The sequence below is a fragment of the Aedes aegypti genome, chromosome 3, assembly GCF_002204515.2.
Source record: "Aedes aegypti strain LVP_AGWG chromosome 3, AaegL5.0 Primary Assembly, whole genome shotgun sequence".
NCBI classification, from domain to species: Eukaryota; Metazoa; Arthropoda; class Insecta; order Diptera; family Culicidae; genus Aedes; species Aedes aegypti.
Genome location: NC_035109.1, coordinates 227,927,430 through 228,071,608, shown reverse-complemented (window position 1 = coordinate 228,071,608; position 144,179 = coordinate 227,927,430). Strand labels below are relative to the sequence as shown.

Sequence of the window (144,179 nt, the reverse complement as noted above, 5' to 3'; positions counted from 1 at the left end):
GAAATCTTAACAGACATTTTCAGAAAGACCCTCTGAGGGATGACAGGTTGGATTCTCTGAGCTGTATTCACTATTCCGATTTTAATGGGCCTCCGAGTTTGATCCCGCACCGGGCCCCGAAAGCCCTAGCTACGCCACTGATCACCTCCAAATTTGAATTGATCCATCTTACCACCCCGAAATATCTACATCAACAGGAACATAGAAAAGTGCTGATCGCCTTTAACTTGTTGCCTGAAGACAGAAGGCTTTTCAAATCACAGTTTATATGAGACAGCTTCTTCTTGATCATCGTATGGCAAAGTTGTAGAAATCCGAGATAAGCATGGTAAACGTGATTGTGAGTTTTTTTTACCAAAATTGTGCACGAAATCTGTTACTGGTACGGCCTAATTTCAGTTATACTAGAGAAGCTCACATAGGTTATGTGAGCGATTACCACGACCTTGACCGTGTCTCTAACTCTATTGCATTAGCGCCCTTCTTCTGCTAACCAAATACCGTCACCATTGAGGCCGGTGCGGTTCTACCACAAATCGGCTTCTCTGAGATGTCAGAACAATGCGGGTCTAATAATTTCAACAACATGATGAATCAGACTCGTTGATCGATTGAAAAAAAAATGTGAACCTGCAACCAAAATACCTCTATTACCCTATTATCAAAAATGTAAAATGTTTGCTCAGCACAACTATTCGCTCTCACTCGGGCCATGCCGCCAACAACAACATTACAAATCTTCCACCCACTCCACCCAACTAAGGTCACACACCACCGACGACGACGACGAGCGCTCTTCTTCTTACTGTCCTGTTGAGCTTTCCCTGTGGCCCTAGCAGCCAAACAACCGAGACGTCCCGACAGCCCTCACTGATCAAATGGAACGAGACGATGTGCGGTGCCGCCGATTGTGAACCTCGATGGTAAGGAGACAGGTGGAAAACTGCATTTTTTTTTTTTTTTTTTTTTTTTTTTTTTTTTTTTTTTTTTTTTTTTTTTTTTTTTTTTTTTTTTTTTTAGTATCATTCCAAACATTACATTCATTTCTTATATCTAGGTGTTCTGTGTTATTTGACAACACTATCATCCTAATTTGGTAAAACAAATTTAAGATTTAATTAACATTTTGTTAACAACATATTACATTTCATTTGCCGTAGCAGTTCAGTTTTTTTTACAGGTGAGTTGATTTCACCTGCTTATAAGAGAAAAAAAAACGTTTTTAATATACTTAACCTAACTTAACCTAAACATATAACGCATTAATCGTGGCAATAGAAGATTGTAACGATTTTTGCCTGAAATTATTAATGATTGTATTTGACATTTGTTCCAATGTTTCAACATTGGATATTCTATGTAACTCATTGGTACTATACCAGGGTGGAAGCCTCAAAATCATTTTCAAAATTTTATTTTGAATTCTCTGCAGAGCTTTCTTCCTGGTTTTACAACAGCTAGTCCATATTGGTACAGCATACAACATGGCTGGCCTGAAAATTTGTTTGAATATCAACAGCTTGTTCTTAAGACAAAGTTTTGATTTTCTATTAATAAGGGGATAGAGACATTTTACATATTTATTACATTTGGCTTGAATGCCCTCAATGTGATTTTTGAAAGTTAAATTCTTATCTAGCATGAGCCCTAGATACTTAACTTCATCTGACCAATTTATTGGAACCCCTCTCATCGTGACAACATGTCTACTTGAAGGTTTCAAATAAAGAGCTTTTGGTTTATGTGGGAATATTATTAGTTGAGTTTTGAAAGCATTAGGAGAAATCTTCCATTTTTGCAAGTATGAAGAAAAAATATCCAAACTTTTTTGCAATCGACTACAGATGACACGCAGGCTTCGTCCTTTGGCGGAGAGGCCTGTGTCATCCGCAAACAAAGATTTTTGACATCCCTGAGGTAGCTCAGGTAAGTCAGATGTGAAAATATTGTATAATATTGGTCCCAAAATGCTGCCTTGAGGAACACCAGCTCTTACAGGAAGTCTTTCAGATCTGGAGTTCTGATAATTAACCTGAAGTGATTTGACAGATAACTTTGAATTATTCTAACAATGTATGTTGGAAAATTAAAGTTTTTCAATTTTACAATCAAACCTTCATGCCAAACACTGTCGAATGCTTTTTCTATGTCTAGAAGAGCAAGACCAGTAGAATAGCCTTCAGATTTGTTGGAACGGATCAAATTTGTTACACGTAAAAGTTGATGAGTGGTCGAATGTCCATGGCGGAATCCGAACTGTTCATTGACAAAAATTGAATTTTCGTTGATGTGGGCCATCATTCTGTTCAAAATAACCTTTTCAAAAAGTTTACTGATGGAGGAAAGCAAACTGATTGGACGATAGCTAGAAGCTTCTGCAGGATTTTTGTCTGGTTTTAAAATTGGAACAACCTTAGCATTTTTCCATTTGTCAGGAAAATATGCTAATTGAAAACATTTGTTAAATATATTAACTAAAAATGATAAGCTACTTTCTGGAAGTTTCTTGATGAGGATGTAGAAAATTCCATCATCGCCAGGAGCTTTCATGTTTTTGAATTTTTTAATAATAGTTCTCACTTCTTCCAAATCAGTCTCCCAGGCATTTTCGAAAACGTTCTGTTGATTGAGAATATTTTCGAACTCCTGAGTAACTTCATTTTCAATTGGACTAGTAAGTCCTAAATTAAAATTGTGCGCACTTACAAACTGCATAGCAAGTTTTTGAGCTTTTTCGAAATTAGTTAGTAATAATTTGTTTTCCTCTTTCAATGCCGGTATTGGCTTCTGAGGTTTTTTCAAGATTTTCGATAATTTCCAAAAGGGCTTAGAGCCAGGGTCCAATTGAGAAATTTTATTTTCAAATTTTTTGTTTCTTAATTGAGCAAAACGTTTCTTGATTTCTTTCTGCAAATCCTGCCATATAATTTTCATAGCAGGATCGCGAGTGCGTTGAAATTGCCTTCTCCTCACGTTTTTAAGACGGATCAAGAGTTTAAGATCATCGTCTATAATCACGGATTCAAATTTTACTTCACATTTTGGAATTGCAATGCTCCGGGCTTCAACAATGGAATTTGTTAAAGTTTCAAGAGCATTGTCAATATCAAGTTTAGTTTCTAAAGAAATGTTAACATCAAGATTGGAGTCAACATACGTTTTATATATATTCCAGTCTGCTCGTAAATAATTGAAAGTGGAGCTGATAGGATTGAGAATCGCTTCTTGGGATATTTGAAATGTAACAGGGACATGATCAGAATCAAAATCAGCATGAGTAATCAGTTGGCTACAAAGATGACTAGAGTCGGTTAAGACCAAATCAATCGTAGATGGATTTCTAGAAGAGGAAAAACATGTGGGGCTATCAGGGTATTGAATTGAGAAATATCCTGAAGAGCACTCATCAAATAAAATTCTGCCGTTGGAATTACTTTGAGAATTATTCCATGACCGATGTTTGGCATTAAAGTCACCAATGACAAAAAATTTTGACTTATTGCGAGTCAATTTACGCAAGTCAGTTTGGAACAAATTAACTTGCTGCCCAGAGCATTGAAAAGGCAAATAGGCAGCTATGAAAGTATATTTACCAAACTGTGTTTCAACAGAAACACCTAAAGTTTCAAAAACTTTAGTTTCAAATGATGAAAACAGTTGATGTTTTATACGCCTATGAATGATGATTGCAACTCCCCCACATGCCCCATCAAGTCGATCATTACGATAAACAAAAAAGTTAGGATCTCTTTTGAGTTTAGATCCAGGTTTTAAATACGTTTCGGTAATAACTGCTATATGCACGTTATTAACCGTAAGAAAATTAAACAGCTCGTCCTCTTTACCATTCAGAGAACGAGCATTCCAATTTAAAATATTTAAATTATTATTTGGATCCATTAGAAAAACGTATTCCAATAACAATTTGATTTGTAAATTTTACACCTACTTGGACTGCTTCAGTCATAGTGGTGGCTTTGAACATTGCATCAATCATTAGATTCAATTGTTCAGTTAGAAAATTAAAATCAGAGGCAGACATGTCATGTGATTTCTCATTGGAATTTCCGGTAGACGAAGAAGCGGAGTTACCTGTGGCGGTAGGGTTTTTTCCATTTGATTTGAAACAAGTAGAATGGGTACCCATGGATCGAACAGGGGAAGAGTTCGAATTTCCTGCTACGATATCGGCAAAGGATTTACCGTGGGTAGATACATTCGAAATAGAAAGATTCGAACGGCTACCCGACGGATTAAAATTAGTTTGTGAATGAGCATGATTATGATCTTCCTGATGGGTATGATTCATGATCAAGCGATCGTTAACTGAAAAATGAGCATTGTTCGATACTCTACCAGGCAAATTCCGGAAACGACCGTTATCGTAACGGATATTATCTTTCATCTGCCTGGCACGAGCCTCAATGACCTTTTTGCGTGAAGGACAATTCCAAAAATTGGACTTATGGTTAGCCCCACAATTACAACATATGAATTTGGTGGTATCTTCCTTCACTGGACAGACGTCTTTGGCGTGAGAAGAACCTCCGCAAATCATGCATTTAGCATCCATACGACAATTTTTTGTACCATGACCCCACTTTTGGCACCGACGGCACTGAGTGGGGTTCTGGTAATTTCCTCCAGGTTTCTGGAAATGTTCCCATGTCACACGGACATCAAACATAAGTTTTGCTTTTTCTAAAGCTTTAATATTATTTAGTTCTTTTTTGTTAAAGTGAACTAAATAAAATTCTTGAGAAAGCCCTTTCCGAACAATGCCAGATTGGGTTCTCTTTTTCATAATGATTACTTGGACTGGGGAAAATCCAAGTAAATCATTTATTCCATTTTTGATCTCTTCAGGTGATTTATAGTCACTTGAGAGACCTTTCAAGACAACTTTGAACAAACGTTCAGTTTTGTCGTCATAAGTGAAAAATTTGTGCTTCTTCTCTTCAAGATGTTTGAGAAGAAGCTCACGATCTTTAAGAGTTTCCGGCAAAACGCGACAGTCTCCTTTCTTTGCGATTTGGAAGGAAACCTTGATTCCCCTAATGGAGTTCAAGATCTCCTGCCTAAATCCCCCAAATTCGGAACAACTGACCACGATAGGCGGCACTCTTTGCTTCCTCACTTGAATCAAAGAGCCTGGGCTAGAGGCTGCTTCGATTTGGTGTTCGGAAAATTTGTCTAGAGCATCGAACTGATTGCTCATTTCGATACAATTATTCATTTCACCCTTGGAAGAAACTTCGCATTCCGGGGAAGCGTCCTTTCTTCCATTCTTGCCACGTGTAGTGACAGTTTTAAAACCCACTTTTTTGGAAGGAAGTAGTGAATTCAGAGATTCACCCTTCCTTTTGTTTGTTGTTGATACCATGTTTAATTGATAAACGAAAGAAGACGTGACCTTCGAAAGGTTTTTTCCCAAGACGGTGTCCAAGAAGGATTACCACCGCTAGCTTTCGCCAGCGGGTCCAACGAAAAATCGAAGGCACGGGTCCAAACAAGGATCGTAAAGGGATCAATAGTAGAAAAAGTAGTACTGAAAAGTACTGTTTTAGTAGCACTGAAAAGTACCGTTTTTAATTTCAGCACTGAAAAGTACTGTTTTGTAGCACTGAAAAGTACTGTTTTGTAGCACTGAAAAGTACTGTTTTATTGCTTTAGGTAGTTTTTAAGAAAACTTCCAAGAGCAGAGAGAATTCGTGTACGCACAGCACGAAGGTACGATGCGCACTGGAAAACTGCATTCTACTCCGAGAGCGAACCGCATTGTCTCGTCGTGCGTCTCTCACAAGCAGTCAAGTGTGGATGAAAATCTCGTCAATGAAAAACGCCAGACAGTACACTGCACACCATCCTCTCAGTGGTTTTCCGAAAGGATCATAATAACAGTCCTCGTGTCCTCCCTCCGTAATTTGTCGTTCGGATCGAATTCGGCTGAGGTTGTAAACAAGACGTCAGCTTCGGCTGAATTTCGCTCTCCAGAGAGTTCAATGCGATGTTTTCCTCCTATTCGTCACCGTAACTCACAGTAAAAATCGCCTGAAATGTAGGCAAAACGCGAAGCACAGAGCCTAACGCATTGTGAACTCACCGTTGCTAACGCTCTCCAAGAGCGGAATGAGAGAATAGAGAGAACAAAGCAGATGGTATGTTTTCCTCTCGTGATTCACTGGAAATCATCGAAATGCCGGCAAAGCGTGATGAAATGATAACGAGTTCGATTTGTAGCTACGTACCTAGCACATGCTTCTTTCGGTGGGTTTTAAATTTGTATTGTATTGGTGCGCACACGCTTGATTTAAAGAGTTATGCACCCAGATGATGAGGTAAATGCACAGACAAACATTTTCAATTGTCTGTCCAAATGAGTACGACTGTCTCAAAAAAAATAGACATATAGAAAATTTGGCTCAAAGTTTGAAATTTCATTTAATGTTGATAACTCTCTGGTAACTTTTTAAAAGGGCCTATCTAAATCTTCTCTCGCTTGTGTCGCTTGTAGTGCATCGTCTCATTTTGTCAAATTTCTTTTTTTCGTGAAAATACGTTGTTTTTATTTCCGATTCGATTGTAATTGATTGTGTTGAGTGTTTCTCTATCACGTAACTACAACGTAGTGAATGTTCCAGCAGAAGTCGTGCATTGTTTCTCCGTTGAGCAAAACATTCAACTATCATTGATCAACAAGCAACACCGTCGTCATCCATTGTTTGACATCGAGACGTATCTACTGTTTCGTAGTATCGCCCGCCATCTGGATTAAAGTAGCTCAACGTTCCGTTAGGGTACTCCAAAAAGAAAATGATCCGATACTTGCAAGCTTGAAATTGTTGCGGAAGATATTGTTGTTTCCTGCGAAGGACTCTGCGAAGATCAGCGTATTTTCCATGCGAGGTGCGTTGGTTTGTCGTACGACGAGGGATGTGCGTGTTTGCACCGAAACGTATTTTGGATGTGCGACTCGTGTAGAGATTCTATTGAGCACGCACGTTTCCGAAAAGTTTTTCACGAAAAACAAGAGAACGCATATGCTCCGAGAAGTGAATTGGATTGCTTGAAGTCAAAGATAAACAGGATAAGCGAAATGATCTCTAGAACAGTACATGACCTCGCAGCAGTAAGAAGTCAACCTACGTCATCTGTTAATCAGCAACTAGCCGTTTTGCCGATCCGAAATGTTCTCCGTTATCTTCCACGAAACTCAACGCAAGTGATCCAGTGGTAACTCCTGATGACACAAATCTGCAATTATATGTATCGAACATTACACCAGATGTGAAAGAATCGGAAGTGAAGCGAATGGTTTGTGATTCTATAGGAGCTAATGATGTGATAAATGTCAAATGCTTGGTACCCTCGTGGAAAACCGTCCACACGCTCAACTTTGTATCGTTCAAAGTGACCGTCCACGCCCAGTTCCGAGATGCTGCCTTAAGATCCTCAAATTGGCCCAGTGGAGTACGATGCCGTATATTCAAGGATTTCTCCGATTCGGTGTGGCGACCATCAACAAGTACAAGTCAGCTATTATTCGATCTGCATTGAACATGAAATAGTCTTGTTTTTGTCCGATATGTGTATTTAATGTTCTTAAGTTCAGCACTCTTTATTCTGATTTATAAACAATTTGGTTTTATGAATATGTTCAATTGTAATATTTGTAATAGTATTGTCAGTAGTCTGTGCGGCCCAATAGGTCGAAGATGGTATAATAAATAAATAAACATTGAGAGACTTCAGTCAAACCCTCCAAATTTGTTCATTTAAACCAATTAGAAGCTATTGTGTAAATTTCAGCGGAATTCTTCAACTCTAAGCGCAGAAGTTGTTTGTTTTTTCATTATTGATTTGAAGATTCTACCATCCGGATATCGAAGCAAAGCAATTTTTATGTCAAAAAAAAAAACTAGTTAAACATTTTTGGTTACTGATCCGACTTACAAAATTAGAATTGAATCGGAAAGCTTTAGAAAAAACTATGCATATTTTGTTGCGGAGCTGCAAAATAAGGTTCCATATATGTTACAAACAGAAATATATCCGGTTTGTTGCAGCATTAACAAACCGGTTTTTGTAGCATAATATGGCCCATGTTCTCACGATTTAGATTGTTTTACATACAACTCATTACTACATGTTGTATATCGAAGCGTAAATATACAGCAAAAAATACTTTCGGATTATAATTAGGAGCTTTCGGACTAGAATAAGGGCTTTCCATTAAGTTATGTAAGATAATATTCGTGATTTTTCAAACACCCCCACAATAAGATTTTTTTGTATGAAAATTAAAAATAATTTGAAATATCGAAATGCCCCCGCCCTCCCCCATTATCCGTTACGTTATTAATGGACAGCCATTTATGGGTAGCAGTGTATGGAATAAAATAAAAATAACGGCGTAGAAAGCAGCGATACAAAATGGAAGAAAATAATTCAAAGTTTAGAACATGCTTTATCACTTTTTTTAAGCAATTTAAGATCCTGGCACTCAAAGAGCTTAATTTTAAATGTTTGTCTTCGTCAGCTTGGAGAGGCTTGTATAGAGCCCAAAGTACGATTCGTTGCGAACGGACAGAAAATCATAAAAGTTTACATACATACAGTTTGTACAGGATTCAACCCATATTATGGTAGATAGACCAGCAGGTAATCAATAGGATCACAGAACTAATAATGGTTTTCCGGTAACTAAGACTAGAATTTACGCAGAATCCATGAACAACTCTGTGTTTACCATATTTTTGAAATAAACTCTGGCTTGCATGACCCCGAATACCATAAATCTGAAGACCATCACCTCGAGATCCAGTTACTAGAATGGTACTACTTTGAATTCCATTATCACGTAACAATTTCAATTCAAGGTTTACCGTAATTTCGGGTGAAATTGATCATTTTTCACGGTTTTTCTAGTCTGTTTTCTATAATGTTAACAATGCCAAATAACTAAAAGCAGGAAAACAAGTACGAAGGTGAGCCTCATCGACTCATGCAGCGAAATTTTCTAGCAAATGTCATTTTAGTGTTAACAAATATCTCTAAAATAAAAAATCAGGGGATCTCATTTCGGGGTGAAATTGATCACTTGTCAATGCCATTATTGTTAGTTTTCAAAACAACTCTACATGATAAATTTGAGCTCTCTGAATCTAAATATGCTTGTCAAATTCTTAACAATGCAATATTTATATAAATAACGGACAGTTAAATTTCAACAATTACGCGGAAAACGCCTAAATGTATGCAATTTCCTAAGGAATTCAATGATATCTAACAAAAATTCAATTAATTCAACCATGTGAGCTGATTGGTACGAGTTTTGGTAATGAAATCTGGTTTAGGGATATATCTCAAGCATCCTCACAAACTTTCAGGTTTATACCATGTTCAAATCCTTGCTTAGAAATAGAAGTTTATAGGTGTTTGTCCATACCGCACCGTGGATGATTTTGAAATTTTACATTATTTTCATAATAATAAACATTCTTTAACGCAAAAAAACTTCACAACACACAATAGGACAATAGTTGCGACAAACAACGTTCATTTATTGCAGCTTACATTGATATTTGTGCTCCATTACGAATAAATAAAATCGTGAGATACGATGATCAATTTCACCCTTCTGATCAATTACACCCGATTTTACGGTATTTATATAGTTTCGATTTTGTGTAATAGTGCGTTCAGGGTAATGACTCTCGGTCGAATTCAGGAAAAAGAAGTTCAGGGTTAAGGTATAGAATTTTAAATTTTAAGGAATTTAAGGAAGACATGTAAAAATAAGCCCTGAAAGTGTTATGATTTTGAGTTCAATGGAACCATACAATAACGGATATTTCCTACTTTTCTTAAGCGTATTTCAAGTATTGAGGCTTGATCTTCATGAGTTGGATTGAGAACGGGTTGATTGATTTATACATTTCATTCAATATTGTTTTATTCAGGACTCTTGCGAGTTTTTAAAATCGAATAGACCGGGAAACCCATAGGTAAAATTGTTAATTTGTGAAACATCTAAATGTAGTATATGTAACAAATGATCACAAAAGTATTGATAGTGATTGCATTACTCAGCAATTGAAGTTTAAGTTTTGGGACAGTACTAGGTTAGTTAAAATAGCCGATAAAGTAGCTAGATGGACTATAACAGTATTTTATTAGTAACAATAATAGAAAAATAGCTCCGTAATGCCTTACAGCACTTGAGCCTTTGACAATTTGATTAATTGAGAAAGAATTTGGCGGCATGTAAGTTCAATGTGCCATTGAAAACATTTGAATATGCTTAACGGTACTAAAATGCCAAGTTAATCTATTTAATATTAGAGTTACACCTAAAAAAGGGCGTAACTCCGAATTGCATCTATCCTCTCATTCAAAACTCCCCCCGGAGGTTAAAAATTACTAAAAAAACATTTATTTTTTTTAAAGGCACTTCGTGCTTGTGACCACTACTGTGCCGGAATCAGTTTATCTGTATGTTCCTTACCGATACAGTTCTATTTTTAACTTATCTATATTTACATCTGCTTTCACTCTCTTCTGCTCTTTTGCTCTCACACCGAGCAGGTAGGAGAGTGCTCTGCTGTTGGTCCAATCGATTTCCATAAGCCATAGTCCATTGCGCATGCGGTGGTTCGTTTTGCCGTGTTCCTGAGTCGTTTGAGGCTAGCTGGCTGCCAGCGAAGTGGGTCAGTTTGTCTCAGTCACCATCTGATACTGACGGAGGATGGATGTGCTCCCCTAGGCACGGTCCTCCGTGCGGCGTCTTCTGGTGGCTGGACGGGTTATTTTTTTTTTTTGGAGGGGCTGGGAATTGAATCCATGACCTTCCGCTTATGAAGCGAAAGCGTAACCTCAAGGCTTCGGACCCCCCTAACAAACCAACTTTAAATTAAACTTTGATGGTATATTTATTCTCATAAAAACCCGTTTGAATTTCTTAGATTTCCTTTGAATTTGTGGAGTTATACAATTAAAAGAGCGTAACTTCAAAACGGGCCCAACGATTTTTTTTTTAAATTTTGCCCAGACATGCAGCTTAGCTATAGAAAACGACTGGTGAGCACAGATTTGATGGAGATTTTTTTCTGATAATAACGGTCAGGGGAGCTCCGTGCTTTGCTTATCAATCTGGAAAATCTACTACAACTGCGTTACACGCACCCCGAGTAAAGTCGAACAACAGCCGCATAGCATAGTGATAACAAGATGTACAGCATGATTTCATTTTGTAATTTTTTGTTATCAATACGAAGACTCTTGTTATCATCGAATTTTAGCTGTCAGATCGAGGATACTACCGACGGGTGAATGACGTCAAAGGGGTCATGCACAAATTACGTCACGCTCCGAGGGGGGGAGGGGGTCACGCCAAGTGTGACAAGCCTTACAAAATATTCGAAGGACTCATACAAAAAACGTGACAAAGGGGGGGGGGGGGGTCGAAAAAGTCGAAATTTAGCGTGACATAATTTGTGTACCATCCCAAATGTTTGTTAACAGAATTCGATCTTTATAACTTAATTGATAACGTAATGAGTTATCAATGAGGGAAATAGGGTAACGACTGTTTATTTTGATCTTAATCGCTAACAGTTGGCGCCAGTGGCAAAAAGTACACCCAAAAGTTGAAACCGTCATTATAGGCGTTTTCTGCGTCTATTGATGGCGAAAAAGTGTTCTTCTGAGCGACATGACGTTTTTGAGCGTCTATTGATAGGCAGATAATCCGGTCATTGAGTCGAGCAGTTTTTACGGTACAAATGGGGAAGTACAACTTGATATGCTTTTTGAACCACGCATACCAACAAGCGGGTTTAGTGCTGTGGTATAGTATTTGGTTCTCACGCTCATGACCATGGATCGACCCTGGTTGATGTCGCATGTGTATTTTTTTTCATGTGCGTGCATCACCAACACATGTATTGAAAAATAAAATTTCCACACATATGCCTCTTTTAAGTGCATGTATTGGAAGTATGGAAATACGCAAAAAACCGAAAGGGTGCAAACCAGATTCTAACCATAATCATCGGATTGACTAGCACACTGTGTATCTACTGCTCTAAACCTACTATTAAAGAGAAGAGTAACCAAAGTCGATGTGGTTTTACGTTTCATATGCATGATTGCTCATGCTGTTGATAAACATGTGAACATGTGTTATCCCCAGCAAAATAAAGATATACAGTCAAGTCTCCTTTAAAGCGTTAATCATCGTATGTTGAACAAGTTTAATGTATATTCATAATAATTTATCACCTACCAGAGTAGCCACATTCTCTATTGTAGAACTTACTTAAAGACTGTTCATTTTATAAAGTGGACACCTTGTGCATGCTATATCTTTATTATATATCAATAGAATCGTAATCGGTTTTCTGTATACAGTATCGTTAGACTATTATATTATTGCACGATGGTGTTATAACAAAAAAGCCATCAAAATAATTATAATTCACACGAATAAGGAACAATGTTTAAAATGGTCAGAGATTGGTAGGTCTGGAGCCAAGTATAATAGTTGAGTATACCAAAACACAATTCATTCATAAAAATTCGGATTTTTGGTATGTGAAAAATATTGTTTAAGTTTGAAGAACATCTTTTCTAGGAAGTTTTTGTCGTAACTTTTTTGTTCTTCTTTGTGAGATCTTATATTTCCATATAAGAGGAAAATAATAGTATTACGATGCACAGAAAACCGATTATGATTTCATTGATAAACTAACTAACCCAGCGTGGCTAGTCACGTTCCATAAGAATTTTCAAGCAAAAACCTCTTTCAAAGATTAATAATGTTTATGTTCAATTGCAAAATGATAACATGGACAGAGAAATTTCTCTGTTGATAAATATGCCATTGGTGTATGAATAATAAGCTGAGACACGCATGATATTTATGAACGCAAAATCGCCCAAATTTATGCTCTAACCATACTCCATTGTTATAGTGCCGTTATTCTGATCTGAAATAATTACAGCCTTAAATGCTGTTGTGAAATATTTTAAAAGTTCCAGAAGCTTCTATAAATTAGAGAGAAGAATCTGACTGAAAATTCTAGAATATTCTATTGAATCCCGATTAACCAGTGCTACAATTTCTGTATAGATCTTTGTGCTGCGATGGCGATCGTCAACGATATACAACGAATCGAATTGTAATTAGGGGACTATCGACTAATGAATATATCGAGTCATCGAACAGGAATGCTTTGGAAAGCTCTTTTAGGGGACCATTATAGTTACCATAAAAAATATTTTTATTTTGCCTTCATAAGTCGATATCGAACCATGGAACATCGACTCAAGAAGGTTGTGTAAATAAAAAAAAACTAGAATATTCGGCCCACAATCATGTTTATCTTTCCTTTGCAAATATCTTATTTGTTTTTGAACCTTATATTGAAATGACGAAACCCGTAATGAATCACATTTTCAACTTGCATCGGAATTTAAGTGCGGTCGAACAGCATAAAGTTGGTTTGTTTACATTTTGATTACCGTCCAAGTTCATAAAACCGGAAAACTACAATGATAAAAAGATCGTGATTTTTATACGAATTAGGAAGGACAAAGCTCCGGAAAACTCTAGAACACCCTGTGCAATAGCTGTTATAGTGCTCCACAATTTGCAATAGGGTCCTAAAATGGTTAATTAAATCTTGTTTTCATTTAATAACACGAAAGATCATATTACTGCAACTACTTTAGCAATTTTTCTCGCTCAAATAACGGATATATCATATTTAAACTTAAATTTCAAAATTGGATCCATAAATGAACCTTGACACTTGAGATCATGTTTGACGTTCGCTTAGTCGACAAAAATATCACAGGGGTTTTACTTTTAACACTGGGGTTGTTGCTATCTGACATTTCGGAAGGGACACGGAAAACAAAATACACCCGAAATTTGAGTTCAAATCAAGGAGTGTGACAAAATCTATAAAAATATAAAAAAATGTTTTTTGTACTTAAACAAATGAAAAACATTAAAAAATTGAGTAAACATGTGTTTTTGGCCTGAACGTAAGCGTTTGGCACTAAAATTGGGACAGGGCTTTAGGACCCTATTGTAATGTTGTTACATTCAAATGGACTTTTGCAGTGCTCTTAATTTGACTGTTGTTGTGCTCTTAAATTGTTGTTGTATGCTGCTCAATGAAACCTTTCAAAGCGTTACTGACAGACAGAAAACTCTGGGATTTTATATACATGATAAAAAAGATATAGCATAAACAAGGTGTCCTCTTTATAAAATGAATAGTCTTTAAAACATGAAAACTCTGTGGAATCTTTTGCTGGTGCTATTCAAAGAAAACAAGATCACGGTTCTACTTTCACATTGATAAAAAAATATCGATCCAATGCTGATGAATGCTACCCAGAATGCGCCGATTATAAGAAACCGTGCCCCATATATGGGATTAAATTTTAACCATGGTTTTAGTATAATAGTAAAAGAGTTTTCTATAGATGAATCGATCATTTTGACTCAAGAACAACTTCTGCAAATTGGCTATTAGTTTTTGCAAGCAATTTATTTTAAGAATTATGGCACCGATATGTTGATTTTAGAACAGAACGTTCAGTGGGGAGATTGTAGTAAACCGTTTGGAGAAGTTAAGAGAACATATATACTGATTTTTTTATCATGAAAAATATGAAAACAAAATTTCATTTTTATATAACGCAATAATCTTTTTTTTATCCTTTTTAATTTTGACTATCTATGAATTGTAATAAGAATTTCAAAGACGTTTTCGATAAGAAAGTTTTTCTAAGAACAACTTATGCTGTCCATAAAGGCCCATATTGAAAAAAGTAGGCACTGAGAAAATAGCGCTCAAACTTTGAAGTTTTTCTTTCATACAAATGTTTATAATTTTCTGTTAGGGGCCGTCCATAAATAACGTAGCATTTTTCACTGATTTTTTACACCCCCCTTCCCTCTCGTACCGTTTCGTCACAAATGCTGATACTTCCCCTTGGAAAATACGTAGCATATCAAGCACCCCCCCCCCCCTTCTTCTTCTTCTTCTTCTTGGCATTGACGTCCTCACTGGGACAGAGCCTGCTTCTCAGCTTAGTGTTCTTATGAGCACTTCCACTGTTATTAACTGAGAGCTTTCTATGCCAAAGTTGCCATTTTCGCATTCGTTTATCGTGTGGCAGGTACGATGATACTCTATGCCCAGGGAAGTCGAGAAAATTTCCAACCCGAAAAGATCCTGGACCGACCGGGAATCGAACCCAGACACCTTCAGCATGGCTTTGCTTTGTAGCCGCGGACTCTAACCACTCGGCTAAGGAAGGCCCCCCCTTTGCATTTTTTATTAATTTTCCTCAGTGATTGGGTTGAAACAAAAAATTAGAATTCAGAAGTTCAATACAAAATTTGATATTAATTACTGACTAAAATGTAAGGATAATCTAATCTAACAGTATGATATACAGTAGCGCTCGAAAGTAATTTGGAAAACAGTTTCAAATAAACACAGTTCCTGTTACATAATTTTGGTATCTAGTTTCATATAGGCTAAATTGTATTACTTTTGCTGTTGTCACCAAGCCAAACAAGTTACTATAGAAAATGTGAAAAAAATGATTGGATTGATGAAGCTCGTTATTGTTGAGTTAGGGTACAATATATTTTTAGTTTATGTTTAGTTAGAACAAAAATTTCGTTATTAAAGGAATTTTTTTTTTAATTATTCTAAAATAGAAATAGATTTCAATGAAAATGAACAATACAATATATTAATTCGAAATGAATTATTATCCAAATTCAAATCAATTTGGCAATCAGTGGCCAAATGGTCGGCGTTAAGTCAGAGTGGACCAAGTGACATTTTTCATATTTTGAGAAAAATGGATTTAAAGTCTAACGCTCTGTAATTTTTGAACTCGTTAAAAATTTGGTTCAATATTTCTACATATCTTTGTGTTACTTTTAAAGAATATAATATGAAGTGGTTATCATGAAAAATCATAATCCAAACCTCTGATAGAACGTTTTTCGTATGGACTATGTGTACTTGGCCCACTCTGACTGAACAATTTCTAGGAAAATAACAACCATTCAATGCCTGCATGGTCAAACTGGGTGCATATCTCTATGAAACACAGATTATCAAGACCTTTCAACATCAGTATCGTAAATTTTTCAATAATCCATATCTCAATACCGAAATTAGTGCAACTTTTAAAATTAAGGTTTTGCAGGGTCAGAGTACTGAAGGCCAAAAATATTCAAATATGTGTTCAGTCAGAGTGGACCAAGTGAAAATCTTGAGTACCGACCAAAATATACTGGTCCAATATGCGGGTTCTAGCACATTCTATACATACACCACAGAACTACCATAAACTTCTATCGAACTCTGAAATCGACTCAAAAATTGCGATATTCAATCAGTATATTGCTTTTCAACACTTGGTCCGCTCTGTCTGCACAGAAATTGTTGCAATTTCTGACCACCCATCCAAATATGGTAAATAGCCAAAAATCAAAATCAAATGCATCGAATTGAGAAATATATTTAAATTTCTATTGATGGATAAGTAGAAAATCATTCCATGTCGAGAAATCTGACAAATCTCTTGAAATGTTTTTCATTTCCTCGCATTTCTCAGCGCGCTGATCATTTTCGTTGATATGGTAATAAGTACTTGGTCCACTCTGACTGCACCTTTTATCGATTTTTATTGATCATCCAAAGTAAATTTGTTACATATTTCTCGCAGTATACAGCATATTCAAAATCTGATCAAAGTGAATCAGAGGTAAGGTAATTTCTCATCTAATGAGAGAATAATCCAATTTTTCCAAGTTTTGTACTTGGTCCCCTCTGACTTAACGCCGACCAAATATAGAAAAGATTACACTTGATATATTTGGAATGTTTAGAAAATTTTAGCTATTATTATACAAATTATTTATCTCTATTAATATTTCAGCTGAACTTCATTATCTTTCTTCATAATAAAATAAACCTACACAACCTATAATGAAACAGTTAAATAATAAAAAATTATCAAATTACCAAGTTATCAATAAAATTGAATGATAGGGCAATTTCGATATCACTCGAATCTGTTGTCCTCATTAATATTCAGGCTATTCCATCAAGAGCATTGATACATCAAAACAAATCGATGAGTTGATTGAGTGAGATCTCCTGCAACATTGAATGCATAATACACGGTATAAATATCTTGTTTCATGTAATATTTGCCGAAAAGAGCATAATTTATTGTCTTGAAAACGGCTGACTTTATGACTTATTAACAAATGAGAAAACAAAGTACTCCAAGTAGTTAAAGCATTGATTTTTAATTTATTTATTAAACTTTGATTTTGTTTATTTATAAATTTATCAATTAAGACACGAATATAATATAATATTTACATAACCATTTAAAGCTTTGAAAAATCTGTTTGATTGCATTTATCAAGAAAATCTAAAATTTCTCAGATTTCTTTTCAATCTTGATGAATGTTTTGAAGCTGAATCATCATTTTATAAACCAAGTTTATAAGTCAAACAAAACAGAGGACAGAGCCTGCATCTCAGTGTTCTTATGAGCACTTCCACAGTTATTAACTGAAAGCTTACTGTGCCAATGACCATTTTTGCTTGCGTATATCGTGTGGCAGGAACAAAGATACTCTATGCTCTGGGAAGTCGAGAAAATTTCCAACCCGAAAAGATCCTCGACCGGTGGGATTCGAACCCACGACCCTCAGCTTGATCATGCTGAATAGCTCCGCGTTTACCACTACGGCTCTATGGGCCCCGTAAAGATCCCCCTCCCCCCCCCCTAAATAGCTACGTCATTTATGGATGACCCCTTACATTTCTTCCTGACATATTTAACACAACCGCATAGCTTACTAATTTAGCTTCTAATGATCAGCAAAAAATAATAAACTTGAACACAATTCACGTTTGCAGCTGAAATTTAAATTAAAAGTTCATATGGAGACTGGTATGCCTTTATTTTTCAATATGGGACTGCACCAACTTCATATTTTCCAATACGTTTTCAAACAATGTGTGTTTATTTTTATATGCATAATAAAATGCAGATTAAAATAAGTTTCATTGCACTCATTCGATAACTGTCAAGCAATGATACATAGTTTTGACATCATGAATGCTCTAAAGCATGACTTTAAATCGACAATATGTTGAGCATTATTATTATAAGTAAATTTTCTGGGATGTAGAAAAAATATTGTTCGGAAAAGATCTTCACGAGTTTTATATAGTTATGCGGCTTGGCAAACCTCTGAACGAACACCAACACCAAAAAATCCACTTAAGGGTTGAAGAAATCATTTCGTGACGCGTTCACCATTATATTGCGATTATGTTGTGCACATAAGTTTTTTGAGAATTATTATTTATGTATATCAATTCCAAAAATATGGAAAATCTGGCTTTGGTGTAAAATGTTGAGCGCGATAATTAAACCTTATTGTAATTTCTGTAAATTCCAGTTAGGTACTATTGCATCTTCTTTACAAAAAAAAATATAACGGTAAATGTAAATGACTGCTAATAAGAGCGGTTTTAAATTTAAAAAAAAAGTTTGAAATTCCAATCCCCATATCTTTCTTAGGGGTCGTCCATAAACCACGTGAACATTTTTCCTGACTTTTCAGTCACCTCCTCCCCCCTCGTGCTTTTGTGTGGTTTTGACGAATAACCCCCCGCTCGCCCAATGATCATGTGTTTCATTTGTTCATGAATGAAACAGAAATTTGAAAAATGGGAGAAGAGATATTTATGAATTGGTTTGCTATTATTAAGCGAAGTGTGAGATTATAGTGTGACAAACTTCTGCAAAAATCCCTAACAAAATTAGCTCAAAAAAGATTTGTTTCTACTGCAGTGTTCCTTATTATTGTTTGAGGAATTAGTTTTCACTTAGAGATAATTTTGTATTAACTTTACAGTACTAACATGTGGGGAACATTTTTTTTTTTTTTTTTCAAATTTTGTCATAGTAATTTCCATAGAAATCTTAATCGTCTTCTAATCGTTGTTGGTAAAGAAGATATGAAATATTGAATTTTAAAACTTTTTTTTTTAATTTGAACCATCCGACTGCTAATGAAACCGTTCAGGTTTAGTTGATGGTGGAATTTTCTTTGAAACACAAATGGGTGGACCGTGGTCTTTGGCTAGATACCCCCTCCCCGCTAAATGATAACATAGTTTATCAACGGCCTCTATTTTGATAAGTAATTGTTAAAAGAATTACGGTAATCCAGTTTGCTGTATGCACACTTAGATGTTTGATTACAATATTACATCGTCAAATGAATCGAATCCCACAAACCCTGGGTCTCCTACTTCGAGGAGTCTCATACCGTCCCCAACCATGCGACTAATAGGAGACCAAAATGTAAATAAATGAAAAGTAAATCAATCAGCAAACGTCAACGATAAAATTCTGCTTATAAAGCGCCCGACTGTTATAGTCAAGTGTGTTTATTTGTTTCTCCCTAATATATTACCCAATCCAACACGCACGGCATGAAATTCTATTTCCACTGCAAATGTATAAGTCATTGCCGATAATAAAGATATACAAACATATAGATTTTGACTCTGGTATAAGTAAGAAATTCCCGCAGCACCGCGTTGGTACTTTAAATATATTTATAGAACATATCATCTCACCCCTTCTCGCACTTGGCTGTCCAACGGGTGTTGTATTTTGCTCCTCTTGCAGGTTGTCCTCCGTGACAAGATGATTCCATGTTGTGTGATGTAGAAAACTCCACACATGAAAAATTGTGATAGGCGAGTGGTGTGGGTTTATGTTTAAGGATCCGAAGGTTGCGGTTTCAAATCCAGTTACTGTTTTTAATTTTTTTGTTTTTCATATTTTGGTGTCTAAGGCAAATTTCTTGTGGCGGAGCCTTGGAGCAATCGGGTATATGGGGTAGCTAACAAGGGAAGGTCACGATGTGTTACACGGGGTTTTCAACCGGACTATTTTTGTTGGATTCAACATGTCGAAATATGTGAAACCCCAAAGCCTTTCGGGTGAAGAGCCAGGGAGATGTAGTATGTTGTTAACAAAATGTTAATAAAATCTTGAATTTGTTTTACCAAATTAGGATGATAGTGTTGTCTAACACAGATCACCTAGATATAAGAAATGAATGTAATGTTTGGAATGATACTAATAAAGAAATTTAAAAAAAAAAACATGTACATCGTAATGTTCTGAATGGCTTCAAAGGATGACGCATGAATTTGGATACTTGGTTCAAATAATGACTTATTCAGTAGGTACAAGAATGTTAACACTTTTGACCGGGTTAAATCCACTCGATAAAGGCAATAAATACATTACTTAGAAAAGAGCTAACTTAACTTTATATAAAATGAGTAGTAGAAAATCGGTAAAATAGAATGGTGTTTGATTTTCGATGATGTTATTACTTTCAATAAAAGTAACATTGTTGCTAAATAAATAACTTTACTCAAGAAAATTGTTTTAAAAAGAACAAAATGTTTATTATTTATGTGTGATTTTTTGTGTATTCATACACTAACAAATGAGGCCATTTGAAATCACAGATCTGACTGTTATTTTTTTAGTTTCAGTTCAGTCATTTAAAACGACAATATTTTCACTTGTCCCACTAGTTTCCAAAATTTTCAATATTTACCTTGAACTTTGGCACAAACATTAAATTTAAATATTGCATAGATTTAGTAGGAAACAATCTGAAAAATATAGTAGATCTTATTCATTTTATTTTTTTAAGAACCCTCTCTATACGATTTCCTTTACCCATTTGTCACACGGTACCTTATTTCGATAGTCACTCAAGCAAAATGATTATCTAAATACAGGGACCGGAATCTATTATGATAATTCGCCACAAGAAATCGGGTTGAATTTCATAAATTTGCCTGAAGAACCAAAAAATAAAAACAAAATATATACTCGCGCTTATTCAGAATCGAACCAAGGACCTCCCGATTCATAAACCAGTACTAACTCCACGAACCTATCGACGGCCTGATGGGAGAAGTGACAAAAGCAATATATAAAGCGTTTTATATTGCAATATTCATTCCATTCCTCTGACATGTCCACCATCCATTTGCCGCGTGACCATTTGCCTAAGTGTGCGTTTCCGATGCCATCATTCGGCTTCGGATTGGTTGTGCAATTGTGTGGGTCGGGCGTAAACATTTAGATTGCTCGAATTTTCAAGTCCAATGTGCTCGATTTCAATTGACGGGTTTGCCCGTCTACGCTTAGGAGGCGAATCTTACCATCAATAGGTGGATTTAGCACCTAATACGCTAGGAGGGAAATCCGCCATCCGAATTATTTTGGGTGTACAAACAACAACCCTTCGAACATTCAGTTTATCTGTGCTGGCCGCCTAGCGGCGACACTGATGTGTGTATTCCTTTCACTGATCGCGCTACGCTGGATTCTCAAATTTCTCAAATTTCAAACACAAGCGCATGAAAGAATGGTAGTCGGTAAACTGTCAAAACGTATGGAAAATAATGAAAAACGTAAATTACTTGCAATTAGGAAACGGGATCGAAAAAGTTGGGATTAGAAATCAAGCGTAATATGAATACATAACTTTTTGTGTTTAGTTCATCTTCCATTGTGCTTTCTTTGCTTCAGGATTTCGTTTTTACTACCACTGAAAAAGAGTCATCTATGGCCTTTTCAGTTTTGAATATCGCCCTATTGGCTGGATAACAAAATTTGTTATCAATGTGTTTCAAATGGTAACATATCTTTAGTATAAACTTTTGTTATCACGTTCGTTATGTTGTCTGCTTATTCAACCAAAATGATAACATACCATGTTATCGAATGCTTGTTATTCGATAACACAACTTGTTATCTTCTTGTTACCCAACTTTGCTCGGGACTTAATTCAAAAATAGAAAAAAACATTTGAAGCAAAGGGAGTTTTTCTTGCAACTTATTTTATATAGAAGGAGTTAAACATGGTTTTGACTTATGCATCGTAAAATGAATTAGTGAAATGTTATCAAAACGCGAAATAACAGCCGCTTTCGGTACGTATCTATATCCGTAAATTGAACTGGAATTCACACCTGAAACAAATCATAGATAAAACAACAAATGCGCTATGGTTAAGTAAACGTACTTTTGGTAATAAATGGGGTCTGAGGCCGATCATGATTCACTGGATATATACGACCATCATTAGACCCAGAATAACATATGCTTCTTTAGTGTGGTGGACCAAAACTAAAGAAAATGCGCCATACAGAAGCTAGCAAAACTTCAAAGACTAGCAACAATTAGTAGAACAGGCGCAATGCGCAGCGCACCCACAAAAGCTTTAGATGCGATTCTAAATATTCTTCCACTACATCAGTTCATTCAATTAGAAGCCGAAAAAAGTGCTCTTCGATTTTAACAATGGAAACCTCTTCTTAGTGGTGACATTAAAGGACATTTAAGCATCTAAAATGATATCAAAATTAATCCATTACTTACAGTCAACACAGACTGGATGGAAATATAGTTCAATTTCAATCGTTTTTTCGATGTGGTAGAATCAGATCGTACCGTTTGGACCATAGGAGGACCATAAATTTGATAAGGATCTATCATTTTTTACACCGATGGTTCAAAACAAAATGGTCAAGTAGGAGCTGGTGTAATAGGCCCTGGTGTTAATCTTTCAGTTTCAATGGGTAGATGGCCAACCGTCTTCCAGGCAGAAATACAAGCAATTTTGGAATGTGCTTCTATTTGCTTAAAAAGAAAATATAAACATTCTAACACATGTATATTCTCTGATAGTCAGGCAGCTTTATCTGCTTTGAAATCGTATACGTGCACGTCAAAACTTGTATGGGAATGTTTCCTCTTGCTCCAACAACTTTGTATTAATAAAACGGTAAATCTTTACTCGGTTCCTGGACATTGTGGAATCGATGGCAATGAAAATGCTGATGAATTAGCCAAGATTGGATCAACCGAAACATTACTAGATTCAGAGCCATTTTATGGAGTTTCAACATGCTCCGTAAAAATGTAACTCAGGAACTGGAAACAATCGATGATGATTACAAACTGGAATAAAACTGTTGTGGCTCGACAGTCAAAGCAGTTCATAACGCCGCATATTTCGAATACACAAAAGTTGTTATTTTTGTCTAAAAAAGACCTATGCACACAGGACTGATTACAGGGCATTTTTCAGCCAAATATCACCTAAGACTCATGGGAAAGGTTTATGTAGTTGTGATGCTCTTTTTCAAAAAAAGAGTAATGTTGGAATGGAATGGAACCCAGACACTTTCACCATAGCTTTTCTTTGTAGCCGCGGACTCTAACCACTCGGCTAAGGAAGGCCCTAACATTAATTATATCTTCGCATAAAACCAACTCCTATTATTTTTGACAATTTCTTTAAGGTTTCTCCATTCTCCGAGATCAAAAAACTTATATAAAAAAACATAAAGTTGAAAGATATAATGCAAAACATTTGTATAACATATGTGTATTAAATATATGATTTTTTTCCAAGAGATTCTTGTAACCAATATTTTTGTTGATAGAATTAATATAAACTAACACTTTTCATAACGCTTCGTAAAATTAAATATGGTTTACTTCCAGATGACAAAATAATGTAACATAGTGCTGAAAACATGAATGAGAATGGTATCATTCAAGTTATACATTATTAAATCGTATTTATTTTGAAAACGATTGAGTTTTTACTGGTTTTAATTTGGATAACTGACTGGTTCAACACGGAATACTTCAGATTCGATAATGGTGTTAATATATTGCCAAAAAGAGCAGGAAGGAAAATGATAATAAATCTTCGAGCTGTTTAGTAGAATACCTATAAGTAGATGAAAAACCGAACTATACCATTTAATTCCACTAGAGTTTGTATCCTTTGACAGATTTCGACCTCAACTGTAAGGCCGTCTTCAGTGTCGTGTACTAGACTCGACTTGAAGAAAACCATCGTATGCACACATTATATATTAACACTAGGTATAAACGTATTTCCCTACTCATTATTATTATTTTTTTAACTTAAAATTTATGAGCTCTTTCCATCCCTCATTTGTTGAAACTTTAAATGCTGAAAGGTACATCACGGGAACGATCAGTAGGTACCAAGTTGAATAGCCATGTATTGCCGTTGCCTCTGTTGAGTAGCGTCGTAGGTACCTGTTTGCAAATTTCCAGACTCTCCACCACATCCAGTTTCCAAGGAGAAGAAACATTTCTCAAAATTTTGATATCGGCCGTCGTAATTGTATGTCCTTCTGAAAAGATATGTTCTGCCACCTTAGATTTGAAATCATATGTCATCCCCTTGTCTATCGTCTTCTGAGCTTTTCCTATTTCCGCTAAGCGTTCCTTGAATCTAACCTCGAGAGACCGTTTTGTTTGACCAACGTAGACCTTGCTGCAGTGGGAACAGCTGATTTTGTAAACACCAGCCTTGTTTAGTGTGTTACTAAATTCGGTTTTTTCATCTACTTTTAGGAAGGAAAAGATGAAAGAAGTTGGGTCTTAGGTCATTATCTTATGTTTTCAAAGGATACTTAGTTGTTTTATCCTCAAATTATCATTTACATTATGGCAACTACACGTTCACAGTCCCAGATATGTAGCTTCTCGATATTTCCACTGTTTAGCTTTCCAAGTACATCCCGTTTGCTATTCTCCTTTTGGGAACCTGCGAAAAATCTTCAGATGTTGATTGCTTTGTAGCTTGTCAGTTGTCCCCGGTGGCCACAAAATGCTTCTCATATTCATTTGAAAGTCAGACCGTAGCAAAACGACTTCGGAAGGAATAATTAATAAACGTCCCTCTGGACAATCCAGCACTGCATCCTGATGACGATGGTTGGAGCAAACCCATGATGACAATCGGCGATGAGCGGAAAAAGGATGATAATAAAAATAAAAACAAAACCCGACATCCATCTCCTGTCTGCAAGTTGTTTTCCATTTTACTTTTCCTTCTCTTCAACTATTCAATTTTAGGGGGAAGTCCTTTCCTCCGTTTCATCAGTGCAGTATTAATGAAATCCCTTCGTCCTCTTTTTTTGCAGCCGACGCACCCTTGCACTGTGCCTTTTTAGTTACCGTATAAAGAGGTGACATCGATTGTTTTATGGAAAAATATCTGATTATTTTCGCATAATTTTCTTAGCATTTTTGTTTTATTTTCATTTTCATATATTCGAAAAACTGGTCGATGTTACTTCGGATTACTGTATTCTTGCTTAAGAGGAAAATAACCGTCATCGTTTTACCAATTTTCAAATCCAGTTTTTTTGCTCAAAATTTAAGCAAAGTTCATGAAAATCTGTCCCTGCATCCTTAACACGGTGATAGATTTTTATCAGGATTACTTTAAATTTGGACGAAAAAACTGTTTTTTTTTTACATTTTGATGATTGCTGATAATTGAATAATGGATTCTTGAGCCTTAAGTGATGATGAACTAATCCGCAGAAATTATGTTATTTTGTTTATTATATTGTAGATCCTGTACTTTTGAAGAAACCCCGTTTTACAGTACTCCCATAATTCCCGAACAGGTTGCATTCATGCTCGGAAATGGATGAACGTGAAAGGGAAATGCGCGTCCCCTCGAGAAAACCTGCGATAATTTATGCTGCGCTATTTTCATGCATCTTGAAACTGTGCCGTCCGTGATGGCTCTGTCTAGCTGTGCACTTTTTCTCATCGTCAACGTCGCTGCTAAGCTCCACAGGTCTGATTATCGTCGCCTATCACAGTCAGTCCAGCGTGCGATCACAAGTGGATCTTTGTTGTAATGAATTTCCTTAATCCTTCTTTTTTTCAAAGTGGGAAAGAATTGTGGCTTTGGCACAAGAGGAAGAGAAAGGATCCGGAATATACACCGCATTGCACATCCTTTCAATTATCTTCTGGTTTTGTGGAATGGGTTGAAGAAAAAAAAAACGGTGATAGGAAAAAAGACGCTAAACCACTTAAATACTGCAATAGTCGCTATGTTGTATTTGTTGTTGTAGCTGCGCTATTCGTACGCAGTATCAGGCGTTAGTCAACCGTTGTGACAGCCCGAAGGTAATCTAAAACTTACTAATTTGATCTCCACCTATCCCACACCCATCTTTTTCTTAGTAGTAGTTCCAAACATTACATTCATTTCTAACATCTAGGTGTTCTGTGTTAGAAAACATTTTCATCCTAAATAGGTAAAGCATAATTAAGCACTTTTTAACATTTTGTTATCAACACATAACATTTCATTGCGTTAGCAGTTCGAGTTTGTAAGGTGAGATTTCACCTGCTAACAAGACAAAACAAAAAATGCTTTCAATTAAATTAATCTAACTTAATCTAGCTACATAAGGAATTTATCGTGGATATAGAAGATTGCAGCGATTTTGGTCTAAAATTATTGATAATTTGATTTGTCATAAGTTCCAATGTTTTAAAGTAATCCTAAACAAAGATCAAGGAAATGGGTACTCTTGGCTGTTTAGACTTATACCTAACCTTCACACACACAATACATAAACACATTGATTGAGCACCTGCCAAACAAGCAGGAATTTGTAATTTTGACAATCTTTTCATTTGATTAGGTACACAATTAAAAAATGACCTCCTGTATACGATTACAGGTAGAATCTAGTTCTAACATACCCACACACTTTTTCTAGTATAAATAATAGATCCATGCGATGTTCTCTTCAAGTCAAGCAGTCGACACTGAAGAAGTCTGTCGCAGACGAAATAGGCCTATCTGTCAAGATAAGCAACACATATTAGAATTTAAAGGTATTTGCTCACCTTAGTGATTTTAGTATTTTATTATTTTTTTTTGCAAAAAGTGAAGTGTTGTAGCTTTATTAATGCCTTGCTGAAAGATCGATGTCGTTCGTTGATGTTTCTAATAGGTACCATTGCGATGCAGGTAACCTGCATCTTTGTGTAGTACTTAGACTCCTGCCCAGTTCCTACTATCCCTACCTCCTCGCGGTACTGGCCGGTGTACGAGTACCATCTACCAGAGCTGCGGCAACACACGTGAGCTGGGAACAACTTTTATAGTGATGGGTGATACGCAAAGGCGCGTGATTACCAAGCCGATTCTTTAACTTTAGCATAATCAATGTGCACAGCCCTCACTCCGGAAGCACTGCTGATGACAAGGGCGCATTTTACGTGCAGCTCGGACGCGAGTACGACCGCTTTGGATCTTGTTTAGAGGGGTTTTATCGTGCTTTTCGCGGGACAGTCCCGCATTTCAACCATTTGTCCCGCGCTGAAAAGTGTCCCGTGGAATGTCCCGTATTTCACCTAAATCATTTAAATGGCCCACATTTCAGAAACAATTGACATCATTATATCATTTGCTTACCCTCCATGTTATACATGCATTTCCAAATTGTGTTCATTGAAAATTATTCACGTTTTGAATTCTACGACAGACAAACAAATAGTTTGGCAAATGTGAGGATAAATTTTGGCAAAGCCTAGTTTGAAAATTCAAAATTGGTGTTTGCCAGACAACTTTTATTGTGATGATAATGTAGGAAAAATAGTATTTATTAGAATATTGACAAATTTTATATCATTTTAAAACCATTGTTAATCTTCATAATTGAAACTTCAAAAATCTATTGATTAATGAAAGTTGGGTTCTTCTTCTTCTTCTTTTTGGCATTTACGTCCTCACTGGGACAGAGCCTGCTTCTCAGCTTAGTGTTCTTATGAGCACTTCCACACTTATTAACTGAGAGCTTTCTTTGCCGAAGTTGCCATTTTTGCATTCGTATATCGAGTGGCAGGTACGATGATACTCTATGCCCAGGGAAATCAAGGAAATTCACGATTTTTTGAACCACCTTATTATACATGTTATATCAGCGAAATTCAATCCTTTGGTAAAATTTTACATAAGCTATGAATTTCTGATATTTTGAGCGTTACGTCTTACTCATGGTGTTACCTCACTGTTATAACAATATCTAAAAATTCTGCATATGATTCTGTAAGCATCCATTAGAAATCTTGATCTGGATTTTGTGAACACAGCATTATATCAGAATTTTGCTAAGTATCCTTTGAAAATCATGCGGAGGATTATGTGAGATAGGAATATATGCCCTAATATTCTGAGGATTTCTGTTGGTCTTACCTAATATTTCAAAAATGTAGTCCCGGAACAAATACTAAAATTTAATAGCCGCACTACGGCTAGCTAACGCGTTTGAGTACAAAATATAGTAAATTTTCAAGACGTTAACCAGGTTCTCTAATTTTGCTTATAACGTGGTTTATTTTGAGTGGCGTTTGCTGTACAAAACTGGTTTGCAGTACAGATAAGATTTTGTTTTATGAAATATAACTTAACAAAATGAACTTTTCACACTGTTTGAATATGATTGACATAAAAAGTTGAAAAGTTGGAGTTGGTTTAATTAAAAAGCATTGAATCACAGAAATCGGATGTGACTTGTCCAAAGCTTCAATATTTTGAACTAGAGTCTTCAATCCCGCGAACGTTTCCCGGAAATAATTTTCTGCTTCCCGGGATTCCCGTAATTCCCGGGAAGCTCTATTTCAATAATGAATTGATCATCTATATTCAAATAAAAACCATCGTTCAATTTACTCTTCATTTGTTGAGCTGATTTTCGTAATCGTAATCTTCTCGTATCATTATCGAAAAATGCATATGTTCCTGACGATTTTTTTTGCAGGAATGTTTTATATGCTACACAACATAAAGAATATTTCTGAATCCATTGCCATTTTCAAAAATATAATTGCACGTCTAGTTTTTAAAATATTGGTTGTTGGAAATGCAAAATATGACATTATCAGCCAACTTGCATGCAAGTTTGTGAGCTTGTTAGGCAATTTATTTGCTTAATTTACCACAGAATTCAAACTTTATGTGTATAACAATACTTATCAGCGAGGTTCATAATACTATCTCAAAAGTTATTTTTTGGTGTTATAGAAAAGTATTGTATTTTGCCATATAGGAGAAACGAAGAGTTTTGTATAGAGACTGCAAGCATGCTGAAAAAAATCGATTTAATATAAATTTTATCGTGCAATTTCAATATAATTATATCTGACATGAAAGTTGAAGTCCTATTTTGCATGCTTGCTGGACTAGATCACAAAAAGTATGATGAATCATATCTTTAATTTTATGGAAACATCAATTAAATCAGTGTTTTATACAACTCTGGCGAAGTGTAACTATAATTTGTGACAAGCAGGGACGATTCTACCCCATTACCCCGAATGCCATTCCCCCGAATGCCATTCCCCCGAATGCCATTCCCTCGAATGCCATTCCCCCGAATGCCATCACCCCGAATTCCATTACCCCGATTGTACCATTATTCCGAATTCCATCACCCCGAATGATATTTCCCCAAATTTACAATAATCTTGTCATGATGATATTGATGGCATTTCCACGTTATATTGGAATTCGAGGTAATGGCGTTTGGGTTAATGGCATTCGGGGTAATGGGATTCGGGGTAATGGGGTAGAATCGCAGGGACATATATGAGAACGGCGCGACCCCAAATATACTAGAGACACATAAAATAATGTTTGAGACACGCAAAAATGACATTTTTGTTACGCTGTGTCACAGTCTCAATTTTCAACGAAAGACTAATTGGTTTTGATGTAATGTTGAAAAAGATTGATTTAATGTTGGCTAATATTATTTGAACTTTATATGATTTGTCTAAATTGACCTCCACATGGATTTTTACTTAAACTTATAAAGTTTTTTGTTTTGAATTCTAACATAAAGCAAAAAGATTTTTTTTTTGAGAAATATAAACAAATAAATAATAAAAAAATAATAACCGGACACATTTACTTCTTTAAATTATAAAACACATATGCATGGATAATTCAAAAACACTCCATCAAATTAGCTTGATTTTCACGGTTTTCATGCATTTCCCGGGATTCCGGGAAATGAAAATTTTCATTCCCGTTTCCCGGGAAATCAAATCCCGGGAAAGTTAAAAACTCTATTCTGAACAGTCAGATACCGTCAACCTGAATCATTTACACAAATGTGTCATCGATAGCATTACCTGCGTAGTTGGGTTCGTAACTTAATGGAAAATATTTGTACTTTAAATATGGAAAAAATAGCTATTTCTTAGGTTTGTATTTAACGACATATTTTCTACTGTAAATCAGTGATATGTGCAAGACCCCCTTTTTTCAATTTGTGAAAGCAAAATGCATCTGGTAACTTTGCGGTAGAATTATGTCATTAGAGGCATTTGCTATAAGTTACCGTACTCAGTAGTGTACAAATTGACAATATAAAAATTTTGATAATTTGATGCTTAGGGGAATCTGGGGTAATATGCAACCTCGAGGCAAAACGACCCACGGTGCTCTTTTAGGCTATTTGCGAAGAAGTTTTGAACAATTTTTCATCAGTGGCTGATAGTAAGGCACCCTAACATCCTAACAACAAAAAATCCGTGGAAAATGTCTCAATTTTTCCAAAATGTGCATAGAAACCCCAAAAAGTCGTTTTGCCCCTGGGGTGCATATTACCCCAGATACCCCTATACACTATAAAATATCGAAAACGTTTTTGACTACCCTTGTGGGGCTACTTGCAACAGCAGTTTTGATCTCCTTTTTATATATTTCTTTCCGTTTGTCATCGAAAACGGTTCTGTACAATTTCCCAGAAAGACATTTTCTATTTATATATCATGTGGACCAATTTTCAGGATCTTATTTCCCTTCGAATGGTTTTCAACTGTAAACTCACCTTAAGACTAAATTATGTAAGGATATTTCAAACCTCTGTACCTGTTTGGAAGGATCTTTTCGGCCGGTTCATTTTCGTTTTATTCTAGTAGAGTTATTATTGTCCATACTGTCTGCATTTTAATAAAATAATTACCCTTCTTTCATGCTTAGGCTGTTCGTTCGAGTTATGCCATTAGAACATTACATAATAGAGATAAACAAGTCCATTAACATGAGTTCCAATTATAGTTATAGCCATTTTCATATAGAATCAGCCTTCTTTTGAACATTTGTCATTTTTCCTAATTAAACCGACAGACAAATTTTCGGCGAAAGGCTGCAATATTAAATATCAGAAATTTTCCCTTCTTTCAAACTAAGATTATTCTGTTGAGCCTTTGGATCATACACAAACTATTTCTCGCAAAATTTTGACATATTTGACCAACTATATCCCCTCGTCAATTTTGCAAATTTGCGGCTGACCTGTTGTATTTCAACCGATTACCTTTACGACATAGCATCCAGCGGTACCAATTTCTTCAGTGCACAAATCTTATGACCGAATTTAAATTCCAATGCTCATAATTTGGTGTTCTTTGAGCACGTATCATTGAATTAGTGCATTATAGGATGCAAGCTATTTAAGAAACCTGATTTTCGATTGAAATTAGCAATATTTTTTTAGAAAATGAGCACAATTTCTATAATTGAAGCATATTAAGTATTCATATATTCATATGATAATATTAAGAACTCGTTAGACCAGGCAACTCTTTGTTTCATGAAAAATTGCACAACTTTTTGTAGAAACTCAAGTTTATAAACTAGCAACACGGTAGGGATACCAACAAAATGCCCAGTTGCAATTCAACTTAACAATATGGAAGTAGGTCTTTGCCAAAACAACTTATGAGATGTGGCATTTTTTGACACGCAGTTGGTTTAATTTTTGCAGGGCTTCTATTAGGTATCATCATCTTTTTTTTTCTTTCCGGCATGACGTTCCAACTTGATCAGGGCCAGCTTCTCGGCTAAATGTTCGAATTGGCACTTCCTCAGTGATTAACTGAAAACATTCTTCGCCAAATGACATAGGAATTCTATGCTCTCCAAAGTAGAAGAATTTTCGAACCCAAAAAGATCCTCGACCGACGGGATTGGAATCTGTTTAGAAAGCAGAAGCAATTTGAACGGCATTTCCCTACAAATCACCATCACCCCACATAACACACGGATAGACTGCGCAAAGGGTATAAAGTCCCCCTCACACACGGTTGGCAGCAATAACAACAACAGCAGCAGCATCGCACGTCTGTCAAGCTCTACACTCACTGAGCGCCTTCCAGTGAGTGACCAAGCGCATCGCAGTGAGTGACCGTCGCCAGTCCAGCATACACATGCATCATCAATCATCATCGCCGTCATCGTCGTCATCATTTGCGCCTGGAAACAACAGCGGAAATGTTCTACGCGTTTCTAGAACATGTGGTGCGGGATATAAATACGCGTGATGTGCGCGGCTGAAAGTCAGTTATATTTTCAAATTCGAAAAGTGAAGTACTAGTGAAGTGTAAAAGTGTAAAGTAAAAGTGAAATAAAGTGAAGTGTTTTAAAAAGTAAAACTTGCCTAGTGTCTTCTTCGCGTGCGGAAAGTGTCGTTTTCGTACATTTGGTCCTTCGAACCGGATCGCGCGGATCTAGCAAGTCAGAAGGCAAGGCAAGTTTCGCGTTCGGTCGTAGTGTAAGTAGTCGCGTCGCGAGTCGTTTTAGTGTGCGCGAAAGTGTGATAGTCGCGGGACCGTCGTGACAGTGTCCGTCGCAGTCAGCGGAACTGTGGGTCTCGACCAGTCGACTAGTTCGTCGTTAGTCGGTTTACTTGGTAGCAAGACAGCTACAGTGCCCGATTTTAGTGCTTCGGCGCGCGTCAGTCGTCGGTTGTTAATCCAGTCAGACACAAGCAGCTGAGGATTTCAACGGCGTCACCGGCCGGCGGTACATTTGCATTTAGGAACAGTTTGGAACGACGTATCGCAACAGCTTTCGGCATGACGGAGCTTAAACGACAGCGTGGAGTCATTCTCGGACGCCTGACACGGATCGAAGTGTTCATCCGAGACATCGAATCCAAGCCCGGAATCACAGCAGAGTTGGTTCAGGCACGACTGGATGTCGTCAATCAGTGCTGGGATGAGTACGACACCGTACAAACTGCCATCGACGCGGAGGAAGGAGTAAACGTTGAAGAGGAAGAAGAAAAGCGTGCCACCTTTGAGGAAAGGTGCATGAACGCAAGAGCTGCATTGCGTTCCATCATCGAGAGGATGCAGGGTCCAGCAATAGCGGCTGCAAACGTGCACAGAGGCCAGGCCTTGATGCCTATTCACCACCAGCAATTCCCCATGGTGCAACAACCAGTAGCTGTACGATTGCCTACATTGGAATTGCCAACGTTCAGCGGTGATTATCTCGGTTGGCCAGCGTTTCGCGATGCTTTTGAGGCGCTTATCGACAGAAACACGCAACTGTCTGACGTTCAGAAGTTGTTATACTTAAAGTCGAGCCTCAAAGAGGAAGCAGCGTGCATGTTGGATGCGATGGACATCACCGATGCCAATTACCGAGTGGCCTGGGATTTGCTGATTGAGAGGTTCGAGAATCGCCGGGTAATCAAGCAGAAACATCTGAAGGCATTGTTCACCACGAAGCAAGTGTCACAAGATTCGCCGAAGGAGTTGCGTCGCTTGTTGACTGAGTGCCAGCGAAACATCAATGCACTGAAGCAACTTGGTGAGCCAACCGATCAATGGAGCACGATTTTGGTGTACCTGATCTCCAGCAAACTCGATAGCACATCACGTCGTGATTGGGAAACCCAAACCCAACAAGAGGAGTCACCAAAATACGAAGACATCGTCAAATTCATCAACGGTAGATGTCACACACTAGAGGCGTTGGCAACGGACAAAGAAGAGCTTCGCAAATCCAGTCGTTTCAAGCCACAGCTATCTCATGCTTCTACGAGTTCTACTGGCTGTAAAATCTGTGAGAATGGTCAAAACCATCCACTGTGGAATTGCAAGAAGTTCATAGCCATGAGTCCAGAAGCTAGATTCGACGAGGTGAGAAAGTGGAAGCTGTGCTACAACTGTTTCTCGTCCAAGCATGTAGTAAGTAAATGTGAATCCAGAGGTTGTAAGTCCTGCAGCGAAAAGCACAACACCTTACTACATGGACAGCAACATCATCAGCAGGAACAACGGCCATCTAGCCACGTGTCATCGTTGTCAGAATCTGTTCCTCAGGATCAGCGCATCGTTAATGCGAGTATGGCGAGTCAGGCAAATCACACCATGCAAGCATCGAGTGATATTTTGGCTACTGCTATGGTCTGCATCTACGATCGAGCTGGGAGCAAATTACCGTGTCGCGTGCTGTTGGATTCCGGATCACAACCGAATTTCATAACGCAAGCTTTTGCTCGGAAACTTCGGTTGAAGGAATGCAATACATCGATCACCGTCCACGGAGTAAGTGGAGTAGAAGCTCAAGTTGGAAGGCAGGTGACGGCTACTATCGAGTCTCGTGTGAACGGAAAGCAGTTTAACGTTCCACTGCTGGTGATGAACAAGATCACGAATGTGTTACCATCTGACAACATTCAATGCGATAGTTTTTCCACTAGAAGAGAAGAGTTGGCAGATCCGACATTCAGCAGACCAGGAAAAATCGATGTTCTACTGGGAGCCAAGCTTTTCTTCAAGCTTTTACTTCCGGAAAAGATTGAAGTTGGTGACTTCATTCTGTGGAACACTGAGCTAGGCTGGGTAGTTTCCGGAAGCTGCAAGCAGTATTCGCGGGATCACGTGCAATCGAATGTGGTTACTTCGATGACTGATGCTGAGCTGCTGCAACAATTGGAAAAGTCCTGGAAAGTAGAGGAGCTGCAAGTTGAAGTAAATGGTGAGGCCAAATTGGATCCAGCGGAAAAACACTATCTCGAACACGTCAGACGCTTATCAGACGGAAGGTACGAGGTGAAGATCCCATTGTCTCAGCCTTCTTCATTGCTTGGTGATTCTAAGGAACAAGCCCTACGAAGATTCCATGCTTTAGAGCGCAGGCTACATGGAAACGACCAACTTCGAGAAATGTATACAGATTTCATGAGAGAGTACGAATCTTCTGGACACATGAGTGTTGTTCCTGACGGCTTGGAAGAGGTGGGTTTGTTAATAAATTACCTCCCTCATCATGCAATCCTTAAGCCAACGAGTACTACAACTAAGCTAAGGACTGTTTTCGACGCATCCAGCAAAACATCATCAGGTTTTTCACTCAACGATATTATGATGACTGGGCCGAACATCCAAGCAGATCAGTTCTCGCTTTTGTTGGGATTCAGATGTTGGAGATATGTTGTCACAGATGACATTGCCAAGATGTATCGGCAGATTCGAGTAGACCAGCAATCATCGAATTTACAGCGAATACTGTGGAGAGAAACACCATCACAACCACTGAAGGTGTATCAGCTGAACACAGTGACATACGGTACACGCGCTGCTCCATTTCTTGCTGTTCGTACGCTGCATCAGCTAGCCGCAGACGAGAAGGACACCTATCCGAATGCCTGTCGTTCTCATTGCAAACGATTCTACGTGGACGACTTGTTACATGGATCAAACAGCAAACAGGCTTTACTGAAAACGAGAGATGAGTTGCTCGCAGTGCTGCATAAGGGCAGTTTCGAGCTGAGGAAGTGGAGTAGTAATGATCCAGAATTGCTGAAGGATTTACCGGAAGGCTTGGTGGAGAAAGGCACAATGTGTGAGATTGACGACGACGAAATCGTCAAGTCTCTGGGATTGAGCTGGGACACCAGGAATGATCAGTTGACATACCGTATCCATCTAAAACAGTTCCAGGTTTACTCTCAACGTACCATTTTTTCTGCGATTGCATCTCTGTATGATCCCGTGGGATTGATAGCACCGATCATCGTATCAGCTAAAACTTTGATGCAGCAACTTTGGCTCTTAAATGTCTCCTGGGATGACCCACTCCCAGACCATATCGTGCAGAAGTGGCAGCAATTCTATGATAGTCTGCGGCATCTTCAAAATCTTCGAATCGACCGATGGACGTTTGGATGTCTACAGCCAATCGCCGTAGAAATACATGGGTTCTCAGACGCTTCCATGGTCGCATATGGAGCCTGCATTTATGTCAAAACCGTCGACGTTTCTGGAAATGCATACGTTCGTCTGCTGTGTGCCAAATCACGCGTAGCACCATTGAAGAAGGTTACACTGCCACGGTTGGAATTATGCGCAGCAGTTTTATTGTCTGAACTCTTGACAAAGGTTCCAGATTCTGTGGAATTGAGCGTCGACAGCTGTTTTTTGTGGACGGACTCCATGCTAACGCTTCAATGGATTACCGCACCTTCAAACCGCTGGAAACAGTTTGAGGCGAATAGAGTCAAGGGAATTCAGAACTCCACTATTGGATGTCACTGGAGATACATCAGTGGAAAAGACAACCCAGCCGACATAGTATCACGCGGACTTGCAGCAGAAGAACTTATGGAATCAACGCTCTGGTGGAATGGCCAGCATGGCTTGTGAACCGATCACTTTGGCCTGAACAGCCCGAGCTTCGAAATGAGGATATTCCAGAGGCGCGTAAGGTATGTGGTGTTGTCATAACAGAACCGATATTCTTCGAGAAGTACTCTTCCATGACGAAAATGAAGAATATACACGATCAGTTTCGAAGATATGCCTCCTGCTCGATCCAGACTCACATTGTTGAAGGCGAGCCTTCAAGGCCGGCGGTATGTTTAGAAAGCAGAAGCAATTTGAACGGCATTTCCCTACAAATCACCATCACCCCACATAACACACGGATAGACTGCGCAAAGGGTATAAAGTCCCCCTCACACACGGTTGGCAGCAATAACAACAACAGCAGCAGCATCGCACGTCTGTCAAGCTCTACACTCACTGAGCGCCTTCCAGTGAGTGACCAAGCGCATCGCAGTGAGTGACCGTCGCCAGTCCAGCATACACATGCATCATCAATCATCATCGCCGTCATCGTCGTCATCATTTGCGCCTGGAAACAACAGCGGAAATGTTCTACGCGTTTCTAGAACATGTGGTGCGGGATATAAATACGCGTGATGTGCGCGGCTGAAAGTCAGTTATATTTTCAAATTCGAAAAGTGAAGTACTAGTGAAGTGTAAAAGTGTAAAGTAAAAGTGAAATAAAGTGAAGTGTTTTAAAAAGTAAAACTTGCCTAGTGTCTTCTTCGCGTGCGGAAAGTGTCGTTTTCGTACAGAATCCGAGACTCTTAGCTGTGGTCTTGCTGAAAAGTTGCGCGTTAATCGCCACGAATATTAGAGCTCTTGTAAGTCATTCGCTTCTAACATTCTAACCGCAAAAAAAAGAAACAAAATCCGCGAGAGTTTATTTTTTATGCATTCCGGGAAGCGGCATTCTGGGAAATGGGTCATTCCGGGAAATGTCATAGAATCATCGAAAACACATGAAAAGGCTAAATTGGACATATATTTGTTCAGTAACATTAATGTTTTGGTACCTCAAACAATTCAATATACGTTTGATACTAATTACCGTTAATGTTACAAGAGCTGTCAAACAAAAGAGCATTAATGCTACATTACGAATGTATCAATGCACTAATATTACTTTATGAATTGCTTGGTTGCTTTATAAACATTCTTGCATTAGTTCAAAGTTTATCCTTTTAAACTTTTAAACGGCAATGGTAGGCTTACGGCAATTCAGCTGCTTTATATAAGCAATGATATAATGCTCCATGGTTACTTGGGTGGACACCCTATGTAATGCCAATGGTGTTTTCAATCGAATTGGCTTATTACTCATAATTCAATCAATAATAATTAGTTTTCTGAATTCATAAATTTTTCATCAATAAAGCTATAAAATGGAAAATTGTTTACTGAGCAACTTTGTCGTAGACGCCATGTTTTCAAGTGAATAGAATACAGTGTAATCTTCAAAACAAAAGTTTAGTCGCCAAAGGGCAACATTTTAATTTTTATGGCAAAAATAATGACAAACTTTGAACTACTCAATAACTTTGCCAAATAACCCCTACTTCTTAATGGCCAGAATTCTGAGATATCCTTGATACAAAAACAAAACATTCTCATTAGTGCCGTCTGAGGGCAAAATAGTGGTTTGTATGGCTCGAACGATGATAACCCTTGACTTAATGAACATGTGTGCCGCAGGTATCATTTTTCTAAATGATCGTTAAATATTTGCAAAATAAAAGTTTTATGGTCACTAGCGCCGCCTGTTGGTTGAATTTCGAATCTCATGGTTTCTATGTTTATAGCGCTTGAGCTACTGATCAACTTTGCCGAGGACGAAATCTTTCTAAGTAGTCGGGACCCTGAGATATCAGAAAAACAAAATTTCGAAGTTTACCAGCGCTGAAATCCGCATTTCAATGACCTCCGCATTTTAGCCCTTAATCTACTGAAAAATTTTGCTGAACATCATGACCCTCTATTTTGATTACCGTAAAACGGGGTAACTGTGATAGTTTTTTCAAAGAAAACTTTGTGGGCCTCGTGGCCGTGCGGTTAGTGTCGTCAGGCATTTAAGCGCATCGTGTCATGGGGTGTGGGTTCAACTCCCACTGCAGCCATTGAAACTTTCCGTTACGAATGCTTTTCGGTTGTGCCACTGGAGCATGCTTGCCCGTTGTCTAGTGTTAAGTTACAGACTGTGCAGCTAAATGGCTGAAGACAGTGTCCGTGTCTTTTTTTGACGTTAACTACGTCTTACGGCAATATACTGGGTGTCAATTGAAAATCTAAAATGTTGCGACCGTCACGAAATTATGTAAGATTTTGAATGGTAATAACTCAGCCATTTATCGGTAGATTTTCAATATTTTCCCACCAATCGGTCGGAAATTAATACAACATTTTACTCAAATGGAGAAAACTTTTGATTTTTGACGATAGACTGTCGAAAATTGGAAAAATGTCGACCCCTTTCTTACGCAACCAAACTCGTTCATATTGTCTTCCACGATTCTTTTGGGTTGGGAAGCGCACTATAAAGGAGACCATTTTTAGCTTCTTAGCTCATTCTTCTTTTGATGTTAACTACTTCTTACGGCAATATAGTGGGTGTCAATTAAAAATCTAAAATGTTAGGACCGTCACGATATTATGTTAGAGTTTGAACTAAAGGAAGGCTGCAACTATGAAAATCGACTAAAATTCAAATGCAAAAAAATTACTTGGCGTAGTTAACGTCATGTGGTCGTGTCTTGTACACAACCCCCTCTGATTTTTTTTAAACTTGAATGTTTATGCATGCTGTTTCAAAAAATTATAATTTATATTTTTAAAACAAGTACTGGTATCCTAACTATCGATTGCAGTTGATAGATTGCCAAAAGATTTATTCTGATTGGGTTTTTCATATAATCGAAAATCGGTTTTCTGTTTTGGGGTAACTTTGATAATGAAGTATAATTCTATTAAAATTGAATGAATTACAGAACATTTATAGGGCGTTGCACAACTCTAGGCGTTTAACGCTATATGGAAATTTTTGACTTTGATTACAAAAATGGTCCCAGTTTGTAAAAACGGTTTTCGCTAAGAGATTTGAGACCGAATTCATGTTCTACTATAACTAGGCTATCATGGATAAGTGACAAACTCATTATGACTTTATCAAATAGTGGTCGTAGAACAGATTGTTTTGTAAGGGTTCCAAAAATGCTAAATTTTTTTTTTTTTTTTAATATTTGCATATAAATCCTCAAATGCACTTGATTCCAACAAAAATAGCTTTGACATGAAGTGTCATCTTAATACTATTTACTTTTGCATTCGTTTTTGTTAACTGAGTAACAGAAACTTCGTTATTTTGTTCAATATGTTGTGGGTCTCGCACTATCAAAGTTACCCGCATTATCAAAGTTACCCCGTTTTACGGTACTTTTAACATATTGATCATTTATAAAAACGTTCGTTAATCTGAATTTCGGTCGTCAAAAAATGGTCGTTAAAAACAACCGTCATAAAAACAGATTGGAGTGTACTAATATAGGAATTATAAACATATATTTGATCTTAAAAACAATAACAGTATTCAAATCAATAAAAATCATCAACTTACAATATCATATCCATGAAACAATAGCCGACATTATTTGGATGCTCTCCGACGGCAAACACGCAATGTAGAATGAACTTTAACCTCGACCAGAGACACAGCATTTGCATTACATAAAACCACCTCACGGCCAGCTGATCATCATTTATCCCTATTGGTGCCTTGATTGCATTTTGCCATTTATTGGTATTGCGGATTGTCGTCATGTAGATGCCCATATAGCACGCTGGATACTATTTAGACTTCTCTTCTTGGCTAACACTGATTTATGAAGAAAACCTTTGCGCAGTTTCCAGTACATATTAACTATCTTTTGTACCTTCCATTGCTGCCTGGGCTGCGGTGGACCTCGACAGTTGATACCTTCTTGTGGCTAGACACTGTGACTGGCTGCTGGCGCTATTGTGATTACCCCACACCACGCTCGCCTAGAAGTAAAAGACCAAACAGCAGCCTCTTAGCCATTTAAGTGATGAGAGCTTGTTGGAAAATGCAGCTAAATAACAAGGGGCAAACAAAAAAGATCAAAACTGCATCATAAAGCTCACATACCAATTATTGTGGCCCTCATATTGCTCGTTCTTCGTGGCGAGCATAATTTTCCTCATGCGTTCATTTCTGGCAGTTTTTTATTCGTTTCGGAGTAAGGGTATGCAATACTCTGAATGATAACTGAAAAAAGCATTCGAAATTAAATTCTACGGATTCCAATAGGGTGGAATTCATGTTTTCAATTTCATTTCGTTTTGTCGAATTGAAAATATTTCGATGATATTTTTCTGACGAAATTTCGCAAGTTGCATTCCTGTTAGAAAATACATTCAAAATATGCTTTTAATTTCTGAATGAAATTCGAAGCATTTGCAAGAGACTAGACTTTTTAGGTATATGGAGTAATTGTCATCGATACATTATTTACTTCCATCTCTCATTCCATTTGATCAAAGCATTGATCTGGAGAGATTTCTGGATTAACAGTAAATGATCGAACATAAGCTACGTGGATAAAACTTTTACAACCCCCAATATGTTTCATAATTTTTTTTTTCGCAATTTCTCAAAGAATTTTAAGATTTAAAAATTTAAAACTTTTTTTAGAAGAATAAACAGTATGTTTTCTATAAAAATACTGAATTCTCTAAAAAGATCTTTTTTTACTATTCGACTGAAAAAAATCTCTTTTTATGGAAAAAAATGTTTGGGATTTCATGCATAGTTTCGTTTCGTATCGACATGAAAATATCCATATCGCACACCCTTATCGCGGAGCTACTTTTTTTGCCAAGTCCATCCATTCCGTGCTCGAGTGCGCTTTAATCCACCGATTGGACTGGAAGGATCATAACGATGAACTGCCGCCAATTTCGTTTGGATTTAGAAGAACAAGAAAACAACCACCAATTATGATCGTCTCTGATGAAATTAGTTGTTTTCTCAATCTCTTTCGAGTACAGCGCGCAGTTTATCTGGCAGGCAGTGTCATTCTGTTTGGCTGATTGATTCATTTGATATTGATTTGCCAACAATCAATCGATGCGGAGTGTCTGCCTACTGAAAAGCGCGCATCGATTCGATTGGTGTAGCACTAATTCTGCCGGAGTATTTGTGTTTGGATGGCTTTCGACGAAACCGCTCAATTGAATTATGGCCAACACATTTGCTCGCACAAGGTGAAAAACGAAAAATTAAAAGCTTTCAATCGTTTACAAACGAAGCTAATACTTTTTGCCGAGGAAATGGCTTAGCATTGGCATACGTGTAAATATGTTCCGTCCTTCTTGGAAATGGTTTGCATTCTGAAACACAATTTGCGCAACGTATCCTTCATGGTGCAATTGCATGTTATTATGGACTGTTTTAGAAAGGAGCGACATAACATTGGCATGCAGTTGCTTTGAGCCATTCCTTCAAGATCAATGAAAAGTTTGTCTGAAATATCAAGAAGGAGTCACGTTCTCACTGGGGCAAAGCATGCTTTTCAATTAAGTGTTCTATGAGTTCTTTCACAGATAATACCTGGGAGCTTTTTTGTCGAGATTGCCGAGTTTGGAAACCTGAGACCTGATCACCTTCATTAAGCGTCAGCTGTTCCATGTCTTCAAAGTGGCATACGACAGTATCGACTACATAGAGCTATGGAGAATGATGGACGAGAAACGTTTTCTCAGGAAGCGCACGAGATTTATTAGAGCGGGTCTACCCAACCTGTTTGAATCGCGGGCAAAACCTCAGAAAAAAATAGAGTGGCCGGTCAAGTTTGTATAAATTACATACCATCAACACATTTTTTTTGTTTTGAACAAAAATCAGATTGTTTTTTTTTTTTGGAAATTGTTGAAAAACAATATAATGTCTTGCTCAAATTTCAGTATCTTTCATAGGATTCAGAAATAATAAATATGTAGCAATGTGAAAATAAAACAGCTCAGAATTAATTTGGAAATCCATAAATTGTTTAAGCAGAATTTCATCTAGTATTTTTTTTATGATGGATTACGTCTTACAGCAACATACTGCGTCACAATTTCGAAAAACGAAAATCGCTGGCGTCGCGAAAGGGAGTTAGATTTTGACTGTTAATAACTTACTAACGCCCGGATAGATTTATAGATTCTTGCACCAATCGATTGGAAATCTTTCTACGAATCGACTCCAATAATATAAACTATTGATTTTCATGACTAAACTATTGAAAAATTGATCAATATCGAGACAGATCTTATTTTTCATAGAAAAGCACATTTTTCTTGTGTATCCCTAACACAGACATCATTGCGCGATATCTTAGCCACTTTCGTCATTCAAAGGAAAACGCCCCTTTCGATCTTCTTCTTACTTCTTTTTATTATCTCGTGTTCAGTCGAAGCCAACCAAACTCTACACGCACGCTCTCGACCCCATTTTAATTCAATCGTCTTCGGTAATCTTTTGGTGTGTTTCTGTCTAAGAATGGAATGAAAATTCAGTTCAATCGACGGTAACTACCCCAACCGTCCTTTTCAGGACGACAATTGCCTTTTGAAAGAGAGTTATGTAAGTTTTCCACCGTGAAGAGCGACATTAACTGGTGATTTAATGTTATTGTTTCAAATTCCATTTGCTTGCAATCACTCATCAGGGTCAAATAATGATTTTCGAAAATCAAGGAATCAATTTCCCATCGTGCTCGCTCGGGGAAATCGTCGACGGTGGCATGAGGGATAAATTGCGGACGGCATGGAATGAAGAATTCAACCCGATTTGCCTTGCATTTAGCGATGATTGAATAATGCCGTTGTCGTCGTCGTTAACTGCATGCATGCCAGAGCGATCAGTATCAACTTGTCGCATGAAGAGCTAAAACTAATCAGCAACAGCTTTGTTGATGATTTGATTTGGTAAGAAATTGTCGATGGAATCCAAATAGGTTGCCGGTGCCATTAGTAGACTACCTACGCTATAAAAAAAATATAACTAAATAACAAAAAGCCTTAACAGAGATCTTTTTACGTCAACAGAAAGATTTCAACCACTACTATATGGGAAAAATATAAAAAGAGTGATAAAACTAATATTTTAACATAAAATTGCTTGAGCCACTATTGGTACACGTGTTCCAGTAGTTGCGCTAGTGCTCCAGTAGTAGACGTTCGGGAATGATACAAGGAATTTTTAACAAGATGATAAATTTGTACATAGGTTAAACATTTTTCCCTCGGAACAGCAATTAATATCTTTCGAATGAAGCATAAAGATCATCTCTAGGGTTTTTCTTCATTTTTATACATCCATTTTAAAAGCTGCTTCCATCCGTTGATCCACTACTGGAACACGACGGCTACTACTGGTGCAAGGGAGCAAATTTTTCATAAACTTAATTATTTATATGACTTTTCGAAAAAATAAAAAGCTGAAATTTGGCAAATCGACTAAACTAGAGACGATCTATCCACTAAAAATGGCACATGTTGTTTTTATCGAAAAATGTTCGTTTTATTCCATATGTTTAATCTTCAGAGAACTAGCGGACTCTGCCTTCACTTTCCTTTGATGGTCTATTTCTATGGATTCACACTTTCAACACAGAATTGCTTGCACGGTAGATTTAAACAAAAGTTTTATTCTTATTCACTAGCACTCGCGCATTTATTCTTAAGATTAAATATTTGTAACTTAATTTATTGTTTAACTTAGTCTAGCAACATAACAACGAGAATTTTGACATTGATCACAACAAACTAACGAAAACGTAAATTCGACACGATAACTGGGGGTAACACGCCTTACGACGACGGAGGATCGATCTGCACTGGTTTGGTTGGGTATTTGATCAGAGCCAAGAGCGTAGTGTGTCATCCCTCTCGTCCATGCCGGTCATGTATTGAGTAGATGTGGATGATGAACAACAGAGAACTTCGTCTCACACATGTAGGGTCGCCTGATCTATGTGTACTGACCAATCGATGGTTGATCGTCGAGTGACTACGTTGGAGAGAGATGGGTGACAATCCACAGATAAGAGGACATGATATCCAACATCCTGCCCTCCGCAGAAATAACTATTTCTGGACCACGACGACTTAAGACCTCGATGAATGGTGGTGAAGATCTGGACCCTCTGGATAGAGAGCCTTGTCAAACTAACGTCAAATTCGTCTAAACCTTGTAGAAAGCTGTGGGCAGTAATCCGTTGGTTGTTGGATTAGGCTCCAAACATGCAAAAGAGAGTAAGACCCGGAAGCTTGATACGAACGGTTGGTTGATCTTGGAAAGGTCCTTACCTGGACCCTACGTTTTGAGGGCCTTGAATTAAAGTCGTCTACATCATTGTACTCGACGTTGATCGACATGCTGAAGTCGATGATGCTCAGTTGTTTGTCTGAAGAAACGGTTTACCAGACTGCGGAGGCGGTTGGTTGATGGGGGTTGATTGGTCATTATTCGGCGATGGAACAGGTAGGACACAAATTTTGGCCACAGGGCGGGTGAGCAAGCCAGAGCTGGTCTGCAGCGTAACGACGCGAACGATACCGTCTCGTCCGGGATGGAGCTTGTGGATTCGAGCGATGGGCCAACGCATTGGCGGTTGATTTTCGTCCACAATGACAACCACTTGATTTTCCTTCATCTCTACCGGTGGTTTAATCCATTTGCTGCGAGGTTGCAACGCTTGTAGATATTCTACGTGCCAGCGTTTCCAGACGTCCTGAAGCATTTTTTGGATCTGCTGCCATTGATGGAGACGGTTCATTGGAATCGATTCGTAATCGACGTCTGGAACTGACTGCAGTGAAGATCCGACTAGGAAATGACCCGGTGTTAGGGCCTGGAGATCCGACGGATCATCCGATAATTTTGTTAACGGACGAGAATTCAGACATCCTTCGATTTGAACCAAAAGCGTTTCCATGTCGTCAAAGGCTAATTTTCGATCTCCTAATACACGAACAAAATGTTTCTGTGCTGATTTAATCGCCGCTTCCCATAGTCCTCCAAAATGGGATCCACGAGGAGGATTGAAGTGCCAGTGAATTCCGGAACTCGAACACTCATTAGCGACAGCATGCCTGAACTCTTCGGCGCACAACAGTTTTCGCAGCTCGTTGGCAGAACCAACGAAATTCTTGCCGTTGTCAGTGTAAATATTTGCACACAAACCACGGCGAGAAACAAAACGACGGAAGGCTTGAAGAAACTTAGCCGTACTGAGATCCACTACAAGTTCTAAGTGGACTGCCTTTGTACTGAAGCACACGAATACTGAAACATAGGCCTTCGGTGGCGCGTCTCGACGATGGCGTGGCTTCAAATAGATCGGACCCCAAAAATCGATTCCGACTACGGAGAATGGCCGCGATGCTGTGACACGTTGTGACGGAAGTTCGGCCATGAACTGTTCGATGGCTTTGGGTTTTGCTCGGAAACATGTCACGCAGTTGTGAACAATCCGCCGAGTAGTATTTCTGCCTCCTAGGATCCAAAATCGCAGCCGAAGAGTGTTGGTGAGTAGCTGCACTGCTGCGTGAAGAAGACGTTCATGCTGACTACGAACAAGAAGTTCCGTGAACGGGTGTGAACCTGGGAGCAGAATCTGATGGCGGGAATCGAAAGGTTGTGCCGAGCGATCAAGACGTCCACCGATACGAAGAACATCATCCGAGTCAATGATTGGGTGGAACCAACGAAGACAAGAGTGTGGAGAAACAGTTTGTTTTGCTCTGACAGCCTTCAATTCCGCCTAAAAGCTGTCCTTCTGGACCAAACGAACGAGAGTCAATTCAGCGCCAAGAATCTCGGCGGTAGATAGTGGCAAGGAAATGACTCGTGTAAATTTTGGTAGACGTAGATTATTGAAGAACCGCTGCCAGTACGCAGTGATCCGCAGCATATGTTGGTAGTTGGAGAATCGACCAACGTAATCTTCAACGAATGTTGGCGATGGTAACGCAGTTGCAATTGAAGCCTTCCGTGCTTCCTTTGCCGCTTCTTCATCAATACTTTCACTGATCTGAATTGGCCATGATTCCTTTTCGTGTCGGAGCCATGAAGGTCCTTCCCACCATTTTTGGGCACTGGAGAAGCTCCGCCGCTGGCAGTCCTCTTGAAATTATATCGGCGGGATTTTCAAGACCAGCGATGTGGTTCCATTCACTGTTCTCGGTAATTTGCTGGATTTTGGAAACGCGATTGCCGACGAATGTTGGATATCATGTCCTCTTATCTGTGGATTGTCACCCATCTCTCACCAACGTAGTCACTCGACGATCAACCATCGATTGGTCAGTACACATAGACCAGGCGACCCTACATGTGTGAGACGAAGTTCTCTGTTGTTCATCATCCACATCTAATCAATACATGACCGGCATGGACGAGAGGGATGACTCACTACACTCTTGGCTCTGATCAAATACCCCAACCGAACCAGTGCAGATCGATCCTCCGTCGTCGTAAGGCATGTTACCCCCAGTTATCGTGTCGAATTTACGTTTTCGTTAGTTTGTTGTGATCAATGTCAAAATTCTCGTTGTTATGTTGCTAGACTAAGTTAAACAATAAATTAAGTTACAAACATTTAATCTTAAGAATAAATGCGCGAGTGCTAGTGAATAAGAATAAAACTTTTGTTTAAATCTACCGTGCAAGCAATTCTGTGTTTGAAAGTGTGAATCCATAGAAATAGACCATCAAAGGAAAGTGAAGGCAGAGTCCGCTAGTTCCCTGAAGAATCTGAATCTGAATTCAGTGAAGATTAAACAATGGTCCTTCGAACCGGATTGGGTGTCGAGAAGAATCCACCCAGATCAACCCTACGGAACGTATCGCTGGAGAATCGTCGAGTTTGAAAGTCGATAGGAATCCGTTCAAATCATCGTGGAACCCAGTGGAAGACCAACAGCACCGTGGAACAACATATGCAAGCAATAGTATCCACCCTGGACAATCCATCGCGTCCCGACATCGGTCGAGCATTCCCGATGATCGGAACACAAGCAAGCAATCGTTCGGAAGCGGAACCAATCCGCTAAGCCAGCACATCATCACCATCAATCAAGCAGCAATCGTTTTTTCGCATCCGTTCATCAATATCAACTTGTGAATCGATTTCATCGAAGTGTAGCTAGAGGTTTTCGTCGTGAATCAACCATGCCACTATTCTTCGAGGTTTCTGCACAGGGCAGATCAACCAATATTCTCATCATTCGTTTTCGGGCAAACGGTTTTCACGATGGATCAACTTACCTTATAAATCAACCGGGTAATCGACAACAGTTCGGCCAGCGGTTTTCTTCGTGGATCAACTAAGCCACATTCTTCGAGGTTTCTGCACAGGGCAGATCAACCACCATTCGCACCATCGTTTTCAGGGCAAACGGTTTCCACGGAGAATCAACCCAACTGGCATTCCCGGTTTCTGACGGCAGATCAACCGGAGAAGCAAACGCCAACCCGTCGGCAATTGTTATCATCAGTTCAACCACGAAATCGCAGTTCGGCTAGCGGTTTTCTTCGTAGATCAACCACGCCATATTCGTCGAGGTTTCTGCACAGGGCAGATCAACCACCATTCCCATTCTATCGTGTTTGGGCAACGGTTTCTACAGAGGATCAACCCAACTAGCATACCCGGTTTCTGAGGGCAGATCAACCGGAGCCTTACCAATGCAAACCACCAATTCAACCACGAAACAAATCTTCAGAAATGGTCATTTCAGCAGGGGGCAGTATGTTCGATTACAAAATCGTCATCTGCTAAAACATCTCATCAACGTCACAATTCAACTTGCCGCTCTTCATTCAGACAACTAAAACCAAGCCAACAGCAAACGTGTAATCGACCAAAGCAACACCGCAAACGGCGTTCACACTGGCTGTATGGAGCCAATACCAACCAGCACAACGTTTAGCATCAGCAGCCCTGTGCTGCAGTAGGCAGCGTCATCCAAGCAACCCAGCGTTCTTGCCTGCTTTGCTTTACGATATCAAAGCAAGCAGTGCGCACGTTTCCATAGAAAACAACATCACCACCGTACTCTGCTTGCGTATAAAAGCAAGCCAATTTTGCATGTAGAAAAAGTGTATCTCAATAGTCATCTCCTCGAGCAGGCGCGCTGCATGCTCGGGGAGCAATAAATCAATTAGTAAATTCAAATCGGTGCTGTTCTATTTCGTCGCCGTCCACTGGAGTCAATCGAGTCCGCTAATCTCCCAAGTAATCGAACACCATAGTTCAATCTACTGGTACATTACAACCATTGGTACCGGCACCCTACGCACACAAAGACGAGTGCAAAAATGATACCCGACGGGACTAGGTAAAACTTTGTTTGCCATTTCTCTTCGTAAGAAAACTAATCATCCGAAATCATAATTGGCAATTAAATAACTAAATTAATTAATAGTAAAAGATGAAATGTGGCTGGTTGTAACTCTTTTACGTGGAATGCATTGTTGTAGCACTGAAAAGGGCCGTTTTGTTTGAAATTATGCTTCAATTCAGTTTATGCGCGTTCGCCACGAATACGACGAGCCAGCGAGAAGTCCTTCGGCATGATTGTGACACGCTTGACGTGGATCGCGCACATGCTGGTACCCTCAACGATAGGCCTCGCTCGCTTTCTGCAGGGCCATGACGGCCAAGCTCTTGAATCGCAGATCGGTCTTGAAGTCCTGAGCGATTTCACAGACCAGGCGCTGGAATGAAAACTTGCGGATCAGCAGCTCTGTCGAATTCTAGTAGCGGCGGATCTCACGCAGAGCGACCATTCCTGGCCGATAGCAATACGGCTTCTTGACTCCCTCGGTGGTTGAGGCGCTCTTGCGAGCGACTTTTGTGGCTGCGAGGGGTTTCATTCCACCAGTGGACTTACGGGTAGTCTGCTTGGCACGAGCCATCGTCGTAGTAGCGGTATCTGGACTGATCAAAACAAACGAATGATTGAATTTGCGCGGCAGCCGGTCGGTTTTATAACCTTCCCTAGCCCGTGCTGGGCGAGCGAGCGAGACGAGCAGTGAACAGTGAGCGAGCAAGAACAACTCATCCATCGCGTACCGCATAACGGCTTCCCCAAATCAAGGCAACTTTTTATGGCGACAGCGACAAACAATCGCCGCGATTTCGCTGATGTTTTGCTGCAAGCACAGATTGATGAGCGTGTCTAAGCCACAGTGGCGCGATTTTGCGGCGACTTTCGTCGCGTCAGTCTAGATAGTTCTATATGGGAGTGCATGCAGTGACTCAACAACAAAATCGTGACGATTTTTTGTCGCTGTCGCTGGAGAAAGTCGCTTTGATTTGGGAGGGCCTTAAAACAGCACGAGCCGGCAGCCGTGTATCAGTTTTGTTTCAATCGCTGCCGAAGACAGACAACGGAGGCAAAAGAGTCGGAAAAGGAAGCGCTGAGCGTCATCGCAAGGTTTTGCGGGATAACATACATTGCATCACCACCAAGCCCGCCATCCGCCGTCTGGCTCACCGTGGCGGAGTCAAGCGTACCTCCGGTCTCATCTATGAGGAAACCCGCGATGTGCTGAAGTCATCTGGAATGTTGCCGGCTACGCTCTGAAGTGTTAGGGCAACGCTGTATAAATTCGGAGGTTAAATCGCCCCCAGCTCCAACACCAGAATTCGAAACGGTCACAGAATCCACTAAACCTGAGCATAGAATATCTATCGACTAGGGGAAGGCGGGGTAAGTCCGCCCGCCTAACCAATTTAATTCATATGTAAAAATCAAGAATCAATAAATTATTTTTCTGCTTGGCATGTCGTTTTTTGAAGCCTAAGGTATGATCAAAAAATATCACAGGTGTTGTATTTGTAAAAAATATTTATTTCTTGAATATTGAAAAAGTGATGTCTTATCACGATTATTTTTAGCGACGGGGTAAAACCGCCCACCCACGGGTAAAAGCGACCACTACGATTTTCGTACACAATTTTGCAAAAAAATATATCAGTTCGCTGTGATTCTAAAAAGTATAATGTTTTATGAATTCTACATTGATTAATGTGGACATTGAATCATTTTTAGGGTTAATGAATTAAAAAAACTTAGATATGTATTTATCATATCCTTAAAACACCCATATTTTGAAAAAAATATGCGGATTCGGCTTGAATTTTTTACAAATTTTACTGGAATAGTAATGTAAAACGTAGTTACAACTTTAAAAATGATTTGGAAAATTGAATTGGTATAAATTAGGGTGGCGGTCTTACCCTATCAACAGTGGTCGGTTTTACCCCACTTACGCAAACTTCAGAACTATGGCTTTATTTCAAAGCTCAATATTTACGATTCAATTTTCCCTTCACTAATGCACATTTCACATTGTTGTTCAAGCATGGACGGGTAATTTGTAACGTTTTTACAAAAAAAACCTTTCCGAAATCCTTAAGTGAGTATCTGTTAAACTTAGATCAAATTCAATATCGACAAGCAGAATCTTTGTTTTTGATATTTGTTATGGAAAATTTCATAAAAATATCATCCTAAATGCTTCGGAAAAACAAAAATCTTGTCTTTATGCAAAGTGCTTGATAAACTTTCAAGAAAACCGCTATTTTTATGCCAAACTGAAGGTGGTCCGTCTTACCCCGGCGCTCTTACCCCGTCTTCCCCTATATCCTCTTCCAACCGTCCTTTTCAATACGACAATTTAATTTTGAAAGAGTTTTGAACTATTTCTACCGTGAAGCGCAGTATTACTGGCAATATTCACAGCAACAGAACTGTCGGTGAATTAAATAATATATGTTGGTGAAATTTCTAGCGATTTGCGGTAAACATTTTAACAAAATTAGTAAAATTTCACCAAATCTTACAATCATCAATCTGGTGCAAATCAAGTGTCCGGTTTTGTGAAATCGCTCAAGATTTCTGGGTTGACTCGCGTTTCCAGAATTGGCCCTGCAGGAATCGGTGCACTCACCCGAGATTTGTACGAGATGGCTGAAAATAATCAGCCAAAGCTGTTAAGCGTCCATAGTCTTTGCCACCGCAAACCTCATCGGGCGAGGAGGATTTCAACCTGTGCGCCGTCAAAATGTTTCCGTGTTACTCAAATCTAACAATTCCCTGGGCATTAGAGTATCATCGTACTTGCCTTACGATATACGAAAGCGAAAATGGCAACTTAGGCAAAAAAACTCTCAGTTAATAACTGTGGAAGTGCTCATTAGAACAAAAAGCTGAAAAGCAGGCTCTGTCCCAGTGAAGACGTTAATGCCAAGAAGAAGAAAAAATAATTATTTTAACGATTTTCGTGAAAAATTTATTTTTTTTGGTAAAACATTCTTCGTTTTTAATGATTGTGTGACCTCGACCTAATTGTATGAACGTTCTCTGCAGGATATTTCTCAATTCAAAAATTGGTGGTCGTTCCTGTTTTCCTCTTCTAGAAACCCTTCTACGGTCTTAACCGATTCTAGTCACCTTTGTGGTCAACTGGTTACTCACGCTAATTTTGATTCTGGTTACATTTCAAATATCCCATGAAGCGATCCTATCAGCTCCATTTTCTATTATTTTCGGTATGTTCTTTTTTACACATATGAAACACATCGTCAAACGGAATTACTTGCAACACTTTTGAACTTTAAAGCTATATGGATCAAAAATTTAAGGAGACCCAAAAACCATCTAGTATCCCAATCGCCCCGTAAAGAATACCAAGCGATGTTAATTTTATTATAATTTGGTTTGCTGGGATCAAGAGAGACTAAAAACATACATTTTTTACGCTACTTGCAAAGCACAGGGCTACCTAAAATTAATTGGCAAAAACTTAACCAATATCGTGTTATTTTGAGCATTCAATAATCTAGTACAGTAAAAGTATGACAGAAATCAGAGAAAGGTACTGTACTCCGTGAATTATTGATTGAATGATGAGTATTTAATCTATTCGATTTAATTTCAAACACGTTTCCGTTCACGTTCTTGCATATCAAATGTCTTAACGGCTACTTGAAAGCCATTCAAAAGTTTTGTTGCAGGTTTTTCTTCAAATAAGAATAATGCTATTTTAAGTCATGCTCCAAAAATATTTTGTTTATACATATTTTAACCAAAGTGCCGTACCATGTATTGTTTGCAATGTCTAGATATATTGATATTTTGACATAACTTGACATATTTTACGCAAAATAAATCACAATGCACGATCTGCAAGTTACCTTTTGATTTTTTTTTCTAATCATTCACAGTTCTCACGATGAAAAATTAAATAATTCTAATAATAATGCAGTTTATGTAAATTTTGTAATATTTGTACTAAACGTGTAATAAATTGATTAAGGTACAATTTTAACACAATTTTGCAAATATTTTGCTATTGCAAGGGTTTTTGATGGCAAGCGGCAATATGTTAAATATTTGTGATTAAAATTACTGTTGCAAGTTACCGTAACTTCGGGTGAAATTGATCACTTTTGACTGTTTTCCATATCTGTTTTCTATGATGTTGCCAATTCCATACAACTTAATTCAGGAAAACAAGTACGACGGTGAGCCTCATTGGCTTATATACTCAAATTTTCATACAGTTGTGATTTTAGTGCTAAAAATCGTCTCGAAAATAAAAAATCAAGGAACTCCGTTTCGGGGTGAAATTGATCACCTGTCAAAACAATTATTATTAGTTTTGAAAACAACCTTACTTATTTAATTTGGGCCTCCTGAATCCAAATATTGCTTACCAAATTCTTAACAATGCAAAATTAATGGAAATAATTAACAATTAATGTTCAACGATACCGTAGAAAACGCCTAAATGTAGGCAATTTCCAAAGGAATCTTCTGTTTTGTATGAAAAATCAATTGTTACAAACAATATGAACAAATTGGTACGAATTTTGATGTTAAAATTTCGTTTTGGGGGATATATTTTAAGCATCCTTACAAATGTTCAGGTTGACACCATGTCCAAATCCTTGTTTAAACTATAAGTTTATTAGTGTCTGTCAATACCACACAGAACACGATTGTAGAATTTTCTATTATTTTCATAGAAATAAACATTCCTTAACACAAAAAAACTTCACAACATGCAATTCGACAATAGTTAAGACAAACAACGTTCATTTAAATAGGTTGCATTGATTTCTGTGCTCTATTAGAGGGAAATAAAATCGTGTGAGACAGTGATCAATGTTCACCCTACTGATCAATTTCACCCGAATTTACGGTACCCCACAAGTGTAGTCAAATTCGTTCTTTCATTTTTATAGTGTTTTAGCCTGAAATTAATAATACTTTTATGCAAATCCTTCTTCACACTATAAAATACTTGTAACCAGTGAATCAAGTTGTCATCAATACAGACGAAAAACAATCAACGAAGCAAGCTCGATCACTACCGTTTGTCCCAACTTTTGCGGATAGGGATACAATCAAAAGCAAAATTGTCATGACAATCACAATGGGCAACATTGTTGCAACCTTTTCAGCTCGCGATTAATCAGTTATTTTGAACACAATAAACAAATTAGTTTATGGATGCTGTTTGATAACGTGTCAATGTTTACCACACGGAGAAAGTTCTCGAACATTCCAATGCGAAGCCCAGGAAAACCACTGCACACGTAGTGATTGATCATTGTCATATTCTGTTCAAGTGATGACAAACTGATGTTGCGGAATAAAATTGTTGCAACAAGAATAGGAGATGACAATGTCTTTGTGGCTGCGTTTTGGGGGTGACAATTGTTTCACTGAATGTAACTGATAGCAAATACCTCTAATGACATTTTTCTGCCGTTTGTGTGGTGCGAGGAACGATTTGTAGTCTTGTTTGTATAAGATAAACGTGTATTATGATTTACACCGACAACAAATCAATCATAATAGAAACAATACCCCAATCCTTGTCAAAGTCTTCTTCTTCCTGGCATTAACGTCCCCACTGGGACAAAGCCGGCTTAGTGTTCTTATGAGCACTTAACTAAACTGGAGAGCTTTCTTTACCAAAGTTGCCATTTTCGTATCGTATGGCCATTCGTATATCGTATGGCAGTACGATGATACTCTATGCTCAGGGAAGTCGAGGAATTTTCCTTTACGAAAAGATCCTGGACCGACCGGGAATCGAACCTTCAGCATGGCGTTGCTTTGTAGCCGCGGACTCTAACCACTCGGCTAAGGAAGGCCCTCTGTCAAAGTCTTCTGTTTTTTACCTTAAGTCAATAAGCGATGATATAAATTTAAATAATTTTGATCAATGCTATAGAAAACGTTAATTCGAATACATTGTCGATATGTTGCAAGTTTCACATCTGTTGCATGTTACCCCGTTCGACGGGTATATCGATAGATATCTTGATGTTAAGGTGAAGTGGCGTGTAACTCAAATAATCATTTGAATAGTGTAGTATGGGCTAATGCACGAGTTCACGAGTTTGACGTTTGAGCGGTGCCAAATACACTTGTTTTCATGGTCACATAATAACGCGGCACCGCTCAAACGTCAAATAGTGAACTCATGCATTGGTCCATAATAGTAGTGTCACTTTTCATGCACATTTTCAAAACAAACAAAAAAAATATATAACATATGTGTTGGCATATTTCTATGTAAACACATGGGAAATTTAGTAAATTGGCGAGTATTGGAAATCTACTCTTCAATCGTACATATCAAAAGGAAACACTATGATTTAATGAAGGGCAACGGAATCGCTCTATTTTTATGTTGGATTATCACATATTTTTGTTATGCACTTGGCAAGGTGCTAGAGATGACGGTGTTGCCAGCTAGTAGGCGACAGATTTTTCTACCAATTGTTATATGTTTGTTTTTCAGAACATTTGCTGCATATTATAAAACTTACCATTTTGCAAAAAGATCACAAGTTTTTTTCATAATTTCTTAATTTTTATGCGTCGTATTATTAACATTTTTCCATCGGAGCTTGCGTTTGTTATATATTTATCAGCAAAAAATATTATATGACATGGTTCTAAGGAAAAATGTAAAATTCGGTGAAAAAAATCGTGTTTTTTCACTAATTTGGTCTACTTTTGCCAATAACTCGAAAACAGTAGGCTGTGGAATGTTGACGTCTTCGAAAGAGTTGTTTGTAATATTAAAATGAACAACTTTGTCGAACATGCCAAGTCTCTAGTCACAGTAAAAAGTTAGATTGTGGCGCACCCTATGCGGACGATTTACGAACTATCCGTTTATGTCAGTAGATGGTCCTCGTTGTTACAAAAAACTTTGCCGAAGACACCAAATACCGGAAACGCTTCGTTACCGAGTTATTAATTTTGTCCCGCCAGATTGCGTCCCTGGCCCATAGTGCACTGCAATCATTGTGCACACTCAGAAATAAAAATAGTCACAGAATTTCTAAAGTTTATGCATTAATGACTATTTTCTATCTGCCTCTCTTTCATTCTGCTATGAATTTCTACACTAAATGTTATTTCACCTGGGGTTGAAGCTTAGCGATGCTTCAACCCAGGCGAATTGACAAATAGGAATAAAATTTCCTGCAGAATGAAAGAGAAGCAGATAGAAAATAGTTATAAATTTCTAAAATTTAGTAATTCTGTGCCTACCCGTGTTTCTGAGTGCACACACGGTAGACGCATCTCGACGCATCGCACTGTGGAGTTTGTCATTAATTTGGGTGGTCCAAATAGCTAAAACTCTTGGTATGATTCAATGCTTCGTAGAGATGGTTTCTGTAATTTGAAACAATCGCAAACAAACAACGTATGAGTTCCAAGTAACCATTCTTTGCCCAATCTATCTGACCTGAAAATTACTAAAAAAAATGGAAATTTTAGACTAAAAACACAGGGCTTGTCTCAATGTGCTGCGGCGTGGTCGAATTGCAGCAAGTAAAAATCACCGCCATCATAGTTTTGAGTGTTGCCGCTAATTAAAACTATATAAATATTTGATTCTCGTTTAAAATGTGTTCCTTTAAGGAAAATGAATGAAATATTTGTTTAGTGGAAGTGTTGTGAACGTAATATGAAATCCAAAACACAAATGTTTGCTGCCAGAATTACAATGGAAAAGGTAAGCAGCTTCTTAATTACAAGTGTAGTTGTGTGAGGCAATTAAAATGCGGCCTAAGATCGGAGATTTTTTGTAGAATATTAATCTTCATGTATATTGTTGATTCTCTATCTGAAATTGGTTGATCAAATATTGAAATACAACCTGAAGCAATTTTTCTTCGTTTAAATAATCCATAGAATCTGGTGATGAGTAGAACTATTTCATCGATGTTGCAAATACCAATACTATCATATCAATATGTTAATGATTTTAGAAGAAGCCATTTTTGATGACGCACAAAAAGGCCTTAACATTGCTTTGCAAACAAAACTTGATATTGACAATGCTCACGAAACTTTAACAAATTCCATTATTGAAGCCAGGAGGATTATATTATCCGTGATTATAGACGATGATCTTAAACTCTTGATCCGTCTTAAAAACGTGTGGAGAAGGCAATTCTAACGCACTCGCGATCCTGCTATGAAAATTATATGGCATGATTTGCAGAAATAAATAAAAAAGCTATTTTTCTTAATGAGAAACAAACATTTTTTAAAAAAAATCTCAATTGAACTATGGCTCTCAGCCCTGTTGGAAATTATCTAAAATTTTGAAAAAAAAAAAACCTTTGAAGCCAATACCGGCATTGAAAGAGGAAATCCTATGGTTACTAACTAATTGCAAATAAGCCCAAAAACTTGATATGCAGTTTGAAAGCGCGCATAATTTTAATTTGGGACTTTCTAGTCCAATTGAAAATCAAGTTACTCAGGACTTCGTAACTATTTCTCAATCAACAGCACGTTTTCGAAAATTCTTGGGTGACTGATTTGGAAGAAGTGAGAACTATTATTGAAAAAAATCAAAATTTGTAAGCTCCCGGCGATGATGGAATTTTCTACATCCTCATCAAGAAACTTCCAGAAAGTAACTTATCATTCTTAGTTGATATATCTAACAAATGTTTCCAATTAGCATATTTTCCTGACAAACGTTGTACCAATTTTAAAACCAGACAAAAAATTCTACAGAAGCTTCTAGCTATCGTTCAATCAGTTTTGCTTTCCTCCATCAGTAAACTTTTTGAAAAGGTTATTTTGAACAGAATGATGGTCCACGTCAACGAAAATTTAATTTTTGCCAATGAACAGTTCAGAGATTCCGCCATGGACATTCGACCACTCATCAACTCTTACGTGTAACAAATTTGATCCGGTCCAACAAATCTGAAGGCTATTCTACTGGTCTTGCTCTTCTAGCATAGGAAGAGCATTCGACAGCGTTTGGCATGAAGGTTTGATTGTAAAATTGAAAAAACTTTAATTTTCCATCATACATTGTTAGAATAATCCAAAGTTATCTGTCAATCGTACACTTCAGGTTAATCATCAGAACTCCAAATCCTAAAGATTTGATGTGAGAGCTGATGTTCTTCAAGGCAACATTTTGGGACCAATATTAAACAATATTTTCAATCTGAAATAACTGAATTAACATAGAGTAGTCAGAGAGTTATGTTTGCGGATGACACAGTGTTCTCTACCAAACGACGAGGGAGGGATTGCAATAAATTGTTCGTTTGAAGTTAAGTATCTAGGGAACTTTCGAAAATCATATTGAGGGCATTCAAGGCAATTGTAGCAAAATTTTAAATGTCTGTATCCGCTCATTAACATAAAGCCTTGAAAACATGCTTTTGATAGTCAAACAAATGTTCAGGCCAGCCATGTGGAATGCTGTACCAATATGGACTAGCCTGTTGTAATATTAGAAAAAAACTCTGCAGATGATTCAAAATTAAATTTTGAAAATGATTCTGGAGCTTCCTTCCTGATATAGTACTAATGAGTTTTGAAGAATATCCAATGTTGAGACATTCAAACAAATGTCAAATCAAATGTTTTAATAATTTTGGATAGCAATCGTTGCATTGGGCTAACTAAAATTGAAAGGCGTTTTTTTCTTATATAATCAGGTGAAATCAACTCAACGATTGATTATATTTTTTTGAAATATTCGAGGACCTGGCAATAATTTAAAGTATCGAGCGGCACATGCTCAAAAAATTCTTTGTCTGTATAAAGAAAACATGGGTAAGGCATGTTGTAAGAATGCCGATTAAAACGATTATCAAATCCAGTTGCTATTGAGAAAGTTTTGGCAACTTTCTCCACGTATGTGTTCTCATTTCTTCTTTGTATTTACTAAAATACTAATTGCATATAATTAGTTGACGCATTGAACAGCTGAAGCCTACAAGCGATTAACTGAGTCACGAATGGAGCACCTTGAACAATTAAGAACGTTCAATCATGTCAACTAGATCAAATAACCTGATCTATTACGACTAGGTAGACCAATACATGAATTACACTGCACCAGCATCTGTGAAAAAATGTACACAACCTTGCAGCAGTGGGTTCTTTGCAAACTGGCATTCGGAGTTAAGAACTGCTTTGTCATATGCTTCTATCCATTGGAAATTGACTGCAGCACGATCATGGGCACTAAACTGGTTAGCTTTCCTTTCTCGCAAGTAGCACTCGACTAATCACGATTTACAGTTAATCTTTTCTGTATGTAGCCAAAAGATACGTAGGACAACATTTGCCTACCAATATTTTGCTATTAAAATTAGTTAGCGAAACAGGTTTTTACGTTGATTTCCTTCATTTGAAAAAACCGCATTACTTGGCGGTTTCTAGAACTTACTAGTACAAGATAAACCACTTCATAAAGGGGTTTTGAGGGTGCGTGCCGAGCTACTTTTTGATCCACCAGTTATTAAAATAACGATTGGCTTCAAATGCAGTAAAGTTCAAGGCGCTGTTTACCAAGCTAAATAAATGGGTGCTTAAAATTCATCCAACAGATTTTCTTTTCCGATTTGCTTTTCGATGCCGGTAATCAGTCGATGAGGATGATGTGAGAATTGCAGCCGGCATGGCACATGTTCGATTACAACATCGCGATGGAAGCTGGACGGTAACTAGAAATGAATGTGATGGCCGTAGAGCGAAATATGGTTGATGACTTTGCTGCATTGCTTTACTACCATGGTTAAGAATATTGGAAGTTGTGAACAGTGGGTTTCGTTGCATGTCTTGGCAATTATTATTTTTTATGAGAATTGCTTCGAACTGAAATAAGAATCACACTGAAACAATTATACTACCATTTCACATTGAGATGAACCTGCTTATGCTGATAATCCTTGTTGTTGGTACCAATTTTTTGGGGGTGAAAGAAAAATTTGATTTGAAACATCAACATTTTGAATATTTATTGTTACTGAAAATATACTGAAAAGCATAACTCATAACATTACATTTATGACCGAAATATCGAATATTAAAATTCCCTTGCACTTCTATAAGGTCAATAAAAAAAAACTCTCATTTTAGAGCTGAGAATAATACATGATTACAGAAAAAGTCAAAAAGCAATTAGTCGTCTACAGCTGATTTAGAAGAAAATAAAAATAATTTATTACGAAAATAAGCATGTATATATGAATCTATTATAACCCAGAAAACCAAAATGTACGTAAATCACCTGGAGGCTTTATATGTGCAAAATCACGAAAAAGCGTTCTACGTACAAAAGTGGAGGCAATATACGTGCATATATTATGTGATGAATAATAGCATACAATGCGAGAGTGTAAATTTTTTACCGAACTAACCTGTGATCTTATGCGATTTTAATTTATGATAACAAATGTTGATTTGACAGCTGCAACGAATTGATTCGATTTACTTTGTACGAATGTACGGGACGAAACACAATGTACAAATGAACTCAGAAAAAAAGTGTTTGATGCGAGGAAACTCATCAAATTTGACGATTTTATCCACCGTGTTTTGAACTATCATGCGACTTCTGGTTGTCTGGGAAGCAAATGTATGCAGCATTAAAATGTGATGAATCATTGTGAAAAACATAAAGCAACATGCTAACATAAATATAATTATCAAAACGATACAATCAAGTGGTATCGTATTCTTGATACTTAAGTAAAGTGACCAGACGTTCCGCTTTTCGCGGGATAGTCCCACATTTTGAGCATTTGTCCCACGCTAAAAAGTGTCCCGCGAAACGTCCCGCATTTTACTAAAATCATGGAAATGTCCCCTCATATCTAAAGAAGTTATTATTAATCTATATTTTTAACATGTATTCTTTGAATTATTTTTTTCGTACATAGAAAACTTATAATGTTTGTGTATGTGAGAAGCCAAATAGTTGCAACAGAACAGAGTTTTCAAGTTTCAATTATACAGATTATGTATTTTCAACAGAAACATTATTTTCAGGTCATGAACCTTTTTGATGCCCTGTTTGAAAATAATTTTTTTTTTGTAAAATCAAACGATTGTCAGTCAGTGAAAAAATCTTTTGTAGAAAATTTCACGCTAAATTTATGATATTTTGAATAATAGATTTTGTGATAATTTTGTTCAGGGTCTTCGAAATTTAGCCAAGAGTTTCATAGTTCTATGAAACTCCATCACAAAACTAAAAGGCCCAAGCGCAATGGGGTGTAAATGACATTCTGTTCGATTTTGAGATGATTATACTGAAAAATGCTAATGTCTCCAAGCTTTGCAAAAGTATTTTTGGGAATTTTTCCTGTCCAACAAAAAAATTACATATCTCTTAAAAGATTTCCTATACAAATATTGCTGAAAAAAAAAAAACATTTAGCTAATTTTTCTCATACTTTTATCACTAACATCCCTTTGTTTCTACTCCCTCAACACTGTTTGAAACCTATTGAGATTTATTCATAAGTCCTTTTCTAAATTTTGTAGTTGTTATGTCTCAGAATCTTTCCTCTGATTATATAGCTCCTATTAGTGGTAATTGTACAACATTTGTAATCAAACTATAATTATAAGTTTGAATTTTCGTATTGTAAAAAAATGTTACTGTCAACAGCTTTTCTGATTACTTGTATGAAAGAAGAAAACAATTTCAATTTTTGTGTTAATGAATCCTTGAACTGGCTTGTCGAACTTACGAAAGTTAAAGTGTAAGTTGAAAAATGAAAATTATTGGAATTTCTAACAAGTTGCAGCAATTTTTTCCTGTACCTTCTCTTATAAACTGAACATATTTGCCACTGAAGTGTAACATATACAAACATAATAAAAAATGTGAAATTTTTGTCCCGCTTTGTACCAAAATACATCTGGTCACTTTATACTAAAGCGAACAATATTGTAGAAGGTTGTATCATGATTTATATTGAAAAAGTGGGTGCTTTAACCATCTGAAGTAGATTTGTTAAGCTCATCCAATACTGCGTTATATATCTTCAAACATAGCCACTAAGCATCATAGCCGGTTCCGGGTCATTTGGCCGAATGCCATTTGGTCGAATGTCGTTTGGCTGAAATTTAAAACAATAGATGACTACGGTTTGCATTTGTAATGAATTTCAAAGCTGAATTTAACAGTTTATTCTTAAAGAAGGATAAATCAAAATTGATGTACAGCTTTTTAGTATTAGTTCAAGAAATAGTCAATGCTGAAAGAAGAACATTCTAATCGAACGCAATTATTCGCGCCCCTGCTAGCGGTAATAGCGGCCAACAGAGGATTTCACATTGTGTTTGGTTTGTAGTCAGCTTAGAGTCTTGACGTGAGTTCACAATTTCGTCCTGATTTTTTTTTCTTGGAGCACTAATAAAGCGGCAAACATGACGTTCGGCCAGCTCATAAATATCAACAAATAAATAACCTGTCAGTTATTGAGCGATACTTATGACTCCTACTCATCAGCGTTGTCTTTTGTTCGTTATTCAGCAAAACGGCATTCGACCAAATGGCCGGACACCACCTATGACGTTGGGCGAGCTGCTGTACACGGCGCATGTGATATACGTGATTGTGGGAGAGTCCAGTATGTATGCTGTAATCCCAGGGAACACACTAAAATCCAAGGAAATTCAAAATCCTCACTAAAATACCAATATCCACAAAAAAATTCTAGGATCCCCACCGGACATCCAGGACTCATAGTGGGTTCGCAGGATCTACAATGGAGTCCGACAATTCACACCGGAATCCCAGGATCACACATGGAATCCAAGTATTCACCCTAAAAACAAAAGACCCATGTTCAAATCCCAGTCTCCACACTGGAATTCCAAGATCCACACTGGTTCCCAAGGACTGCACTGAAATCTTAAGATCCTCACTGAAATATAAGGTTTCCCACTGGAATCCCAGAAACTGCACTGGAATTCTAGGATCCAAAATGGAATCCCAGGATCTGCCCTGAAATACGGGAATCCCAATATCCACACTAGAAACCCAAGATCTATAATAAAATATCTTAATTCACAAAGGAATCCCAGGATACACAAAGGAATCAAGGATCCACACTGGCACTCCCAGGACACACACTGAAATCCCAGGATTCTAAACTGGAATACCACGATTCACACTGGAATTCCTGGATCTACACTGAAACCTAGGATTCACACTGAAGTATCAGAATCCACACTGAAATCCCAGAGTCAATACTGAAATCCCGGTTGACAACCGCTCAGTTGAAATCCCTGGCCGCATTAAATGTAAAGCTGGCAAATGTGGGTACAGTGAGTACCTTCCGCAGAAATGAGGCAGAATCGATTATCGACGTGACGTTTTGTAGTCCTAACATTTTAGGTACCATGAACTGGCGCGTCGATGACGGTTATACTCATAGCGATCATCAATCGATTCGCTATAGTATAATACTAGGCGGGCGAAAAGGCAACGCGATGTAACTCAAGCCCGAGGATGGAAAACAGCGCACTTCGACAGCGAAGTATTCACTGAAGCCCTGAGGCGCGAACGGAACACTCTGGACCTAAACGATAACGGGCATGCTTTGATAGTCTATGCGAGAGTGTCAATTCGAGTCCATGGGGTGACGCCTACAGAGTGGTAATGGCTAGGACCCACTATGGGCAATCAGGTGGCCAATAATCGAAAAAATGACTCGTTCTGATAGATTTTTCTTGTACATCATTTCATAGTAAACACTTCTATTAAGTTATTCCTGGAATATCAGGGCAAGATCTTTTACATTTTAATTGATACAGTGTGCCAAAGTTAGAGTTTCTAAGAAAAATGAAGAATTCAGTGCAAACACAAGGTACACATTGAATACAATATGCTGCATAATCGTAATATTTTATACGTATATTTATACACTGTCTAAAAGCTTATTCAAAAAGCTATCTCCGAAAAATAAAATAAAATAAAAATTCGTACTTTATGTCGGTAAAATGCGGGGAGTGCACTGAAAAAATATATTTGATTTCATATTGAAACTTTACACATCCCATACTTTTTTGTCCCAAGTTGTCCCAGGCTAAAATTTATTTCCAAAGGTACTTTGAGATGTAAACTAAAGAATCGTTAAGAATTTAGCTGTACAAATTTGCACTTTTTTAATTTAGTGCTTTTTAATGTTTCCAATATTTTTAACCATTTTCTAATAAAAACAGCTAAAAAATAATTCAGAGAATAACTCAATATCGCTAAATCATTCATATCATCATTTCTATGTATGTTCTAACATTTATAATGATTTGCACAACGTTAATCGCATAAATAGCTTATATGCATCATTTGTAATAAAACTTATTATTTCGCTATAGGCCCTATTCAAAAGTAAGTCTCGAAAACTTGGTTTTGAAAATAAAACATCAAATTTGTATCAAAAAACTCATAAATACGACATGAGATGGAAAAAAATATTTTTGGCCGCCAGTCTGTATGGAAACCGCCCATAGTGGGACCAAAGGTGGCATGGCACCCCAACAGAAGTAGCCCGAGTTGCTGCGATCAATAATCGATGTACTCTTCCCGCACCATCCCATAAGCCCATGGCCCCCAGCGCCGTATGCGGCAGATGAAGGAGAAGAAGTGGCGAGAGTGACAAACGAAGAGCTGGCAGAAGTCGTGATATCATTCGCGTCAAACAAGGCACCGGGACTCGATGGTATCCCAAATGTTGCCTTAAAAGCGGCAGTGAACGTGGATCCGGACATGTTGAGAACCACGATGCAACGCTGCATTGATCAAGGAATCTTGCCGGATGTATGGAAGTGACAGAAATTGGTGCTGCTAGGCAGGCAAACCCCCAGATGACCCGTCGGCGTATAGACCTATCTGTCTACTGGATACGACGGGCAAGTTATTGGAGAGGTTGATTCTCAACAGGCTAGTATCGTATGCGGAGAGTGCGGACGGCCTGTCCAACAACCAGTTTGGATTCAAAAAAGGTAAATCTACTCTGGACGTCATCCAGTCGGTCGTTCAGACAGCTGAGGTGGAAATCGAGCATAAAAGGAGCGGCATCCGTTACTGCGCGGATGTCACTCTGGATGTGAAGAATGCGTTCAACAGCGCAAGCTGGGAAGCAATAGCACACGCGCTTCACCGCCTCAAGGTATCGGTGCAGTTTCGTAAGATTCTAGAAAGCTATCTTGATGGTACACAGTTCGAACGAAACGTGTAAATTTCTGAGACATATAATGCACATAATTGGAGCGTGGAATATCATGGATATTTACATGATATGTCATGTAAATTTCAATTATATGTCATGTAATCCAGCAGGATTCTGTGTGGTTACATGACATATAACCCATTTTTACATGATTTCAGGCTTATATTTACATGACGTTATTGTTACATCGCATAAATGAAGTTTACATGACGTGTAATCTTCATTATTTTTAACAGTGTAGGATTCTACTGTATGACACAGAGGGAGGCAAAACAGCGTTCGAATTACCGCGGGAGTACCTCAAGGTTCAATCCTGGATCCGCTGTTATGGAATGCGATGTACGATGACGTACTAAGGCTGCCCCTTCCGACGGGTGTTAAGATTGTTGGCTTCGCCCTAGTGAATCGATGGAGGAAGTAGATTGACAGCAGCGCACTCTATTTCCATAGTTGAGGAATGGATGAAGTCTAGGAAACTAGGACTGGTCCGTTACAAGACTGAGGTGGTGGTGGTCAACAACCGCAAGTCCGAGCAACGGGTGCTTATCTCGGTAGGTGATTGCACCATAGAGTCGAAGCGATCCCTTAGGCATCTTGGGGTAATGATTGATGACAAGCTCAGCTACGCTAGCCACGTTTAATATGCCTTTAAAAGGGCATCTACGGCTATAGAGGCGCTTTCGAGGATGATGTCTAACAGCTCTGTTGTAATTGTCAGCAAACGCAAGCTACTGGCAACCGTGGCGCTATCCATTAGAGTGGTTCAAAAAATCGTTTTTGCTCCACACCGCTCATTCGATTCTAGATCAAATTCTGAGTGTCCTCCCAAAATTTGAGCTCATTTGGATGAAAATTGAGACTGCACAAGCCCTTCAAAGTTTATATGGGAATTACTATGGGAGAAGCAAGATATTCATTCAATCGGTCATAGTGTTTTCCCATGTGCTCTTGGGGATTAGAGCTACGTTGATACTGTGAGATACATTCATCAGCTACAACTTTGCCGAAGACCGTTTTTAAATCGGACGCCCCGGTAATTAGTTATTGATTTTCGAATGAGTTGTAAAACTTTGGCTATAATTATTGGGCTGTTCTGCAGGCATCACTGGATATATGCAGTAAAACATAGTAGCCATGATTTGAGCGTGCTATCTTTCGCGCCAAGTGCAGCAATGTTGCCTGTTCAGAAGTGAAATGAGCACTGCCGAAGAATTTGTGACTGGATATAAATCAATAACTAATTACTAAGGCGTTCGATTTAAAAACGGTCTTCGCAAAGTTGTAGCTGATGAATGTATCTCACAGTATCAACGTAGCTCTCATCCCCAAGAGCACATGGGAAAACACTATGACCGATTGAATGAATTGCTTGCCTTTCCCATAGTAATTCCCATACAAACTTTAAAGGACTTGTGCAGTCTCAGTTTTCATCCAAATGAGCTCAAATTTTGGGAGGACACTCAGAATTTGATCTAGAATCTAATGAGCGGTGTGGAGTAAAAACGATTTTTTGAACCACTCTACTATCCATACTAAGGTATGGAGGACCAATCTGGTCAAAAGCGCTTAGAACGAGCAGAAACCTACATAAAGCGGTTGGGAAGCACGTACAGAATAATGTGCTTAAGAGTAGCAAGTGCATAGCGGACGGTATCTTAAGAGGCCGTGTGCATCGACCATCCGGCTCATCATCAGGGAAGATGTTCAATGTTTCAACTAAAGGGGTACCAGAGGAGTTCGCGACACGTGTAAAGAGGAAACGCTCAGAAGCTGGCAGCTGGAATGGGATAACTCCACTAAGGGTAGATGGACCCATCGGCTAATACCAAATGTGTCAAATTGGTATGGTAGAACAGTACCTGCATAGGTTCGGGCACTCAGAATCTCCTGCGTGCCCCAATTGTACTGGTACTCCACCATGGTGTGGAGAAAACAGCGGTGCGTGTCGTATTCGATTGCCCCCGTTTCACTGTTGTGAGAGATCGCATGCTCGCTACATGTGGAGGGGACACGTCTTCCGACAATATAATAGAGAGAATGTGAGCGGATGCCGAGTAGTGGAATGCAGTAGCTACTGCTGTCGCTCACATTATGTTAGAATTGCAGCGCCTATGGTGCGCCGACCAAGAGGCTGCAGAGGAATAGCCATGCCGAGGCTAGTCCCTTCTTCTTCTTCTTCTTTCTGGCGTTACGTCCCAACTGGGACAAAAGCCTGCTTCTCAGATTAGTGTTCTTGTGAGCACTTCCACAGTTATTAACTGAGAGCTTTCTTTGCCGATTGACCATTTTTGCATGTGTATATCGTGTGGCAGGTTCGAAGATACTCTATGCCCTGGGAATCGAGAAAATTTCCCTTACGAAAAGATCCTCGACTAGCGGGATTCGAACCCACGACCCTCAGCATGGTCATGCTGAATAGCTGCGCGTTTACCGCTACGGCTATCTGGGCCCCCGCTAGTCCCTTGTAACATTGTTTAAGTCGGCTTGGAGTAGCAGTTTGCCTAAATTTTTATTGCTGGAAACCAGCAAAATTTTGCTGATTTTTTTTGTGCTGGTTAATCAGCAATTCTTCCAGCAAGACAAAATTTACTGAAACATCCAGCAAAGCAAATTGACATGAGATGACAGTTGTTTTGCTGGATAACCAGTATAATAAATTTGAATTTGCTGGTTATTCAGTAATTGGATTGTAAACCGATTTGACAGCTTTTTGCTGAACAATCGGTAAAACCTATTTATATTTGCTGGTTAATCAGCAAATTGATAATAACAAAGATTGCTGGTTTTTTCAGCACTTTGAGGTGTGTTTGCTGAAATTACAGTAATTGAAGGTATTTTTCTTCCATTGAATACATAGTTTATTATTACTTTTACATATTTTCTTTTATTTTATGTATCGATGCGTGTTTTGGTTACTCATTTTAATCCTTGTAATACTCAAATGGTCACGTTTATTTGAGTTGCAACAAGAAACCATTGACCGTGGTCGACGGCTTTGTTGCCTTGAAAACAATGGACGTAAAAAATGCATAAAAATTGGCCAACGATAGATCAAATTTGGTGTTGAAATAGTAGTGCTCCAAATCCAAATCAAGAGCCTCTTTGTTTTTCAGCTCTTCCAGAATATTTTGGAGATCGGATTCCATTTTTAATACCTTTTATTCCTTTCAAACTTTTCCACCACGAGCAAAACACGGTCGACTTGACGCGGCACTGAGAGACTTTGATTTGACATTTCTGCTTGACAGGCAGAGTGGTTTGCTGTTGTTCAGCAAAAAATATATTGCTGATAAGTGTTCAGCAATTTACTTTGCTGGTTCACGGCAAAATAGCATGTTGATTGCTGATTGCCAAATCAAATGCTGGTTAGCAGCAAAAAAATAATTACTGGAACCAATCCAGCAAATCATTATGCTGAATGCCAGTTAAACAGCGAAGGTAATGCTGTATATCAGCAAAACAGCGCATTGCTGATATGCTTCCAGTAAATCGAATTGCTGAAACATGAAACGAAAATTTGGTGTGTAGGCTACTTCTGCTACACGTGTTGTGCCGTAAGGTGGTTCCGGGGAGACAAGGGCCAAGGGTAATGTCGATGCATTGTACACCACTTGAGCAATTCTAAAAGTACAGAGCATAGGCTGATTTTAGCGGGTCGTCATTGGTGCGTCATCCCCGCATTCCCTGAGTTACCTTCCCAGGGGATCTGTTTGCAGATTTCCTCCTTGTAAAAAACAAAAGAAAAACACTGGAATCCCATGATCCATCCTGAAATCCATTCTGAAATCTCAGAAGTCATTTCAAACATCTTGTCGAAGCTTATCTGTTCCGTGACTAGATATTTATTTGAGACCATGCCCGAGAAACACACATGTTATAATTGAGTATTATCAACTTATTTATGACTAAATTTGGCTATATATCTGTTGATAATACGCAATAATAACATGTGTGTTGCTAGGGTGGTCCCTTTATGAAAGTTTGACTGTACACACAGTGGCAGCAGGGAAATGTATTTAATGTATCCCAATTATTATTTTCAGCCAATGGTTCTAAACTGAAATTGATAAACAGACCCCCAAACTTGGGCATTTTTTATGGTAAAACAGTATTTGGTTACTGACGTTGATTCATGACTTTATGCCAAATGAACAACCACCGCAAAGTGAGCTGTTTTTTTTTGCGAAAAATATCTTGAATTTGTTTTGGCATGGGTAGATTGATAATGGGTTGAGTCTTCACTGTACACTATCTAATCGTATGTTAATCCGACCAAAATCATATTTCCCTGTTTTCCTTTTTTTTTTTTTTTGTTAGAAATCAGACACTAATGGACTTTTCCTGGAATCTGCTGGGATAGAACAGATGTTTAAAGCACTTATTTAAAAAAAAGAACTATTGAATATATAATTAAATTGGACTGTATGAAAACAACACGTGATTTGAATACGCATTTCATCATTTTTTGGCCATAAAAATACTTTCTTTTGGTAAAAAGATCGATTCTATCTCAGAGCCCTGCAATTGGTCAAAACTGTACGAAAAAATTGCGTTCTGTGAATACTCACCCCACTATCGTTTTGCTTCTACAAATCTTTCTTTTACGGTAAGAAGATCCATTTTACCCAAGCGGCATTCACAAATATTAAATTTCAAGACATTTTTCCAGAAGGTTCACAAGGATCTAAACCGTTATGACCAAAGTGATGGACTTAACTTTCCCTTCAAATGAACTGTTGCGGGTAATCAGGGTTGAAAGGGCAAATAGTCGAGTGAAAGAAAGTCGAAGGGTCGAAAATAGTCCGTGTAAAATTATACCTTCTTTAAAAACACAAGTCCGACATTTGGTCCCTTTTTGTTTTTTTTATCGACTTCTTGCCTTCTGTGCGTTCTGCCTATTGTTTTTCGATCTTTTGTTCTTTTATGTCTTGAAAATATGTTATACATTCGTTTTCATCCAGTTCATTTAGTTTATAAGCACTTTGGTAAAAATTTCAGGTTTATTCTAGAAATTGGAAACAATTAATCTCTAATAGTACCCACAATTTTTGGGTAATGAATCGATAACATCCAACGCAGTTTTCATTCAAGCAGCATGAATCAAACCTATCTCAATGTTAAGTAACAATTGCAACGATTCGGCGTTTCCAAGCATTCCGTCATTCTCAGAACGTGCTTCATGCTATCACCTAAACAGCATCGACTACCCATAAGCCCACTCCGAGCCGACGAGCCATATGCAGCCGTCGAGAGAGTAGTAGACGCTAAAAACATACAACAGGCCAAAGTGGACAAAGCTATGCACTCACTTCACTACGGTGTGATGCTAAACCAACTTCCAAGCAATGGTTTCTACGGTTTACCCGCCGAAGCCCGAGCAAACGATCATCTTGCGTACTTTTGGCGCACTTTATTCAGTCGCAAACGCGATTTGATTCCAAACGGACGCACCGCACAGATCGCCGTGGTCGTAGAGGTTCAGCGTGTGTTCGCGCGCGCGTATCGCTTTTTTCCGTTGGTTTTCGATCGGCAGCGGGTAAGATAGTGTCATTTGGGGCTGTCGTGTCGTCGTTAGTTCCAGTGAACTAGATCACTGAGTGTGGGATTGAGCGAGCAGGCAGGCTGGCAGGCAGGTGGCCAGACGGATAGTTCGTGCCCTGTGATTATTATTTGGAAGTGCAGTGATTTGGTTGAGCTCTTGAGAAGACAAGGATCTAAACAATAGGAGTGCGTGTCCTGCGGAAAAAATCGGGAATGACATTTGTGATTGGCGGAATATCAAAAACATACTTTTTTGTCAAAACTGATGTGAAGATAAAATCTGCATGTTATATTGAGTGAAAAAAGGAAGCATTTTTTTAAATGATGCAGATTCAAAACTATCTGAAAAAAGTGCATTGAAACAAATCTAAAACATTGGTTTATTAGGACTTGGTACATGTCAATAGAAACCGATGAAGCAGAAATAGATTGCAACAAAAGTTTTGAAACTTCAAAAAATATCTTCTCAAATATCTACCACTATATACATATTAAGGATAAAATTTTATATCGATGATAAAAATGATATGTTTAATGTTCTTGAACGTAATTCGTAGATATCCTGCTAAAGCTCTTTGAACGGGAAATTAAATATTATAATATTTTTAGGCAACAAGGAAGTCGTATTATAAATAAAGAAATTATGTAGAAACTGGTGATTTTTTTTGCAGAAATTCTCACATATCGCAAGATTTCTCTGCATTAATTTGTTTATATAATTAGAATCGAAAATTTAATGGTCAATCTTGTAGAGGTCATTTACTCAAGGATTGTCAAGTTCTTCTTCTTCTCGACATAACGTCCTCACAGAAACAGAGCCTGCTTCTCAGTTAAGTGTTCAATGAGCACTTCTACAGTTATTAACTGATAGCTTTCTTTGCCAAAGTTGCCATTTTCGCATTCATATATCGTGTGGCGAGTACGATGATACCCTATGCCCTGGAAAGTCAAAAAAATTTCCATTACGAAACGATCCTGGACCGACTGGGAATCGAACCCAGACACATTCAGCATAGCTTTGCTTTGTAGCCGCAGACTCAAACCACTCGGCCAAGAAATCCTTAGGGGCGGATTGTCAAGATATGGAATAGAAATTCTTAAAAGGAGTTATTTGAGGGAATATTCGCATTTATTGTTGAATTTTTGATGAAAATCGATCTAGAAATTTTAAAAGATTTCTGGGGATATCTAAAACAGAATTCTGAGCATGTTTACACTGTTTTCAGTATCACCATGAAAAATACCAGCAGCGGAAAAACAGATCGATATCTATAAAAGTCGACTAAGGCGAAAAAAACACAGAATACACTGTGTAAGACGCATAATGCGAAACCTTATGTATAGATGGTAACATTTTGATAACAACATATCCATAATCACAACTGTATTGATCCACATGTTGGCGACTGAAGATGGGCAATCGATTTTTTCTAAACAAAAATAAGAACACAAGGTCATCTGTACCATGGCTACGAGTAGCGCAGAAAGTACACAATACTATACTTCATAGCCTCCGTTTGCGGTTAAGTTTAATTTAGACCTGCCTAAGCATTCATTCCAAGGCACTGTAATCATGAAGGCACATCACACCATGAATAAAGGGTGGGTGGAGAACAAGAGACTAGTGCAATATCCACCGGATCAAACGGTCCTTAGTGTTATTTCCAGCCAATTGAAACAATCGTAAACTAACACTACACATCTATCTAGGCTGATAGATAAAAGGAAGTTTATTTTATGATTAACCCCTGACATGCCAAAATCCCAAAAACAAATACTGAGAAATTTGAAAAAGCGCACGGTTTAAAAGTCAATCTTACTAGCGCTTGTGGGGCCCAGATAGCCGTAGCGGTAAACGCGCAGCTATTCAGCATGACCATGCTGAGGGTCGTGGGTTCGAATCCCGCTGGTCGAGGATCTTTTCGTAAAGGAAATTTTCTCGATTCCCAGGGCATAGAGTATTTTCGTACCTGGCACACTATATACACATGCAAAAATGGTCAATCGGCAAAGAAAGCTCTCATTACCTGTGGAAGTGCTCATAAGAACACTAATCTGAGAAGCAGGCTTTGTCCTAGTTTGGACGTAACGCCAGAAAGAAGAAGAAGCGCTTGTGTAATAACTGATGACAATTTCATATGTTTGAGTATATTATATAATAGTTCCCATTTCTTCCAAACCAGTTTCCTAGAGTTGTAAGCCGTGAGAAATAGAATTGAAAAATTTAAACGAAAACGAAAACTACATCAATCATTACAAAAAGAGGAAATAATTGTAAATTATTATCAAGTCCATAGATCTGTTTCCATGTTTTTGTCCTTTTTTATTCCGTATACGCCCTTCTTTATTTTGATAATTAAACATTTTGTTTGGCTTTCAGTCATATCTTATCTCGACTTTCAAAAATATTGCAATGGAAACACTTGTTTTTAATTATGAATCGTGGTTTACGGCTAACCAGCCGAGTGGAAGTTTAACAACTACCGAAAAGCTAAACATTACATATAATTTGCAATTGGATTAGATGGACAAATTGATGTGAAGATTTGCGAAAAAGTTACACGTCTTCTCAGTGAGAATCGAACTCACGACTCCCCGATCTCTAGTTGGGGCGCGTTACCACTACGCCATGAGAGGACTCATGAACGCAGAAGTTAACCTGAATACGATTTCAGCTCAATAATCACGTAGTCCTTTTTAGCAAAGTGCACCTCTTTCGGAAGAATTAGCTGCCCATCCAAACACAACGCTTTCTACTATGGAATATTTTACCAATCCCTCGAAAAAAGAATCAAGTGGATTTTTTTTTCTCATGTCAGGCATTGTTGAAATCTTAACAAATTACAGAATTTTTCATCTTAAACATAAATTTAAAAAAAAAGCTTAGGTATTTTGATGACAAAACAGTTAAGCATGCATTTGAAGTTGTGGGTGGGCCAAGATTTGAGGAAGGAAATGGGTAATTGGCCCGGGCCTCCGATCAGAGGGAATCAGACTGAAATACTTTTTCAAATTTCCTATGTAGGGTCGGTGTTCCAATAGCCGCACAGCTAAGAACAAATATTCGTTTAAAGCCGAAAAATACCAGCAAAATGTTTAACGGCATCTGTTATCTTGGTCTTGTGGTAAAATATATGAGAACTACGAAAACTTATATTTTTGTATTTAACCTTTACGTATCCGACCTACGAAATGGCTTTTTTCAAATAGCTGCCATTTCGTCAATTTACATTCGATTTTTTTGAAACCATCTTCATTTAACTTTAAAAAAGTACTAGTTATTTGTCCTAAATAGACAATACGAAATTCGGAATCATACCGGAGATATTCCGGGTTGTACTGGGGTCACGAGGGAGTCAAATTTTGGAAATGTGATTAATTTGTGTTAGTGGACCGCTTCGGAACACCGTAGTCGGTTCCACCAGGGCCTCTTTGGGGACATTTTCGTTCCATGTCCAAATCATACCGTGCGACGTCTCAATCTTCGTGAATTCGACAGGGCATGTAAATTAAGTAGGAATAAAGTAAATATCAACAGATTTGGTCACTCCAGAGCACCTGAAACAGGTTCCGCCAGGCCCCCTTTCCCGTTTCATGTCCAAAACATACCGTGCGACGTCCTAAGCTTCATGAATTTGGAAGAACATGTCAGTTCGAAGTTCGAATGCTTATAAACTTGGGTGACGCATGGCATGTTTTAATCGTTAAATGGAAAGTCTCCATGCAAGCCCTGGCGGAGCCTGTGCTTGGTACTCTGGATTGATCACATTAGTTTTCACGGCATTTTTCGAACATAAATCGGAAATTTTACCAGAGAAGCTATGGCGTAAACCGTTCCAGGTAACTTTGGCAGAACCGGTCCGAAATTATCTTTCGTTTATTAACATGTTCCATCGAGTGGAAGTTCCACTTGGAGTAGCCAGTTGATAATAAACTGATTCTTCATTTATTATTCAGTTCCCTCGAATTTATGAAGGTTATTGAAGGTATGTTTTGGACATGAAACGAAAATGTACCCCAAGAGACCCTTGTGGAACCTGTGCCAGGAGCCATGGAATGGTCACATCTGTTCGTACCGAGTTTTTTTTACTGACATGTTCTCCCAAATTCATGAAAATTAAGACGTCGCACGATATGTTTTGGACATGAAACGAAAATGTCCCCATGGGGACCCCGGCGGAACCGACTACGGTGTTCCGGAGCGGTCTATTATTTCAAACTATGTTTAAATGATAACAATCGATTATTATCTTACGTTTTACATAAAAACTTCGATGTTGTAACTGCAATAAATAAAAAAATAATCACATTTGCTCAATTTGGCACACTCGTGACCCCAGTACAACCTGAAATATCTCCGGTATGGTTCCGAATTCCGCATTGTCAATTTATGACAGATAACTAGTACCTTTAAAAAATCAACTAAAGGTGGTTCTCGAGCAACGAATAATCGACGAGAGAAAATTGTTGATTCAGTGTTATCTGTTTAGATGTTAACTAAATAAATGAATGAATGTGGTTTAAAAAAAAAAACGTTTTTTTTTTAAGAAAATTGTCTTTATAATTTATTTTTATAAAACATGCCGATTTAATTGTTCTACAATATATTTTTAGAGTTATCTATAAAAAAAATCCATTATGGAAATCAAAAGGTTTATCCTAAGAATCTGCCAAGATATTGGCAAATTGACGAAATGGCAGCTATTTGAAAATGCCATATCGGAGGTCGGTAACGTAAAGGTTAATATGGGTTGTGCCACTATAGATGAGGCTATAGTGACACTATTTCTAATTTCTGTTTCCTATAGTAGCTTCATGGCGTAGACAAACCCATTAAAGTATTTTTACAAAACCTTTTTTTTTCTTTACATTTATAAACCAGATTTTTAGCACTTGACTAGTTCATCTCGATATCAACGTCTTTGCTTCCCTTCCGAAAGAAGTAGGAAGAATGTAATTCGATCCCAGGACCTTGACATGAGAGCCGTGGAAATGTTTATACTTATCCTTTCAAGAATGGTTCAAAAGCTTTTGATTGATGTAAAAAGGTTTCCAATTCTTCCTATCTTTTGTTTATTAGAAAATAGTGCTTCTTAGAAGTGCTACTTTGCCTATTATAAGCCTAAGGGAGCTTAAATTTTAATCGAAACTTTTATTCTGATCATATTTTGAACAAAATCGGATTGTAAATCAATAGTACTTAGAGAAATTGCTCCAGACCTTCATGTCTAAACATATTTTGCAACGATTTATAGCAAAACGATCTTGCACTAGTGCGACTATCTACTAAGGGTACATCGAACCTAGACAAATGATTCCTAATATCAAATAAATATTAACACTTCAGTCATCGCGCTGTTGTATTTTGTACAACACGAGTGAAAAAAAACCTGGTTTCCGTTCACAACAGCAGCGTGGGTGGTTCTGACGGTAACCAACCACGCGAAGACTGGAAGGTTATTATCAAAAAAGTAATCAATGGAGCAGATTTCTTTCGTATTCTCGATATCTGAATCTTACAATGAGGCTTGGTCAATTAACCTTCGCGCTGTCGCGCTGTTGTACTTTGTACAACAGTTGTGATTTATATGCTATAATTTTGCAACAAAGATATCTATCGACACCAAACCAAAATGTATTCCTCAAGTATCTTCTTAAGAACAATACTCGACAGTTTTTATTTACAGTGTGGCCCTTTATAATACGATAAAATCAACAAATGTACATGGAACTCGCATAATAATGAACGCACTATGTACGCTTCGAGGAAACCACAGTTTGAAATCGTCATATCTTAAAATCCAGATAATATAAAAACTTGGGGTCTTTAGTAAAGTTGTTCTGGAGGTGAAGCACTATCTGATGATACCTCATTTAATTAGGAATTTGATCGCTAGGTAGCACTAGTGGGCATGGAAGTTTTACTTTTGTTTCGCAGATATTTCAGGATCCTGACCATTTAGACGGATGTCGTCTTGGGCAAAGTTGTTGAGTAAGTAAATGACTATCATTTTTAGAGCTATTTGATTCAAAATTTTGCCACTAGGCGGCGCTAGTGAGCATGAAACTTATGTTTGCAGATATCTCAGGAGCTTGACCACTTAGAAAGATAGTGTCTTCGGCAAAGTAGTTCGATAGCTCAAGGGCTATCATTATTTGAGCCAAAAAATAGAATATTTTGCCACCAGGTGGCGCTAGTGAGCATTGTTTTTTTTGTTTTGCGGATACTGCAGGATCTCGATTTTTTAGACAGGCACCATCGGCAAAGTTGTTTAGAAGCTTAGGGACTATCATTATTTTGCAAAATCTCGAACTTTAAGGATTAAACAAAGAAAGAATTTGAGCTACTGAACAACTCTGCCGAAGACACCATATATCTAAGTGATCAGGTTTCTGAGTTATTTGCGAAACAAATGTTTTATGCTCACTAGCGCCACCTAGTGGCAAAATTTTGAATAAACTAGCTCATACAATGATAGTCCTTGAGTTACCGAACAACTTTGCCGAAGACGTTATCTTGCTATGTGGTCAGGATCATGAGATCCGAGAAACAAAAGTTTCATGCTCACTAGCGCCGTCTAGTGGCAAAATCCCGAATTTCTTAACTATAATAATAATAGCCCTTAAGCTACAGAACAATTAAAATCCTTAAATTTGCTATACTGCCCCATAGCTGCATATTTGTAACATTCGACAAAAGTAGGCATTGAGTAAATGGAATACCAAGTTTGCATTTTATGGCACTATGGAAGGATACTAAAATTTCTAAAAATTACCAGGAATTCAATTTTGAGGCTGATATTTTGTAGAACTCATATCGCATACTAGGCGAATTGTTAGAAAATAATTTTGATAGAAATATCACTGCTATTACATTACGAGGCTCATTTATAATCTCAGTGTGACTGTTATGCGATTATAATTACCAATGTGACAAAACAACTTGGTATTTTTTTTTCGAATTTTCTAGAACAATCTCACAGATTTTAGTAAGTTGATCGATAGTTTTTATCAATTTATGACTCTCCATGGTATTAATTCCAATTTGTCAAAAATGTCGAATGTGACTGTTATGCAGTTATGGGCAGTATACAACATAATGGATATTTTGTTAAATGTTTGAAAATACTTTTTGAGATTTTTTTATCTGCAGCAGTGTTAAAGTAAAAAACAAGTAGAATAATGATCCCGAAGACGATTAAAAAACAACTTTCATAAAAAATAAAAATAATTTTTTCATTGTTATATTTTTGTTCATTATTTATTTTTATATCCCCCCCCTCGTACCTTCCAAGTGGTCACGGACATAAAAGAAATTTAATATTTGTATCAGCCAATTAATAAAACAAAATTCAAAGCGGTGACATCTACTTTTTTCGACATTGCTTTGCTTGTTTGAGTGTTATTCACATGTTTGAGCAGAAATAGAATTTGTTGATTACACTCAAAATTTATATTACTTAAAATATTATGGAACCCCCAATTTTTGGACCCATTTGCCTGCTACTCAAAATTCAAAGCGATGACATACATATTTTTCAACATAAAATTGATTGCGGAAGTCTAATGAACATGTTTGAGTAGAAAAATAAATTTCCGATAACACTTAAAATTTATTTTACCCAGAAAACTTTTTTCCTCAGCTTTATCGTCAGATAACAAAATTGAAAGCTGTAACATGTAGTTTTTTTGGCATGAATTTATTTGTAGAAGTCAAGTGAATATTGCAGAGTAGAAAAACATGTTTTAACTGCACTCAAAATTGTTTTTACCTAGAAAACAATACAAAAAACTTATTTTCCGAGTTTGTTCGTCTGTAAATAAAAATTTGAAGCTGTGACATGTAGTTTTTAAGCATGTATTTACTTGTAGAAGTCAACTGAACATGTTTGAGCATAAATATAATAAACATGTTTGAGCATAAATATAAAATTCTATGTTTTGGACATAGTCAAAAAAACACAAAAAAAGTATTCCCTGAGAATTTTGACTGTAAAATAAAAGGTGAAGGCTACGACATGTAGTTTTCTCGTCATGTATTTACTTGTTGAAGTCAAGCGAGTGTGTTTGAAGAGACAACTAAATTTTGGACTTCATTAAAAATTGTTTTATTGTTTTTTTTAACACAAAAAAAACTTATGTACTGAATTTGTTTGTCTGTAAATCAGACTAAAGACTATGAATGTAGTTTATTCGGCATGAATTTACTTGTAGAATTCAACTGAATATGTACTAGCAAAACTATGAATTTAACATTTATTTTACTTTATATACTATGAAAAAACCCTATTTCTTGGGAACCAGTTTGCCTTAAACTTAATCCTCTAATACCCAAATTTTTGTTTTCGATCTAAATATTATTTTTCGTTATCTAAAATCATTCTCAATACGGTTTGGGCAATAATTTATTTTTCTTCGCATATTTACGAATTTTGGTTTTTGATTTTTATTATTTTTATTTTTGACCATCCCATTCTTTTTCAATTTTTTCTTGAAGCCTCTTCTGGTTACTGATTTTTGACAATAATAAAAATTTAAGTTTTTACTATACTTTTGAAAATATGATTTTTTTATTTTTTTTCTGCAACATATATAACGGAAAAAACAGATTTGAAATCATTTCAATACCATCAGGCTCTTCTTCTGTGATAAGTTGATCGTAGAAAAATATAAAAGGTACGATTTTTTATAATACACGTTAAATGAATCCCAGGCATTTGTAGGTTATATAAGAATGCAATTTTTCAAACAATTTTCAATAATACAAAAATGTTTCAAAAATCATAAAAACTTTTCTTATATGCGTGTTATGAGTCAGGTTTAAGCCAAAAATAAAATCAGTTTAATTTCCGAGCTACGAAAAAATACACAAAATTCCAAAGTGTACCCCGTCTAAAGGCGGGGTTGGGTATTAAAGGGTTAAAAATCTATGCGATACACATAATTTTTACGACATATAATTGATATTGAAAGTCAAATGAAAATTTTCGAGTGATTAAATTAATTTTCAGTTAAACAGATAAACAAGTAGGGGGCCTCTCGTAGCATTTAGTCACAAATGCTGATACCCCCTTGGAAAATACGTAGCATATCAAGCAACCCCCCCCCCCCTATTTTCTATTAGTTTTCCTCAGCGATTGGGCTAAAACGTAACATTATAATACAGAAATTCAAAACAAAGTAATTAATTAATATTAGTGACTGACTGAAACATAAGGATAATCTGATGAATGATAGTTTGATTTACAGTACCGCTCAAAAACCATTTGTGAAACAGTTTAAACAAACTTATTTCCTGATTAATGCTAGGTATGCTGTTCCGCTCTAGAAAAGTATAAATTTCTGAGCAAGAAATTTTCTACAGTGAGCTTCATTTGAATTTACATTTCTTTTCAACTGCGTACTGCGATCAAAGAGAAATGCAATTCTTGAGCAATTCTTGCAAGAAATTTTCCACGCATCGAGATAGGCGATTACTTTTCTGCCGAAGTGCATACTTCCCATAAGCTACATGATTTTGGTTCCCAGTTTATACAGGTTGAATTTAATTTGTCGTACTTTTGCTGTTGTTAAAGCCTTAAACAAGTAGTTGTTACTTATCTCTAAATTTAAATCCCTTCAGAATAATATTAGCAATAATTGGAATGTTTCAAAAATCAGCGATTTTCATACAATCATCTTTGTTCATATTTCAACTAAACTTCATCATCGCTCCCCATACTGAAATATTCTGATACAACTCATAATGAAACATTTATATAATAAAAATGCTCTTCCGCTGAATTACCGAGTAATTTAGTAACCAGGATGATAGGGTAATTTCGATAAAACTCAAATTTGATGTCCACATTATTATCCAGGCTATTCCATCAAGAGCACTCATATATCAAAACAAATCTATGAGTTGACTGAGAGGAGATATCCTGGAACATTGAATAAATATCTTGTTTTACTATAATAACGTTAATATTTTCCTAAATGATTATATTGTATTCTTTTGAAGAAATAAAGCTCCAACAGAAAATATGAATCAAACTAAAACGGTTGATTCCATGTCTTATTAACAAATGGAAAAACAATATTTTCTAAGACGGTTAGGCATTGATTTTTACTTAACATATTGAACTTTTAATATGTTTATTTATAAATAAAATAGTTTAGGCAGCAATATAGTACATTATTCACCTAACTTTTAAAAGCTTAACAAAATCTTGTAGGGAAAGTGTACCAGTTATGGCCATAGTGGTTCCCTATTTGGCCATATGCGAAATTTGGATAACTTTTACATTTTTAATCTTTTTGAATGTTTTAACATCATGATTTATCCTTTATTTTACTGCTAAAATACAAAAGATTTTTCAAAATGTGAAGGAATTCAAGATATCACGTATGGCGAAATAGGGAACCACTATGACCATAACTGGTACACCTACCCTATTGTGTATTGCGCATTTCTTTCACCACTATCGCAGAAATTTTCACAAGTGCAGAAACGCTAATAAAAGTGCGCACTTTTATTCGCATTTTTGCACTTATGAAGCCGCACTTCGCAGTGCAGTAGTGAAAGAAATTCACAATATTTATCAGGAAAATATAAAATTTCTTGGAAAATTTTTGATCTTATCATATCAATGTTATGAAGCTGAATCATCATTTCGTAATCCAAGTTTAATAAGTCAAACAAAAAAGTTAGATAGAAACTGTTGTCAATTTTTTCAACGCTACTGGTTTTACCGAAATTATTAAAAATGCTACGTCTACTAGTTAAGACCCCTCCCTCCCTATCGTCAAAAGTCGTCACAAATTCCTGAAGACCCCCCTCCCCACTAAAATGCTACGTCATTTTTGGACGACCCCTAATGTAAGTACAAACTTATCATCCCATTTTGAAAACTCATTCTTCTAACCTTAATGAAGGATGTTGCTGAAGAAACAAATCCCTTTTGAGCTAATTTTGTTCGGGATTTTTGTACATGGTTGCAGGGCTATAATCCCATATTAAGCTAAATAATAGGAAATAAACTCACGAATATCTCTTCCGCTATCCGTAGGATTGAATTTTTGTCTTCTGCAAATTTTTTGTACTCATACTACAGTACTAGCGTGATTGAAACACATCTCAAAATTTCTCCAAAGTAATTTCCATATAAACCAACATTGTCTTTGGGACACCTTTAAATCCCCACCTTGAAAGCTGATAATTTCACAGAACACTATTTTTATGGTAAGGATGGTAAGGAGCATATGGGAGATTCGATTCTCAAACATTTTTAAATTTTGAACCGCCATACTGTGAGATTTTACCTATGTATTCATCCACCCTAAATTAATATTTTTATATGGCCTTATATTGACAATGACTAGTTATAAAAAAAAAACTACTGCTTCTCGAACTCTTATTGTTGACAGTACTTGTCAATAACTGCACTGAATACTTAATAAAAATTGTATAGTAATGTTCCCAATATTTGCAGAGACATTTCAGTTCATGCTTTGACCCATTTTCACCCCCTAGGCTCAATGTCCCCCAACGACGGATCCAAAAATTTTTTTTTTGGTTCCCAAATAGCGTATTGTCGTTATGTCTAGTGTAGGAAATGAATGTTGTTTTTTTTTTCAAAATTTATGAGAACCATCAACCCAGATAATTTTCGTACACCTTGTTTATCAATCTCAATAGTGACTATTATCTAAACAGCCTAAATAATCACGACAGTTGAACTTCAAAAACTAGATCAAGATCTGCCCACATTGTTTACCGATATTAGGCACGACATACGAAAAACCCTCGGCAAAATCTTTCAGTATATTTCCACGGTTACAATTGTTAAAGTTCAGTGCTTTCCTCTCTTGGTCAAAGTTGAGTGCGAGCGTGGGAAGAGTCAGTTAGCGGGGATTTTAGGCAGTTAACGCACCTCAAATGCAAGCGCTACCGCTCACGATAAATTGTGTAATTCGTCCAAAATTTGACCAATAAACGCCGCGTGTAGGTGATGATGTGTGGAGCAAATTATCCGTGAAGCAAGTGTTCATTGAGTGTTTTGTGACTGGTCGGCGCGGCGCGTAAGAATTTTACATCATACGTAATCCAAAACGGTGCGCTCGCGACTCCTCCATCAAACCAGTATTACAACTCCCGTTTGCTTAGAGAGGACCGATGATGCATAGTGGCGCGATTTCATACAGAGGTCGGAAAAAATCTTATATGCATCATAAATCAATTGAAAATGATAACCTATTTACTTCTTCGATACGCGATATCATCCCGTTGAAAATAAACGTCAAAACGAGAACAGTTTTTCAAGTAAAATTTGTCAAGATTAAGGTTTTTTATCCAATTGGATCAAAAAGGCTATTCTAACACAAAAGTTGACCGTAATGCATAAAATTGTGCAATAACCTCATAAATTCTTTTAAAGATTTCAGTTGAATCTTCAACGAGTTATGAAACAGAATGCTGATTTTAATGGTGAACCAGGCAAATAATAATGAAATATGAAAATGAAATCTCTACCTCTAAGGGCAATAAAAACTAAATAGTTTGTACAATATTGTACATCTGAAAGTATTGACCATTTGCATTAGTATTAAAATGACGGAGTTCTGAAAACCATAATTCAAAATGAATTTTTAGCGGTCCGATTTTGCTGAATTTAACAATTCTGCTGCCAAAAATTGAAAACAAAACTGATCAATTTCAAATTTTAGGAAATTGTCACTAAATGATACAGAAGCCTGTCAAAATGATACCAAATGATTTTGAGAACATAAGTTTTTGATGTTTTCTCCGGCCATGCGCCACTATTCGACGGGGGCTGTCGCGACACTTTGTTGCTGCCCAGGTCCGTCTGATAGGTCGGGAGAGAAAAAAAGGAAAAGTGGTATCGAACCGGCTTACAGAGAGAAAGATTACAGCGCGCAACCTGTCGTTGGGTGTTAGACGGCTAGATGTTTGGCGTTCTGCCGTGTGGCTACCAAGTAAGGGTATGCGATATTTATTTGATATTATTTTCGTTTTGGTGAATCGTTTATCATGTTATCATCGTCTCTTGAGAGACACGAAGGCCTCGTTAATTACCCTGCGATCGATTCCAATGAGATTCATGTCATCCGCATAGCCAATGAACATATGTGACCGTGTGGTAATAAGTATTTAGTAATTAGTGGTCGAAGGGATGGTCAAAAATGATTTGTGTAGTGGAAGATTATTACTAAGTAGGGGAACTTACGTATTCTCGGCAGCTTAAGCCGATGCCGTGCTTCTTTTGTAATTTTCGTGTTTTTCTTTTTACATTTATGCGTTGCTCAATCCTCTATCGATTCACACCGACAGACTTGTCAAAAATGCTTTTGTAAACGTTTTTACTACGCTGCGAACATCCCTTGCCAGTATGACTATTGTCGGCAGCCTCAATCTCTTCGGCAATTTTCCCATAACAACTGCTGGTGAATCTCTTCGGCAGCTCCAAATCAATCGCATTTTGAGGCGTGCTCATTTGAATTAATGACATCTCCGGCGATATCGTTTGTTTAGTATCGGAAATCTCGCCAGCGGGAAGCGGACAGAACAAAGAATCATCTGAATGTTTTCACTGATGTGTTTTGATAGAAAAATATTGTATATTTGGCCTTTGAAATTTGGTTGCCGATAATAGTCAAATGGTGCCGAAGCCGTAAGTCTCCCTACTTTGAAATAGTTATTTATGCAACAAGTTGCAAAATGATGATTTTTTCAGCACGAGTCGTACATTTATCCGACGAGGCTTGCCGAGTTGGATAAATACGACGAGTGCTGAAAAATTCGAGTTTTGCAACACGTTGCATACAACATTTTTTGCAATTACGAAAATGCCGTTTGAGTTACATCATTTTTAGGAACACAATCATATTTCAAAAGCATCCACATGGCATCCATGCGACTCTATATTTTTTCAATCAGGTAGGCTGTGATGCAGTAGTTTGACCATAGTCCATGACAGTCATAAATTTTCACGCATCCCCGAAACCAAACGGATCTACTTATAAATTCGTGAACGGACAAGGTATGACGACGCATGAAATATTGATCTGTGTTGCACACTTAAGTATTTCACACACTACACTAACGGAGAAACATGAGGCCCCGATTATTTTGGGGTCAATTCAATTACTGCCCCTACGTTAACTGGACGAATCGCCCCATAAAGCTCCCGTCTTTTTTGTAGCAAACTTATATGTTCTACTGCCTCCTATTTCATAGGAATTTTCAACTCATTTTTTTTATTTCATAGTAATTTCAACTCAGAAACCCTCACAGTCAACTAGCTTCTGATTCTGAACCCGAACCTACAATTCCAACCCCACTCAATTTGGTTCATCATACGGATGTAAAATCAGACCCTAGTTGACTAAGTTATTGAGAAATTCAGAACAATTGAATAAAACACATATGGATGTTATCAGACATCATTTTAATAACTCCCAAAACAGTACTGAAATGTGTTACTTTTCGATACTGATATTAGTGCTGAAAAGTAGCACTTTTCAGCACTGTTTCTTTCGGTAGGAAAAGTAGGCCATTATGTTGTCCATTCTCTTGATAAAAAGTAAGCTGATTTGCAACGGAATTGCAAAAAAAATACTTTCGACTCTTCTCTTTTGCTCTTCGATCTTTTGTCCTTTCAACGTTTAATTTTCCTTATTTTTTTTCATTGATTTGATGATGGTGTCGTTTCTCCGTACGCCAGATCTGCTGAACGCAGCTCAAGTGCAACGTTGAACAACAAATCCGTGAGCCTGAATAGTTAAAAAATATGGTCGTATGCTTCTAAAAATGGGGATTTGCTTCTACGAACCTGGAGCGTCTGTACTCCATGTTAGAAGTGACTCACAACAGCGTCTGTTCTCCATGTCAGGGGCGGCTGATCATCGTCCGAGTGCCAGAGAAGGACTGTACAATGATGGAAGGCCAGAGAAGGATGTGTACAATGACCCTCCGAATATTTAGGGGGAACCCGAGGAGGAATAAATAACTCCCCAATAACTTATGCATACCATTTTTTGGTATCATATCAAAATTAGGTATTGTTCAGTTGTCAATACCTAAATTTGGTATTATAATAGTATTGAAAAAAATCTTTAAAACAATTAAAAATACTTCATTGAGGTATTAAACAGCTATTGAGGTCTGCTGGAGGTATTGAACTACAATTGAAAAATTTCATTTTTATATGAAAATCCATCAAGTATTATTGAGGTATTACAATACCTGATCTAGTTATCAGTTTGGTGTTCGTAGAATATGCTTGAGATATTATTTGAGGTATTTTACCTCTTATGCAGGGCTAATTCATACCTCATTCAGGTATGAAGTATTGGAAATTATCTGGTATGGAATACCTCAATTTGGTATTCAGTAGTTATTTTCTTCTGCTCGGGAATCCTCCGGAAATCTAGGAGGTTGGTGCCAGGTCTTGCAAGCCAGCCGTAAAAGAGCAAGCAACGAATAATCATCAAGAAAATATAGACCGGGGCAAACGGCAAAGACCACAGCGGTGAAACGGGACTAGTCAGTGATTGAAAGCTCGGTACGTTGAACTGCAAATCTCTCAACATCATCGTTAGCACACGCATACTCTCCGATGTGTTGAAGGACCGTGGATTCGGCAACGTAGCGTTGCAGGAAGTGTGATGGAAGGGAGTGGTTGAACGCTCAGGTTGACCTGGAGGAAGAAAGATCAGCGCCCACCGGCTGACGAATGAGATGGATTTCGCCGCCTCCAAGAGTATGGCCATTCGTTGCACCTATTTCTGGATAGGGTTTCGTTCTACTTCTCCGTAAGCGCTTTTATTCGTCGGAGTCATACCCAGACCTGAAATACTGCAACCTTCAATCATTTTAGTATCTACATCAACAATGAAGATCACTATAACAAGAAGACTGGGAGCTCTGCGAAAAATCAGGAGTTCTATTCTACCAGTGGTATGAGGTGAGAATTGTCGGTCTGCTATACGAGACCAAATGGATAGTAAGTTCACTCGAGTCGAGGATGGTCACCTCGCTATAGGAGACCGACAATTCACACCTCACGCCACTCGTAGAATAACCCCAATTGTCCGACTGAAAAATTATCACTTTAGCAAAACAGTGGCGCTGGCATCAGTGACGATCGACGGATATGGGAAAATGGAAGAACTCCCAGTCTTCTTGTTATAGGGATCTTTTTAATAAACTTATCATGGAACATTGAAATAATAATCAAAATTACAACTTTTAGGATAATTTGAACTACTATGCAAATGACGAATATGAGATGAATTTGAATGAAGATTGGCTGGAGAACATTTTAACTAACGCGACCAGTACGGATCGTGTCGCGCTTATTCTGAAATATGAAACCGAATTAGATCAAAAGAATCGCCAAATTGAAGATTTAGTAAAAACAATTGAAGATCAAAGAAAACTTTTGGAGCTTTTCAAATACGATCTAGACTACTTTGAGGACAATGATTCAAAAGTGAAGCATTTCACAGGGTTACCAACATATGCTGCTCTCGTACTTATTTTTAATTTTGTCGAAAAAGCTTTGCTTTGTATTGTTATAGTGCTACGAAGTTTTAAGTATTTCATTTTACAGGAATGAACACATTTTCCACATCGCTCAACAAGCAACAATCTTTCATTGTGGTTCTGATGTATTTGAGGCTTGGTTTGAGTTTCAATACCTTGGCCAATGTTTTGGATGTATGTTCGGCAACAGTAACAAAAAAACTTCTACTCGACACTTTACTCTTTGTGTAAGCAGCTCAAAGGATTGGTTAAATGGCCATCACCTGACATCTTGAAAAGTAATTGTTCACAGAAGTACAAGGAAATATTTTAAAGCAATATATCAGTAATAGTAGATTGTTTTGAAATTTTTACTGAAAAACCTGGAATGAAAGATGCCATAATCAAAATGTACAGTAATTACTAGCACCACTACACTGTTAAATAAATGTTTGGCATAACACCTTTCGGAACAATATAGTTCATTTCGAAACCATACTCTGGTCGTTCATCAGATAAGTATATCACTGAAAACTGCGGATTCTTAGACAATATTAGTCCAGGAGATCTTGTTCTTGCTGACCGTACTCAAAGTACCAGATTCATCAAGTAAGCGGCATCAAATGAGTTCGGTTGCAATAGAACGTACTAGAGCATTGGCATCAGTGAGAAATGAGGTTGAAAGATTATTTGGTCGGTGTTCAGACAGCCTGAACTAAGTATTTTTTTATGATTTAAAGAAAACGTACCCCAAGTGTTCGGAATCGAAAAATATTTGCATTATTTACTGAAATAATGGATCTAACTGTTTGATGAAACATCAAAATAGCATCGGAAAAATCGAAATTGACAGAGTCCTTGACTTATGTTTACAAGGCCAAAATATGATCTAGCCCGGTCTGTCTGAACACCGACCATTTTCAATAGAATTAATGGTTTGAAGAGTTTTTTTTTTAATATATATATAACTACTGTTGGCTTTCTCAACATTGAATTTATTGTTCAGCCATAAATAAAGTTGGATTGGATTGGTCATATTGGCGCTTAGGTCGACTATGCGAACATGGGCAGTGTGCTGGACGGTGCTACCTAGCTTAGTGAATAGGGGCATAAGCCGGTCTTTGTGATAGCCATATTTGGATTGTGACATGTTTTACCTTATGAGAGGGGAGAAGTTTTCTGGAGAGAGGTTCGAATAAATTACCAGTGGAGCAGCCAGGCTGGGTGGGCTTACTCTCAAACAGCTACAAATCAAAACATTGAAAACAATTTTTCGAATAGTTTATTTCTTAGAGAACTTACAATAATCTCACACAATAACTAAATTCTCACTTGCAATGTTATTGTCTCAATAACATAATTGGCATCATCGATGTGTGGAAAAATTTTGACCTAGAATTTCAGGAGCCAGCACATTTTTGAAAAAAGATGCAGCTTTTTCAGAGTGGTTTGTCCAAAATTCTTCATATTTTTTCAATTTTTAATATTATAGAAAAGTTTGGTGCCCACACAACCAACAATCCATATGACGCTTTACATATGAATATATGCATTTGTACTTGATAGTAGTACTGATGGCGAGGAATCAGGATAATATTATTGTCATGATCTCTCAGCAAGTACGGCTGAGATCGATTTAGCAATACAGCCATTCCATGAAAAACCGATCTAGTGGGTCTCCGAATTCCGTGCAAATTTGCTATTTTGTTCCTTATCCGAAATAAGGATACACGTATTTTTGGATTTTTTGATTAGGGTGACCATTTCCGAAATAGGATGACCAAAAAATCGCGATTTTGCAAAATTTTTATTTTTAAAAAAAATTATAACTTTTAAACCGTTTGACCAATTTTCAATCTTTTTGGACGAAATGAAGGTGAAAGATTTTGACTTTTCGGGAAAAATATAAAATTAGCGTTAGCGTAGTTACGGTATACCTCGTAGATTGGATACTAGCAATATTCATGTTTCTTTTTAATATTATCATCCTGATTGCTTTCAGGAACAAGGCAGGGGAGTATACCTTGTTCTAATCATAAACAAGAATACTAAAAGCATGAATATCGCTATTCCCGGCTACGCCCATCTTTACCGTAACTTGGGATAGGGGAAGGAAATGTTGATGTAGCACTTACTTAATGAGAGGCCACCGACTCAGCGACACCCTCATAAGTGCTACGGGAGTTGGAGGTTGGGAGAGGTATATTGTCAGGATTAGCCTAGAAAGCTGGCGATAGACCGTGGGCATTTGTTGTTTAAGTGTTTTCAATTTAATCTTTTGAATGCCGGCAATCGATTGTGCAGTAATATGTGTTGCAAGTAAAAAGCAAAACCGATCCCTCCAGGGTCATCGGATTATAAAATACAAACATTCAAAACCGTCCGTAAGTAAAAAAAAATAAGAGATGCCCGGCGGTACGGTATTTTCGGACAGTCGAAAAAAAAGCGCGTTCAAAATAAACACCCGAGGATAACACAGCCTGTTTTTCTGCTAAGAATTCTACGAAAAGCAGAATCGATCCCTCCAGGGTCATCGAACGGTTAAAAAGCACCCACAACCGTTTGTTAACTGCGTAACACCCGACCGGAAAGAACGTGCAATCTGAACATAAATGTCAACCTCCGAAAAGAAAGAAAAATTCCGTCCAAGAAACGACCAGAAGTTCCACGACGCGAAAAAAAATACGGTCCGGAGGGATTACAAAAGGAAAAGTATCATACTGGAACAAACTCACCGGATTGATTCACTCAAATCATGTGTTGCCTGTAACTTCCGGATGCTTCGTTGAGCTTGGGGCAGCCAAAAACCAACTGTATCACAGTACCGAGGACACAATTCAACCAAATCACTTTTTCATTTTTCACTTTCCACTTTTACATTTACGAATAAATAAAATAAAATTTTATTCTTATATTACTAGACATTAATTTTATTTTTCACTTTGACGGCTGCAACAATATTTTCGCGTCCGATTTGAAGCACGGCACGCTTTGATCTCTTTCGGGAAAAATATAAAATTTCGCAAAAACTGTGTTTTTTACATGAAAAAACTCAATAGTTTCCGTTTTTTTCGTGTTTTGAAGGCCTCGGACCCAAAGGGGCTATTGCTGCTCTCATTTCTTCTTAAAAGTTCAGAAAATTTTACGTAAACTGTCAAATTTTCAGCGATGTATGTTTTTTAGTTTTTGAGATATATTTTTTTGAAAATAAAAAATCAGTCATTTTTCATCGGCACACACTGTAGATCTCAGCGCATTAGATTTGTAATGTTTAAAAAAATCATAACTTTTGAACAGCTTAACCGATTTCCAATCTTTTTTTATGGAATGAAAGCTTAAGGTCTCAACTTTTCAGAAAAAATAGAAAACTTTGAAAAAAAAAATTTTTGGAATATGAAAATTTCTAAAAAAAACTAGAAATTTTTATATTTTTTCACGTTTTGACATATTTTTATCAGATTTTTCAATTTTGTCTGAAAAGTTGAAATTTTAAGCTTTCATTCCATACAAAAAGATTGGAAATCGGTTAAGCTGTTTAAAAGTTATAATTTTTTTAAACATTACAAATCTAATGCGCTGAGACCTACAGTGTGTGCCGATAAAAAATGACTGATTTTTTATTTTCAAAAAAATATATCTCAAAAACTAAAAAAAAAACATACATCGCTGAAAATTTGACAGTATACGTAGAATTTTCTGAACTTTCAAGAAAAAATGAGAACAGCGATAGCCCCTTTGGTCACGAGACCTTCAAAACACGAAAAAACGGAAACTATTGAGTTTTTCATGTAAAAAACACAATTTTTGTGAAATTTTATATTTTTCCTGAAAAGTCAAAATCTTTAGCCTTCATTTCGTCCAAAAAAATTGAAAATCGGTCAAAAGGTTCAAAAGTTATAATATTTTTAAAAATATTTTTTTTGCAAAATTGTGATTTTTCTGGTCACCTTATTTCGGAAATGGTCACCCTAATCAAAAAATCCAAAAATACGTGTATCCTTATTTCGGATAAGGAACAAAATAGCAAATTTTCACGGAATTCGGAGACCTACTAGATCGGTTTTTCATGGAATGGCTGAATACATTTATGACCTCAGGTTCAGAGAGCGTATCCAATTTAAACGGACATTTTACTTCAACGACAATAGTTCCGCAACATTCACAAAAAAGTAAATGATCGGGCGATGCAGCAAAAAATGGATAATCTTCTGATAGCATCAAACCAAATTTACGATCGATTGCATTACGATGACTTTGACGTTGAAAATAATTAATAGCTATGGTTACACCTTTGTGCTCACAACGTTTTCCATGAAGAGTGGCTGGAATATTTTGCACTGAATTTTCACCAAAAATTGTAGCCAGAAGAGATTTGGAAGGAGTATTTTGTCTTGCTTTAACACATCGCGCAAAGTTTGAAGCCGTTACCCTACTAAAACGTAACTTGAACCATAGAAGATCAGATGATTGATCTCTAGTATGTTCTTCGATTGAAATCTGATCGGCATTTTCGATGTGCCAATTGATAAGCTCTGCTATTTCGATCAAATCTTCCAAGGATTTTGAAGCGTTGTTCCGATCAAAAAAGTTGCAAAACGAGAGTCGTTCCAGTTCAAATCTCCTTTGGATATGGGGAGATTCCGTTTCATCAATAGATTCTTGAAAAAATGCCTTGCTTGCTGCAACTCTTTGTCCTGAACTCGCAATAGCCTGAATAAGTTCTTTATAATCCTCGTCGCTATTCTCTATATTAAGGGGACACGGGAGACCGTGTTATTTTCTCTATCTTTTGTCTCACTCTAACAAAAATCATCAAAACTTTGTGGAAGCAAATCTCGAGTTTTAGTGAACAGATGAAGCTGAAAATTTATCGGGTTGTGCACTACATGTATAAAATCATAGTGATACATTTTCGCATCGATATATGGAGTGGTTCTTGAGATTTGCTTCTTGAAATGGATAGGGTGATTATGATGACATCCCGTGCGGCCTTAACATGACGCAATGCACTTTAAGTTTCACGACGACGTCCAAAACCCATTGAATCAACCTTTGCATAAAGGTTTGTGTCTGCACTACTCCCTCCAGGTTGCATCCAATAAGTAGCAAGCTCCGTGACGGATAACTATTAAATTCAATCATATAATATTTGAATCGCTAACAAATCTATATGTTACTTTTACCTGTCGACCAAGACATATTTCTCTTGCATATGATAGTGCATACAAGGTCGCCGCAACATGTGAACACGTTTCTCCAGCACCAGCCGTGCAGTCGCAATGTTCTGATTCGATTGATTCTGCATTGTCACCTTCATCTTCTGCACAAGTAGCATCTATGATTACCCAACATTCCGCTGGTGGATCTCCTAAATTCATGCTATGTAACACCTTGTGAAAACAAAATTGTTATGTTAATATTTGGAGAAATGTATGTAGTAAAATAAGCAAAGAAAAACTGACATCACACTCGGATTCAGTTCATCGTACCATGACCCCACAGTTATGGATCAAACAGTGTGGAGTCCAACCTATAAAAATCAATAAAAGGACATGGAAAACGTAAAATTGTAATTTAACAGCACTAATCGAATCGTTTCAAATTGGAACTTCCGTTAGTAAACTGTTTTGAGTGTAATATTTACATAGGATTGCATAAAAATTAAAAATTGTGTCGGTTCCTGAAAACCATATTATGGATCAATTTTCATATTATGGATCAAATTGTGACATATTACGGATCAGTGCGCAAAATCAAGAGATTTTCAACTCAATGCATCTGTATTGCACGGTATGGCAAAAGTTAACAATGTGTCATATATAACTGCAAAAAATAGCAGTGTTAGAGCTGTAAACAAGGGTAAAATGTCCTTTTTATTGTGATACTGCATTGTAGTAACTGAGACATGAACTGTTACCGCTCCACACCAAGTTTTCCACCCGTTTTTGTCTGCTAAAATATGAAATTTACAAACCTTGATGTTTAATTAGTTTTATCCTTAGTGCTGTTGTCTAAAAATGTCGAATCCAATGCATAAAATAGCAGAAATCTACATTCTTTGGAAGTGATCCATAACCGTGGTAAACAATCATTTCCTGGTCCATATTATGGATTACTAGTTAGAAGTGCAAATATTCGGTATTTTGAATAAAAAATCAAGTAAAATGTTTTCCAAAGATGAATTCATACTAAATCGAAGCGAACGAGCATAAAACATGCTATAACATATGAATTTTACCACTTGTGGGAGCTTATGAATGCTGACGGCACTTCTTACAGAAAACGACCATATAATGATAGCTGTGTGGTACCAACTAAACATTTGTCAAAAACACCGTTGTTTAGCGGTAGAATATTGTGCCTAACTTTACAAATGGTAGAAGACAAATAGTATAACTTGGGAAAAATATGTTTTACGTCAACGTTTATGTTTTGAGCGAGTTATCCGATGTTGAACGCCAAAGTGATCCGTCACTGTGGGTGATCCGTAACTGTGTGGGCATGGTACAACAAAATAGCGGTCAATTCTAATGTTTGTTAGTGTACCACATGCTCACTCTTGCCGCTAGTATCGCTTGAGCAAACATCAGTATTTTAAGCGTTGGGCGTTAATGTTTACGGTACTAAGTTTTAAATTGATAATAGTTCTTAATGTTATATCTGTTTGTCTGTGATTACGTACCTTTCCATAGACAACGAAAACATCTCCTAGCTTACATCCTTCTAAACTTTTCACGAAGCCTGACTGGAAGGCTTTGTTCGCTTCGAGAGACTTAATATTCCGGTTGGCCACGTCTGAACGATACTTTTGTGACCAAATGACAAAAAATGTTGTCGTAATCGACAGTCAATGGAATAACCTTTTCGCTGAAGTCTAATGTGTACGGATCCACGCCGTTGACTTTCTGAATCTTTTCACGATAACGTTCAATATCTTCAGGACACAATCTACGAAATTTTGCCGAGAACTGGTCGGAATTGTTCCTTAAATTCAACGAATGCATGTTGAAGAATTGAAAAGCGTTCAACTGTCAAAACAATTTGATAAGAATATAATTTTTACTTCAAGGCTTACTAAGATGTTGCCATAAAAACTTTAGCCAAGAAACATCATAATCGAATCACCCCCGGATGAGTCCCCTAGCTAGCTTTAAAGGTGGTATAAATATAGATGTGTGTTGCCAAACTGCTATTGGTTTTTTTTTTATATTTTTATTCTTTGAGCTGTCTCCTCTCTCTCAGATACGAATGAGATTTTGTGTTGGAAATGGTTGTTGATATTTTGTGGATGGGTTTGATGGAGTACAGAGGTTACGATGTATGTATTTTTAAGATCTCGTTTTGCTACTGTAAAAAGTTAATTTATGTACGTTATGTTATGTTATGATTATTTATGTGGTCAAATACATGAAGTTAATGCATGAGCTCTCCTGAGAAAATAAATCAATTCCCCCCAGAGGGTAGAGAAATTCCTTCCAAAGGGTAAAGCAATCTCCCGCGAGGGCAAATCAGTCCCCTCGAGAAGGTAAATCAATTTCCCCGAGAGGGAATGAGAAATTAGGAGTTCAGAATGAGTAATGTGTAATCTGGAGTAACGAATTAGGAATCAGGAGTGAGAAGAAGGGAGTAAAGGGTGAGGAGTGATGAATTAGGAGTGAGGAGTAAGAAGACAGATGTGAGAAATGAGGAGTGAGGAATATGGATTGTGGAATGAGGAATAAGAAGTGAGGAATGAGAAGTGAGGAGTGAGAAATAAGGAGTGAAGACTGGGGAGTGAAGAATGAGGAATGAGGAATGAAAAAAGAGGAATGAGGATTAAGGGGTAAATAATGAGGAAAAAGGAACGTTAAATGAGGAGTGGATAGTGAGCAATGAAAAATGAGTGAATGAGTGAAAAAAATTGAGAAGTAGAAGGAGCAGAGGGGTGAGAAGTATATAATGAGAAAAGAAGAATAATGAACGAAAAATGAGGAATAAAAAATGAGGAACAAGGAATAAAGAATGAGGAATGTGCATTGAGAAGTGAAGAATGAGAAATGAGGAGTGAGGAGTAAGAAATGAGCGATGAGAAGTGAGCAATAATAAATGAGAAGTGAGACATGAGGAGTAAGAAGTGAGGAATAAAGAGTGAGGGATGAGGACAGAGGAGTGAAGAGTGAGGTATGAGGAATGAGGAATGAGGAGTAAGGAATGGGATATGAGGAATAAGGATTAAGAAGTGCAAAGTGAGAAGTGAAAATGAGGAATGAGAATTGAGTAAGGAGAAATGAGAAATGAGATGTAAGGATTGAGGAATGAGGAGTGAGAAGTTTGGAATGATGAGTGAGCAGTGAGGAGTGAGGAAAATGGAATGAGGAGTGAAAAATGAGGATTAAAGAATGAGGAGTGAGGAACGAGAAATTAAGAGTGAGAAATGATGAATAATGTGTGAGGAATAAGTAGTAAGGAATTTGAAGTGAAGAAGATGAATGAGGAGTGCTGAGTAAGGAATGAGAAATGATTAGGAAGAAATGAGGCACGAGGAATTGAGAGTTAGACGAAAGGAGTGAGGAGTGAGAAGTAAGGAATGAGGATTGAGGATTAAGTATTGAGAATTGAGGATTGAGGATTGAGGATTGAGGATTGAGGATTGAGGATTGAGGATTGAGGATTGAGGATTGAGGATTGAGGATTGAGGATTGAGGATTGAGGATTGAGGATTGAGGATTGAGGATTGAGGATTGAGGATTGAGGATTGAGGATTGAGGATTGAGGATTGATGATTGAGGATTGAGGATTGAGGATTGAGGATTGAGGATTGAGGATTGAGGATTGAGGATTGAGGATTGAGGATTGAGGATTGAGGATTGAGGATTGAGGATTGAGGATTGAGGATTGAGGATTGAGGATTGAGGATTGAGGATTGAGGATTGAGGATTGAGGATTGAGGATTGTGGATTGAGGATTGAGGATTGAGGATTGAGGATTGAGGATTGAGGATTGAGGATTGAGGATTGAGGATTGAGGATTGAGGATTGAAGATTGAGGATTGAGGATTGATGATTGAGGATTGAGGATTGAGGATTGTGGATTGTGGATTGAGGATTGAGGATTGAGGATTGAGGATTGAGGATTGAGGATTGAGGATTGAGGATTGAGGATTGAGGATTGAGGATTGAGGATTGAGGATTGAGGATTGAGGATTGAGGATTGAGGATTGAGGATTAAGGATTGAGGATTAAGGATTGGGGATTGAGGATTGAGGATTGAGGATTGAGAATTGAGGATTGAGGACTGGGGATTGAGGATTGAGGATTGAGGATTGAGGATTGAGGATTGAGGATTGAGGATTGTGGATTGCGGAATGAGGTGTAGAAACAAAATGTTCTTACATTTTTGTAATATATGTATGTAATCTTCAGTATGAACGTACTCAAGGGCATCTTAGAGTGAGTGAAAGATAATACTAATTTATATTTTCATTGAAGGATAATAGAAGAAACAATCTTACAATTATAACAGTATATCAGGAGGAGAATGTATGGATTTAGGGGGATTCTATAGAAGATATCAAATGGTCCCGTAGAAGTTGGCCGCTCGTTTGCATCGGCTGATAATCAGAATCTGGGAGACGGAACAGATACCGTAGGAGTGGAAGTAAGGCGTTATATGCCCCATCTGAAAAAGGCGACAAACTGGAGTGTGAAAACTGTCGTACAATCACTCTCCTAATCGCCGCCTACAAAGTGCTATAACAGAGCATCTTCTGTCGTCTATCACCTATAGCAAACGTGGGAAGTTATCAAGCAGGTTTCATGGTCGGCCGCTCGACAACGGATCATATCTTTTCCGGCCTGAAATCCTCCAGAAATGCCGTGAGTACCAGCTCCCTATGCACGACTTGATCATCGATTTCAAGGCGGCAGTATTGACCGTGTAGAGCTATGGAAGATCATGAACAAGTACAGCTTTCCCGGGAAGCTCACCAAATTGATTAAAGCAATGTGCGAACCTGCGTGAAGATCTCGGGCGAACACTTAAGTTCGTTCGAATCCCGCCGGGGACTACGACAAGGCGATGAACTTTCGTGCCTGCTGTTCAATACTGTGCTTGAAGTGTCATGCAAAGAGCCGGACTTAACAGTCGAGGCACGATTTTCACGATATCCAGACAATTTGTCTGCTTCGCGGGCGACATGAATATTATTGGAAGAAAATTTGGAACGGTGGCAGATTTGTTCACCCGCCTAAAACGCGAATCAACAAGAGTCGGATTGAAAACGTCGAAAACAAAGTAGGGTATCCATCATATTATGGAGGATCTATGCTGCCCTTAAAGGCATAACTGTCCCATATGGAAAAAGTAGGCACTGAGAAAATAACGCTCAGAGTTTGAAGTTTGCCTTCCCATACATATATTCACAATTTTCTAGTACATTCCCGCATGCTATATTCATTTATAATAATCGCACAGATTATTCATGTTACTGCTGTTAAACAGCAAACAATATAAACTTGGACATATCTCAAATTTAAGAGCTACTATTTGGATTCCAAGTCAATATTGAGTCTGCTATGCCTTTGTTTTTCAATATGGAACTACACTAACTTCATATTTTTCCTCATTATTTTCAAACAAAAAGTATTATTTTTTATATACATTGTACAGTATACATTCAAACATGAATGTTGCAATGAAAAAAGGTATCGCTTCGAAAATCAATATGGGACAGTTATGCTTTTCTGTGTGGTATGTATTTTAAATGAGCTCAAATTTTGGGAGGGCACTCAGAATTTGATTTAGAATCGAATAAGCGGTGTAGAGCAAACACGATTTTTTGAACCACTCTAATAACTATACACTGCATAGCCGCTTTTAGAGTGGGTCAACTAGGCACATTTTAGTCTGTCTGAGTTTTCGGGCGATGCGATACAGTGCGTTGACCACGGTTCGAGAAGTAATTCGTAAAACTAAAATTGTTACTTGGATTATATCGTACACCCTTACTACCATGTATGTCTTGTCTGAGCTAATGTGGCCCAGTAATGATATCGAGGCTGTTAGTTACTAACGCCACCCGCCACCGGCTGTTGTTGCTTGGCACACGCCTCCACCAATCGAGAGCTCGCCATGATGCTACTCCAAATATGGAGGTAGATCGAAGCGTTCCTCCTCTCTGTGCTCTTCTGTGGCCGTCCGTATCATTGCGCGATTGCTCACTTAAGTCATATCGATCGTTTAAATGCTGGATGTAAGCCAAAACCAAACACGATAAACGGTTTGCGAATTCATTCATCTGATCGGGCTTTGGAGTGCCGTTGGACGCTTTAATGGCTTATGCAATAGAATTTTGTGGCCAAGTATCGTTGCTCTGTGATATGATTGCACGTACTTATTTTTATGTAGAAAGTAAAATGATATAAAAGGAATGGCTTCATCAAGAAGTTTATTAGTTAATCTTTTTTTTTCGCGAACACGCACTCGTTTTGCCATGAAATGTATGTTTTTTCTTATTGTGACGATCGAGATAAGATTATGTCAGCAAGTAGACTTGATCTGTCATGCAAACTTTTTGATGCGTACTGAGAATATTGTTTGTACTGTTCAGACAATTCGGTCGAAAAAAACACCCATGCGAGTGCATCATGGAAGTGCTCAAAAAGTTCTTCACCCTATAGCGTCCACCTTCTTTTTTTTCAATGTACGGACTTTATTATAATACCTAATCGAGATAAGATAATGTCAGAAAGTAGGCATGATTTTAAAGTCAAGCTTATTCGTGCGAACTGAGAATATTTTGAACAACTAAGCGGATACTTGAGACCTCTACAGTATCAAAAGAAATCAGGTCAACAATTTGCCAATTTGATTTGAAAAAATGACTCCTTCAATTTGGCAGGACATGTTGAATAACATTTTCTTACAAACATGCTTACCCACCACGTGTCGAAACATTATGGTTCGGTACTTATGTCCGATTTGAGATAAAGATTGAGCAGGTTCTCTAAACGCCAGTCGTTGAGTTCAAGCACCCACTCCAGAAATCTGACTTTCGGTGAACGTTACTGACCCTTGAGAGCGACCCGCAGTGGTATGTCAACCATACCGTATAAAAGTGCCATTGCCACCATCGGATCGCATCTTATGGCAAAGTGATGGTCCGAAACAAAAATCATGATCGTAAGATAATTACGGCGCATACAGTCCACGCGTCTTTTTTTCTCTAACAAGGGAAGGTCACGATGGTGTTACACGGGGTTTTCAACCGGACTATATTTGTTAGATTCTACATGTCGAAATATGAAAAACCCCAAAGCCTTTCGGGTGATGGACCAGTGGTGTAGCCAGGAGGGGCTATGAAAGGGGCAATTTTGTACGTATATTATATTATTAAGCTAATTGCAAATTTGACAAAAATATTTTTTTAGTATCTATTGTGATGGTAGAGAACAGAATTGACATTAATGTATGTTTAAAATGTATTTTCCATGCCATAGGCGCAATCAGGATGGGTTTAGTATTGGTATACTATTCTAATAAAACCAAATTTGTGTGGGTGTCCATATTCCATGTTAGTTAAGCCAATGGCATGGAAAATACATTTTAAACATACATTAATGTCAATTCTGTTTTCTACCATCACAATAGATACTAAAAAAATTTTTTTGTCAAATTTGCAATTAGCTTAATAATATAATATACGTACAAAATTGCCCCTTTCAGAGCCCCTCCTGGCTACACCACTGGTCCATCACCCGAAAGGCTTTGGGGTTTTTCATATTTCGACATGTAGAATCTAACAAAAATAGTCCGGTTGAAAACCCCGTGTAACACCATCGTGACCTTCCCTTGTAAGTGAATTATTGCGCTAAAAGAGTAATTCGAATTGCTAGCTTTACCAAAATAGCGAGACTTCAGTCAGAGCAATCGGGACTAAACTTGAAAGCCGACAATTGTAAGTGGAGGTAAACTGTGATGGCAGCAGAGGGTTGCAAAATATGAAAACACCATCTAATATGATGAAGAGCGTGAAACGTCATTTGATCTACGTTGCCTGATGAGCCGTGAGAATGTGATCAACGGTAAATTTGCCGTTTCTACGAAACATTTTTTATCGAGAAAATTGTACAGTGATGATTCCTTTTATACGGTTGATGTTGCTGCCTACTATTTATTGATTTATTTGTTTCTACATAAATCCTCTTGCCATAATGAAACCTTAAAGTTAATATGTCATCTAAGAAATAAGCCCATATATCCAGAATCATATGGGTACACACTTCGTTGATTTTAATTTTGGAGAATTGATTAAAAATTGTCCTCGCCCCAAGTGATCACACAATTGCTTGTCACTTTCCTTACAGGACATTTACAAGGAGCCGCAAATCAACCCAACTTTGACTTCTTTTGACGCAATTCGGCACTTCCGTAGGATAACCCGAATTTGGGTTAACTGATATATACCTATCATTAGCTTGTTTTCATTTGACAGCGGCAAAAAGAACAACTCAGTGCAAAAAAAAATCTACCCAGCGTTAGCTTTCGAAGTCTCCGTGATGGGTTAAAACAACTTAACATTAGGATAACTCGGAAGAACCTAAATTTGGCTTATTCCATTGAACTTCGACGATGGGTCGGTGCGTCTCTCTCTGATTTTGACAACATTGCTGTTGCTAGAGAGGCAAAACAAGCCAACCTTGGGTAAAAACTAAATGCAGTTCACCCAAATTTGAGTAAAAAGTACTTATTTTTCGGGTAGTCTGATTTCTCCGTGTACCACACAATTCCTCTCACGGGAAGAGTGGACGTCTGGTGGCTATTTGGAAAGAAGTCTATCAAGCAATATAGTATATTACATTGATGGCTCCCTTCTTGAAGGTAGAGCTGGTGCAGGTGTATATTCTCGTGAGCTAAGGTTGAACCAGTTTTACTCACTTGGTAGACACTGCAACGTTTTTCAGGCGGAAATATTTGCTCTTATGTGTGGAGTGCAATCAGCACTTCAACAGCGCGTAATGGGTAAAGTCATATACTTCTGTTCATATAGTCAGGCTGCTATAAAAGCTCTTGCTTCGGTCAATTCAAGGTCGAAGCTTGTTATCGCATGTCGAACTCAAATTGAGGAACTGAGTTCAGTTAACTCTGTAAACCTTGTTTGGGTACCTGGTCATTCTTCCATCGCTGGAAATGAATCGGCTTATGAACTAGCTCGCAATGGAGCATCGCTTGATTTCATTGGCCCTCAGGCAGCTATTCCAATTACGAACTGCTGGGTGAGGCCTCAGAAATTTTTGGGCGGCAACGTAGCACAAGAAATATGGTAATAATTTTTAATTAATGTCGTCAAGCAAAATTGTACACTCAGCCATCCCCAAAAGTGGGGAAGTAGAAGTATTTAACAAATCTGTCAAAGCAAAACTGCAGTCTCTTGGTTACAACTTTGAATGGCCTCTGTCGACTCATGTGTGATAGTTGTGATTCCGATTATGGTACTTTTTATCACCTGATATGTAACTGTCCAGTTTTCGCGTAATTGTGATTCCAGTTACTTGGTAAACATTTGTTAAGTGAAACTGATTTCAGAAACCTGAATCTTCAGGACCTTCTGTTATTCCTAACTCGATGTGTTAATAAACTAAAGGCTCTCTCTACGTCTATCGTTTTGCAATGCCCTTTTTAGGGCGTTGTTTGAGCCCATTGTGGTATGGAGCCCATTGCTTTCATTTCGCCTCTGCGTTTCTCTTCTTCAAGGATCCCACTCCTATTTCCTCCCATCTTTCCTTTCCCTTTCCTCTCCCATCGGGTAGATGATGAAATAGGCTTAAATATGACGATGGCACAAATCTCCCAAATGACGGGGAACGTGCCTCTGGAGCCGACCACCTGATACCTGATACCTGAAGGAAACCGATGGAAGAATCACCGATTAAAATCTGGGAAAACTTAGGACTTCCTTGAAAAATATCAAAAAGATTTTTTAGAGAATTCCTGATGGAATCTCCTAGGTAGTTTTTATGGTTATCCTTGGAAACATTCAGGTGACATTCTAGAGATATCTTAAAAAAAGTTCTTGGAAGATTTCCATGAGAAAAAATCACTTAATGATCTCTTGGAGAAATCTTCGGAATGATTTCCAAATCTTTGAAAAATTCAAAAAATGCTTACAAAGTTCCTAGATACAAAAAAGACAAATTGTTCAATGATGAAGAATCAAACTTTTAACTTTTGATTCCATTTAGGTTAAGTCTTTTTTTGTTTCCTGCTAGGTCATTTATTGATCTCATTTTTCAAGTTCCTAAATTTGAAGCACAAACACTATCAGCCCTGCAATGTGACCGATAGAGTAATTTTCAAAATAATTATATAAATAACTAAGTTCCATTGATCTACAGATACATAAATTGCATTAGAATCTAGTCTTACACTTCATTAAGAAAGTATTCATTACAGTTGGAAAAGTCACACTAGAGAATCGTTATCTCATTCTAAGCTCTTATATTTTGTTTTAGAAGTTTTCTTTGAGTTTATTTGCATAAATTTTGCCTTTATTTCGAGATTATTACACCAAAAGCCTCACGCTGTGTCTAAACCACCAGATTATAAAAATCGAATGTACCTCGGATTCCCGCTAGTTATCAGTATTTGGTCTATAGTTTCATAATCGAAAGGTTTCAAAATATTCTATCGGTAAAACTTTTCCCATACATTTTGCATGAGCTGAAATTTCTAGGAAAATGTGTGTGTTTCATAGGCTGTATATGGAAAAATAGCTAAAAAGTGAAAAAAAATCAAAATTTCATCGATGGAATATTTTAAAACCTTTCGATTATGAATATATAACCTAATTACTGTACTATAAAGGGAAAAATCCGATGTATATTATATTTGCATAATCTGTTGGTTTAGACATAGGTGCCTTTCAAATCATATGATGCGATTCCAAAAAGTACCTACTGTTGTATTGATTCTAATTATTCGTAAAAGTATAAGTACCTCATACTTCAGATTCATATAATTTTGAATATGATATCAATGGTAATGGAAATGGTAAAATATTGTTGTTTTTAAACTGCCGTCGTATTTAAATTATTGCAGTAAAAATTGTGTTATTGTTGTTATGCTTATTAGAAAACCACTTTCACGGTGGAATTATTTTCTAAGGTTTGATTGAACAGGAAATATCTTCCACCATATTCTTGTTAGATTTTGGAATTCTATGCTAAGAACATCAAAATAATATCAATACTATTACAAAAGTCTTTGGATTGTCACTTATTCCGGGGTTCCTCAATAATATGTGTAATGAGGATTTTTGAAGCTTTTTGTTGAAGCTTGAGGCTTAAGAATATTTCGTTCCCTTTCGCAGGCTGTTGTTATTTTGATCGATTCGACTTTTTATGAACCTCACAATTAACCAATACAAACAGAAATTTATGGAATTACGGCTGATTGGCAAAGAAAACTCTCAATTAGTAACTAAGTGCTCAACAAACTCTAAGCTGGGAAGCAACCTATGTCCTAGCAGAGCTGTAATGCCAGACAGAAGAAGAAATTAAATTTATTCGAACCATAAAATGAAACAGTGCTCGGATCGATATACTTCTGAAGAACAAAAAAATAAATTTAAAAAGAATGTTCGGGATCCCTCGGTAGATTTTTTTGAAAACACGTCAAATGAAAGCTTAAAACCTATATTTTCGAATGGTGAAAGATTTGGCGATGCTTATTTATTGTGATAAACCTTTCCCATATACACGCCGTATACTGTCTTAATATTTTTTTCAATTTTCGACTTGATTGAGAACATTTCAGTCAAAATTCAATCTCATTATCTATTATGTACGAATTTTCAAGTGTTTTAAACAGATAAGACACTGTATGCGAAGTGATGTGAGTATAGTCAAATTTGAGTAACATAACCTATAATATTGTGGAGTTTTTCGGATTTTTTTACGAAATACAAAACTTTCCTATGCTTAGCGTTTCTCGCTCATGTTGTACCAAGGGCCCCCGTCAAGAGATCTGACCAGGCCCCCCCGAAAACCAAGTCCGTCACTAGCTGCGTAGTGATGGATTTTTTCACCATGACATATTCTGATAGGAAACGAACACTATCCTGTACAACTCTCCCGAAGTACCCTTCTAACTGGTGGATGTCTTGAGTAATCCGGCCGCAAATCCAGTTCCGCAATAAGCCATTTTACGAGACGTTCGAATGACGTTTTCTGGCGGGCCGCTCATTGTTGTTGTTCAAAAAACTAGCCTGATATCTGAATGGCGTTTGTCACATTTTTGTTGGCGATGATGTCCCCGTCTCTTTCAGCGCATGTTTCTACTCGGTTTACATGTATTATGTTACCTGTAAATGAAAAATATCTTCTCTGCCTGCTGATTTCAATTTTACATGCGAAAATTAAAAACTTTGTTACACTGCCACCAGCGCCATTGTTGAATAAGCTCCTTCCAAATGTAGCGCTAGAAGAATCGTAAATAAATCGGCCCGCCAGAAACTTTCAAAGCTGGTAAACAAACGGAAACCATATGATTCGAAACGTCTCATAAAATGGCTTATAACCAACCTCTCCCTTTTACTCTATCACGAAATATGTAAACAGCAAGGCCAGTAAACGTCAATGCGGGTTCTATCCCTCTGGCTACAGAGTACAATGAATCAACTTTGGTAAACGTCAAAATCCCATACAAAATCAAAACAGTGCAGAGGCCTGTAGGCAAAATAACTTGAAAGTATCAATACACTCATTGCTAAGCGCATCCCAAAACTACTGTAGAGAAATGTTCTATTTCCTGCATTCACAGCAATCGATGACACAAGTGATTTGTAAAATTCAGGCACCCAACAAGGGCTACATGCTGGTTCACGATTTTAAACTACTGTATTGAGAAGAGCCACGTGAGGTTCGCGGAATTCAAGATTTCCATTCCCAGCTCTATAAAAACAAAATTTTATTACATTCTTCCGATTTCAGTTAATAATAAAAGGGATTAAATGTCACCTTCCTTTTTCAAATGCTTCATAACACAAGTCATTAGAAGAACTTATTTTGAGTTTTTTTTATCGCATTTTAGAACCATTATGAAATTTAAGATCTTGCAAAACATGTTTACTTGAGAGTCTGTGCAGAAATCTCGTTGAATTATGATTTCCCAGCAAAGAAGCTATCCAATGTTCAGAATTTTGTATAGAAACCAATTTCCATGCAATAAATTTGCAAAGCTAAGCGTGTCTTTAGCACTGTCCACATATTACGTATCATTTGGAGGGAGAAGGTGGGTTAAACATGTCCTCTCAAACAAAAAGCGTTACGGAGGGGGAGGGGCGCATTTGCGTTACGTAGTAAATGGACGCGGCCTTTCCAGCGACACAAGACATTCTAACCAAAAATCACAAAAAGCAGAGGCGTCGCGTGGTCTAATTATCAACCTGTGCACTTATAATTTAGTGTCATTTTATGTTTGTCATTATTAGGTACCTTGGGTTCAAACCATTTTTTTAAGTTAATGAACCAGTGGTCACTAACCGTCGTTTTCGAATACAATTTTCTTCTGATCTTTCAGATGATTCAAAATATTTAAGACTAATCGAGTTATTTAGTTTAATTTATCAGCTCAACAAACAATTTTTCAATTTTAACGATTAATCATCATTATGGTAAAACTGTTAAATTGAGTATGAAAATAATTTTAGGTTTAGGTATGATGGATTCTAGCTAATATTGGGTATTTCTTTGACCACTGGACTGCGAAGTGCAGTCTCATAAGTGCGAAAGTGTGAATAAAAGTGCGGGATAGCTTCAAATCATGTTAGTGTCTTCAGAGCACTTATTCTTTGATGTGCGAAGAATAAGTCCCTCGAAGACACCTACACGATTAGATGCAAATGCGCACTTTTATTAGCGTTTCCGCACTTGTAAAAACATATGCGATAGTCCAAGAAATGCGCAATATTGCTGTAATCATAGCTTACATATCTTAACATAGAATTAAAAGATCGGTAGCATCGTGTACTGAGTGCACGCATCGTGAAACATGCTCGCTTTTAAAACACACCACAAGCGTCAAGATGCTGGCGATGATGGTCCAACCGCTCTTGAATTAATTTTCAGGTTGTCATCTGATTGACTATCGCTTGCAAGTACCACCGCGCTAATACTATATGTTAAAAGCGAGGTTTTTAAACAGTACTGTACAGAAAATAGCAGCGCGAGTACTGAGTGTCAAGCTTGAAAAAACTTCTTATCGACAGCCGCCTGAAAAATCGGAAAAATCGCACCTAATTTGCTTTCATACCCCAAGCGTGGTAATGCTGAAGGCGCTAGGGTAAAAAAGAGCAAGCGAAATATATCTCTCCCGTAGATTGATTTTTCTCTTATCTCTCTCATCCACACGCTTGCACTGATCGAGTTGATTGATGTAGCAAGACTGTGCACCGGCCAGAGTTTACGCTTTGGCTACTTACACACTCGCATTTGCAGTTCAAAATACTTTCTACCACATATACAGAACTGCGTGTACGATACAAGGCACCGCGTTTCCCGATGAGAGTGCACGCGTTGGTTTTCAATGTCACAGCAACGAAGTGTAGCGTGGAACAAAGTGTTGCGTAGCATGCATAGCGATGAGCGCGAAGAAAAACTTAGGTCCCAGATCGTGCGTCGAAACAGCATTTTCATTTTATTTGCATAGCAAAAATTTAACAACAGATATTTTGCTAGATGAAAATTCCGTTGCAAGCTATCAATGAGAGATAATTGAAAAGAAATCAATATAATTTTATTAAGAAAATTATTGAATTCTCGCGTAACATTACTAAAGGACCTATCTAACATTGAGAGGCTCTCTTTGTTTACTTTCTCTTTCATAAATAACTTAGTTACATTATTCTCTTCTGTTGCTTTTTTTGTATGAAACGCTAGTCAAGGAAATTGACTTTCGATCTATAGTGAAAAACTTCCCAAAATCTTTAGTATTCCACTGTTATAATCAAAAGAGAACGAGAGAGGAGAGAATCTCTCATTTGTACATAGGTCCTTTAGTAATGTTCCGCGAGAATTGTACTTTAAAAATAGTACATATTGTAGGTGGCTAGGATGAACGAGCTCCCAGCTGTGCAGTGCACATGTTGCACATGTGGACGCGACGCCTCTGACAGAAAGAAAACTGATAGTTTACACAGTGGTCCTCAGCCTAACCGACTACACGGGCAATCTCACCGCTTTCAAAATGAATCGCGGGCCGCAAGATTTGTAAGGATTAATTTTAACAGCTTTTAATGTGATTGCGAAAAAAAAATCACTATTTCGATGTAAATGGATAAACATTTCTGGGAACCTCATTATCAAAACAGAGGGGTTTGGAAGCAAAGGAAATAAATGTCAGAGAAACAAGGCCAATTCTCGATTACTTTTTCAAATCGACGTAAGTAACTTCCATACGGTTTTGAGAAAATTAACTCAGAAGAATCACAACCTGTCTTCTAAAAATGTTTTAAAATGAATCACATTTTTAACATTTTTTCGACGTGTACATTGCTTAAATTTTGCATGCAATGAGCTCGCGTTCAAAAACTATGGAGTTCATATTATTTCACACGTGAATTTTATGACAAAATTATAAGCCGTTTTATTCAGTTACTTGCGACGTTTTTCTACCAGTGTAAAATCGACTCAAGTAGTGTTTTGTTTTGATTCGTGGTTAAGTCACTTTGTCTCTCCATACAGCGGGGCGGCGAAAGTAGTGGTTAGGTTGCGAAAGTTGAAAATCTTACTTTCGTCGTTTTGTAAATCCGGAAATTAAACGTTCCAAAAGTGAAAAGTCGAGTTGGTTCAAAGCGAAACGTGTAGAATTTCGTCTGCGAAACACGTAGGATCGATAAAGTAAGTTTGTATACTTTTTTGACTTGAGTCTGTATGAATAAGTTTTCGAGAATTTATTTTTATAAATTATGTTAGGTAATATAACAGAATTCATGAAAATTCATTTTGAGATTTGTGTACTAAATTTTTACTTGAAGTTGTGACATTTTTTCAAAAACAAATGGATGCTTTTCTCAGCATTGGATTTACTAGAATTTTAAATCAAAGTCTCTTTAAAATCATAATCATGTGGTCGGCGTTAAGTCAGAGTGGACCAAGTGACATTTTTTATATTTTGAGAAAAATGGGTTTGAAGTTTAACACTCTGTAATTTTTGAACCCGTTAAAATTTTGGTTGATTTTTTCTACACATCTTTGTGTTACTTTCAAACAATATAATGTGAAGTGATAATCATGAAAAATCATAATCCGAACCTTTGCTAGAACGATTTTCTGATGGACTACGTGTACTTGGTCCACTCTGACTGCACACTTTTATCGATTTTTATTGATCATTCAAAGTAAATTTGTTGCATATCTCTCGCTATATACATCATTTATCAAATCTGATCAAAGTGAAACGAAGGTAAGGTAATTTCGCATCTAATGATAGAATAATCCAAATTTCCCAAATTTTGTACTTGGTCCCCTCTGACTTAACGCCGACCATATATTCTTTGAAGAGCACTCACAAAATGTTAGTGTAAAATCTGAAAACTATTCAAAATCAATGAAGCAGGCATTCAAGTCACCGTGCAAAAGTTTGGTTTCACCTGAACTTTCTGAAAACACCAAAATTCTGTGAAAACTCAAACCAACCATGTACGCGCCATTATTTGAGTTTGAAAAAGCTATACAAAAAATTAGTATACAACATTAGTATACTCAGTCAGCTCATCAAAGTTGACCATTTTTTATGGAAGATCGGAACAGTTGGAAACATTCAAAAAGCAATTAACGTGAAGATGAATCGAAGCCAATGTTCAAATTTTCAAGAGCACGGATCTGGAAAACCAAACACCTTTTTGAGCTGAAAACCTAATCGATTGGTCACCACCAGCTAGTGACCAATCGATTAAGTTTTCAGCTTAAACGGATGTTTGTTTCTCCAGATCCGTGCTCTTGAAAATTTTAACTTGGCTTCGATTCATCTTCACCTTAATCTTGAAATACTTCGAATAACATAATTCTGTGGACACCTCTGAAAGAATAAGATAATTGTGCTTAATATCAACATGTATTATCAAATTTAATGTAATCTAAGAAACACGACCTGAATGACTTTTATAAGTTAAAAGGTCATTAAACCAAATAATAAATAAAATAAATAATTGTGCTTATTCTGCGCGGCGTGTGAGTCGAGACGAGTTGCTCTCACCTCGAGTGACGTGAGACGACTAATGTTAATCAAATGGGAGCGAGTCGACAATTGTCACCTCATTCGACTCGTCTCACCCCACACGCTGCGCAGAATAAGCACAAATGGCACAATTTTGTAAACTGAAGTATGTTCAGAAGAGTGGGGATTTGAAGATTTTTTGCAGACTGCTATTTACCAGAACTTGTTTAAAAATTCAAGAAAATTTCAGGTTTTAAGAAACTTTGAATCTTTGAATGATTGTAAGCTGATAATTAATTGATAAAAAAGTCAATTTCATATTACTCCTTATGTCATAGAGATGGATGAACGCAGATACTATCAAATGTGTGATTTCGAAGATTGACTTTTCAAGAACAAAGTTTCAAGAGCAAAGGATTATGAACCTAAATATCAAAAAATATAACACGCGGGCCGCATCACATTATTATTTAAAATCCATTCGCGGGCCGCACAAATCTTTCTCGAGGGCCTTCTCTGTGGCCCGCGGGCCGCAGTTTGGTGACCACTGGTTTACATCAAACGGTATCAGAATGTCACAGTACTAAAGCTTTTGGTAAACAATTTTTAACTTTTTGATTTGAGTGAAGCCCTGTAGATAATCTTCGCATGAGCCGTAACGTAGGAAAATGTAATTTGAACATTTCTGAGTTCGTCATTCAATTCTTATTGAATGTCATGAAATTTCTTAGATACAAGTACATACAAACCAATCTAAGTCTATTGAAGTCTATAATTAGAAAAAAATCATTTGAATTTGATTGACTGGAGTGTATCTGAAAGATTATAGAAGAACCATATAGAAATATGGTTGAATATTCAAATGGTGCTGGAAAATCAACAAAAACTGGTGAAAGAAAAATTTTGTAACAAATTTACTGGAATTGATAAGATGTCCATGAAAAAAAAATCTTTGTTTGCTATAATTTCAACATTTAAATATTATTTAAATTCAACTCACATTAAAAGCTCTCCTTGAAAAAGAATAGGGACAAAACCAAATTATAGTTATAAATACTTCCAAAGAATATTCTAGTCAGTACGATTTGTAAGCCACATTGTTGGTTATGTTAACTTTTTCAGGGTTAAGTTGACAGAACAGAAGATAATCGGAATGTACCCATTAGAGTTTTTGTAGATAAACACTATAATTTCAAAATTTTGAATTTGTTTTCCAAAGGCGCAAATTCCACCTTTTTTCTGGAATCGTGATGGAAATTCATTTTGAAATAAAGAAAATACTTGTTTATTCATTGAAAGATTCAGTAACAAGATTTTCTTTCTACATTTATTCTCAAAAATGTCAACAAACTTCTACGGAATAAGAAATTATTATAAAAAAATATACTTTAAAACTGTTAAAATAAACTGTAAAATCACGACGGTTCTGGTAGACAACACTCGTGTCGTGAATAATGCTTAGAATTTTGTCCAACATTTGTATTAAAAATAGATAATACAACGTGAATCGTCCATGAGCGTCATTTTAAAGATGTTATTTCAACAATTTTCAAGTATTTTACAATATTTACGTCGCGAGAGATGTGCAGCGAATACCATCTCTACCATGAACTTAGTAGCTGCCGCTTGCTAATTTTTGCGAACGAATGATTGAAAAATCCTAGTAATTAAGCACACAATCTGAAGATAATGCCCAACAGATCCGTCTTGTCACACAGTGATTCCTCTCCATACAGTAGTTGGAAAAAAGTCTTGCAATATATTTTTCATATTCCTATGAAGTTTCCGTACTATGATAGACCAGGTAATGAATTTTTTGAAACTTTTTAATATCATCGCATGGTTCACCAATTTTTAGGTGCTGTTTCCATATGTCAACAAAAATATTATCAACAAGTTATAAGCTATAAGGCACTTGAGCCAAGCTAGTAAATGGTTTAAATATGGAATCTTTTAGTAGGTTATACAAGTATATACAAGACTTCCCTGGACATAGAGTATCATCGTACCTGCCACACGATATACGAATGCGAAAATGGCAAACTTTGGCAAAGAAAGCTCTACGTTAATAACTGCAGAAGTGCTCATGAGAACACTAAGCAGAGAAGCAGGCTCTGTCCCAGTGAGGACGTAATGCCATGAAGAAGAAGTATTGTCGCATACAATCCGGTTACTTAAACGACAGAAAACATACGGTGCGCAATATGAGGTTAGGTTTTACCGAAACTTGAATAAAAAATTTTAAAATTAAGACTAGCGTGATATGTGTGTGAGTGTGTGCTCACATTTAAAAACTATGTTGAATTTCATTTGGTTTCCCCATATATTTTACAAAGGAGCAAAAAATACAACTACATCGGTGATGTTCTCCAAAGATACCGTAATCCGGGGTAACATTGATCATTTTTTTGAATATTTCTCAAATATTTCGTTTGAAAATGCAAATGTTGCAAATTTTATATTTTTAAAACAAGTACTGTCACCCATAGCTCTAGACTACATACTGTATTTTGTTTTTTTGAAAGATTTAAGCATGTTTAAAAAAATGTTTTAAGCGATTTTTTATTTAGCTCATATGGGGTAACATTGATCACCTATGTAAACAATGTTCGGTAATAATGAAAATGTCGTTACTTATTTAAATCATGGCTTCTGAAGCCGAATATGAAGGCCAAACGCTTACAAGTCATTTACTTTTTAAGTTATTTTAAAATTAAAAACATCTCGAACCACGGAATACGCCTAAAGGTAGGCAATTTCCTAAGGAAATTCTATATTCTTAATAGTAATTCGTTAATGTTGCCTAATTGAGTGTACTTATGAAAATTTTGACAACGGAATCGTTTTCGGCGATGTCATTTTTAGTAAGAATCGCATTTTCCTTGCTCATATCGTTTGCAGAACTTATGTGAGACATGAATGTTCGGTAGTGTCATGCTTACCCATTGAAATAATGGTTTCGAAAAATTGACAAATATTCGCATAAGGTAAACGCAATTTTCGCAAAAATCTTCACTTTAATTAGCTTATGAATATAAGAAAGAGAAGCACCATTCATGATTTGGAAATGTTCCATCAATATATGGCGATACGAACTTTATATGAGATGGGTCATTCCAATCAATGTTACCCCGCCGATCAATGATACCCCGGATTACGGTATCAATTTTCATTAAATCTTTGAAAAAAACACAGCGTAACAAAAATGACATTTTTGCGTGTCTCAAGGATCAAATTATGTGTCTCGAGTAGATTTGGGATTGCTGAATCTGATGCCATTTTCAGAAATGTTCCAGCACGTCACAATTTTTAGCTACAGGTCGCCAAAGTTGTATAAAACACTGGTTTCATCAATGTTTACATAAAATTTGAGGTATAATTTATCAACCTTTTTAAAGATCTAATCCACCAAGCATGTCATTTTGGACTTAAACTTTCATTTCAGACATAATTTGGTTGAAATTGCACGATTAAATTTAGATTCAACCGATTTTTTCAACATGCTTGATGTCTCCATACAAAATTCTTCGTTTCTCTTATATGGTAAAATACAAAACTTTTTAAACCATCAAAAAATAACTTTTCGGCATCGAAAGTATTAAAAACGTTGTTGATAAGTATTGTTATACGCATAAAGTTTGAATTCTGTGGCAATTTAAACAAATAAATTGCCTTACAAGCTGGAAAACTTGCATGCAAGTTGATTAAAATAGTTAATTTTTGCATTTTCAACAGCCAATATCTCAAAAACTAGACGTGATATGATATTTTAAAAAACGGCAATGGATTAAGCAACCCTTTATTGAGTGAATAGCGGTATTTTGGTGCTTGAGACAAAAATGTGTTCCGCAGTGTTATATTATCGTATGAAAATACAAACATATGTATTTTAAGAATTATTAGTGAAAATTAGTCTCTTGACTATGGCGAAGAATAAAAATAATCAAAAAGCCGGCAACCAGAATCGAACAGTCAACCTTCATTTTCTATATACAGAGATGCAAACCATTCGGCTATGCCTATCAGGAAATAAGATCATCATTTTCTTCGCTTTCTGGGACTACTCTTTGCTCCTAGAGGTTGTCCTGACGACACGCTGTTCAGTCCCACCATTTTGCTGTTGAATGTGTTTTTTTTTTCATGTCGACGTTGTTTACATATTTCCAGATGTTGATATATAGCGCTGAGATTTATAAGATTTTCGAACATGTTTTCAATATTTTGAGATGTGATTTTAATATTTCCGTCTGCCCGGGATATGTGTGAGCCAACATTTTCAAAGGTTCATTATTTGACGTGTATTGCAAGAATGTTTATATCAAGGTTTTTTTCTATCTTTATTAACGAGATTTTTAGCCCTGGGCTAGTTCATCTCGGGACCAACGGCTTCACTTCCCTTCGTCACTATAACTATTACGTCTTAAGTGACTATCTCGGGGATGGGATTCGATCCCAGGTCCTCGGCGTGAGAGGCGTCTGTTCTAACCCCTACACCAGGTCCGTCCTCCTAATATCATGTCAAGGTCTAGTTAGAATTGAAAACAACTAGTTTTGTTATTCCTATGAATATTTGCGCGGAAAGATGCATTTCGAGCTTTAGAAAGAAACATTGGACGAAAACGGTCATCTACAAAGATGTTCGTAATTGACTTTCTTAGTTCTAGAATAGTTATTTATGCAACAAGTTGCAAAATGATGATTTTTTCAGCACGAGTTGTATACATTTATCCAACGAGGCTCGCCGACCAAATCGGTGTACAAATATTAAGAAGGTGATATATTCCGAAAACTGACAGCTACTTGACGACGTCATTCCTATCCACCTCGAACAAATTTCTGGAAAGAATGATCTAGTGATCCGGAAGGTATATGGTACGATAGGAGTGACGTCACATGTTTACAATCAAACTTGATGTTTACATCAGTGAAGAGCCTGCCTTGTTAATTTTTATGCCGTGGCTCCCATGTAGATCTATATTCCTTATTGGAAGAAAGAACATGTAAGACAGCTTAAATAGTAGCTGACTACAAATGCTGGACGATCCGATCCAAAATCAGAATCTCCAGCATGTGTCGTAACCAGATCGCGCAACGGAACAGTTGTCAACGCGGTAAAAAATTAGAAATGGTTCGTCCCCGAAATTGGATTTTTCTCAGAACCTACGCGAGATATCTAACTTCGGAATTGGTGCATTCGATTCTCACCCGGATGCGCTCGAATGCGCCCTACTTCCGAAGTATGGTATCTTGCATGGATTCCGAGAAAAATCAAACTTCAAACTCAAGCCAACCATACAATAATCAGATGCAAATGAGTTTGTTCTGCCCAGCGTGTGAGGCGAGACGAGTCGAATGAGGTCACAATTGTCGACTCGCTCCCATTTGATTCATATTAGTCGCCTCACGATAGCCGAGGTAAGAACGACTCGTCTCGACTCACACACCACGCAGAATAAGTACGAATGGCATGAAGAGACTTGGTTATTCTGTTGACGCCTACCAAAACAGTACTGTGAGTAGCACTTTTCAGCACTGTTTTATTCGGTAGGAAAAGTAGGCCGTTATGTTGATCAACTTCTCAATGAAAATTTGATTGATTTGCAACGGAATTGTGAAAAATGTTGCAAAGTTGTAAACCAATAATTTCAAGCAACTTTGCCAAAAAAATTTTTATTATATCTTTTAAATTGACCAATTAAGAGCTTTTGGACCATAGTGCGTTGTATTCTAGAGAAACAATAAGGAAAATACCTTTTTGTTCCCATTATGTCTATAATCGGTACTTCTACTCCATGAAAAAACCATCAACTCATGCAAATATTGAGTAATGAAACAGCTTTGGAAAGCTGATTAAGGGTGCTTTAATAGTAAACATACAATTTTATATTTAGTATGTTTCACAACACATGCAGAAGCAGACTCCTATGGGTTGCAAAAAAATCATGAAACTCTCGGGAAGCAACTTACTTAAACTTAGGAGAGTTATCTTATGGTTAAATTTTGTCGTATAAAGCTTTAATTGCGACGATGCACCATTGTTTCATTTTTTATGTGCCACTGTTTTAACAGTTTTCTATTAGTCCACAACCATGTTTATATACAATCGCAATTATGTTTCCTTAATCTTCCTTGACCCGAAGCAATTAAGCTTCGACCATTCGAAAACCACCTCAACCGAAAGCAACCCAACAGCAGGCCAATGATGTGAAGAAGAGCAAGTTTCACGTTCAAATTGCGATAAGGTGTGCAAGTGATTCGTCAGTGATGCTGAACCATTGAATTAGTGTTACATCGATCGTAGAATAGTTTACCACAAAAAAGGCAAAGAAGAAACAAGGAAAATTGATGAAAATGTGGTTCGCCCAAATGTCTCTGAATATCTTCCTGATCCTGCTGCTGCTGATGTGCCACGAGAACAAATTTCACCGCTGGAAGGTGGAAGCGCAGCTCAGTGCCTTCAAGCCGACCGTCTTTGACAATACCGAGTGGCGGTTGTTCTTCCACCTGTACAGGAACATCACCATGATGATGGCCGGTCGTACAGGACTCAAAACGCGGGGAAATTTTCTGCAAACTCCAGTTCCGGAAAGTGCCCCGTTTCCCTGTGATACTGCGGTAGGAAGGAGCCGCGAGCCGCCATCCAGTGTGCACAAGCTGAGACCAGGTGAGTTTGGTAGTACATAAATTGATGGGGGTGAAATTCTTAGTTTCTTAATAAAGTTCAATGAATATTGGTCCCAAAATGCTGCCTTGAGGGACACTAGCTCTTACAGGAAATCTTTCAGACATGGAGTTCTGGTAAATAACCTGAAGTGTACGATTTGACAGATAACTTTGGATTATTCTAACAATGCTTTTTATTTAACAATCAAGACTTCATGACAAACACTGTCGAATGCTTTTTCTATGTCTAGAATAGCAAGACCAATAGAATAGTCTTCAGATTTATTGGAAAGTTACTGATGGAGGAAAGCAAGAAGGAATTTTACTGATGGAGGAAAGCAAGATGATTGATCAACCGATTTCTATTATTTTTGAAGTAAAAAGTCCATGCTTGAATGGGATTTCAACTACCATACCATGTTCATACCATTCGCTTTTAATTAAGCTAGAAATTATAAAGAAAAACTTTTTGTGATCATGTCAGGAATTACGTTATTGTTTTACTACCTACCACCACCACTTTTCTACTAGTACTTGGATTTCAGATTCGTGAATAAAAAATATAATCATACATCTGTTGATTTAATAGTGAGGAAGCATAGCCTCTTGTCGTGCCACTCATCTTGACCCTAAAGTTGATCTACCACAATCCAATAAATAGTGGCGTGCCGTTGAGGATAAAACTCACAAGAGTACGGTCGTGACCTCTAACGGAAACAACCTGATTGATTTGAAAAAACCTGATTGTCCGCCCTAACGAAGGTTACGCACTCTTTAGGTTTCCCGTTTGAAATATTGCGGGATTCAATAGGCAAGATGCAGGTGTGACATAACTTTGTTCAGATAACTCATATTTAAGCTATTGGACCATGGTTGCCCAACATACGGCCCGCAACTAACAATTTTATAACAATAGATTATATTGACGGATTAAGTGAAAAGCTGTCTGAATATCAACGACAAAACGATTTAAGGAAACTTTTATTCTGTTCGGAACGTCTGCGACCAATGATCTATTGTAGTATTGCTTTGTATGTTTGGAACGGAAACACTGAACGTGGCAAAATTTTCCATGAGTAATCCAACGTCAAAGATAATGTTTTTGCTAGGTTAGTGGTGATCTGAATAATTGTGCTAGGTGTCCGTTGATTCTTTTTTGTCTTACCGTATTAAAGCGAAGTAGGCCGTCATTGAAATTTTAACGCGTCCATGATGATTGTTGCTAATTCATGTCACAATTTCGAGTTAATAAAAATCAGTAGCTATTAAACTGACGCACCTTTAAAAGTACAGTATACTTTCTGCATGTCAGCGCATATAGTGATACTTTTCCGGGCAATATGAACTTTAAGGACTGAGTTTTATTACTTTGCAAGCTATAGTGTCAACATGTCCGCTGGAACGAATAACGAGCTGCATAGCCTTAAGGTACTTTATCCAAAATTTCCACCTAAAAAAATAAAAGACAATATATCCCGTGTTTCTTAATTTGGTGCATGTCGTATTACTTTGTCACTATCAAGAAGTGATACATCATTCGGTTTTCTTTCAGTTTCCATTCCAAACTTGATCTCAGGAAAGAATTCTAATTGAACCTTCGAAGAGTGTGAGCACTTTCTTCAAAGGTTCGCCCTATTACCAGTCAAAATAGGATTTCTTGATAAAGTCAACAAGTGACACCGTCAATATCATGCATCAAAATCTTATTCCTCAGTTCTTCAAACGAGAGAACTAGAAAAAACAAAACGAAAGAAAACTAATTGTTAAATACTAATTTATTTTTCCTCCTTGTCTCAATATCATACTTGCACCCGGTAAAACCGAGACCTGTTACTTTTATCCAGCTTTGAAATGTAACAAGGATCAATAAGCGTTCCTCTGCTTACAAGAATATCCTGTAGGGCAGGACTGATGCCTTTTTGGCTTGAGGACCATTTTTTGAAATGAAATTGTTTCGTGGAGCACCTGTTCTTAATCACCACTTTGGTCACTCTTTCATTATGGTAAAGATGAATCGATGCCAAACCTGAAATCACTCGCTGTTGAAAACTAAATCGATCGAGTTTTTAACTCAAACGGATGTTTGGTTTTCCAGATTTGCAATCGAGAATAGGTTTGCTTCGATTCATCTGTATAACTATAGTTTTGTTTTAAATATTCAATTCATTAAACCATTATGAGGACTATGCAAGAGAAAAAAATACCCATCTAGTTACGTGGAAAATTTCTTGCCAGTTACGCAGATGAAAAGAAATGTCATTTCAAATGGAGCTCTCTCTAGAAAATTTCTTGAACCTTTCGTTTATGTAATTTCTTTACTTTTTTTGAACGGAACTGCATACTAAGCTTTATCATAAACGATTTTTTTTATTGAGCAAGCTTTTTTATTTCATATTTGTGACAATTAGGTATCTGGTTTTACTGTTTCGTCCAATATTTCAAAATTGGTGGCTTGAAATCGGCAGAATTTCTTTGTTTAAGATTTTTTTTTAACATTTGTTTTCGTTTAAAAATTTTAAACCTTCATTAATATGTTTGTATGGATTAACCACGGAACATATTCATAAGTTTGATAAAACTCGTGAAATATTTCTTATTATCCATCCAGAATTGTAATTCTTATCGAAAATGTATGTTATTCAGATTTTTTTTTTCGACAAAAAAAGTTCAAATTTTGCGGATGAAACTGTCCGATACATAATAAATGAACAAATTGTCCACAGAAAAATATTTTTTGATTTCCATTGACAAAATCTTAGCCCAGATGTTGAACGTTTTTGTTAAAATATTCAAAATGCATGAAAGTTCAATAACGATCGATTTGATACCGCGTGTGTAAAACTCATAAAAAAACTTGTAGCGTCATTTACCATAATATTGAAAAACTATGGTACGTGCACTGGTTCTGGCCATATTGCCAATTGAAGTCACAGAGTATGGCCGTTTGCAGTTTACCATTTCACAAAAATCGAAATATCTAGGATTCTACCAGTCACTCCCTAGTCCAGCTTGCAATACTAAAGCAAACTACCAGACATATTTTCATCCAATTTGGAGAAGATTAGGAGGTGCCTCAAAGTCGAATTTGTGTTTTCTGGATTATTTTTATCTTTAAAATTCTAACGAAAATATGGAAAAACAACAATTAAAATAAATACCACTAGTTGAACGTATTATTAGAACTTTACAACATTTGAGAACACTGTATGCCGATTAGAGATGGTTTTGACCTCATACAATTGATTTCTGTTCATTAAAGTACTTGTACAACATACATTTCTCCACAGTTTTTATTCTACGAGATTCCTAATCTCATGCCTAATCACGAAATTACAGATAAATTGTAAAAAAAAAATCGTCGGAAATATGACATTCCTCATTTTCCGGCATTTAGAGAAGCTGCCAAATAGCGCAATTGCTGATATATTACAAAACTGAACGTAGTAGCTTTGCCTTTTCAATTATGAATAATGATTGAAGCAAACATCTAGAAAATGTCACCAGTACAGTTGTGCATCAAACAACATAGACGGGGTTGGTGGTCTAAGGACTACCGCTTCTGCTTCATAAGCAGAAGGTCATGGGTTCAATACCAGGCCCGTCCCTTTCCTCGTACTTTGTAGTTGTATCTTTTGCTTGCTTCTACCTACCACTCTTAATATATCTATCTCAGTTCATAGCATTTGCTAGAACCTGAGACGGCCAGAAATAAACCGTATTGTCCAATACTGTATATCCTAATTATCAATCCAAAACAAATCCAAATATTTGTAAACAAACGTCCATACTGCTTGAATACGGCATAAAATATGTCAAAAATGAAATTTAAGCCGTTTAAAAGAAAGTTTGAGGTTTTCGTCGACATTTCTTCTAGATTGCATCACTGTGCAGCGTCCGGCTGATTGATTCATCTGTCCGGATTTAAGGACATGGCCTGTTTAGTTATTTTCAAAATTTTTGTGTAATACTTTGTTTTTTTTTTTTTTGGTAAAATATTCGTGTCCGTGTGACCTTAAACTAATTGTATGCAGACCACACTATGATAAAATAATATAATAAAGTAGTGAAAATAGCTCTGGAAGATTTGGTGAGTCTTAAGCGTCCGGATATTGATGCAGCACGGTATTTCCGTGAACTCAAGCTTTAAGGTCGTAAAAGATAAGAACTATAATTAGGTTGTTGAAAATGTAACGTTTACATGTGGAAAAACTAATCCTAGATACGCAACTTGGGTTGTCATGTCTATTACAGCTTAAATTAGCCGAAGGTGTTTTGAAAAATCCTGAAATTCGTAGACACAAAAGTCAATTTGTGAGTAGTCAAACACTACTCGTTTGTTATCAAAAGAGCCGATTATATGGGGGTGTTATATGCAAATACCAAACCGAAGCACAAATGTTCATGTTGCTGGCAGCACTGTTTAAGAATAACTAAAAAAAGTTCATAATAGATAAATTTAAGAGGAATACAAAACAATGAATGCTCAGCAAAATAGGAATACTCTTGTAATTCAGTTTTTCATGAAGGGTTTGAAATTATGTCGTAGGTGGCAATACTGCTCCAGTAAAATTGATAAAGCTCAATATATAAGATTTATCGCAAGTCATTTTCTGCGCTGGCACGGATAAAATAGATGAATAAGCTAAATACAGTCAGGTCTCCTATAAGACACACGATTGGGTGTCGTAATAAGAGACCCAGGGCTTATGGGGTTTCATCAATTTAGGGGTGTTGAATTAGAGGACTATCATTATTTTGGCCAAAAGACTTGAGACTTTGCTACCAGACGACACTAGTGTGCATGAAACTTTTGTTTTGACCACATAGATAAATGGCGTCTCTGTCAAATTTGTTAAGTAAGTCAAGGTTAGATAAATAGATCGCGTCTTCGGCAAAGTTATTTAGAAGCTCAAGGACTATCATTATTTTACCCAAAAGAATCGAGATTTTTGAGCTAGAAACTTTTGTTTTGCAAATATCTTAGGGTCCTGTCAACTTTAAAAATGGCGTCTTCGGCAGGTTTGCTCAGTTAGTCAAGGAATATCATTGTTCAAGTTAGTTGATTCAAAACTCTGCCACCTTTGCCACCTTATGCAACTATGTGGCATAAGTGGGCTTGAAACTTTTGTGTTGCCTTTATCTTAGGAGCCTGACTGCTTAGAAAGATGGCGTCTTCGGCAAGTTTGCTCAGTTTCTCGATGACAAGCATTATTTGAGGCATGAAATTCTAGATGTTGTCCCTGTTGACGCTTGTGTACATGGAACTATTGTTTTGTTAATATCGCAGAAATTTGACCACTTAGAAAGACTGGTTAAGTTGTTACCTAATTCAAGGGCTATCATTGTTTGAGCTATTTGATTTAAAATGTAGCCAACAGGTTGTGGTAGAGAGCATAGAACATTTGTTTTGCGGATATCACAAGAGTATGTCCACTCAGAGAGATTGCGTCTGCGGCAAAGCTGCAGATCAAAAGTTATCTTTTATCGAGCTATGAGATTCTTAATTCCTCAACCATGTGGCGCTAGTTTGTGTACAATTTTTGTTTTGTGGGTATATCGGAGTCCTGATCACTTAGAAATTTGGCAACAGTGAGCACTTAAGATGATGGGGTCTCTGGCAAATTAATTTTGTAAGTCAAGGGCTATCATTTCTCAAGCCACTATGACGTATAAGTATGAATCTTTTGTTGTATAAATTTACTGGCTAAAATAATGATAGCTTATAAATGCAGTGAACAAACCGAATCACAAACAACCGCGTTCAAAACAATGAATCAAGCACTGTCGCACACTGCAAACCTCTCTTCGCAAAACAATTTTTAAACTGAAAAAATATTTCTTTTACTTCTCGTCTCGCCATAACCGAAAACTAACAGCCAATCGCCTCCCTCCTTATCTCTTTCCTTCTTCTAACCTCCAACGACGATTACCCGTTCACCGAGCCATTCATCCGCAACGCAAGATGCACTCGCACAACTATAGTTATTCGTCATCATAATCATCAATTCTATTTAACGCTATTTCAAAAAGTTCCAACACTGTGACAAATTTTGAGGTAGCTACAAACTGTTCAAATGCACGCTTAATGCGTTTCTGTACATGAAGCCTTATTCACTAGAATAACCAACTGCGAAACAAATATTTAATGCTTACTAGCGCCACTAGTGCCAAGAGGAAAAAAAATCTACCATACCGAATATGAATAGTGCTTTACTTACGTAAGAACTTTTCCGTGTACGCCATTTTCCTACTTTGCAACTTCTACGCCATTTTTCTAAGTGAATAGCAAAATTGTAAATTTCATAGTTAAACTAATGACACACCTGAGCTACTGAACAATTTTGCTAAAGATACCATTTTCCTAAAAGTTTATTATTCTGATATATTCGTAAAATAAGGGCCCAGATAGCCGTAGCGGTAAACGCGCAGCTATTCAGCATGACCATGCTGAGGGTCATGTGTTCGAATCCCACTGGTCGAGGATCTTTTCGTAAAGGAAATTTTCTCGATTCCCAGGGCATAAGAGTATCTTCGTACCTGCCACACGATATACACATGCAAAAATGGTCAATCGGCAAAGAAAGCTCTCAGTTAATAACTGTGGAAGTGCTCATAAGAACACTAATCTGAGAAGCAGGCTTTGTCCCAGTTGGGACGTAACGCCAGAAAGAAGAAGATATTCGTAAAATGAAGGTTTTATACCCACCAGTGCTACCTGGTGACAACATTTTGAATTGCATGGCATGAATGGCCTTGGCTTACTGAACAAGTTTGTCGAAGACGTCATCTTACTAAGTAGCCAGGATTCTCAGATATCAGGAAAAATGTTTTTGATAAAATCTCACTGATTGTTCGTAGGCACGCGGCACGCGTAGACATCTTAGATAGCTGAAAGAAATGTAGAGTTGTGAAAGAGAATGTGGGGTCGTGACGGACTTTGGTTTCAGGTTGGCTGACGGCGCTTCAGAATCGTTCTGTGGCGTAGTTGGTTAACGCGCCCAGTCTAGCGTATTGGGAATCGTGGGATCGAAGCCCACCAAAACGATTTCATTATTTTTTACAATTTTCATATCTCAATTTGTTCGAATTGACTTTTGTGTCTACGAACTTCCGGTTTTTTTTTTCAAATCACCGTCGGCTGGTTTAAGCCGCAATAGACATGACAACCCTAGTTGCGAAAAATTGTGATGCTTACTAGCGCCGCCTGGTGGAAGAATTACGCTCTTCAATGACCACCGCATGTTAGCATTTTGTCTACTGAACAATTTTGCTAAACCTTATAATACTTCATTTTGACGACTCAAAAAAAACGATCGTTCATCTGAATTTCGGACGTAAAAAAGTGGTCGTTGAAAGAGGTTGGAGAAAAGTAGGTTTAACTCAAAAATCCACATGGTAAGTAAATGAAAAATCGAATTTAGTATAATACAATTTAATTATCTTGTATCCTTTGACAGGTACGCTAGTCGAGTCTAGTACACGACACTGAAGACACTGAAGTTGAGGTCGAAATACGCGTATCTGTCAAAGGATGCACACTCTAGTGGAATTAAATGGTATAGTACTAAATTCATTTACTTATAGGTATTCCAGTAAACAGGATTCATTATCACATGCATAACTGATTTATGAGCTGAAAACTAATTTACAGCAATTTTATCAAAACAGTGTTCTCTTTTATTCAGTGTTCGATTTTATATAGCCTTCAGGCCTAAAATGATTTTTGGGTCGTTTTATCTGTAAATTAGCGTTTTGTCAATATTTCTTCTACGAACTTATGTGGATTTTATTCTCTTTTCTAGGAGATGTCAACGTGATTGCCGCAATCGGAGATTCGGTAATCACGGCCAGTGGGGCCTCGGCCACTAGTTTTTTAGAGCTATACACCGAGAACCGAGGCCTGTCCTGGTGCATCGGTGGTCAGTGGAACTGGCGTAACGCCACAACGCTTCCTAACATTTTAAAAGTTTATAATCCTAAGGTAAATACTAAATTATGGTTAAAATGACATAAATCATCTTATTTTTCTGTTTGTAGTTAGTAGGTTATTCATACCGCGACTCGTACAGTTTCCACTGGGACTCGCAGTTCAACAATGCAGAAATCGGTGCCATCTCCAAAGAGCTTCCTCACATGGCGCGTCAAATGGTGACGCGAATCAAGTCCGATCGGCGGGTCAACTTCAAAAAAGATTGGAAAATTCTCACCTTGACCATCGGCGGAAACGACATCTGCGCCTATGTGTGCACGATGAAGAATCCGGAGTCGTTGCCGATGAAACATCGCCGGAACCTGTTGGCGACTCTGCGCTATCTGAGGGACAACTTGCCGCGAACGTTTGTCAATATTGTTTCCATGCCGGACGTGGAAAAAGTTGCATCACTCGCTGGCAAGCCAGCCATCTGTTGGATACTGCACCACGGCGAGTGTCCCTGCTGGGTTGGACCCATTCACAATTCTACGGAATCTTCTAGATCCAGGTATGGAGAGGAGGGTGTCACGAAATTTCACTTGGTCAAGTTAAGCTCCCAAGTTTACTGACAAAGTAAAATTATGAGACACCCTATTAAGGAGCTGTTGGGGACATGAACCATTTTTAATTTATTGATCAATAAAAACAGGTGGGCTCGCATTCAAAAACAGTACAAAAAGGTCGAAGAGGAAGTGCCGCTAATGGACGAGTTTCGCGGACTCGATGAATTTGCTGTGGTTCATCAGCCGTGGACAAAGAGGCTTTCCGTAAGTCGATTTCGCCATTGTATCGGTAACGATTGAACTCACTGAATGGAGATTATTTGTTTCGTTCCAGCTAAATGATGATAAAGGAGTGGATTTCACTCTGCTTTCCTACGATTGTTTCCATATGAGCCAGAAGGGCCATGCGTAAGTTTCTCTGAATTATGAACCCATATCAATATTACCCTCAGTATGTTTAAAAAATACGTTGTATGTGCCTTGGGGTTATATTGATTCCAATTTTAAATTACAGTAGCTCTACGCCATTGAATCGGATTTTCGATTCGTATGTTGTTTTAGAGAGGAAATGCAATTCAGTTAAACTAATTTATAGGGAAAACGACCCCTTAGTGGAGGTAGCTCCAATAGTGGAAGTTGCGTGTTATGGCTTATTTCGCTATAATAAATGATAATGTGATATTGTTGTATGATGTATGATGCTAAATACGAGCGATCGAATAATATATAGGAAATTTTACCATGTAGCTAATTAAAACAATTATTTTTCTTAAACATGTTGCTTCAGTGCGCCTATAGTGGTGCATCAGTACCCAAAATGGAGGGTTTCATAAGAATTCAATAGATTGCGCCATTACAAGAACGAAGCTTAAACACAGCTCCGACACAAGAAAAGTGTTCTTATTGTTTGTCAAAGGTTTTTTTTTATTCAAATACTTAATTATACGACCAGTGGATAGAAACAAAATTGTATCACATTATTATCAAGAATTATCACTAATAACCATTTTTGTTTCATGTTTTTAGAGGCACTTCGAGTTGATGGAGGAATTTATAGCATAATTTAAACAAAATCTGCTACAATAACAAAGACTGTTTCAATTTAAAATATAATTAGAACGTACAAAAAAAAAAAACTGACAGCAATATGAGCGGTTTTATTGATGTAAAAAAATAACAAATTTTCTAATGGTTGAGTTATGGAAAATAACAAAACAAGTTATATTTTACCGATCAGTGAATTACAGCAGAATTATATAACATTTTATCAAGATTTGTTATAAATAACACATTTTGTTTCGATTTTGTGTAAAGCACATTGAGTTGATCAGACACGAATGCCATGACAAATGCTAAAGTGCCTTACATAAAACAAAATTATAACTTTGAGTTGATGGAGGAAATTATAACATCATCAAAATCAAAATCAGTTATGAAAACAAAGGCTGTTTCAAATTTGTATCAGTTTCAAACATAATTATAACACAGTTTGTATCGAAAAATTGTCTTGTTCATATGCGCTTTTATTCATTTAAATATACAGCGTAACAAAAATGACACTTTTGAGTGTCTCAAGGATCAAATTATGTGTCTCTAGTAGATTTCGGGTTGCTGTATGAAGCCATTCTCAGAAATATTCCAGCATGTCACAATTTTTAGCTACAGGTCGCCAAAGTTCTATACAATACTGTTTTCATCGATGTTTACATAAAATTTAAAGTATGATTTATCAAACTTTTTTGAGATCTAATACACCAAACTTGCAATATATGACTTGAACTTAAATCGATTTTTCCAATATGCTTGCAGTCTCTATACGAAATTCTTCGTTTCTCTTATATGAAAAAAAAAACTTTTCGAAACCACCAAAAAATAACTTTTGAACATGGAAAGTATTATGAACTTTGTTGATAATAATTGTTATACACAAAAAGTTTGAATTCTGTGGCAAATTAAGCGAATCAACTGCCATACAAACTGACAAACTTGCATGCAAATTGGTTGAAATATTCAAATATCTCAATATTCAATATCTCAAAAACTAGACGTGCTATGACATTTGGATTCAGCAACCCTTATTTTAATAAATAGCGGTATTTTGGTGCTTGAGACAAAAACGTATTCCGCAGTGATATAGTAACACATTTTGTTATCATATAGTTGTGGAATATATAAAAATGAGTTATATTTTTGTTTGGTTTGTTAAATAATGAGTTACATTTTCGATTAAATTGTAATATATTTTATTTCAATTAAGTTCAGTGTAGAAGAAATTGTGTTATGATTTTTGATATATGAACAACTAACCAGCCAGAATTATAACACAATTTGTTAACTGAGCACTAGCTGAGCAAAAAAATCTGTTACATCTCTGTTGTAATTTATCGATTTGGTAATTGTGATTTCCACACGTTTCAAAAAAAAGTTTAAATCTTTCGATTGCCGCTTGAAAATAATTTGTGATTTTGAGGTGAATTAGGTGTTGGACATATTATAGCTGTTTTACTTTGGATACTCCACTGTTAGTACATTTGCCCTAATGAAAATCCAAAATAGGTTGCTTTATCGCAGGGAGGAATTGTTGTAGAACAAAGTCCAAAAAGCGAAATTCAGAAAATAAGAACGCCTATGCTTCGGAAACAGTTGTGTGTAAAATTATTTATTTTTCAGTGAAAATTTGTAATAAGAAAATAGCTACAACAAAACACATTGATAAACTGGGAAATTCATCGCATGATGGCATGGAAGCAGTAGCGCAACCAGGATTTGGCTATAGGGGGGGTTTTGTGAATTTCAAAATACTCTTTGAAAACATATTTTCTGACAAAAAATCGAATTGATGAATTTAAGTAAGTTTTTTTTGCATAGTAAAATAAATTAGGCAATTGCAATACATGCGCGTGATGCTATTCAACCGTTATATTTTGAAATTTTTCAACAATATAAATGACTTCGATTATTAAGTGCAGCAATTTGCAATACAAATCATTGCCCCTATTGTTGTAGAAGGTGAAAAGTTAATCAAGATTGCAAAACTAAACTGCCAGAAGAAGACGAATTGTCACATCTAGAAAATCGAGTAAAAAAGTCAAAAATGAGTTCTGCTTTCATTATGAATATTTTATTTGCAAATGTGTGATAACACCCTAAAATTTTCAACGCTACAATTAAATTTTGTTTTTGGAAGACTTAGTACATAATACGATTGTTTTACTAGTTAAGTGGGACGCCAATGCATTCATATTTTTAATGGACAAATCCAAAAATTTTAAATTAACACCCTATGTATTTTTTTACGATTTACTTAAAACATAGAATGCAATTATTGATTCATTCCTACAAAATCACAACATTGTTGAAATTCCTATTGGTGGCGAATGATTCAACTGGGAGCTAAATTCAATAGCATTCGCAGATTTGTTTTTCTCTCTAATCTTTAAAAATCAAGGAATTCATATGCTCTGGAGATCGCAAACTTTGGCAAAATGCTGAGGCAACTGTAAGAATTTTGATATTTAAGATACTGCATCAATGAAAAGATTCCAATATATCTGAAGGTTGTTCAAACTGCTGACTCAACGCTTTCAGTTTGATTAAAAAAGGCCTGAGTTTTTTGTTATTCATTAGCTTTTTATAGCAGTAATTACCAGATAATTTTATTTTTATCAAACTCCATGAAGAGTTTAAGAAAAAAAACAACAACTTTGAAGAATAAATCTGTAAAAACTACTGACATTAACAGTGTTCATACGAACCAAAATAAGTTACTGCTCTGTAGTTGTATGATGTGTAGTGTTGAATTTCAAAAATATACTTGGAAACCTTATAATTTTTCGGCTCTGGGGGGGGGGTTTTGACCCCCAAAACCCCCCCTTGGTTGCGCCACTGCATGGAAGTATAAATAAAAAGCGCTTGAAAGTTACAAATATTTCAAATAATCATATTTCTCAACATGTTCAACGTCTAGAAAAACAGTGTTTTCTCAAAATTTGTTCTACCGGAATATATTCGTAGATGTATATTCAGCCATTCCATGAAAAACCGATCTAGTGGGTCGCCAAAATCTGTGAAAATTCGCTATTTTGTTCCTTATCAGAAATAAGGATATACGTGTTTTGTTTTTTTATTAGGGTGACCATTTCCATAATCGGGTGACCAAAAAAATCACGATTTTGCAAATTTTTTATTAAAAAAATTATAACTTTTGAACCGTTCGAACGATTTTCAATATTTTTGGAAGAAATGAAAGCTTAAAATTTTGACTTTTCAGGAAAAATATAAAATTTCACAAAAAATGTTTTTACATGAAAAAAATCAATAATTTCCGTTTTTTTCGTGTTTTGTAGGCCTTAGGACCAAAGGGGGCTATTGCTGTTCTCATTTTTTTCTTGAAAATTCAGAAAATTTTACGTTTATTGTGAAATTTTCAGCGCTGTATGTTTTTTAGTTTTTGAGATATATATTTTGACAATAAAATGTCAGTCATTTTTCATCGGCACACACTGTAGGTCTCAGCGCATTAGATTTTTTATTTAAATAAAATCATAACTTTTGAACAGCTCAACCGATTTCCAATCTGTTTTTATGGAATGAAAGCTTAAGATTTCAACTTGTCAGACAATATTTAAAAAATCTGCAACTTTTGGAGGAAACCCCGGGAATAATTTCTGGAGACTATCACCGAAGGAGTTCTTGGGGGACATCTCCGGAAGAATTATTGAAATCAGAGGGGGAAACCTACGGAGACATTCCTGAGAAAATCCCCTGAAGAATTCCTGGAATTAAGTAGTTCTTGGGGGATATCCCCGGAAGAATTCCTGGCGGAAATTCTCTGAGCAATTTCTGGAGGAAATCTCATATGAAATATCTGGAGGAAATTCCCGGAGAAATTCCTAGAGGAAATTTCAGAGAAATTCCTGTAGAAATCCACATAAATTCCTGTAGAAAATATTCAGATGAGTGTATGAAAAAATCCAGGAGAATTCCCGATAAAAATCTGGACGGAACCCTCGCAGGAATTCCTTTTGGAAATCCTCTGCTAAATTTCAGAAGAAAATTCCCGAAGGAATTCAAAGGAGAAAATCTTCGGAAGGATTCTTGGAAATAATCTCCGGAGGAATTTCTGTTAATAATCTCCGGTAGAATTCCCGGTGGAAATCTCCAAGGAAACTCCTGGATGAAATCCTTGAAGGGAATCCTTGAAATCTCCGGAGAAACATCTGGTGCAAATCCCCAGAGGAAATCTCAGGATGAATTCTATGAAAAAAATCTCTGAAGGAGTTTCTTAATGAAATTCCTGGGAGAATTTCTGGATGAAATCCCCATGGAAGTTGCTTTTGGAAATCCCCTGAGAAATCCCTGGAGGAAACCCCAGCAGGAGTTTTTGGGGGAAATCTCCGGAGGAATCACTTAGTAGTGTTGAATCCGTTGAATCTGTTACTTGCTCCTTTGTGGGCGAGTGATGAAATCCGGATCAACTGTGACTGGTTCACGTTGCTTGGAAGAAAAACAAACTAAGTGTGCGGGAGAAAAATCAAAACGCGTCAGTAGTGTTGGATCCGTTGAATCTGTTGCATGGAGGGAGCAACAGAATCAGGATCGTGCCCGGATCGCCTAGTAGTTGCACTATCAGTATCGGTCATCCGTGCATATGCTCACGTATTCATTTCAAATTATATCTTAACGAATCTTTTCCTATATCCAAACTCCCAGTGTTTTCTTGTGGAAGTGCAGAGGACTACCCGGCTTCCAGAAAGCAAGTAACACATCAGCATTTCCATCCCATCTTCAAATTGACCATAGTTGCTTTTGGAAATCCCCTGATACATTCCTGGAGAAAATTCCAGGAGGAGTTTTTGGGAAAATCTCCGGAGGAATCACTTTTGGAAATCCCCTTGAGAATTTCATGTAGGAATTCTCGGAGCTAATCCCCGAAGCAATTTGTGAAGGAAAGCCCCGGAGAAATTTATGCAAAAAAGTCCCGGAATAATTACTGGGCGAAATAGAAAACATCTGCGAAGGAGTTCAAGAACTCTCTACTATCTCTGAAAGAATCTTTGAAATTTCCGGAGAAATCCCTGGAGGAAATTCCTTTAACAAATCCCTGGAGAAATTTCTGGAGGAAATCCTCGGATGAGTTCTCTGAAAAAAATCACTGGATGATTTATTTTTATGAAGTCCCCGGAAGAAATCTCCGGAAGAATTTCTAGACGAAATCTGTGGAAGAATTTCTGGGCGAAATTCCCAAAAAAATAAAGATGAAATCTCCTGAAGAATTCCTAGTGAAAATCCCCTGAGTAATCCTTGGGAATAATCTCCGGGGAAATCATTTAGATTCCCCAAGAAATTCCTAGAGGACATCTCGGAGAAAATCTCCGGAGAAATTCCTAGTGCAAATTTCAAGAAATCCTCTGAGAAATCGCAGGAGAAAATCCCAGGAGGAAATTCATGAGAGGAAATCCTCTGAGGGATTCTTAGGAATAATCTCCGGAGGAATTTCTGTAGACAACCCCCAGAGGAATTCTCCAGAAAAATTCCTGCCCATAATTCCCGAAGGAATTCCTGAAGAAAAACCCCGGAGTAGTTCTTGGAGGATATCTCCGGATGAATCTTTGGAGGAATCTCTTCAGGAAATCTGGTGCAAATCTCCAGAGAAATTTTTGGAGGAAATCTCCTGGAGGAACTCTGGAGAAATTGCTGAAGGAACTCCAGAAGAATTGCTGGAGTAACTGTGGAGGAATTCAAAGGGGGAAATTCAGAAAAAAAAGCTTGGTACTCCATTTACTCAATGCCTACTTTTGTCGAATGTTACAAATATGCAGTTATATGCATCATCAGAATCTTGATGTAGGAATATCTGGGGCAATGTGCACCCAGGGGCAAAATGACTTTTTGGGGAATTGTATGGATGTTCTGGAAAAATTGAGAGTTTTCGTGGTGTTTTTTTTTTTTGTTAAATCGTATGTTGGGAATCCTTTTCATCAGTCGTTGTTGAAAAATTGTTTCCAATTACTTCGCAAATAGCCTAAAATAGCACTGTGGATTGCTTTGCCTCAAGGGCGCATATTAAAAAATGACAAATGCCAAATTTATGTGGTTCATCAAGTGATATATTTATGATATCGCCATCATGCGGTGAAATCGCAACTTACCAATGTGTTATGTAAGTAAGCAATTGCCATTTTCCTGTTGTATATCTCACTAAAACATGTCAGATGTTATATTGCCCATAGGGGGGTTTAGAAAATCGTTTTAGCTCCACACCTCTCATTCTGTTCTACACACTAAAAAATCTTAGATTTATTCGTAACGTAATTTTAGCCTCAATCATGCAAAGCCATTTCTCATGTATTGTTCAATTATCAAACCTATAAACACATCTATTATATACAACATTGTTACCAAAATCCTTAATATTGAACGCGAAACGTCTTATCTCGAAAAATGTTGTAAGCAAAACGGCTTGGTTTACATGATTTTCACGCTGAAAATTCAATCATAAATAATGCACATGACATGACAAGCCGGCGATCCATCCATGTGAATTATTTTTGACAGAATATTCAGATTAGAATCATGTAAACTGAGCATTATTGTTTGCAATTTCACTTTCAAGATGCAAGAAAGCATGCAATATTGGCAAATGTTGGATGTAAGATCATGAAATGTTTCAGTTTCACTCAAAATTGCAAGCATTTTCGAATGCAATGAGACAGATTACATTAATTATCGTTGCAACTCCTGTTACATGATTATCATAAAAAATTACGTGCCATTTAAATTTGAGATTTTTTGCTGTGTATATCAAATTGTGAGTCTGCTCCCAAAATTTAAGCTTATTTAAATAAAAATTAAGACTGCACAAACCCATGCAGAAAGTTTGTATGGGAATTACTATGGAAAAAGTAAGCAATTCATTCAAACGGTCAAAGTGTTTGCCCATGTGTTCTTGATGGTTAGAACTACGCTGATACTGTTAGATACATTTGTCAGCTACGACTTTTCCGAAGACCGTTTTCAAATCGCTCGCCTCAGTAGTTAGTTATTGATTTTTGTATGGGTTGAAAATCTTTGGCTGGATATATGCAAGTAAAACATAGTAGCCTTGATTTGTGTGTGCTATCTTTCGGTGAACCAATGTTGCCTGTTTAGAGGATGAATGAGCACTTTTGAATAATTACCGATTGGATATAAATCAATAACTTATCACTGAGACGTCTGATTTGAAAACGGTTTTCAGCAAAGTTGTGACCGATTGAAAGAATTGCTTACTTTTCCCATAGTAATTTCCTTGCAAGCTTTGAACAGCTTGTGTTGTCTCAGTTTTCATCCAAATGAGCTGAAAATTGAGAGGACACCAAGAATTTGATCTAGAATCGAATGAGCGGTGTGGAGTAAAACGTTTTTTAATCCACCTTACTGCCCATATTCGCATAACAGTCCCATGTATATAGGAAATCACATAGAACATGGGACTGTTATGTGAATATGGGTGGTATATGGTACTGTTCCTGAAACATAAATGCCCAATGTGTAAAAATATCGCTATTTTTAGATATTTTGAACCTCCGTCGCACCATCTCTCTTTGATTTTTTTTTCCATAATTGGTGTTTTCTCCAAAAAAAAAGGTGACAAAATGAAAATTCGTTCATATTTTACAAAGTAATTATGATTTAAATTTAGGTCAATATTAACCCAAGGCACATACGACGAACAATTGTCAAAAAAAAAACTCTACAAATTAAGTAGTAGCTTCTCGCTGAAAGAAACCAAAGTGTGAAAAAAAAAAACAAATAATTCTTTTCGTTCAATAACAAAAACAACTTCAATTCTTCATATTGACACAAGAACACAGACAAATGGTTAAAGTACACATTTCATCAATGCAAAAAAAAATCGTTCAAATACCGTTGAAATGATACCGCGCCTATTTCGTTGCAGTCGGGCAGCCGCAGCTCTGTGGAACAACATGCTCGAGCCACCCGGCAAGAAACGATTAAATTGGGACCCCCCTTACGTCAACTTCCGATGCCCTTCGCAGCAAAACCCATATTTCTACACCTACGACAACAGCTAGCAGCAACGAACCAAATTACGTTATACAAAGTGCAAACAGCTAACATAAAAAGAAAAATGTTATTCATTCATCCATTGGCAAAGTGATAATTATGCAATGGCAGAGGATCGATAAATAGCGCTGAATAATAACAACGATAATAAAGATGATACCGGTGGTATGCCAACCAGACAGCACGCGTGTGACAGTTATTTTACCGAATCAGCCCTCAGCTGAGTGTCCCCTCCGAGCAAGGGAGATTGATGGAAATGCTCCTACTTGACATTCGCAATGCATATCATTTAAAATTTCACTTTATTTACGTAATGTCAATTCATATTACTCTCCTTGAAGCACCTGTAGGCATATGCACGCACATCGTCCCTCAAGTTATTCGTTTGTAGCGGCTCGCACAGTGGGAGGTTTCGTCATTTTGACGCTTCTATTGAATAGCGCTTGATTGTGCTTCTAAACGGTATCTTCTAGAATGTTTTTCAAAAGGGAAATGCGCTTCATTTGATGTATTCAGCATTTCGATCAATCCCCCTAAGAGTGAGAAAGGAAATTAATTTTTAGAGCTTTTCAATATACAAAAACAAACTTAAGATTCTATGTTCCTAGCTTCATTGTTTTTGAAGATATAATATATGTCCTAAAAATAATCCCTTAAAAATCTTTTTCTTCCATATTTTACATTTTCCGAATGTTCCACGAACTTTAAGATATCGTCAATAAACACAACTTCGCAGAAAATATCCGCTACGTTTTGAGACACAGACGAAATCTCCTACTGTGCAGCGGTGGTGGTCGCATGCAGTGACCTACTAACTACAGCCTTTGATGGTGTCCATGAATGAATGTGCAAATAGTACGGGCTCTATGGTTGGCGGCGGGGCTTCGCTTCTCTCTGTTTATAGTCTCTCTCTAGGGCGAGGCGCATTGCCAAGGCATAAATCATCACTCTGTAGCGATGCGCAAATGCGTCTGCCAAGGGTGAATCAGCCATTCAGTCAGCATGCACTTTGCGATCAAATTTGCAACCTGAACAACAACAGCAGCAATCAGCGAAAGGCATGTCCGTCAACATTTCCCTTGGAGAGATGGAGGCGCAGCCCTTATTGTACACATATTGCCCTTTGAAGATTGAATAATTGGTCGTTTTCACGCCTCGGCTGTGTCTCTTCGCTTTGCAGTTATCGATGCGCGATTGTTGGCAGAAGTAATGGAAACGGTACATAAAATTGAGTTGTGTATGTGAAGAATGATGTAAAGAGAGATGTTTTCACCTTGGAAAAGAAATATTTGATACATTAATTGCGAGTTTGGAAACGGCTTACTTTACAAGGTACCGTAAAATGGTGCGTTAAGAGATGAACAAAGTTAAATAACAGTTGAACCATTTGAACATTTACAATATCAGTTTTGTTTTTCAAATTCTATTTTATTTTCACTAATGTCATTAAAACGAGTGATCGATACTATCATAGTCATCATAATGATTTATTTTTTGAATTATATATAGATTTTTTGCACTTCTAGCAAAGCTGGAAACTTTCACCTAACCCGGCTATCTGGGGAGCATATGGGGTTTAGGCTCTGTGGTTCTCACTTAACGGTCTATTACAGTCTATTACTCAACGGTCTACAGCGGATGCACGTCTCGAGTACGGTAACAGAGAAAAAAGGGGAAAACAACTCTGTACCACGCCACTTTCCTTTGGCTTGGGCTACAAGTCCGTTGTCCTCCTGGAACTACCTGTTGGTATTGCCTCAGGAGTTGACCTGTTCATATTTTAAAAAAATGTCTGGAAATCTACCGGTCAAGCAGTATTCGAAATTCTCATGTTAAAAACAATGTCTGGTCAAATTTTCAGCTCATTTGATAAAGATTTCAGTATGCTTCAAGTTGAAAATGTGTTTTTGGGCTTATTTCAAGGTTTGAAAAATCATAACTAGCATGTGAAAAATCAAAACCACTTGCTATTACCACTATTTGAAAGCTAATTCTATTCTGTTAAAGTTTGTCGAACACGCTAACAAGATTAAATAGAGTTTTAACATTGTTTGATCCAAATTTGTACTCCGCTGTACCTAGAAATTCCAGTTTTCTCAATATACATGGTACCGTGAAGGCCCCATACTCTGCGCACTTAAGGCTTTTCAATTTTCAAACAGCTGTAATTAATTGAAAACAAAACACAATATTCTGAAATTTTGGAAGCAAATACTTATTGATCTTATGTATAAGGAAAAAATATAAAAGCTTCACTAAGTAATGATTTGTATAGCAAATTTTTAATTTTTCTCAAGGGTGTTCGTGTTCCTAACTCTGCGCATTCATTTTTGCAATGCTCCTTATTCTGCGCATTTAGGTTCCTAACTCTGCGCACTCGATAAATTCTTTATAACAGTTGAATTATTTTACTAAAAGCTCCACGCTCCACTGGGGACGTAAAGCCGTATGAAGCAAGAAAATGAAGATTAATTCGGAGTTTAAATGCTAGTAATGCATTTAAACTCCGAATTAATCTTCATTTTCTTGCTTCATACGGCTTTACGTCCCCAGTGGAGCGTGGAATGTCTCTAACACAAGTTTACTAAGTGAAGTGAATTTTATCTATAATTCAATTGAATGCCATTAAGTGCAACTCTCAAAACAATCGAAATCATCATATGTTTTCCAAAACATCTATTTAACTTAGTTTTCTAGAATCTAAACCAACGATTAAACCTCGATGTTCCATTACTCGATATTGACTCATGAAACTATACAAAAAATCAACATTATTTTTTTACATGGTTAGGGAGCATTCAAAAATTACGTCCAACGTTCAGGGGAGGATGAGTATACGAAAATGTGACAATGCATTCATTAGGTACTGTTAAATCGCGACAGGGGATTGAGGGGACGGAGTGTATAAATCCTTAAAATATGATGGACGTCATTTTTTAATCTTCCCTTACTACGATGGTCCCCTCAAACAATTTTCCAAAGCATTTCTGTTCCATATCTCGATGGTCTCGACAAGTCGATGGTTCCCTTCAATATCGACATCTGGAGGGTTGATTGTATGTTGAACATAACGTTTTATACCTGCTGCGCATAGTAAGGAACACAGTTGAAAAATGGTTAGCATAGTAGCACTCAAGAAGAATAAGAAAATGAAGAGAAAATAAGTTGCACTTCACCAGTAATGATTGCTCGATAAATAAACTAGTGACTACGTACTAAAAATCTGAAATATATTCTCTTTAATTTGCTTAAAATGACCTAAGTGATGAGGTACTCCCTTAGCGTTATTGCTAACGGGCAGTCAATTTGGACGTTTTTCAACATTTATAAAGCTATTTTATTTTTTATTAAAGTAATAAACGTAAATTTGTCAAGAAAATTCTTCGCGTTCTTTTTTATTACTATTGTAGTAATATATGAAAAATAAATGTTGAACAAAAATGTAAGTATTTTACCAGATTTTGGTGAAAGTGCGCAGAATTAGGAGCTGCGCAGAGTTAGGGGCCTTCACGGTATATAAAACATGCATTGGTATTATTTTTTCAGGCCCTAGTCAACGGGAATCAAACATAATACATTTATGAATTCATTGACCATCAACAGATTACATGTTGCTAAAGGCAATAAATTACAATAAATGCCCAAAGATCGAGCACCGCATCGCAACCTGATGATAGTTAAATCATGCATGACACATGTACCGGAAACGAATGAATTGAACAAGTTAGCATTGCTTTTTCTTTCCGAGTGATGATTGTTTTGATCGCATTTTACTGATCATTTAGAACGATTTGAAAACAATCATCATCATCGACTGAGAAAAGGCAGTGCTAACGTGTTCATTTTTTGTATTCATTGAAGCTCACGGTGGTGCTCTTGGCTCACCCACAGTGGATTTACAAATGTGCTTCATAATTACCTATTTTTTACAATTTATTCTCGTAAGATAAATGGTTAATTTTGAACGGGATTGACTTTTAGATATGCATTGTCATCATGTCTGGAAATTAAAAATCCGAAATTTTCAGTGAAAACAATTCCCGAAAAAAGAGATTTTCAAGAACCTCGTGATACAAACCTCAACCAAACTATGTTAAAACTTGCTCCAATCATAAAATTGTGTTCGGCAAAAGTTCGTAGAATTGGATAAACTACTATGTAGAAGTATGGATCAATGCACGAGTTCACCAATTTGACGTTTGAGCGGTGCCAAATTCATTCGTTTCCATGGTCACATAAATAACACGGCACCGCTAAAACGTCAAATAGTGAACTCGTGCATTGGTTCATTGAGCATTTTGCATCTTGTTAGACTACTGTGCAAAACAGTTTTGCACATTGAATAGGGAAAGTGTACCAGTTATGGCCATAGTGGTTCCCTATTTGGCCATATGTAAAATTTCGATGACTTTTACATTTTTAATCTTTTTGAATGTTTTAACATTAAGATATATCCTATATCTTACTGCAAAAACACACACAAATTTTCAAAATGTGGAGACATTCAAGTTATCACGTATGGCAAAATAGGGAACCACTATGTCCATAACTGGTACACCTACCCTATTTGCACACCTCACACATACACCAACATAACAGTTTGACAGTTGCTTCGCTACCAACGCTTTTCGGATCTGATTTGTTTATTCTTTGTGCTAACAATCCTTGGTAAGTGTTTTCGTTTGAAATTCGATGTGTTTTAAGTGATCAACAGTGATTTCTTACTCTCACAACTTATTTTATTTTAGTTATCATCAAAAAATTACGGAATACGATCTATACATAGCCTGAAACATCGTAAGCCGCCGGAAAAATGCATCAGTGACTAGTTATTACAACCTAAATCTGGCAACGACGAACCTACCCCCCTTCTGTCAGCATACGATCAAGTTTCTACCGGGTTGGTTATCACTAAGATTGCTCGTGTCTCGGTCAGTACTGCCTGAAGTAGGGATTTGCTGGGCTAGGGCCATACAAAGGGATTGTTCGGTCACATTGTGGTTGAATTTGATCTCAATACCTCTATAAAAAATCATACCAAAATGTAACGTGCGAGAAAATGAACATGTTTTGATAAAATTCATCTCACTGCTTTGAACAATGGACCAATGCACGAGTTCACTAATTTGACGTTTGAGCGGTGCCGAATTCACTCGTTGCCATGGTCACGTAAATAACACGGCACCGCTCAAACGTCACATAGTGAACTCGTGCATCGGTCCATTTTGAAACGTCATAGCTTTTAAAGCACACGCCTACTGTTATTCGTGAGTGTGCAAATTGTATCTGGCAAATAAACAATTTCATTAGAATCTAAAAATTCGTGCAATGGTCAATATTTCCGATAAATTTTGATGTTTCGTTCGGTAGTTATGATTTTTTAAAGCTTGAAAATTGCCCAAAAACACATAATTGATTTGAAGCACAACTAAATATACTCTAAATTGAGTGAAATTTTGGCCAGAAGTTCATTTCGCAATGAAAAATCAAAGTATTGGTTGACTAGGGAGTTTCCAGACATTTTTGAAAATATGAATAGGTCTACTCAGGAGGCAGAGGGCTTGTTGATGCCTCTACGCCTTTTCGCCACCTTTTCCTTTATTCGATCTTGCTGCAATTTATCTCTTCAACGTCACTCACATTTTGGGGCCGACCACACACCTGGGCCATGTGAGAATTTTTCGATGGATGCTGCTGTGTTTTGTTGGTGCGCTTGAATCTATTTTTCTGCTCGTCATGCTCTACGGGCGGACCGGTTGGATGCCGAGGTCGGTTTTGCGATTCCGGTTGAGGGGTGACTTCCGGTTCGCAAGCGCCCCGACGACCCGAAGCCGGCGGTACGTTGTGATCGATACTACTCGGCTTAGTTCCCGACGGTGAAACTAGCCTACTCCGATGAAAAGTACCTCGACGGAGGAATATCTCCCAAAACCGGTAACGTTACGCGTTGTTCATATTCCGTTGTCAGCCGGTAGAGTGCCGAAGTCGGCCCAGAGATTCCGGTAGGAGGATGGCTTCCGGTTCACTGGTGCTCCGACGACTCAAGCCGGTGATACGCTCGCACTACTCAGAATAGCCCCCGACGGTGGATCTATTCTACTCCGACGAAAATTTCCCTGGCTGCGGAAGATCTTCTGAACCGATGCTATCCGGGCAGATGCCGAGGTCAATCCTGCGATTCCGGTTCATCGCCCCGACGATCATTTGCCGGTGCTGCTCCGCGATCTACTCAGCTAGTCCCCGACGGTGGACTCAGCCTACTCCGAAGCTGACCGGGCAGATGCCGAGGTCTGTCCTGCGATTCCGGTTCACAGGCGCCCCGACGACCATTTGCCAATGTTGTTTCGCGATCTACTCAGCTAGTCCCCGGCGGAGGATCTAGCTTACTCCGACTCGATTGTGTTCGGCCAAGTGTCAGGATCGGTTCTGCAATTCCGGTTGAAGGGTGACTTCCGGTTCACAGGCGCCTCGACAATAATCCGATACTACATTACGCTCGTTCTACTCGGTCTAGTCCCCGAAGAAGGATCTAGCTTAGTCCGATCGCGCCAGATGGTCTCCTCTCATCAACAGACTGACTTATCGAGTGCCGAGGTTAGTCCGACAATTCCGGTGGGAGCTTGGCTTCCGGTTCATCAGTGCCTCGACGTCCCGATTTCTAGCGCTGCTCTCTGCATCTCGTTTCGTTGCTCTACCATGTTGGTCATCATATTTCAATGATCGTGATCGCCTATTATCCTGTGGACCACGCTGAAGTACTCACCAAAAGCAGTCGCCACCGTGTTTCGTTCTATGTTGAACCTCGGGCAGTCGATGACAACATGTTCTGGCGTTTCTTCAATGTCCGTACACTTAGGACAGAATGATGAAGATGCATGGCCGGATCGATGCATATACTGCATGAAGCAGCCGTTACCTTAGCTTAGCTTAGCTTAGACTGACTACACATATCAATGGTTGCTATTCCGTGATTGACCGAAGTCAATGAAAATGCACAAAGAATCAACTAGAAGTTCAGCTGGGATTGGCCATAATCTTCTTCAGTGTGCATAATTCAGTGCCTCTATTTATACAAGGTCAATAACGGCGCCGGCCACGTCCTTGCAGTCAGGTGGGATTGAGGGAAGGAATGCTAGTGTGTAACCTTTGCTATTTGGAGACCGTGTTTGCCTCTGCATCTCCACAAAGGTTACTGGGAGGGATGTTTGTTAATGGGGAGGATCGTTGGGTCAAAGGATTCACTTTGATAAGTGATTAGACCATGATAAATAGTTATTTGTCAAATATAAATATGCTTTTATGAAAATATAATATTTTCATTTGATATTAACAATTTCTATGTAGAGGTAAATTATGCCGACACTTGAGGTGACGAACCATTCAAAGTTTGTTGAACAAATACCTAAATGTAACATTCCTACAGCTGTCAGGACGAAAGCATGTGTTATTATATTTTACTTATTTGAAAAGAAACAAAAACTCGATTGTCTGGAACATCATAGAACACTCTTATTCTTATGCCGACACTCACAGTGGCGAACCATCCAAAGTTTGTTGAATAAAGTGAACCTTTCGCAAGTCTACACTTGTAGTGTCGAACCATTCAAAGTTTTTTTTTTCAATTACAAAAATAAAGATAAAAAGAAATGAGTGTTTTGAAAACAAAAAAATGTTAAACATAAATACTTCATGATATACAGTTTATGTCGACACTCACAGTGACGAACCATTCATAGTTTGTTGAAAAATCATATTTACGTCCTACCGTTGTATCGGTTAAATGTGCATTCATACATATTTTATAGATTAGAAATAGTAGCATGAAACGAGCTCACCAATTGATCCGTCATCCTTGACTGAGCAGCAACAATCCACTTTCAGCTTAACTCGTTTGCTCGGCTATATAAAAGCACTCAGAGAAAATAGGCGCACGACTCGAGATGGAAAACAGCTAACGACTGCTCGGGCTTTCTTGACGCACTGCCAAGGTCGAACATCAAACAGAACTAACCGATCGCGGAACTTTTTCACTTCACTCGACCGACGCGCGACATGTTTGATCCTGCCCTCGTCACCCGCTCCCACAGGAGCAAGCGTCAAGGTCAAAATATCAAACAGAACTCGCAAAACCGAACTGTCCTGCTTGGGCTTCATAAAGCACTACCCAGCAATGCGCTCCAAAACAGGGGAAAAAAAATTCTCCGGCAACGAAAATACGCGCGAATCCGTCAGCAAAATCAATCGGACGACGCAAAACCGAACTGTTCTGCTTGGGCTTCACAAAGCACTCTATACTGCATGAAGCAGCCGTTACCTGACAAAAACTGTGTCAGGTGGAAGTTCACTTTTCCGTGCTCCCTGTTCACCCAGGCTGATAGATCCGGGATGAGCCTGTGGGTCCACTGCCTTTCTCGGAGGCATCCCATTCTTGCTGCCACTTAGACAGCGAACGAATTCTTGCCAACTTCCTTGCCTGCCTAGTTTCTCTTCGTTGATAGCAGTCGATGTCTTCGGACAGGATGATGCAGATCGGGATCATCCCAGCGATTACGCCCTCCGACGATATAGTCTTGTATGCGCTCACCACTTGCATGGTGATGAGTCGGAACGTGCTGTTTAACTTCATCTTCTATCTTCAGCTTAACTACCTCCATCCAAACTTCGACTAGACCAATAGCCTCCGTTTCCAGCATTTCTACTTCCTCCTGCGTCTCGCCTATCACCGTTAGGACGAAGTCATCGGCGAAGCTGACCATCGCCTAGTAGCACACATGTTATAATCGAGGCAGAATGATTATTATATGATTAGATCTGATCATACAGCAGTTAATATGCCTTATTTATAACATGTGTGTTACTCGGGTCTCGACCCCCTTGGGTAGCTCCAGCGGTAGGACCCCGTCGTACATCGCATTCCACAGCGTTGGTCCCAGTATGGAACCTTGTGGGACTCCAGCCGTTATTCCTAACTCCTTTGGGCCGGCTTCGGTTTCGTACCTCAGTATACGGTTTTGGAAGTAGCTCTTCAAAATCTGGCACAAGAAGACGGGAATTCGCATTCTGTGCAGCTCGGTGGCAATGGCCTCCCAGCTGGCGCTGTTGAACGCGTTGTTCACATCTATCGTGACCACGGTGCAGTAGCGATCTCCTCTACGCTTTTGATTCAATGCTTTCTCGGCCCTCTCGAGCACCGTCCGAATTGCGTCCACCATCGACCTTCACCACCGGAATCCAAACAGCCTTTCTGATAGCCCGTTCTCGCTCTCTGTGCATTTCATCACCCTGCTGAGGATAACCCGTTCCATGAGTTTACAGAGTGTATCCAGTAAACATATAGGCCTATATGATCCTGGATCCCTGGGCGGTTTTCCAACAGCACCAGTTTCTGAATTTCTTGCTCAGCTTAATCTCTCGTCTGAAAGCCGTTTTGGCTTGCTGGAACACAATTCTTCGCTCTTCTCGGACTTCCTCGTGCCTCGCTCTCTGATATCGTCTCCTCGCTTCAAGACAAGCGGCGCGAAGAGTACAGAGTGCCTCGTTCCACTAGTATACGGGACGCCGGTTGTTCGATGGCCTCCGTTTTCTTGACATTGTTATGTCACACGTTCTGACTATCGCCATTGTCAGCTCCACCGCATCGAGACCTGAGATATTGCTGTCTACACGAAGTGCTTCGACGAAAAAGTCCTTTTCGAAGGCCTTTGTCTTCCACTGCTGTACGATAGTTGTGGTTACCGGCGTTGCCGCGCAGTCGCGTCGGTCAATGGTATAGCGGATTGCCTGGTGATCACAATGGGTATAATCTTCACTTACCCTCCAGTTCATGTTGCCTGCCAGCGATGGGCTACACCATGTAAAATCGATGATCGATGCTCGTCCGTTTTTCCTAAATGTGCTAACGGTACCTCCACTACTGTCGTGATGCGATCGCCTTTTTATACGCAGGACACTTAAATCCGCCCGTTATATGGGCGTTTCCTTCCTCTCGGCTCGGGAGACGAGTCTCAGCTAACAAACCGACCACCCAATTTTCACCTTTTCCTTCTCCACTAGTTTGTTGGCTGTGGCCACTGGAAGCCGAATCGTCACTAGCTGTGTGCCATCGTACGACTTTGAAAGTTGGATTGCCATAGCCACATCTCCAATGTCGCACTGTGATCGCAACACCTGTTGCAGGTCATCATTGGATGTGATCTCGTCCAGGTATCTGCACTCAACCAGTGCACTGCCTCCTGAGTTAAGGCTTTTACGCTTGCCTCGTTGGCCAACGATTCAGTAATCAACTCGTGGTAGGCCGAGCTTTTGATCACTGGATCGTTCTTCAGCTCGAAGAGCATTTCTCCTCTTTGAGTACGCCTCGTTCTGACCACGTTATCTTCTAGGTCTTTTAGCTTCGGATCCTCTCTGACCATACAAAGAATCGCTGCGTACGTGGTTTGGTCGTTTGCCTTAACTAGTATGGCGTCCCCCTTCGACCACTCACGCGGTAGGTGGCTAGTATCTTTCTTCGTACCCTCCTTCTTCTTTTCTCTTCCTTCGCCATGTTTCTTGCCTCTGTTCTTCTGGCTTCTGACGGTTTGCCATTCTTCGTCGTTTTCTGCTCCGTTCAACAGGTAGAGTTACCCTGCTCGTTTTTCTGT

At 37.6% G+C, this 144,179-nt stretch overlaps 1 protein-coding gene and 1 pseudogene across 2 annotated transcripts; one reads left to right on the top strand and one right to left on the bottom strand.

Annotated features, from left to right (window-relative positions):
• Positions 1-47,618: 47,618 nt before the first annotated feature.
• Positions 47,619-49,667, bottom strand: LOC110678904 (annotated as a pseudogene).
• Positions 49,668-70,197: 20,530 nt separating this feature from the next.
• Positions 70,198-133,720, top strand: LOC5567303 (phospholipase B1, membrane-associated). Of its 2 annotated transcripts, none has more exons than XM_021851776.1 (7): positions 70,198-70,608; positions 115,525-115,996; positions 123,798-123,976; positions 124,033-124,475; positions 124,617-124,734; positions 124,805-124,878; positions 133,412-133,720. In XM_021851776.1, exons 2-7 carry the CDS (start codon positions 115,678-115,680, stop codon positions 133,545-133,547), a joined length of 1,269 nt encoding a protein of 422 aa, XP_021707468.1. In that variant the 5' UTR covers positions 70,198-70,608; positions 115,525-115,677; the 3' UTR covers positions 133,548-133,720. The 2 variants fall into 2 exon arrangements, with proteins under 2 accessions (XP_021707468.1, XP_021707467.1); XM_021851775.1 differs by having other exon boundaries at positions 115,473-115,996.
• The last annotated feature ends 10,459 nt before the right edge of the window (positions 133,721-144,179 follow it).

What these genes read in the sequence shown, in the direction of transcription:
- LOC5567303 (XM_021851776.1), top strand. Translation starts at nt 115,678, where the DNA reads ATGAAAATGTGGTTCGCCCAAATGTCTCTGAATATCTTCCTGATCCTG. An exon ending in TGTGCACAAGCTGAGACCAG is followed by an intron (nt 115,997 to 123,797) that starts GTGAGTTTGGTA and finishes TCTCTTTTCTAG; the next exon opens with GAGATGTCAACGTGATTGCC. An exon ending in ACGGAATCTTCTAGATCCAG is followed by an intron (nt 124,476 to 124,616) that starts GTATGGAGAGGA and finishes CAATAAAAACAG; the next exon opens with GTGGGCTCGCATTCAAAAAC.